Source organism: Pelobates fuscus, chromosome 1, assembly GCF_036172605.1.
Source record: "Pelobates fuscus isolate aPelFus1 chromosome 1, aPelFus1.pri, whole genome shotgun sequence".
Taxonomy (NCBI): Eukaryota; Metazoa; Chordata; class Amphibia; order Anura; family Pelobatidae; genus Pelobates; species Pelobates fuscus.
In genome coordinates this window covers 403,503,445-403,647,623 of record NC_086317.1, presented here as the reverse complement: position 1 = coordinate 403,647,623, position 144,179 = coordinate 403,503,445, and the positions used below count along the sequence as shown (strand labels likewise).

General features: G+C 42.6%; 2 protein-coding genes across 3 annotated transcripts in view; both read left to right on the top strand.

Moving 5' to 3' along the window:
• Positions 1-56,144: 56,144 nt before the first annotated feature.
• On the top strand, positions 56,145-122,311 carry LOC134569102 (polypeptide N-acetylgalactosaminyltransferase 6-like). 2 transcript variants are annotated; one of them, XM_063428012.1, is made up of 11 exons: positions 56,145-56,169; positions 91,330-91,900; positions 103,448-103,620; positions 108,938-109,087; positions 110,762-110,996; positions 113,675-113,792; positions 116,398-116,598; positions 119,308-119,439; positions 119,749-119,850; positions 120,576-120,734; positions 121,025-122,311. In XM_063428012.1, the coding sequence occupies exons 2-11, from the start codon at positions 91,416-91,418 to the stop codon at positions 121,136-121,138; spliced, it is 1,869 nt and encodes a 622-aa protein (XP_063284082.1). In that variant the 5' UTR covers positions 56,145-56,169; positions 91,330-91,415; the 3' UTR covers positions 121,139-122,311. The 2 variants fall into 2 exon arrangements, with proteins under 2 accessions (XP_063284082.1, XP_063284076.1); XM_063428006.1 differs by lacking the exon at positions 56,145-56,169 and adding an exon at positions 56,262-56,491.
• Positions 122,312-139,602: 17,291 nt separating this feature from the next.
• LOC134569156 (chymotrypsin-like elastase family member 1) overlaps positions 139,603-144,179 on the top strand; it is a 14,134-nt gene continuing 9,557 nt past the window's right edge. The window contains exon 1 of the mRNA XM_063428069.1: positions 139,603-139,676. Coding sequence (XP_063284139.1) covers positions 139,637-139,676 — 40 coding nt within the window. The 5' untranslated portion in view covers positions 139,603-139,636. The remainder of the gene's footprint in view (positions 139,677-144,179) is intronic.

The window sequence follows — 144,179 nt, the reverse complement described above, 5'->3', positions numbered from 1 at the left end:
ATCAAAGAGGGCCATTTCGATTGGATCTGTTCGCATCACGCAGCAACCATCAGCTACCACAGTTTTACAGCTGGCTTCCGGACCTGGATTCCACGGCGGTGGATGCCTTCACCCAATACTGGCCCACACAAGGGGCTTATGCCTTTTCCCCCTTTTGCAATGATTGCGAAAGTAGTTCACCACATTCGGAGACAGGAAGTGATGCTAACCCTTCTGACACCGCTATGGCTGAGCCAACCCTGGTTCCCAGACCTCCTCTAAATGTCTTGTGGTACTTCAATTCCTGAGGGGATTTCACCTAACGAGCTTCTGTCCTTACAGGAGTTGACCGCTAAATTCACCTTCTTATTGTGCCTAGTCTCGTTTCGTCAAGTCTTGGACGTACGGGCGTTTGAGTCGGACACCTTTAATATCGTCCCGGAAGGGGTCACATTCCGCATTTCACGATGAACCAAATCCGATTTGTCAGTCTTCTACCCGGGTTTCACCTCAGACCCTCAACTATGTGTAGCTGCGGCTTTGCGAGCATATATGGCGGCAATGGAGATGTTGCAACAGTCAACATCCCGGCAACTACTGATATAATAGGTTAGTCCTCACGGACCGGTTTCAGTCACTCCATTGTCCAGATGGATTAGATGGCTCCTCACCCATCCGGAATAGACCAGTCTTTCGGTGCCCATTCCGTGCGAGGAGCAGCAGCATAGTCTGCTTTTTTGGCAGACGCGTCGCTGTCGGATATCTTACAGGAGGCGGACTTTCTACATCCGCTAGTCTTCTAATGCTGCATTTTCTCTTTTGCCTAAGCGTTAACATTGCTAAATATGAAGCCTCCGGTTATGTTATAAAATTGAAGATTATGCTAGCGCTGTGTACTAATAATTTTAATTTTAATAATGACAAGAGGAGAGTATTCCTCCCCCCCCCTCCCCTTTTTTCCGTCATGATGTGCCCAACCCTGGGCTGAGGTAAGTTATTAGGTCCTAAGAAGTGGAAAAATTATTATTTGGATTATGTCTTTTACTGGTATGAGTATTAATACAGATTGCATTATGTTAAGGCAAATGTGGTATTGACTCTTTAGGATAAGACTGTATGTTTAATTTAATTTCTAATAATGGATTAAAATATTATAAGTCATATGTTCATACGGTCGGTTCCATATCACTGATACTAGTTTCCTTTTCTTTCAGCGTAACAAGTCATCTACATAGACGGATGGATTCTGTTTACATTTATTCAAGTTGGATCTGACAAGGTAATGGTTTAGTTATGGACTTGTGATGTCGCATTCATCAAGAGGAAGTGATATGGATGTACTTCAATTATGTAAAGAACAAACTTTATTTACCAAGGCATGATAACTGACAGGATAAAAATACAATGGGCCTGAGTCCTGTATGAACTAAATTGTCATCATACCCAGTTTTTTGCCCTACCATTTGTTAAGGTTTATATGACTACCTGTGTCCTACATGTGACGATAGTTAATTAAAATATATTGAAGACATCACCATGGTAATGCACACAAACAAGTAATCCCAAAAGGCTGCCACTCACTGGCAGCAGCTAATGTGTACTGTTACATATATTAACTATTATATTTTAAAAGGTGTTTTGGATACAGCACTACCAGCATCTAATTACACAGAATAAATATCTTCTAAAATTATTGAAATGGATATTTGAAAACAAACATTTTTAACAACTCTTATAATATTCATTGTCTTGCATTCTGCCCCATTCACCTTTAATTACCAGGTTTGTTTACAAAAGTGAGAATTCAAAGTGACTTCACCGTGCATTTTAAATTAAAGGCCCGAGTAATTAAACTAAAAGCATAGCTGACTTGGAGAATTTTTCCAGTGTGGCTATTTCGACCTTAGATAAATACCACTGTGTTAGGAATAGAAAACAATATTCCTAGCACTATAGTAACTCTCTGCCCCAATGCCCCTAGCAAATAAAGGGTTACAAACCTTTTTCATTTACCTGCTGCCAGCTCCTTCTCTGCCAACGTCACAGTGATCCAGAAACCTAATGCGCATGTGTGGTAAGCGCCATTTGTGCATTAAGCCTTTCCCATAGAAAAGCATTGAAACAATGCTTTTCTATGGGGATTGTTAAGACACTGGACTTCCTCATGCAAAAAGTGAGGACGTCCAGCGTTGTTTTAGAGAGTTAAACTCTGTGAAAGTGCAGGAAGCTGGGAGACAGCTACTAGAGGTAGCCTTAACCCTGAAATATAAATATTGCAATTTTTCTGTTTCACATTGCAGGGTTAAGGGGACAGGGACATTGCACCTAGACTACTTCAAGGAGATGAAGTGGTCTGGGTGCCTAAAAGCTAACTGAGCATCATGGGAAATGTAGTCCAGAAACAATTTATGGTGTCAAGGTTAGCCATCACTGGCCAGTAGTGTCCCTGTCAATGTGTAATTCACCTTGAATTCTCACGTTTGGGAATAATCCTGTTTATATGTTTAACAAGTTTTAGTTTAACCACTTTTGACAGCATTCTGCTGTTTTGTTTCTGTGCAGTTCAATGTTTGTTATTAGCAATGGTTGAACCAGAACTGAGCTTACACTAATGGGTTTACTTTCACTTTTGCTGTACCCATTTTTTGTATCAGTCTTGGACACCAATGATTTTTTTAAATAATGTAGTGGGTAGCTGATTAACTGTTAAAACAGAATTGCCAACACCTTGTGAAAATAGTGTTACAAAACAAGAAACAGAAAATTGATAAAACGCACCACAATGAAAGTTGTGCAATAACCTACACATACTTTTAAATATATATTTATTTTGTTCTAAAATATTTTACCAGGAAGGATACATTCAGATTTTTCTAATTTTCAAGTATGTCCTGGGTCCACAAAACATTGCATTGTTACAATAGGATACAATATTAAAAAAAAAAAAATACAATATACAAACTATATATATACACATACACACACTCCGCTTTTCAATCCTTTTGTAGCCGCAATCCTGCAGACTTGGCACGAAGCATTACCTCACGACGGACCCCAGCCCATTACTCCGCTGAAGGGCAACCCAGAATTCCCAGAAAGGAGATCAGGGATCACTTAAGTTTGACAAAACACATACCAATACTCTGTATGACAAACATCCTCCGGGCACCGTTTGCCACTCGCCCACTTGCAGAACTCTTCCCAGAACAGCCACACATGTTCCTTCATACGCTAGCGAGAGAACAAAACACACTACACTCTGTCGATCCCGCAAAAACACTACCTCCTCAGAGACCTAACGCAATTTGAGACGCTCTGCACACAGGCCGAAGAACCACCGCAAGCCCTGTCCCTGATATGCATTAACCTGATAACTGGGAGAGATCTCCTAGCACCACCATGGATCAGACAATGTGATGAGAAGTTCGAGGAACCCGTTATGGAGGCAGACTGGGACAAAATCATACAACATATAACACTCCATGCCAGGGACCCAACATTACGCAACGTCTGCCGTCACTGCAGAGAAGCAACTGGCACATTCACCCATGTGTGGTGGGACTGCACCCTCGTCAAACCATTTTGGATCTCGATCAGCAGAGTAATAAAAAGGAGGTGACCGATGAATCGCTACACCAGCATACAAGGGGTCGGTTATCCCTAGGCTCCTTAATGCGGCCAATGTTACTATCCCCCTCTTCTGGAGGCAGTCATGCACGCCTCCCTTTAAACACTGGGTGCAGGAGGTGAAAGACACAAGGAAGTTTGAAGACCTCAAAGTCACAACACCAAAAAACAGGGACAGATATTCACAGATGGTTCCACTGGCTACGACACATTTTCTCGCCGTTCTCGCACAACACATAAATGATGAGAGGGAGACGTGAAACACTCGGACCAGACGGATATGGGGCGGGGGGGGGGGGACTTCTGGGTGGGGCCAGCTGGGGCAGTGACAGAGGACGAAGGGCCACTACTCTTTACTACCCCCCTAATCTCTGCCCCCCTACACTCTCCGACCTGGACCTAACACAGTCAACCTGGAACCGTGAACGCCTACCCATGGGCCGATTTAACATGACCATGAGGAGCCACCTTGATCAGAAGGCCATAATACGGTACCACCACACACCCACACATGAGGGGCAGTAGACTCCGGGCTAACACCATAACAATCACTCAACCAAGCCCCCAAAGACCTAACATATGACACGAAACGTTCCCAAATAACATTAGAAGGGCGGACAATGCAGCACCTCTCACAGCACACTCATACCAACACACAGCTAACGATAACTAGAGTGAACTCAACCAATTACACGGGCAAGTGGCGGGTCTATTCACTGCAGACACACAGAGGAGGGGAACGACGCAACATGAAGCAAGGTTAGCGCCATGGCATCCCAGAAAATATGATCCCCATGCACCGTATTGCTTATGCTCCATCTCTTGCGTGGAGAAACTATTACTCCGCAAATGGTTGCGTACGGCCTCTGCGCAGGTCACGTATTGTGTTCAGCTACAGTTTTGGACTTCACCCAAAAACTACAGCACAATAAAGATGTATTTAATACAAAAAGTTAAAACACAGGGGGCGGGGTCTGACCGCCATGCTGACCGGTCGCATGTCACTAAGACTCCTGCTAAATCTAATCTAAAATAGCAGAAATCATTGACTTACCACTGCTAATCAAACAGAATAGTCCACTAATGTGCACAGGAGACAGTTGGCGCCACTGTAGACTCCGAGATCAGGAGTTTTGGGGCCCTTGCTGTACGGAACTTCAGAGCCTGCGGCCTAATCGGGAGAGAAGCGGGGCAGACAGCCAGGAGCCGGCCCCCGGGAGCAGCGTGACTTCCCCAAAAAGACTCCAGTGGCGTTTACTACTCTGCTTTTCCATTAACCAGTTTGCCACTAAGCCTGTCCTTACACAAAAGCATTGCCCTACTTATGGCTTGCTTTTCTTATATCTAAACTAAATCTCTCGTAACTAGATTGTCAATCAGTAAATCTTTACTATTAATCTTGTCTATCTAAACTTCTACCTTTTGTTTGTTTTTACCATCATCCACATTGCCTGTACCTAAAGAACAAAGACTATGTCTGGCCCTTTAACTGTTTTGTACAAAGGATTGGTACGTTCGATATGGCACTTCAGATACAGCCGAAGTAGTCGAAGTGGCCGCCATTAGACAGTCGAACACGTGGCGGTGGCCATTTTTAATTTTTTTAATTTTTATTTTCTTATTATTTTTTTAATTCTTTATTTTTGACGTGCAGGTGATTACACAGCATAGACAGACGCTACAACAGCGTGCTCTTATATTTAGACATAGGCTAAACAGTGGCATGAAGGGTTTGCACATTTTTGTTTTAAAAGAAACATAGTAAGCTAGGCACGTGTCTAATCAATTCTAAACTATTTACATTAACTGCAATGGGTTATCGACAGTGTAGTAAGCTAGTCAGCTTTGTCTAAACAGTTATGCATTGCCTACATTGGGTTGTCTACATCAACATAGAAAACTGGGCAGTTATGTCTAAACGATTTTATACTATTTGCATAAACTACATTGAGTTATCAATAGGCTGTAAATAGAAAGTCGTTGGTACAGTGAGCGTCACACATTGTGATAAAGCCCCCCAATGGGCCCCCGGGTATGTCATAAATGTACCCTTCAAGGGAGAATATAACCACGGAGAACATCAGAAATATACTCATCAAGTAACGGTAGGGGTAGTGGTATGATGCCAGTCAAGGAAATTTGCAATGCTCTGTCCCATGGTCAGCCAATTCCCCGCTGGGGTGCTTCTGAGTCCAGCTTTGAGAGACTTGTTGTCCGAAGACAGCCAGGCAAGTGGGGTGAGCACTGCTGGTTTGGTGGTTTCTGTGAGGCTATTCCCTGGGACCTCTGAACCCAGAGTGTGTCGGCGTGTCGGCTGGTTGGATGCCTCGATGCTGCTCGTGTTACTGTGCCGGGCGGGAGTGCGCTCCGGGAGAAGCTTGAGATCCTTCCTGCGGGTTCTTTTGCCTGGCGCGCCTCGTGGCACTGTTGCGGTCTGCCCGAACTCTGGGAGGGCCTGCCGTGTTCTGCAGCACGTTTGGGCCTTGCGCTTGTCCGCCCCTCCGGCCGACTCGGGTCAGCCTCGCCCCGCCGGGGCTCCTGCTGCTCCCAGGCTCGAGGCTGTGGAGGTCTGAGGCTCTTTTTGTTAGGCCAGTTCCGGGAGCGTGCTCCAGAGGTGGCCCCTTGTGGGTGCTTGTCTGCCGTGATGGTGTTATTAAGGTGGGTCATGGTGTCCGCCGCTTGTCCCCCCGGGGCAAGCAGTGTGGTAGGTTCGTGGACAAAGTCTCTGGCAGAGAGGGGTTCATGCGGGCCTCTAGTTTCTGCCAGAAGGCTTGGAATATTTTGTTTAGCCGGAGCTCCGTCTCATGCTCTGCCTTGCTTGTGTCATCGGTGGGGCAGCCGGCCATTTTGTGAGCCACATGGAGAGTTTGTTTGGGGTTTTGCTGTGTTGTTGCTTGATCATCGCTATACAGGGAGGACTTATGGGGGTAGACCGGGATATCCCCCACCGATCCAAGGGGGGGGGGGGAACAGAAGCTCTCGTGCTGATTTACGGCGAGTTGCAGCAGTGTGAGGGCGGCCGTCCCTCCTGCGCCTATACTGGTGGTAGGCCTCACCATGGGTCCAGGTGTTTGCTGCATTGGCTGTCGCTTGTGTGGCATCATTCTGTGCCCCTGGATGTCACCTCTCCCTTGGTGGCCTGTTTACGTCGAGTAATTTTAATCCAGTCGAACGCGGTGTGTGCCATCAAATCCCTGGAACGGAAATCGCCCACACATTTGAACGAACACCGCTGACCTGTACCTTCCCCTACCCTTCGACACTGCGGCTGGAGACTAAGTCCAGTTCGAAGATTCGAACTGGACTTTGTCATTCTGGTGTAAAATAGACCTCCATTAGACAATTGAACACTGCTGAAACGCAACACAGGTTTCACTTCAACACAAGTCGAAGTGCGTTCGACGATTCGAACACCGCCTTCGGATGGGACTTTGTTATTTTTCAGAGCAGAAATAGACCGACTGCACAGCCTGAATCTGTGGAACTGTTTTGGGCATGCAAACAGGCGTGCAGTCAGTCCAAAGAGACTTAATATTTCTGGAACCCCTGAACGAATTTGTACGAATTTTGAATATGTTTTTCCCCAAGTTGTGTTGTTCATAAAAATATAAGTTTTATTCCTGTGTGATGAAAAATCAGAAAGTTATAAAAGTGCATAAAAAGTATAAGTTTTAGCTTGGAGATAATTGAGTAGATACAGTAAGAAACTCAATTATCTCCCAAGCAGAGGGAAGGGAATCTGAGGGTTGTAACCATTGTTTGATTGGTTAACGTCTAATTGGTTGTGGGTGTCTCCCTTGCATGGGAGCACCACATAAAAGGAGAGTACCTGTCATTAAACCTCAGTTCTACTTTACCCTTCAAAATGTAGCTTTGTCTCATTATTGAAAGGGAAACTGCTCCGCTAATCACTAGCTCTTTTAAGAGCTCTACCTCTCTCTCTCTACTTGGGATCCAGCTGATAGAAAGAAGGCTACTCCATTACTGCACAGAATCTTGCAGGGAAAAAGGATGTCTCCAACGGCTGATACCCCCTCTCCACTGGGGTAGCCGTTACAAGCATGTTTTAGGACTCACTCTCAGATGCACTATACTATAAGACTGTATGACAACACTCCTAATATGATTTCCCTGATGAGTGCAGATGCATCTAACCAAGTGTCTCAAACAGCTTAAAGGACCATTCTAGGCACCCAGACCACTTCAGCTAAATGAAGTGTTCAGGGTGCCAGGTCCTTCTAGGGTTAACCCATTTTTTCATAAACATAGCAGTTTCAGAGAAACTGCTATGTTTGTGAATGGGTTAAGCCTTCCCCTATTTCCTCTAGTGGCTGTCTCATTGACAGCCGCTAGATGCGCTTGCGTGATTCTCACAGTGAGAGCACGCAAGCGTCCATAGTAAAGCATTATGACCAAAAGTTATACTAAAATATTTACAAAAATGTGAGGTGTGTACTCACTTTTGTGAAATACTGTGTGTGTGTGTGTGTAATATATATATATATATATATATAAAGAATCCAAATAAGATAGCACTCCCAGGACTTGTAAATCAGAAGATAAAACTTAACTTTTAATTCTCTTGAAAAAAAAAATCGACGTTTCAGTCTGCTAACCACAGACTTTCATCAGGACTGTCCTGATGAAAGTCTGTGGTTAGCAGACTGAAACGTCGATTTTTTTTTCAAGAGAATTAAAAGTTAAGTTTTATCTTCTGATTTACAAGTCCTGGGAGTGCTATCTTATTTGGATTCTTTGTATTTTGCTGGACAAGCACCGGGCATTCATACTTTGGGAGTGGAGTGCAAGATTATTTTTATATATATATATATATATATATATATATATATATATATATATATATATATATATATATATATATATATATATGCTGTCCTAGCAACCCGGTCATACAAATACTCGTTAACGGCTTTTTCTTGTTGGAGCAGGCGGTCGAACATTAGGAGTGTTGAATTCCAACGTGTCGGGCAGTCGCAAATCAAGCGCCTCACTGGCATGTTGTTTCGCCGCTGGATATCGGAAAAGTGCGCCATGGCCGTGTAGGAACGCCTGAAAAGGCCACACACCTTCCTGGCCTGCTTAAGGACGTCCTGCAAGCCTGGGTACTTATGCGCAAAGCGTTGTACGGCACATGTGTCAACTTGCCCAAATGCAATGCTTCCAACAAATTTCTTCCGTTGTCACAAACCACTTTGCCGTTCTCCAGTTGGTGCGGAGTCAGCCACTGATCCACCTGTGCATTCTGGGCGGTCAGTAGTGCTGGTCCGGTGTGACTCTCTGCTTTCAAGCAAGTCAAACCCAAGACGGCGTGACACTGCCGTATCCGGGATGTGGAATAGTACCTGGTGAGCTGGGGGGGTGCCGTTGATGTGGAGCAAGACGCATCAGCAGAAGAGGACTCAGCTGAGGAGGTTATGGAAGAGGATGGAGTAGGAGGAGGAGTAGAGGAGGTGGCAGCAGGCCTGCCTGCAAGTCGTGGCGGTGTCACCAACTCCTCTGCAGAGCCACGCATTCCATGCTTGGCAGCAGTCAGCAGGTTTACCCAATGCGCAGTGTAGGTGATATACCTGCCCTGACCATGCATCAGTGGTCAGATGGACCCTTGCCCAAACACTGTGTGCCAGACATGCCATTACTTCCTTTTGCACAATCGAGTACAGGTTCGGGTTTGCCTTTTGTGCAAAGAAATTTCGTCCGGGTACCTTCCACTGCGGTGTCCCAATAGCTACAAATATTTTGAACGCCTCAGACTCCACCAGCTTGTATGGTAAAAGCTGGCGGGCTAAGAGTTCAGTCAAGCCAGCTGTCAGACGCCGGGCAAGGGGGTGACTTTGTGAAATTGGCTTCTTACGCTCAAACATGTCCTAGACAGACACCTGACTGTGGGCAGATGAGCAGGAACTGCTCAAGGCGAGAGACGGAGGGGCAGATGGTTGAGAGGGGGCAAGGAGGACAGCAGTGGTTAACATGGCTGAAGATGCTGGACCAGGAGGAGGATGGCGGCTTTGAGTTTGTGTGCTGCTTGTACTCATGTGTTGATCCCATAGGCATTTGTGATGTGCGATCATGTGCCTTCGCAAAGCAGTTGTACCTAGGTGGGTGTTGGACTTCCCACGACTCCGTTTCTTTTGGCACAGGTTGCAAATGGCATCGCTGTTGTCATCATCACACCGTACGTCCATGTGTGTAATGCTGCCTGACTGAGACATATCCCTGTTATCTACATCCTCTGCCAATAATGGTTGTGCATCACTCATTTCTTCAAACAGATGTGTAAATAACTCCTCTGACAGAAAGTGAAGCGGCTGTGGTGCTAGTGTTGGTGGTGGCGGCAGGCGGGTGAGTGGTATCTTGAGAGGTGCCCGAAGCTAAGCTGGAGGAGGATGGTGCGTCAAGGTTCTGAGCGAAAGCTGTAGAAGATTGGGTGTCCTGTGTTAGCCAGTCAACTATGTCCTCAGAACTTTTCAAGTTCAGGGTACGTGGCCTCTGAACACTGGGCATTATTCTAGGGCCAAAGGGAATCACAGCACCACGACCACGACGGCCCCTGCGGGGTGGCCTGCCTCTGCCGGTCATTTTTTTTTCGATTAGTGGTACTATGCGTGGAAGCTACTGTGACAACAGATATGAGTTGCACTGTGCAGTGGCAGAAGTTGGCAGAGAAGACGCTGTAGGCCTGACACACACTCTTGCAGACAACTAACTGCTATTCAATCTATTACAGTCAAAATTGTATTTCTTTTTTTTTTAAATGTACACTACTGTTACACCAGATATGAGTTGCACTGGTGTGACACTGTGCCCTGGCAGGCCCTTAACCCCTTAAGGACACTTGACGTGTGACATGTCATGATTCCATTTTATTCCAGAAGTTTGGTCCTTAAGGGGTTAAACACACATGCGTGAAGGAAACTGACTGCTATTATATTACAGTCAAAAGAGTTTTTTTTTTTTTTTTTTTTTTTTTTAAATGCAAGCTATTGTGACACCAGATATGAGTGGTGGCACTGGGCAAGTGGGCACAGTATATGCGGTGAGCCTGACACACACGCTGGCAGGCAGGCAACTGCAATTAGATTACACAGAAAAAAAAAAAGCCGACTGATGTTCTAGCCCTAAAAAGGGCTTTTTGGGGTGCTGTCCTTACAGCAGAGATCAGATGAGTCCTTCAGGATTGTTGTGGACACTGAATACACTAGCCTATCTATCAATTTCCCTATCAAATCAGCAGCAGCTACACTGTCCCTCCTCTCACTAAGAATGCAGCTTCACAATGAATGTAAAATGGATGCTGTCCAGGAGGTGGGAGGGAGGGTCTGCTGCTGATTGACTGGAATGTGTCTGATGACTGAGGTACAGGGTCAAAGTTTACTCAATGATGACGAATAGGGGACGGACCGAACAGTGCATATGTTCGCCATCCGTGGCGAACAAGCGATGTTCGCCAGGAACTATTCGCCAGCGAACAGTTCGGGACATCACTACTCATACTTTATGAAGCTTTGGAAAGCTGGATGAATGGTAGAATCTCCGTCTTATGATATACTGCAGTCAGGGACACCAGATGTTTTCCCAAAAACTAGTAATGCAGCAACATATCCAAATACAAACAAAATGGACCAATTGTACACTATATAGTATGGTATAAATGATGTAGAATAAATAACGGTATCCTACTTACAAATCTCAGAGCATGGGCCAGGTGTGTGTGTGTGTGTGTGTGTGCGTGCGTGCGTGCGCGCTTAAAAAAAAAAATTAATAACAGAACATTACCGTAGTATAGAAAAAGGGTACAAAAAACACTTAGTATCTACCCATTTTAACCATCTCAATAATGATCAAAGTGTTTTGGTTGTTGGCGGCTTTTAGTGCAATGAGGGTCTGTGGACAGTCACTCCCACAATTCTCAGCCAGGTAAAGTCTTAAGACCTCATTACCATAATCAAACTAGCACTACATCACAATGTTTTTAATAAAGGAGACTTTTTAATTTTCCATTTTAACATACCTCATAATATAGGGAGGTATGTAAAGAAGATGAGAGGATCTATCCAGGGCCGGTGCAAGAATTTCTGCAGCCCTAGGCAAAGATCCAGTTTGCCGCCCTTCATGTCACACACTCACTGGCAGACATACACAGAAACTCACTGACCGACATTCACTCACTGACAAACACACACACACACACACACCTGTCCCTTTAACCCCTTAAGGACCAAACTTCTGGAATAAAAGGGAATCATGACATGTCACGTGTCCTTAAGTGGTTAAAAACAACAATGAAAAGCTGTTAAAGTGCAAAAGAAGCATATTTGAAAATTGGGGTCTCACTATATAAAACTTATATAAATAACTAATTCAATGGCACTAAATAGACTATTGAGTTAGATAAAAAAATGTATTAAAAAGTAACCAGGTTGATAATCGGACACTATTTAGCAGTACCAGAGTGGCTCCAAGCACTTAAGTATTAATAGGGCTGTGAATGTATTGATGTAATGTATTCTGCTAGCCAACCGGGTAATATTGAGGCGAGGTACAACCGCCACCTAATTCCCTGATTTAGATACCAACTGAACACTTAACTTAATGTACAGGTTGTGACAAGCTCGGATAACAGAGCAGTAATGGCTGCTAAGCCTCATTGGGCAATCACGATGATAACCTGACTCTCATTTAATTATCGAGTTTACACGCAAGTGGCCTTACTTGTATTGGCAACACTAGCTAAACCTATCAATATTAAGCTTGGCCTTACATGGTAAACTGTTATTTGCTCAACGTTCATAGGGACACACTGTGATATTATGTGAGAGCAACCAATTTAGATGTAATATCACTCTATGCAGTGGTATATCCTCTTTCACTTGCAGCTAGCACTGTCAATGCTAACGGCCTTACAATAGTTTATTATCTGCCACTGCTAGTGGGCGCCCAGGCGCCTGGGCGATCCTACTGGTACTGGGAAATCCTTCTTGGTCACCACATACAGCGCACTAGCGCTCCGTTTCACTTGAAAGCTCAATAGGCTACTCTGCCATTAGAGGCAAAATATCGGCGGGGACTCCCACCCCCCACTGCCCAATCCAGAGAGATGATAGTCTCCTACATGTGGCAGATTCTGTTCCTGCGCATTAGGCAGGATGATTTTACCCCCTTCCCCCCAAGTTCAATCCTAATTTTGCAGTTTGCACTGATATGTTTTATATGTTATTTGAAGGTATACACGTCCTCAGCCCGCAATCACATGAGGCTCACTTGTCCCGAGGTTCCCCTGGCCTATTCGGCACTCGAGAGAACTTGAACAGCACCAACTACCGAGACGGCACTATGTGCCAAACCCAGTTAAGTACACACATTCCTAATGCACGACCAGACTACAACACCCCTATCTTGCCATGCATGTCCATAGGATACAAACTACGTGAGCAACAACCCTCACATTTAACAACATGGCGGTAGCCACATTCAAAATCTATTCCCTCAACGTAAAAGGCCTCAACAACCCGCACAAAAGGCGCCTAGTTGTCCAAGCTATGCACAAGTCCAAAGCCGCTATCATTTGTCTCCAGGAGACACACTTATGCAGCCGCAATCCCCCACAAATACGCTCCAATCATTACCCCCAGGTATTCCATGCATACTCACCCCACAATTCTAAGGGGGTAGCCATCCTGTTCCACAAGGGCTGGGTGTTTCAGGAGACAAAGACATACGGACACAACTGGTAGACTGCTAATTCTCACAGGTAACCTTAACGGTATGCTAGTCACAATCGCAGGTACATAGGTCAATTCTAGAGTACGTTCTATGTCTGGTGGACAAGGCCACACTGATGAACATCGAGGAAGTGCACATAGGCCAGAGGACCTGGTCAGATCACGCCCCATTGACAATCACATTCCGCTCCCTACACCAAGCCAGAGGCAGAGGGACGTGGAGACTAAATGAGAGCCTCCTAGACGACCCACAAGTGCTTGATAACGTAACTAAAGAGGCATCCGACTACTACACACATAACGCGACTGACTCCATCCCAATTCAAACAGTATGGGTAGCGCACAAGGCAGTCATGAGAGGCATATTCATTAGGGAAGGCTCAAAACGCAAAAAAAACCACTAATGATACCCATAAAGCCCTACACCAAGAATTGACAAACTTGGAAACACAAAACAAATCCAAGCCTCGCAAATCCTTAGCTGCACGCATCACAGAGGTACAGAGGGAACTACACGCACTCGAACTTCTCACCACCGAAAGGTGGATGAGATCACTCAAACTCAAATACTACACGCAGGGAAACAAAGCGGGTAAATTGCTAGCCAACAAACTAAAAACAAAACAAATACAATCCAAAATTCCCTACATTGTATCTCCCACAAAAGGCAAGATATACAGCCCACTAGACATAGTCAATGAGTTAGCGGAGTACTATGACCGACTATACAATTTACATAACGACCAGCAGACACCGCAACCGACCCCTAAAAATGTAGCTGACTTTTTGGACGATATATCCCTACCACAACTGTCACCTCAAGCCAGTGCATCACTAGACGCCCCATTTACAAATGATGAAATTCGTAGGGCCATCCTTTCCCTGCCCAAACATAAAGCCCCAGGCCCAGACGGACTATCTAATTACTACTACCACAAACTGGAACCGACTCTCACACTACACCTCACCAACCTGTTTAACGCCATTAAAATGTCAGGCACCCTCCCTACGGAAATGCTGGAAGCAAACGTAGTCACCCTTCCGAAACCGGGCAAACCACCCACATACTGCGAAAATTTACGCCCTATATCGTTACTAAATGCAGACATCAAGCTATACGCAAAACTCTGGGCGATGAGACTAAAAACCCATCTCAAAGACTTGGTATTAATAGAACAAGCGGGATTCGTCCCCGGGAGGCAGGCAGGTGACAACACCAGACACTTTATAAACGTAATAAACTGGGCGAAAACAAGCCAACAAGCAGGGATGGTTCTGGCGCTCGATGCCGAGAAGGCTTTTGACCGCCTGAATTGGACATACATGGAGGTTCACTGACCAAAATGGGTCTCTCAACACAAACCCTACGGGGCATTATGGCCTTATACCAGTCCCCATCAGCAAGAATCTTTAACTCCAGTTTCATTTCAAACAAATTCCACATCAGCAATGGCACACGCCAAGGCTGCCCGCTTTCCCCGCTCCTGTTTATACTCTGTCTGGAACCACTTATATTGCACATCAAAAAACATCAGGGCATAGCTGGCTTATCCACTCCTGCAGGCACCCACAAAATAGCTCTGTTCGCGGACGACATCCTTCTCTACCTCACTAAACCTACCTCCTCAATCCCACACCTGATGGCACTTCTCCTACAATACGGGCAAGCATCATACTATAAAAATAATCTAAAAAAAAACTCAAGCACTCCCCATAAATATTACCTCAACAGAGTTACAATCACTCAAGATGCACCACCCCTTTGATTGGAGGAAAACCTCCTTAAAGTACTTGGGAATCAATCTCACCAAATCACACAATCAGTTGCCCCAAGAAAACCATATCCCCTTAACCTACAAACTCCAAGCACAATTAGACGCATGGCAAAACCTTGAAAGATCATGGCTAGGGAGAGTTAACACTGTTAAAATGATGGCACTGCCCCATATCCTTTACTTATTTTGCACCATACCTATACCACTAAGCGACAAGATACTCCAAAGATTCCAGAACATGTTTAACGCATACATTTGGAAAAAGAAACCCCCGAGAATAGCCAGGCGCCTCACGTGGTTATCTCCGAACAAGGGAGTAAATTTGGAGGAAATGGGCTCACACGCTCACAGGTGAGGACAACATTCTGCACTTTGCCCCAATCCACACAATCTCAGAATTGACAGAAGATATCAATGTAGATCCATGGAAGCAAAAGGGAATTGATTCGATATCCCAACTATTTTCGAAAGAAGGTATCAAGCCATTCCCAGTCCTTCAGAGAGAATTTGAACTCCCCCACAGGGACATTTTCACATACCTCAGGACCAAACATCTTCTCCAATCCCTTCACACGCACCACAGCGACGAGTCACAACGGACGACTTTTGGGTTATATTGCATAGGGAAAAAAAACACAACTAAAACCACTATCCCTATGCTACTCAGCATTAAACGATGCAGACCCTTTCCATAAACACAAATACATGGAACAATGGGAATCAGAACTAAATATCATTATACCTACCCCACTATGGTTACAGGCGATTCAAACTACAAGAAAGGTGTCTCATAGTCTGACTCTTTGGGAAGCATACTACAAGATACTGATGAGGTGGTACTTCGTGCCTACCAAGTTAGCAAACATTTACCCTTCTGTACCTGAAGAGTGTTGGAGGTGTCATCTCCATAAGGGAAACATGAGACACATATTCTGGGACTGCCCCTTGTTAAAGGGAATATGGCTAGCGATAGCCCAAGCTGTTGAAATGTTAACATCACGTAAAATACCGTTCACACCAGAATGTTATTTGCTCCACCTTTCACCTGAATTGCTTGTAGACAATAGATAGGTGATTATACACCTACTGACAGCAACTAAGACCAGCATAGCCATTCACTGGAAAAGTACACAGGTTCCTTCCCTCCTAGAAATATGGAACAGAATTGACGCTGTTACTGACTATGAAGGCATGGCATACAGGTTGAAAGGCCAAACAGAGTTACATGCTAAAAGGTGGGCAAACTGGCAGCTGCACCGAACACAAGTGAAAAATCTCAAATACACAACGTCACACTAGAACCGTCCACACGACCATAGGATGACTACGACACACCAGTTTACTAGATGATATATTTACCTCGAGAACCACTCTCGAGCAACACTGCTATTTATGCCGGGATACAACTGAGATATTAGTACTCAGGGACGAAGCCTAAGTATACCTTTCCCCCTCCCTCCCATATTCTTCACTCCCACCCCCTGTGTCACCCCTTTTCCTGTTATCGTGGTACATTTGTTTACCATTTGGAACATAGCAATAAGCGTGAAAAATGACTAGGGAAGACGCCAATACCATAGACAATACCAGCTTCACCACTGTTAGCATTTCAGATGCTCACCCTATCATAGAACACGAATGTTAGATCTGCAAATTGCACTACTTCAGCGTTTAAATTGTTTATTATGATTGTATAAAATCATTGCTCTGATTGAACATGTAATGCTATTACAATGAAATGTACCTTATACCCTCCCCATTTTCCTTTCTGTATCCCATGTTACTAGTTTTTTCGGAAAATACAATAAACACAAACATTGAAAAAAAAAAAGTAACCAGGTAAAACCACATTCTTGTATAGAGCAGGAAGACAGTATTCAGCGCAGGATAAAATACTATAAAAATATTGTGGTTTTATTTGGTAACTTTTTAATACATTTTAGTGCCACTGAATGCGTTATTTATATAAAGGAGGGTGGGTATGCCATTGTCCACCCACCAAAGTTAGAGACAGAAAATCTCCACACTGTCAACCACCTACCCAAGCTCATAGCCATGCCACCAAAAAAACTCCCTATCCAACCCTCACCCCTTAATTGTGAGGGTGGCATTAAATCTTATACATGCAAGATAAAAAAAAAAATACTTGGCTTCAGATGTCTTTCTTCTGAATATTTTTTACTTCAGACACAAATATGCCCCTCCCCCCCCCCCCCCCCCCCCCAAAAAAAAATAAATAAATAAATATCTATTCCCTTAAACTGCATAAAAGCCCAGGTACTGATTGCTTTATGGCTCTACTTTAAAAGGTTTAGCTCCCTACTCCTACCTCGACTAAAAATTAATGGGATCTAAAACATCCCCGAAAATGTTAATGACATATGTATGCCTCATGCCCAAGCTGGTAAGGACCATAAAGATCCTGGAAATTTTCAGTTGGTATAATTATTAAATGTAGACATCAAGCTAATTGCAAAAACACTTGCCAACCGACTGAACTTGGTCAGGATGGAAGGCTTTATCCACAACCAAACAATACTAGATGGTGCATAGAACTCATCTGGTTCGCTCATTATAATTGTTGATTGGATACATTTGTAATCACTTGATGCCAAAAAGTGATTCAATTGTCTCCTATGGCCCTTCCTGTTCACGGTAATAATACACTTTGGCTTCTCTCCCTAGTTTTTTTTTAAATTTTCCCTTCTCTGGTCTTTAACATAGCTAATGGAATTTGCCAATGCTGTCCATTGTGCCCACTCTTATTTACCCTATCTCAGTACCACTACTGCAGGCAATATGGCCCAGGCATCCAACCACTTGCTTCTTTTGTTTGAGTTTAAAATGGCTATCCTTTCATAAATCACATTCAGTGTTACCTTATTACCTCTTCTTTCTTAGGGGCTAGCCTAGATTTCTATCCCCTAGTGATCAGCAAGTTGGCTGCTATCATTACATGGAAAGTCAAAGTGTGGTGTTTCCTGGAGAGAGGTCGGGAACACGAAAAACAAAAAAACTCCACTTTAAGTTGTACTGAGTGACCCACCAGCCCCCTATTATATCTGCTACATCTGTCCAAAGCGGTGTAATCCAGAGCATTCCCACCATATGTGATACATGGTATCCCATTCGGTGCCACATCTCCAACATCTATCCAAAGTTGTGCTGTATATGCGGGCTAGGCGTGTTGGCACCAAGTACCATCTGGAGGCTATTTTTCGGATCAATTCTAGGTGGGATATGCATTGTGTATGTTTTCTATGTCCCCTAAACACTTTCAAACAATGTATCCGATGTATCCAATGTATCCGAGGGATAGTGGTTTCCAAGTCTTTCTCCCAATCCGTAGTGTACTTCGGTAAGGGGTGGTGTGTATCGTATAGGAGGGAGTCATAACACACTGAAATCACTCCATTTCACGTGGGCACACATTTTTTCTACTATGGATAGCCCTGATTTCTGTTGCCCCAGGAGGTTTTGTGTTTGCTGAAGGTTTCAGTAGTAGGGAGGCCATTTGCAGATATGAGAGGTATAAAGATCCTGGTAGTTTAAATTCTTGGGCCAGTTGCGAAAAGGGTGTAACCCCTTTTGAAGAACTGATTTTAAAGCTCTACAATCAGCTATTGGAAAGTACAGTAATGTACATAACCAAGTTCCATGTGGACTGGTTTGCCCAATTTCCTACTGTCACGGTCTTACCTTGCTTGGAGTCCCAAGTGCAGAGATGTATGCTCACCCTTGCAGATAAACACAGCCCACGGTAACCAGGTAAGAAGCTATCTGTGCACGAGGCTTAGGCAGGAACAGTAACCAGGTACGAGGAAACATACAAGGGTAAATCCAGAAGAGTAGTCAGGTATGGTATCAAAAAGGTCAGGGCAGGCGGCAAACAGGCAATAACAGATTCCATAAGCAGGGGTCACAAGCCAAGTCAGTCTTAGGCAACAGGAAACATGAAACAAACTGACACTGCCCTCAGGGCGAGGCAGTGTTATATACCTGGCATTATGATCCATCTGCCACAGGTGGACTTAGATTGACAGGTAGGAGCCACTGGTGAATCGCAGCCCCCTAGTGTGGCAATGCCGGATAAACAAGGCTAGATCAACAAGCACTGAAGGGGCAGGAACGCAGGCTTAGGATACAGAAGGGCCCAGGTTCAAATCCCCTTTGGGGCGGCCACGCCTAGCTGTCTGGATGGCACGGGGAGAACCGTGACACCTACACTACTTTAATGCCGCCCACCTCATCCACATTCAACAATCGCATGTGCCATCAGGTCAAAAATGATGTATGGATTTAGTATATATTATCTTTGGAATAGACCATCTCTCTCTTTACATATGGGTACACAAACCATATTGCCCCATAATACCTCCTACCACCCCAGTGATAACACATTCACTAGACTTATGGAACCTAGTTTAAAATAAATTTGAATTTTTGTCCTTCCTATCCCCTCTCCCAACCATTTTTTGGAACAAACTATTTCCACTTGGTCTGACCCTTAAACACTTTGCAAACTTTGAGAAACTTTGATAGATATATTTAATACAGTTAAAATATATGGATTATTTCAGGCATATTCAACTCTGGAGTTTTATCTAAAACAGCATTTGTTAAACGGAAGCTATAGCCGCCACCCCCCCCCCCCCCCCCTACAGCTTTTGAATGACTGTTGCACTCAACCTAAAAGGTCACATTTATACATTTTCATGGCAGCACACACCACACAGGAAACTTCTGGTCAGAAATATTGAACATCTTGAAATCCCTTGCCATTTGTGTTACTCACAAAGTACAGGCCTACAAGATGTTATTTTACTGGTACATAGCCCCATACAGATTGGCAAATTGAACCTCCTCCCTAGTGACACATGCTGGAAAGGGACGTGGAGAGGTAGGCTCCTTCCTCCACTGCTGGTGAACCTGCCAAAAACGTAAACCTTAGTCACAGACTTGCTGTCTACACGTTATTGAAATCCCTACCAGATAGACCCATGGGCTTTATTTTTATCAAAGTAACTGGAGCCATTTATACAAGCTAAAAACAATCTGGCAGCCAAAAGTAGTATTATTAGCACTAGAAGCAATTGGATAGCTATGGTCCTCCAGAAATGTGTCAACCCTTACCACAGTGAAGCGGAAAACAACTGAAGCATTAAAAATTGACAGGCTAACGTCTCACATCCATGACTCCCAGGATGTTTCACAAAATGTGGTTCCTTTGGCTAAATGAAGACACAACAAAGGATACCTTCCACCAAAAAACATTATATAATAATTTCTATAAACAGGCTCTCGAGACACTCATTATCTTATACTATCCTCACCCTTTTACATCTCTATATTCCTCCTACATTGTTCAATAGTGATGTACCGAACTGTCCGACGGCGAACAGTTCCCGGCGAACTTAGCGTGTTCGCGTTCGCCGCGGCGGGCGGACACATGCGCAGTTCGATCCGCCCCCTATTCGTCATCATTGGGCAAACTTTGACCCTGTGCCTCTCGGTCAGCAGACACATTCCAGCCAATCAGCAGCACTCCCTCCCACCTCCCTCCCAGCATGCATTTTCGATTCATTCTGAAGCTGCATGCTTAGTGAGATGAGGGAAAGTTTAGCTGCTGCTGATTAGATAGGGAAATTGATAGCTAGGCTAGGGTATTCAGTGTCCACTACAATCCTGAAGGACTCATCTGATCTCTGCTGTAAAGACAGCACCCCAAAAAGCCCTTTTTAGGGCTAGAACATCAGGCTGCTTTTTTTTCCCCTGTGTAATGTAATTGCAGGTGCCTGCCTGCCAGCTTCTGTGTGAGGTTCACATTGGATACTGTGCCCACTTGCCCAGTGCCACCACTCATATCTGTTTTTACAATAGCTTAAGCTTTAGATTTAAAATAAATAATTTGTTTTCAATGTAATAGAAGAGCAGTTGCCTGCCTGCCAGCTTCTGTGTGAGGTTCACATTGGATACTGTGCCCACATGCCCAGTGCCACCACTCATATCTGTTTTTACAATAGCTTAAGCTTTAGATTTAAAATAAATATTTTTTTTTCACTGTAATAGAAGAGCAGTTAGTTGTCTGCAAGCGTCTGTGTGTAAGGCCTACTTCAGCGTGTGCTCTGCAGACCTGTGCCAGCGTGCTTTGACAGTTGCCAATCATATCTGGCGTCTCTTTAGCATGCTTTTACAAAGAAAAAAGGTTTCCAGTGTAAGCTAATAGCAGCCAGTCAGTGTCCTTCAAGCGGCTCTGTCAGGCCTTCCTTCAGCGTGTGCCCTGCACAACCCTGCCAGCGTACTTTGACAGTTGCCAATCATATCTGGTGTCTCTATAGCGTGCTTTTAAAACCAAAATTTGTTTTTCACTGTTACAGATTGAATAGCAGTTACTTGTCTTCAAGCGGGTGTGCCAGGCCTACAGTGTGTGCTCTGCAGAACTGTTACAGTTCACATTGCCAATCATATCTGGTCTCACAGTAGCTTGCACGCATAGTACCACTAATCCCCAAAAAAATTACAGGCAGAGGCAGGCCACCCCGAAGGGGCCGTCGTGGTTGTGGTGCTGTGATTCCCTTTTGCCCTAGAATAATGCCCAGTTTTCAGAAGCCACGTACCCTGAACTTGAAAAGTTCTGAGGACATAGTTGACTGGCTAACACAGGACACCCAATCTTGTACAGCCTCCGCTCGGAACCTTGACGCACCATCCTCCTCCAGCTTAGCTTCAGGCACCTCTCAAGATACCACTCCCCCGCCTGCTGCCACCACCAAAACTAGCACCACAGCCGCTTTACTTGGTATGTCAGAGGAGTTATTCACACACCCGTTTGAAGAAATGAGTGATGCGCAACCATTATTGCTAGAGGATGTAGATAACAGGGATATGTCTCAGGCAGGCAGCATTAAACACATGGAGGTACGGTGTGATGATGATGATGTTGTACCCGCTGCCGCTTCCTTTTCTGAGTTGTCAGATACAAGCAAAGCGGTTGATGATGACGATGCGTCCATGGATGTCACGTGGGTGCCCGCTCGGCAAGAAGAAGAACAGGGCGAAAGTTCAGATGGGGAGACAGAGAGGAGGAGGAGGAGACGAGTTGGAAGCAGGGGGGGGTCGTCGCAAGGAGCTAGTGGCACAGTCAGACAGCATGCATCGGCACCCGGGGTCAGCCCGACAGCACGCCAATCAACGCATGCTGTGTCCACCACCAGAATTTTTTTGTGTGTCTGCCTCTGACAACAGCGATGCCATTTGCAACCTGTGCCAAATGAAACTGAGTCGTGGGAGGCAGGGGCGGACTGACAACTCACAGGGCCCTCGGACAATAGGAGATCAAGGGCCCCCCACTTGGTGCAAAGCTTTTTTTGGGGGGCTACTACTCCTTCCCCTTCTTTGTGAGGCCCTCATACATAGATATTATGTGCGTGCTGCCCAGTCATGTGCGTGGGTACAGCGGTTCTACTTAGTACAGTTCAGGGAGAAATGAAGACTGTGATGGGTGCAGGGAGTGCGTCTGTGCAGTATGTAGTGAGGGAGGGGGTCTTCGCAGGGTGCATGGAGGGAGGGGTCTGTCTGTGTAGAGTGCAGGAGTCTGTGCAGAGTGCAGGGATGAAGGGGTTCTGTGCAGGGTGCAGTGGGGGAGAGGGTATGTAAAGGGTGCAGGGAGACTGTGCAGCGTGCAGGAAGGGGTTCTGTAGGGTGCAGGGAGGGAGGGGTCTGTGCAATGTGCAGGAAGGGAGGGTCTGTGCAGAGTGTATGGAGGGAGTGGTCTGTCTGTGTAGAGTGCAGGGATGAAGGGGTTCTGTGCAGGGTGCAGTGGGGGAGAGGGTATGTGAAGGGTGCAGGGAGGGGTTCTGTGCAGAGAGGGTATGTGTGTATATGTGTGTGTATACATACACACACACTACGTGACACAGTGATAAATGTAATTTTTTTGTGTATGATGCCAGTGATTTTGCGTGTGTGGTGACTGGTGTGGGGTCTGTACGTACGTGTAAGTCAGTGATTATGTGTGTGGGTCTGTGATTGTGTGTCTATATCTCTGATGTGCAGGGTATAATAGAGGGAGGGGGGCTGTGCAGGGTATTATGGAGGCAGGGAGTGCTGTGCAGGGTATAATAGAGGGAGGGGGGCTGTGCAGGGTATAATAGAGGGAGGGGGGCTGTGCAGGGTATAATAGAGGGAGGGGGGCTGTGCAGGGTATAATAGAGGGAGGGGGGCTGTGCAGGGTATAATAGAGGGAGGGGGGCTGTGCAGGGTATTATGGAGGCAGGGAGTGCTGTGCAGGGTATAATAGAGGGAGGGGGCTGTGCAGGGTATAATAGAGGGAGAGGGGCTGTGCAGGGTATAATACAGGGAGAGGGGCTGTGCAGGGTATAATACAGGGAGAGGGGCTGTGCAGGGTATAATACAGGGAGAGGGGCTGTGCAGGGTATAATACAGGGAGAGGGGCTGTGCAGGGTATAATACAGGGAGAGGGGCTGTGCAGGGTATAATACAGGGAGAGGGGCTGTGCAGGGTATAATACAGGGAGAGGGGCTGTGCAGGGTATAATACAGGGAGAGGGGCTGTGCAGGGTATAATACAGGGAGAGGGGCTGTGCAGGGTATAATACAGGGAGAGGGGCTGTGCAGGGTATAATGGAGGGAGGGGGGCTGTGCAGGGTATAATGGAGGGAGGGGGGCTGCGCAGGGTATAATGGAGGGAGGGGGGCTGCGCAGGGTATAATGGAGGGAGGGGGGCTGCGCAGGGTATAATGGAGGGAGGGGGCTGCGCAGGGTATAATGGAGAGAGGGGGCTGTGCAGGGTATAATGGAGAGAGGGGGGCTGTGCAGGGTATAATAGAGCGAGAGGGGCTGTGCAGGGTGTAATAGAGCGAGAGGGGCTGTGCAGGGTATAAGAGAGGGAGAGGGGCTGTGCAGGGTATAAGAGAGGGAGAGGGGCTGCGCAGGGTATAATGGAGGGAGGGGGGCTGCGCAGGGTATAATGGAGGGAGGGGGCTGTGCAGGGTATAATGGAGGGAGTGGGGCTGTGCAGGGTATAATGGAGGGAGTGGGGCTGTGAAGGGTATAATGGAGGGAGTGGGGCTGTGCAGGGTATTATGGAGGTAGGTGGGCTGTGCAGGGTATTATGGAGGGGAAGATACAGGGAGGGAGGGGGGCTGTGGAAGATACAGGGAGGGATGCTGTGGAAGATACAGGGAGGGAGGGGGGCTTTGGAAGATACAGGGAGGGAGGGGGGCTTGTGGAAGATACAGGGGGGGGCTGTGGAAGACACAGGGAGGGAGGGGGGCTGTGGAAGACACAGGGAGGGAGGGGGGCTGTGGAAGACACAGGGAGGGAGGGGGGCTGTGGAAGATACAGGGAGGGAGGGGGGCTGTGGAAGATACAGGGAGGGAGGGGGCTGTGAGAGATACAGGGAGGGAGGGGGGCTGTGAGTGATACAAGGAAGGGAGGGGGCTGTGAGAGATACAGGGAGGGAGGGGGCTGTGAGAGATACAGGGAGGGAGGGGGGCTGTGAGTGATACAGGGAGAGAGGGGGGGCTGTGAGAGATACAGGGAGGGGGGGCTGTGAGAGATACAGGGAGGGGGCTGTGAGAGATACAGGGAGGGAGGGGGGGCTGTGAGAGATACAGGGAGAGAGGGGGGCTGTGAGAGATACAGGGAGAGAGGGGGGCTGTGAGAGATACAGGGAGGGGGGGGGGCTGTGAGAGATACAGGGAGGGGGGGGCTGTGAGAGATACAGGGAGGGGGGGGGCTGTGAGAGATACAGGGAGGGGGGGGGGGCTGTGAGAGGTACAGGGAGGGATGGATAAAATATTAACAAAGCACATACCTGGTCTCTGCCCGCTGCTCCTAATCTTCAGCACTCCGCAGGACAGAAGAGCGAGCACAGGAAGTGACATCACTTCCTATCCTCTGGCCCCGCCTCTTCCCTCTTACACAGAGCAAAGCAGAGCAGCATGGGGGGACACTTCAACTGAAATATGGGAGGATGGAATTATTTCCTTCTGGCTGGGAAGATCAAAGATAGATCTCCCCAGCCAGAGCTGTGCTGCCGGGCCCCTGACTGGCTCGGGCCCTCGGTCCACGACCGATCTGCCCGACCTGTCAGTCCGCCCCTGGTGGGAGGTCCAACACCCACCTAGGTACAACTGCTTTGCGTAGGCACATGATTTCACATCACAAACGCCTATGGGATCAACACATGAGTACAAGCAGCACGCCTACTCTAAGCCGCCATCCTCCTCCTGGTCCAGCATCTTCAGCCACGTCAACCACTGCTGTCCTTCTTGCCCCCTCTCAACCATCCGCCACTCCGTCTCCCGCCTTGAGCAGTTCCCGCTCATCTGCCCACAGTCATGTGTCTGTCAAGGACATGTTTGAGCGTAAGAAGCCAATGTCACCAAGTCACCCCCTTGCCCAGCGTCTGACAGCTGGCTTGTCCGAACTATTAGCCCGCCAGCTTTTACCATACAAGCTGGTGGAGTCTGAGGCGTTCAAAAAATTTGTAGCTATTGGGACACCACAGTGGAAGGTACCCGGACGGAATTTCTTTTCACAAAAGGCAATCCCCAACTTGTACTAGATTGTGCAAAAGGAAGTCATGGCATGTCTGGCACACAGTGTTGGGGCAAGGGTCCATCTGACCACTGATACCTGGTCTGCAAAGCATGGTCAGGGCAGGTATATCACCTACACTGCGCATTGGGTAAACCTGCTGACGGCTGACAAGCAAGGAATGCGTGGCATTGCAGAGGAGTTGGTGACACCGCCACGAATTGCAGGCAGTCCTGCTGCCACCTCGTCTACTCCTCCTACTCCATCCTCTTCCATAACCTCCTCGGCTGAGTCCTCTTGTGCTGCTGCGTCTTGCTCCACATCAACGGCACCCCCCCAGCTCCCCAGGTACTATTCCACATCCCGGATACGGCAGTGTCACGCCGTCTTGGGTTTGACTTGCTTGAAAGCAGAGTCACACCGGACAAGCACTCCTGTCCGCCCTGAACGCACAGGTGGAAAAGTGGCTGACTCCGCAGCAACTGGATATCGGCAAAGTGGTGTGTGACAACGGAAAAAATTTGATAGCGGCATTGAAGTTGGGCAAGTTGACACATGTGCCGTGCATGGCACATGTGTGTAATCTGATTGTACAACGCTTTGTGCATAAGTACACAGGCTTACAGGACGTCCTGAAGCAGGCCAGGAAGGTGTGTGGCCATTTCAGGCGTTCCTACATGGCCATGGCTCACTTTGCCGATATCCAGCGGCGAAACAACATGCCAGTGAGGCGCTTGATTTGCGACAGCCCTACACGTTGGAATTCAACACTCCTAATGTTCGACCGCCTGCTCCAACAAGAAAAAGCTGTTGATGAATATTTGTATGACCGGGGTGCTAGGACAGCCTCTGGGGAGCTGGGAATTTTTTTGCCACGTTACTGGACGCTCATGCGCAATGCCTGTAGGCTCATGCGTCCTTTTGAGGAGGTGACAAACCTAGTCAGTCGCAACGAAGGCACCATCAGCGACATCATACCATTTGTTTTCTTCCTGGAGTGTGCCCTGCGAAGAGTGCTGGATCAGGCTGTAGATGAGCGTGAAGAGGAAGAGGAAGAGTTGTGGTCACCATCACCACCAGAAACAGCCTTATCAGCATTGCTTGCTGGACCTGCGGCAACGCTGGAAGAGGATTGTGAGGAAGAGGAGTCAGAGGAGGATTGTAGCTTTGAGGAGGAGGAGGAGGAGCAAGACCAAACACAACAGGCATCCCAGGGTGCTCGTTGTCACCTATCTGGTACCCGTGGTGTTGTACGTGGCTGGGGGGAAGAACATACCTTCAATGACATCAGTGAGGAGGAGGAACGGGAAATGAGTAGCTCGGCATCCAACCTTGTGCAAATGGGGTCTTTCATGCTGTCCTGCCTGTTGAGGGACCCTCGTATAAAAAGCCTGAAGGAGAACGACCTGTACTGGGTGTCCACGCTACTAGACCCCCGGTATAAGCAGAAAGTGGCAGAAATGTTACCGAATTACAACAAGTCGGAAAGGATGCAGCATTTGCAAAATAAATTAAAAAGTATGCTTTACACAGCGTATAAGGGTGATGTCACAGCACAACGGGAATCTAACAGGGGGAGAGGTGGAAGTCATCCTCCTCCTCCTCCCACGACCACGCCGGCAAGGACAGGACGCTTTACAGACGTGTTGTTGATGGAGGACATGCGGACCTTTTTAAGTCCTATGCATCGCCACAGCCCTTCGGGATCCACCCTCAGAGAGCGACTCGACCGACAGGTAGCAGACTACCTCGCCTTAACTGCAGATATCGACACTCTGAGGAGCGATGAACCCCTTGACTACTGGGTGTGCAGGCTTGACCAGTGGCCTGAGCTATCCCAATTTGCGACAGAACTTCTGGCCTGCCCCGCTTCAAGTGTCCTGTCAGAAAGGACCTTCAGTGCAGCAGGAGGTATTGTCACTGAGAAGAGAAGTTGCCTAGGTCAAAAAAGTCTAGATTACCTCACCTTTATTAAGATGAATGAGGGATGGATCCCGAAGGGACTGACACTGGGTGATACATTCGATTAAAAAAGGCCTGATGAGATGAGCTGCCTTGGGCTAAAAATGGTCCACACGATGCTGTATTTTAGCTCTGAATGACGTTTGACTTGCGTGACTTATCCGCCACCAACTAGGGTTCAAGCCGCCATGTTTTAGGGCACTTTCTGCCTGTGCAACAATACCAAATTTTTCAGGCATGTGTACATGCCTAATTTTTAGGCCCACTGGTGCAGCACTGTGGCTTCAAAAACCAAACCAAAAAAAAAAATCCTCCAAGATGGCACCAATATACCAGTGGTCTAAGCATCTTCCCACCTTGGCCTAAAAAGGGGAGGTGATTCAACAATTAAAAATCTCTGCCATTTACACGTCCACTGATAGGAGACGCGGAAGGTATTAAACTGATATGAACAATACTAAACTCACCACTCCTATCTGGTGGCACATTAGCTTGCCCGCGCAGTGCCCCAAATTTCAAGTAAGAGGACCGACCAAGCATCTTCTTCCATCTCCCTGTTACAGAAATCACTGCCATATCCATAGAAGTTGTACATAATATCCAGGATAGTTTTACAGGGCCAAATCATGTCGCCTGTTGAAAGAGGTGACCTTGCTCGGGTCCCAGGTGTGCGGTTCCTAAAATGGCTGCCATATACACGTCCACTGATAGGAGACGCGGAAGGTATTGAACTAATGTGAACAATACTCCACTCCTATCAGTAGGTCCGTCCCATTGTGATTTATGCCCCCCACCCACCGCGCAGGGATGGGGGCCGGGGGAGAGGAAAGTAGGCCCCCCCATTGTGATTTATGGCCCCCACCCACCACGCAGGGGTGGGGGCAGAGGGGGGGGAGGACAGTAGGTCCCCCCATTGTGATTTATGGCCCCCACCCACCGCGCAGGGGTTGGGGAGGACAGTAGCTCCCCCCAGTGTGTATAATGGGCTTTGAGGACAGGTGTCAATCCATACCTGCCAAGTGACCCTATGTAGGGGGAACAGTCTCTATTCTGCTCTGTGTCAGTGTGTATCATGGGCTCTGTGGACGGGGAACAGTCTCTATTCTGCTCTGTGTCAGTGTGTATCATGGACTCTGTGGACAGGGAACAGTCTCTATTCTGCTCTGTGTCAGTGTGTATCAGGGGCTTTGAGGACAGGTGTCAATCCATACCTGCCAAGTGACCCTATGTAGGAGGAACAGTCTCTATTCTGCTCTGTGTCAGTGTGTATCATGGTCTCTGTGGACGGGGAACAGTCTCTATTCTGCTCTGTGTCAGTGTGTATCATGGTCTCTGTGGACAGGGAACAGTCTCTATTCTGCTCTGTGTCAGTGTGTATCAGGGGCTTTGAGGACAGGTGTCAATCCATACCTGCCAAGTGACCCTATGTAGGGGGAACAGTCTCTATTCTGCTCTGTGTCAGTGTGTATCATGGTCTCTGTGGACAGGGAACAGTCTCTATTCTGCTCTGTGTCAGTGTGTATCAGGGGTTTTGAGGACAGGTGTCAATCCATATCTGCCAAGTGACCCTATGTAGGGGGAACAGTCCCTTTTATGCTCTGTGTCAGTGTGGCTTTGAGGACAGGTGTCAATCCATATCTGCCAAGTGACCCTATGTAGGGGGAACAGTCCCTATTCTGCTCTGTGTCAGTGTGTATCATGGGCTCTGTGGACGGGGAACAGTCTCTATTCTGCTCTGTGTCAGTGTGTATCATGGACTCTGTGGACAGGGAACAGTCTCTATTCTGCTCTGTGTCAGTGTGTATCAGGGGCTTTGAGGACAGGTGTCAATCCATACCTGCCAAGTGACCCTATGTAGGGGGAACAGTCTCTATTCTGCTCTGTGTCAGTGTGTATCATGGGCTCTGTGGACGGGGAACAGTCTCTATTCTGCTCTGTGTCAGTGTGTATCATGGACTCTGTGGACAGGGAACAGTCTCTATTCTGCTCTGTGTCAGTGTGTATCAGGGGCTTTGAGGACAGGTGTCAATCCATACCTGCCAAGTGACCCTATGTAGGAGGAACAGTCTCTATTCTGCTCTGTGTCAGTGTGTATCATGGTCTCTGTGGACGGGGAACAGTCTCTATTCTGCTCTGTGTCAGTGTGTATCATGGTCTCTGTGGACAGGGAACAGTCTCTATTCTGCTCTGTGTCAGTGTGTATCAGGGGCTTTGAGGACAGGTGTCAATCCATACCTGCCAAGTGACCCTATGTAGGGGGAACAGTCTCTATTCTGCTCTGTGTCAGTGTGTATCATGGTCTCTGTGGACAGGGAACAGTCTCTATTCTGCTCTGTGTCAGTGTGTATCAGGGGTTTTGAGGACAGGTGTCAATCCATATCTGCCAAGTGACCCTATGTAGGGGGAACAGTCCCTTTTATGCTCTGTGTCAGTGTGGCTTTGAGGACAGGTGTCAATCCATATCTGCCAAGTGACCCTATGTAGGGGGAACAGTCCCTATTCTGCTCTGTGTGAGGAGGAGGAACGGGAAATGAGTAGCTCGGCATCCAACCTTGTGCAAATGGGGTCTATCATGCTGTCGTGCCTGTTGACGGACCCTCGTATAAAAAGGCTGAAGGAGAACAACCTGTGCTGGGTGTCCACGCTACTAGACCCCCGGTCCCTATTCTGCTTTGTGTCAGTGTGTATCAGGGATTTGACTATCTTTATTCAGATTCAAAAATTACAATTCCAGGAAAAATTTAACAAACATTTACAAGAACATGTTATGCACATCATAGAAACAACGTGAACCTCTTTAAAGCCACAAACTTAAGACAAAAAATACGTACACACAATGTGTAAGGGTTTGAAAGAATATTCTGAATCCTTACATGTTTACTTTATCGTTTGTTTGATTTTTGTGAACCATATATAAACTACAAGCAGCGTGAAAACTATAAAAAAATCAAGTGGCCATGCTGATCAGATTAAATAGTATGCTTTACACAGCGTATAAGGGTGATGTCACAGCACAACGGGAATCTAACAGGGGAAGAGGTGAAAGTCATCCTCCCCCTCCCACGACCCCGCCATATCTGCCAAGTGACCCTATGTAGGGGTAACAGTCTCTATTCTGCTCTGTGTCAGTGTGTATCATGGTCTCTGAGGACGGGGACAGTCTCTATTCTGCTCTGTGTCAGTGTGTATCAGGGGCTTTGAGGACAGGTGTCAATGTTAGGTGATTTCTGCCCTTTATGGATTAAAAGCAGACTCTGCATCAACTGTGTAATTTTCCATGGGAGTTTTGCCATGGATCCCCCTCCGGCATGCGACAGTCCAGGTGTTAGTCCCCTTGAAACAACTTTTCCACCACTTTTGTGGCCAGAAAGAGTCCCTGTTGGTTTTAAAATTCGCCTGCCCATTTTAGTCAATGGCGGTTCGCGAACATCTGCGGAAGTTCGTGTTCGCGAACCGAAAATTTCGGGTTCGCGACAACACTATTGTTCAACCGTCCACTTACAGGTTTCCAAATTACTTCTCTTACTACCTCCTTACCTCTTCTTAATGTACATATCTTTTTCAGTTGATTTGTACCCATTATCCCATTTATAATCCCTCACTATTCCAACATATGGATTATATGCATTCGAACAGGGAATCTCCCCTGAACAAAATCACACCCATTCCCCATTTATGACTACATCCTAAAATGTTGACCAGCACTATATGGAATAGCTTCCACCCCCCACCCCTATGTATGTATGTATGTATGTATGTATGTATGTATGTATGTATGTATGTATGTATGTATGTATACATACAATATGTCCTACATTGACCACACAAATTACGATAAAAAAAAGGTTACTTTGTAAGGTAAAAGGTTACTTATTTACATGACAAAACTAGCACAGACATAGTCTGTTACATTATATTGTCACATTAGATACTATTTAATGTTGTCTTGCACTGTCTTTACTTATGTCAATAGACTTGCCTCATCAAACTTTGTTTCTATTAGGCTTGTATGTATATCGGTTATATGCAAACTAAATAAGAAATTCTTAAAAAAAAAAAAAAAAAATCTATAACAGCCATCTATACAATAAAAAACAAACAATCAAAAACTAAAATAAATTTAAAAAATTGCGGCAAATAACCACACCATTATTTTACCCTAGAGATGGGGCCTATCTAGTGACCTGGGCCTTAAAATCTGGGCACTGATTTGAAGCATCTGGGCCTGTATGTCCTCGCCCAGATTACAGTTTTCCAACGGCTTTTGGTATGCTTGAAATCTGGAGCAAATTAAGGCTCATTCAGAGCAAAATCCAGACATTGTTGCATACTATGAATTTTGTAGTCCAAACGGCTTTGTACAGCAGCAAATAATTTTGCCCCAAACGGTATGGTGTTACTTGGACTTTAGTAATTAACACGGTTAATGTTTCAAAATAATGCTTGGTTGAGAGGTGTATACATTGATGGGATTGAAACAAACAGTCTGCTAGATCAGGGCTTCCCAAACTTTTATGGCCCGAGACCCACTTTTCAGAATGGTAATTTTTCGAGACCCACTTGCTTTTTTTAATGCATATTTTAAAAAGTGAACACCATGACAATTCTCAATGCTTTCCTATGGACGCTGGCGTCTTCTCACTGTGAAAATCACAGTAAGAAGCGCTGAAGCGCCTCTAGAAGCTGTCAATGAGTCAGCCACTAGAGGCTGAATTAACCCATTTGTAAACAAAGCAATTTATCTGAAACTGCTATGTTTACAGCCGGCAGGGTTAATCCTAGATGGACCTGGCACCCAGACCACTTCATTAAGCTGAAGTGGTCCTTTAAGTATGTGTGTGCATGTATGGGAGTGTTTGTATGTACTGTTGCCATTGGAATGTAGTGGTGTACTTGTTTGTAATGTTTGCGTCTGAACGCAGGGGTGTTTGAATGTAGTGCTGGACTTTAAATGCAGGTGTGCTTTTTGTGTGTAGTGTCAGTGTTTGAATGAAGGGGTTTTTGTATATCATTTTAGTGTTTTAATACATGGGTGTGTTTGTATGTAATGTTTGCGTTTGATTGCAGTGCGTGTGTAGTGGATGCAGTGTGTGTATATTGTGTATATAAAATATACATATACACAATGTGTGTTTGGATGTAAGCATGTTTTTTGCATGGAGTATGTGTGCAGTGTATACACATACAGAGACACACACATACACATACACATACTGACACAGCGATACACACACAATGACACTTATTTTCCTACACACAGATACACATACACTCATGTAAACAGATACACACTGACACAAAAGGAGACTCAGATACACATACACGCAGAAACAGGTGAGGGTGACCGTGTGGTAAGGAGTGTGTGTGCAGGTAACAGTGTAGGGGGGCAGGGTAAAAAAGGCTTACAGTGGGCGGCGAGCAGGGGGAGAAAGTGTTACAGTGGGTGGGCAGGGGAGAGAAAGGGCTACAGTGTAGGGGGCAGGGGGAGAGAAAGCTACAGTGGGGGGGCAGGAAGAAAATGGGTTACAGTGGGGGAGCAGGGAGAGCAGGCGTTACAGTCTGGGGGGGCAGGGAGAGCAGGGGTTACAGTGGGGAGAGGGGGGCAGGGAGTGAAGGGGTTACAGTGTGGGGAGGGGGGCAGGGAGTGAAGGGGTTACAGTGTGGGGAGGGGGGCAGGGAGTGAAGGGGTTACAGGGTGGGGAGGGGGGCAGGGAGTGAAGGGGTTACAGGGTGGGGAGGGGGGCAGGGAGTGAAGGGGTTACAGGGTGGGGAGGGAGCAGGGAGTGAAGGGGTTACAGGGTGGGGAGGGGGCAGGGAGTGAAGGGGTTACAGGGTGGGGAGGGGGCAGGGAGTGAAGGGGTTACAAGGTGGGGAGGGGGCAGGGAGTGAAGGGGTTGCAGGGTGGGGAGGGGGCAGGGAGTGAAGGGGTTACAGGGTGGGGAGGGGGCAGGGAGTGAAGGGGTTACAGGGTGGGGAGGGGGCAGGGAGTGAAGTGGTTACAGTTTGGGGGTGGGGGTAGGGAGAAAATGATTTACATTAGGTGGCAGGATCTGGGGGCTGTGTCCTACCTTCATTTAATTCCCTGGTGGTCCAGTGTCTCCCTGGTGGTCCGGTGGGCTACCTCTCCGGTCTGAGCTCCGCCGGGTGCAGAGCTGCAGACGGTGTAATAAAAGTCTCGCGAGCTCCCTGAGTGTTGCCATGGTAACGCTCTGGGAGCTCGCGAGACTTCTATCACACGAACTGCAGCTCTGCACCCGGCGGAGCTGCAGACCGGAGCTGCTGGGCAGACTGATTGATTGGAGGGAGCCCGGCGGCATACAGGGCAAACCGCCCGGCTCCCTCCTGGTGTCAGTCTGCCTGACTGCCCGGCGGCCCTGGATGTATGGGTCAGCGCGACCCACTGGGAATCGCCCTGCGACCCACCAGTGGGTCGCAACCCACACTTTGGGAACCGCTGTGCTAGATTGCATGTAGCAATTTGGGAAAATCCAGTCCAATTAGGATGAAGATGGACACAGCGGGTAAGTGGAGTAGCTGCATGGAACAAATGGCATAATTTTTTCAAGTTTATAAAAGCTAACCTAGGAGGTAGAAGTTTAGATGCAGCTGGTTTGATTTTTATATATACACAGGCGTAGGTAGTTACTGGTGCTATACGGTTTATATTTGGAGTCAGAAGAGTGTGGATGAAGGGTGGCCAATTATTATTCTCTTTGTGATTTAGTAGATGTGTTGCATGTAGCTTGCTTTTCCCAGTTTAACGTTTTCCTGTTGGCAGCGGCCTTTATTTTTTTGCAGCTTTTTGGGTTGTTGAATTTGTGTCCTTCAATAAAATTCGGGTCTTTGGTTTTAAGTTTCAATTTTGTTAATTTTTTTCAAAAAACAGATTTTAAAAATGTAAACAGATTTGTTTCCTGGTTTTGGAGGGAAGGTTTAAAAGTGAAACGATGCACATACAGATTCCAAAAACCATAATCACTAAAGTGGCCATGGTGCTTAGAGTAAGGGTAAGGTACTGGCAACAATCAGGGCCGGTGCAAGGATTTTTGCCGCCCTATGCAAAAGAAAAATTTGCTGCCCCCCTCTCCCCCCCCCCCATGTGACATCACAAAGCCCCACCCACATGATCTGCCATATGAACCAACGCCAGTGCTGCACACTGTGTTTACATTAAAAAGCCTGCAGGGACAGGCTATAGACACCGGAACCACTTCATTAAGCTGCAGTGGTTCTGGGGACTATAGTGTCCCTTTAATGTGAGGTTAATTAGAGATTAGTGTCACTAATAACATACTAGATTGCCTACTTACAACCAGATGAAGATGGTGATGGGCACTGGCTGCAGTTTGGCTCCACTGGTCTGGTGTAGAACCGGATCTCTGGAGTCTGTTTGTAACTGCGGTCACAAAATTCAATGTTCTAGGAGAACAGGAAGCAGCTCCATTTTTTGAGGCCCCTTACACAGCTCAAGGTCTGGGCCCCAGGGCCTGACTGTGAATATGCCCATAAGGCCCACCCATAAGTTCACCTATATGTTCCACCCATTAAATTCACTCACAGGGAGTGTAGTGTGTAGGGGATGTGTTATGTGTTATTGTAGAAGATCTAATGGGTGTGCTTATGGAATGTAGTGTATAGGCATACCAGTTTGTGTAGGTGATGCAGTGTGTTTGTGTGTGTGCATTGAGTGTGTGTAAGAAATGCATTGTTTCTGTGTGTATGCAAGAGAAGCAGTGTGTGTGTGTGTTTCTGTGTATGTATAGGGATGCATTGTGTGTGTGCGCGCGTGTAGTGTGAAAGAGCTCTCCTCTCCCCCCACCCTTCCCTCAGGTCTCCTTCCCTCAGGTCTCCTTCCCTCAGGTCTCCTTCCCTCAGGTCTCCTTCCCTCAGGTCTCCTTCCCTCAGGTCTCCTTCCCTCAGGTCTCCTTCCCTCAGGTCTCCTTCCCTCAGGTCTCCTTCCCTCAGGTCTCCTTCCCTCAGGTCTCCTTCCCTCAGGTCTCCTTCCCTCAGGTCTCCTTCCCTCAGGTCTCCTTCCCTCAGGTCTCCTTCCCTCAGGTCTCCTTCCCTCAGGTCTCCTTCCCTCAGGTCTCCTTCCCTCAGGTCTCCTTCCCTCAGGTCTCCTTCCCTCAGGTCTCCTTCCCTCAGGTCTCCTTCCCTCAGGTCTCCTTCCCTCAGGTCTCCTTCCCTCAGGTCTCCTTCCCTCAGGTCTCCTTCCCTCAGGTCTCCTTCCCTCAGGTCTCCTTCCCTCAGGTCTCCTTCCCTCAGGTCTCCTTCCCTCACCTCCCCTGTAGCGTGGCCGAGCTCCTCTCCGGTCCGCGGTACAGGAGTTTGTTTCCTGTACCCAGCTGGACTGATAGGAAGTGCACACTCAGTGTGCACTTCCTGTCAGTCCGGCCAGGACCGCGGACCCGGAGAGGAGCTCGGCCACGCTACAGGGGAGGTGAGGCAGTGCGGCAGCCGCCTGAGCGCTCTCTATAGAGCGCTCAGGCTGCTGCAACATTTAAAGGGTCGGCGATGGGGGCACAGGGCCCCCCCTCCTATATGGTGCCCTAGGCAGCTGCCTAGTTCGCCTTATAGGAAGCGCCGGCCCTGGCAACAATGAAGGGTTTTTCTTTACTGCCACTTTATGGATGACCTCAGCATTTATACTTCTCAAGCAATTGCATATGAAAATACTGTATAAAAACATAGGTGCCTTTCCTGAATATTACATTAAAATACTGAGGTTTACAAGCCAAATGTTAAAATGTAATTAAAAGGTGATTTTGAAGCATTCAACAAAGCTATAGCCACAACTAAATTTTGCCATTTACTAATTTAAATCGACTGCAAAGTAGCGTTTAGTGGATAAAACCAACTGTCTTTTATTACTGTCTAAACTCCTATTAGTTCTACAAAATTAATCATGTTTGACATATTATTCCTGTTAAAATAGACAAGTAAATAGCAAAATTGCATTTTCAGATCAAAGTTAGAGATTATTTCATAGATTTGTAGTTTAATTGAGAATCCCACAACTAATTGTATCCACCTATTGCCAGTGATCCACAGCCTCCATTTCAAGAATAACTGGAGAGCTATAACTTGGCATCTCTAACCTACTGAGGAAGGCAAGTTATAAAACAGCACTTATATATTTAGTTTTGCACTATGTATCCTGTGATGTTCAGCAAGTCAAGTTGTTTTTGGCTCTATTTCCCATGATGCCTAGTTAGATTGAGCACCTCAGGAAATATGAAAACCAGGTTAGTATATGCAATACATCCGGTAAATGTAGCATTGAAATTTATATATATATATATATATATATATATATATATATATATATATATATATATATATATATATATATATATATATATATATATATATATATATATATATATATATATATATATATATATATATATATATATATATATATATATATATATATATATATATATATATATAACACGAACAATTCAAAGATAGCACTCCAGGGACTTAATAAAATGTAACTTTTATTTTTCTCACTAAAACATCAAAGGTGTCAACGTTTCAGCTTGATCCCCTCAAGCTTTCGTCAATGTCCTGACGAAAGCTTGAGGGGATCAAGCTGAAACGTTGACACCTTTGATGTTTTAGTGAGAAAAATAAAAGTTACATTTTATTAAGTCCCTGGAGTGCTATCTTTGAATTGTTCGTTGATTTTTGGCTGACAAGCACCGGGCATTGGACTACGGATCAGGTGGAGTGCAAGATTATTTGGTTTTTTTATATATATATATATATATATATATATATATATATATATATATATATATATATATATATATATATATATATATATATATATATATATATATATATATATATATACACACATATACACATATACAAACACACATACATACATACACACACGAAAATATATATTTTACTTTGTTTAGAAGTGTGACATGTTTTTTTTGTGTAGTATGACACAAAACCACACACACACAGACTGCTGAGTCCATCCACACACACACACAGACAGACTGCTGAGTCCACACACACACACACACACACACACACACACACACACCTCACTAGCAGACACACACACACACACACACACACACACACACACAGACTGCTGAGTCCATACACACACACAGACGGCTGAGTCCACACACACACACACACACACACACACACAGACTGCTGAGTCCACACACACACACACACACAGACTGCTGAGTCCACACACACACACACACACAGACTGCTGAGTCCACACACACACACACACACAGACTGCTGAGTCCACACACACACACACAGACGGCTGAGTCCATACACACACACACAGACGGCTGAGTCCATACACACACACACACAGACGGCTGAGTCCATACACACACACACAGACTGCTGAGTCCATACACACACACACACAGACTGCTGAGTCCATACACACACACACACACACAGACTGCTGAGTCCATACACACACACACACACACAGACTGCTGAGTCCATACACACACACACACACACAGACTGCTGAGTCCATACACACACACACAGACTGCTGAGTCCATACACACACACACACACACACACACACACAGACTGCTGAGTCCATACACACACACACACACACACAGACTGCTGAGTCCATACACACACACACACACACACACAGACTGCTGAGTCCATACACACACACACACACACACAGACTGCTGAGTCCATACACACACACACACACACACACACACAGACTGCTGAGTCCATACACACACACACACACACACAGACTGCTGAGTCCATACACACACACACACACACACACACACACACAGACTGCTGAGTCCATACACACACACACACACACACACACAGACTGCTGAGTCCATACACACACACACACACACACAGACTGCTGAGTCCATACACACACACACACACACAGACTGCTGAGTCCATACACACACACACACACACACACACACAGACTGCTGAGTCCATACACACACACAGACTGCTGAGTCCATACACACACACACACACAGACTGCTGAGTCCATACACACACACACACAGACTGCTGAGTCCATACACACACACACACAGACTGCTGAGTCCATACACACACACACACAGACTGCTGAGTCCATACACACACACACACAGACTGCTGAGTCCATACACACACACACACAGACTGCTGAGTCCATACACACACACAGACTGCTGAGTCCATACACACACACAGACTGCTGAGTCCATACACACACAGACTGCTGAGTCCATACACACACAGACTGCTGAGTCCATACACACACACAGTGTCAGGCTTACCTTGCTGGGAGTCCAATATGCAGAGATATGCTCACCCTTGCAATTAGACACAGGCCTAGGTGGTCAAGGTAGAACTTACCTGGCCTGTGAATCTGTGCACGGGGGCTGTGCAGGTGAATGCTTGAAGTCGCAGTACAGAAAAGGAAATCCAGGAGAATAGTCGTAGGTAAGCCAATGGTCAGAGGATGCCAGAAATCAGGAGATACGAGTAGCGAGCCGAGGTCAAGGTATGCCAGAGGTCAGGGTACAAACGAGCAGCAATCCAAGGTCAGGAGAATACTGGAACGTGGAATAGCAATACTCCAACCAGAGTCATTGAACTGACACTGCCCTTAGGGAGGAGCAGTGTCTTATACCTTGTTAATTGGGTATTAGATACAGCTGGAGAGTTACTGACAGGTCTGAGCCAGGTGAAGTCCAGCCCCCTAGTGCTGCAGGCAATTCAAGTATAGACGGGAGTTATCCAAAGTCCTGAAATGGCTCAGAGGTTAGAGAGCAGGTTCAGAACTGCCAAGTACACAGGTTCAAATCCCTCTTCGGGCAACAAAGGGGCGACCCCGTCTGGCAGTCTGGAGGTCACGGTGTGAATCCTGACACACAGACTGCCGAGTCCATACATACACACACACACACACACACACACACAGCTGAGTCCATACACACACACACAGACTGCTGAGTCCATACACACACACACACAGTCACACAGAGTGCTAATCCATACACACACATACACTGCTGAGTACACACACACAGCTAAGTCCATACACACTTAGAGACTGAGTCCATACACACAGACTGCTGAGTCCATACACACACCAAGCCTACCTGTCACTGGAGGCTGTTGCTGGGCGTCAGGCAGCCATCTTCTGGCCTTTCCTACAGGTCTGCTGCTTAATGGCGGGGGCAGGGCTTATGTGCAGGAGGCTGTCAGTAAATTAAAGGACCACTATAGCTCAGTGAAAACATAGCATACACTCCCTGATAGCCACTAGAGGCGCTTCTGCGATGTACACTGAGTAAATCGTACTTATTCTGTGATTTACACGGAGTGCTTTCCTATGCAGATCTTATTTTACGCTTGACAACCTCACGGAGTCCAGTGTCAAATAAGATCCGCATAGAAAAGCATTCGGCTACACTGTGGCTCTGACGTTGGCGGGGAAGGAGAGGTCACCAGCACCGAGGGAGCCCGTCGCTGGATTAAGGTAAGTGGCTGAAGGGGTTCAGCCCTTCAGCGACGAGGGTGGCACTCCAAGAGCCTATAGTGCCAGGAAAACGGGTTGGTTTTCTTGGCACTATAGGATCCCTTTAAATGTGTGCCCTGACATGCCAATTACCTGTATAAAAGTTGGTGAATCCATTACCAACAAAAACTAAAACGACTTGTTTCATTGTTATATGCATAATAGGTAATCCTGGGTACATACATATGAGTTACTAAAAATGTTAAATTAAAGTTCATGTTACTTACAGTGGTCGCTCACTCCCTCTGCAAACTGCAATCTCAGGTAGGTAAGAAGGTGTAGCCGCACTGTCCACAGTCCACTTCACTCGTTCCCTCTGCAAAATGAAATTTTAGGCAGGTAAGGTGTATGTAGGCAGCACTGTTCGCTCCACTCACTTCCTCTGCAAACTGCACTCTCAGGTAGGTAAGGATTCACACCTTACGTGTGGCTGCACTGTAAAATGTCTACAGTCTCCAGTAAGTAAGGCTCCTCTTTGCCTGCTTGCTCTGCTCCCCTCTACTTGCTCACCCCCCCTTATATGCTCAGCATCAGGACCCCCCCCCCTTCACATGCTCAGGACCCCCCCCCCTTCACATGCTCAGGACCCCCCCCCCCCTTCACATGCTCAGGACCCCCCCCCCTTCACATGCTCAGGACCCCCCCCCCCTTCACATGCTCAGGACCCCCCCCCCTTCACATGCTCAGGACCCCCCCCCCTTCACATGCTCAGGACCCCCCCCCCCCTTCACATGCTCAGGACCCCCCCCCCCCTTCACATGCTCAGGACCCCCCCCCCCTTCACATGCTCAGGACCCCCCCCCCCTTCACATGCTCAGGACCCCCCCCCCTTCACATGCTCAGGACCCCCCCCCCTTCACATGCTCAGGACCCCCCCCCCCTTCACATGCTCAGGACCCCCCCCCCCTTCACATGCTCAGGACCCCCCCCTTCACATGCTCAGGACCCCCCCCCCTTCACATGCTCAGGACCCCCCTCCCCCCCTTCACATGCTCAGGACCCCCCCCCCCTTCACATGCTCAGGACCCCCCCCCCTTCACATGCTCAGGACCCCCCCCCCCTTCACATGCTCAGGACCCCCCCTATTTCCCTTCCTTTTACTTACTTGCTCTGCGGTTTTCTCCTCTTGCTCTTCTTCTCCTCTGTGCTCTCTCTCTCTGCTCACTGCTTCGCTCTTTCAGGGTCTTCCTCTTTCTTTCTTCTTGCTTGCTCCTCTTCTTCTTATGCTCTGCGCGGCTGCCTCTGCCGGTGTCACGTGTGGCCGCGCGTACGCCGCAATGTGCGCTTGCGCTCCGCTCCCTCCCTATGATGGGAGGGTTGAACTTCTCCTGACCCTGAGGTCAGGTCACACTGTGGGTGGCGCCAGACTGACTCCGGCGGACACGAGCCGCCGAAACTACGAAAACATTATCAGGGAAGTTCTGACAGAGAGGTGAGACTCTCCCTTGCGACTGTCAGAACTTCCCTGATAATAAAACAGCTGGAGCCGCGCTGGCTGACTCAGCCAGGCAGACAGCAGCCTGGCAATTATTGTCCACAGTTCCGCTCCAGACACACACACATACGTTTAATTTAAATTGGGGGGGGCACAAAGGGGGGCACAGCCTGACCTAGGGGGGGGGGGCAAGGCCCCCTCTGGCCCCCTCCTAGCGACGCCACTGCTGGGCAATTGCTGCCTCTTGAGTTTAGCTCCACTTAGCTAAACAAACCAGGAAGTAACAGGACTTGCTGTCACAGCCAGGAGTGTGTAGCAAGGTTAAAAGAACACTATAGGGACATTCTAATCACCAGAGAGTGTCCATATGTCGCTGACCTCCCCAACCTACCCCATAGCCATGAAAGGGTTAAATAACCCTTTAAACTGAGTCCAGTTATTATTATTATTATTGCCATTTATATAGCGCCAACAGATTCCGTAGAGCTTTACAATATTATTCTGATGTTCCTCGTCTCTGGATTAGGCCCCTCATCCGACTAGGTCAGCCGATGGGGAGGAACTGAATGTGCATTTGGCTTCCCTATAGAAAAGCATTATTTTAATAATTTCTTATGGGGGTTTAGAGGATGCTGGATGCCTTCATACAATGGGTGAAGATGTCCTACATTATTTCAGAGAGTTAAACTCTGGGAAGCAGCAATAAGTGCCTCTACTGGCTCTCTGGTGGACAGCTACTAGAAGCAGTCTTAACCATCCAATTTATAAGGGGACACTGCACATAAATAGCTTCAATGAAATTAAGTGGTCTGGGTGCCTGTAGTGTCCCTTTAATTTATAATATTGCCCATTTATATTGAAATCTGTCCTTTTTTGTCAAATGAATAAAGAGGACACATTCTTCACACATAAAGCACTTCAGAAAGCGGATATGCTTTAGGGGACTGCAATATCCCTTTAAGCCTTGGCCATATAATACTAAAATAAATATGTAAGATCTACAATCAGGGCCGGCGCGTCCATAAGGCGGCCCAGGCGGCCGCCTTAGGGCGCCCGAGCAGGGAGGGCGCAAAAATCTGAATCCCCAGCCATCGGCTAGGGATTCAGATTTTTATAATACCGCAGCCCTACTTGCCCTGCTGAGGCTGCCTGCTCCCCTTACTTCCGGACCGGAGTTGAAGTTCCTGCCGCGCCGCCCACTCCTGATGATGACAGGAGGAGGGCGCGACTTACACCTCCCCCAGAGTCCCCTGCGGTCCACCATCGGATGCATCAGGGCCGGGCTCCCTCTGCTGGCTCCAATATGGCGGCGCCCATGACAGAGAGAAAACAGGAAGGTAAGGGAAGGGAAGGGGAGGGAAGGGGAGATAGGCAGATAGGCCCAGGCGGACTTTAGTTTAATATGGTGAGCAAGACTGCTCCCCATCGTGTTGGAGTGCCTGCAGTCTCCTCAGATCGCCATCACTTTAGAACTGTCTGCCAGCACTTGAAGGGGGTAAGATTGATTTTTTTTTATATATATATTTTTTTTATATATATTTAATTATTTTTTTTTTTATATTAAATTTTTTTTTTAATTCTTTATTATTATTTTTTTAAATTCTTTATTTTTATTTTGGTTGTGCATAAAATCACATTGGGCTTGCACAGCTCCAACAGCTGTTGCAAGCATTTCTTTGACAGGTATTACAAACATAACATGGTATACAGGGCCGGCGCGTCCATAAGGCGGCCCAGGCGGCCGCATTAGGGCGCACCGGCTCTGGGGGCGCAAAATTCCAGTGACCGGCAGGATGGAAGTGCTCCCTCCTGCCTGGTCACCTCCTGCTTCCCCGGAGCTGCTGGGAGGCGTGCGGCTGAAGTTGATTAGGAGGCGGCGAGGGAGCTCTCTGATCTCTCTGACCGGCTCCCTCGCGCGCCTTTTGCTGATGCCGCGGGAGCCGGAATATGACGTCATATTCCGGCTCCCGCGGCATCAGAAAACAGCCTGCGAGGGAGCCGGTCAGAGAGATCAGAGAGCTCCCTCGCCGCCTCCTAATCAACTTCAGCCGCACGCCTCCCAGCAGCCCCACTGGGCCACCAATGAGAGACCCACGCCAGCACTCCAGGTAGGGAGGCTGGGTGGGACATTTAAATGTAATTTATTATTAATTACTTTATTAATTACTGTGTGTGTGCATGTGAGTGTCTGTCAGTGTGTGTGTAAGTGTGTCTATGAGTTTGTGTGTGAGTGTGTATGTCAGTGTGTATGTGTGTGAGTGTGTGTGTGTCTGTCAGTGTGTCTATGAGTTTGTGTGTGAGTGAGTGTGTGTGTGTGTGTATGTCAGTGTGTGTGAGTGAGTGTGTGTGTCTGTCAGTATGTGTGTAAGTGTGTCTATGAGTTTGTGTGTGAGTGTGTCTGTCGGTGTGTGTGAGTATGTCAGTGTGTGTGAGTATGTCAGTGTGTGTGTGTGCGCATGTGAGTATGTGTGTGTGTGTGTGTGAGTATGTATTTTTCTGTATGCCTGTCTGTATGTATCTGCATGATGGTATGCCTCTGTATGTATGTATGTGTCCGTATGCCTGTATGTCTTGTACGTATGTGTCTGTATGTCTCTGTATGCATGTATGTAACTGGATGTATGTTTGTCTCTGAATGTCTGTATATATGTCTCTGTATGCATGTATGTAACTGTATGCCTTTATGTCTCTGTATGTACGTATGTGTGTGTCTCTGTATGCCTGTATGTCTTTGTATGCATGTTTCTGTATGTATGTGTCTGTATGACGATATGCCTCTGTATGTATGTATGTGTCTGTATGCCTGTCTATATGAATGTGTCTGTATGACGTTATGTCTCTGTATGCATGCATGTATCTGTATGTGTGTATGTCTTTGTATGTATGTTTCTGTATGCCTGTCTGTATGTATGTGTCTGTATGACGGTATGCCTGCATGTCTCTGTATGCATGTATGTCTCTGCTTGTATGTATCTGACTGTATGTGTCTGTATGTCTCTGTATGATTATTGCTGTCTTTGTATGACAGTGTACCTGTATGACTTTGACTGTGTGACTGAAAAATGATGCCTGTGTGCCTGTGGCTTGGGAGGAAAGACACACAGGTGAAGATGCATTTTTTTTTTTTAAATGAGGGTTGGGGGCGCCAAAATGCATCTTCGCCTGTGTAACTAAAAATCCTAGCACCGGCCCTGTCTACAATGACTGCTTAAGCTGCAGCATGCAGACCAAAACCCCAGTGCATTTATTTGCCCCTAAGCCAAGAGCTTGTAACTGTAAAGCATTAAAAATTATATGTCTGTCATTTTGTACTCTCAGACTTGTGACTAACAGGGGTGTGTTTGTAGACAGCACTTTTAGACTTCAAAAAGTGAGGGTGTGGATATTTGTATTTGAGGGAGAGGTAGTCCTAAACTGGCTGCAAGTGACACATACATTCCCACAAGTAGGATCTGAAAGAGGCTATCTGAATACATAATGTACAAATACATAAATTAACTTATTTTATAATAACATAATATAAAGAATAAACAGCTACTTTTACACTCAGCGTGTATCTAGTTAGTCTTTTTAATCCTATAGTGATATATTCTATGTTTTAGGGAGTTGTATCATTTTGCTTAATTTTAAACATCCTTATTTTGCATTTAATTTTTTTTTTGCAACACCATTTTTTCTTTTAGATTATCTTTAAATATGCCCCATCTACGGTTTTTAATATCTCCAGTTTCTCTATTATTAATTATTAAATTTTTTTTTGTTATAAGTAGTATATTTATATATGTCTTTTTACTACATGTATACCATTATTAGTAATTGTATTTAAGAAAAATGTTAAGACTTTATGCTTGGTTGTATATTATGTGACATATACTGCACTTTAATCATTCCTATTTTGGAATATGATATCATGTAAAAATACTAGTTTTGTCACTTATTTGGAATGCTGAAATTTGGAAACAGATAAGGCAGACTCTGACGGTGTACAGCTGAGGCCCATACATTGTACGTGAACTGATCATTTTTAGTTGGATTTTATAACTATTGTACATTCAGGGGCTGGCGTACCCTGGCCCAGTCTGAACAATATTTAGTTGATAATCCCCTACTCCGACATTTCAGGCAATACTTTATTTATAGATCCCTATAGATTCTGTAATTCCCTGTTTTCATTACATAGTTACTTCTGAATACATTAGCAAAGTAAAAATAGGCAAAGCAGGCAGACACACACACACACACACACACACACACACGCTCTCTCTCTCGTTTTTTTTTGTTTTTTTTCCCCCAAGTTTACCTGTCAAGGTTATTCACAAAAGTGCTAATTTCCTGGAATTTATAGTGAATTCAAAGTGAATTTTTAGATTTCGGCCAGAATAGTCAAACTGAAAATCCGGGTGGTTTTGCCTAAAAATTTCAATTATTGTTGAATTTCCGACAATTCACACTTTAGTGAACCGAACACATAACTTGAATTTCAAATTTAAGGTCAAGGTAGCCAAACTGGAAAAACTGTCTAATTCAGCTATAGTTTTCCATTCAGCTACTCTGTCCTTAAATGTAAACTCACTTTCAAATCACTTTGAATTTTCACTTTAGTAAATAATCCAGACCGTTTCAGTTTCTCATATTCTCTCTTAGCTCTCTAGGGTGACAGCAAGTTGGAAAGGGCCGAGCTTAAAAGAATATTAAAATGTGGTCAACATGGAGGCTATTTCTATAATACTATTTAGGTTCTAGAATTTACAGTCACATATTTGACCAATATAGCAGATAAGGAAATGTAAAACAATGTATGTAGGACTTTAAATTTTATAACTTTCTGTTCCCAGTCACTGGAAGTTGGCTTGATTTTAACAGTTACATATCTGCAATGTGACGTTAATGTACTTATCAAGTCTGACAGGTTTATCTTCTGGGCACACCTCAACTCTTTTTCCACAGCTCTATAAAAACATTTGATGAGCACTAATCAACTGACATTGATTTTAAAAGCATTCTTGAGAAACGTATAGCATGTTGTATAAACTCAAGTTAGTTGTAAACTGTGTTGTAAGCAAGTGTAAATCTGTCACTCATGAAGGATTGTATTGAATTTTGTTATTGATTGAGTGATTGCTGATTAATACATTTTCGATAACATTTGGGACTTGGGGAAAAAGATGGAAATGTATGGACAATGGTGGTCTTTGTAGAAGGTAATGCAAGTTGAGGTATATGAGGTCTTGGCACCCCAATCCACTACTGTTGAAATGGAAAAAGGAAATCAAGACTTTCAAAGTTGCACAACCATTCATAGATAATGTTGTAGGTGTGTAAACAGATCTCCTGGACAGGATAAGAGTAAGAGCTGTTTGTCCTCAAACTAGTTCAGAGAATTTGTTGAACAAAGGTGTAAGCCCAAGATTAATCTGATTTATGAAGTTTTTTTCAGGTCATTGATAAGGAAATGTGTCACCTTTCTCAGCTCGATGAAGAAATGGGCTATCCTAGGCAAAATAACGCAGTTGACCAGAAAGGCAACAAGAAAAGGAATGACATGATCATAAAGGAACAGGTTATAGCGGTTTGGATAAACATAACATAACACCATCCAGACACCAGCTCTTGGGCCCACAATCATTGGACACCATTAAACCCTTCCATGACATACCAGGGCTGAGAATGGTGAGACTTAAAGATGACAGTCAAGACTATATCCATCTGTTTGTGTTTATTTTATTAACAATGGACACATACTTTTTTTCTGCCCCACATAGTTGCTGGCGGTGCTGTGCAGGATTACGGGACAGTTAGAACATTAGTTTGTGCAATCTTTTCCTCTATAGCCATGGATAACTCGCACTGTTCCTTCAGGTTTTCAACTCATTTCATAATTAAATACTTCATCACTATTGAGATTCGATCTTATAACGTGGATGATGCTTTAAGAGCATTCGTTAAACTCCATACATGCTACAACTTGCTGTAGTGCTTATGGTGACATGAGTGTTCTAGTACATTCTCTGGGTAATTTGTCAAACTGTTTTTAAACATTTAATAACTTATCTGGGTTTTGCCAGACGCTGGTTGCAGCCTCTTCTGGAGCCAAATATAACTGTGTAGAAATTCCATTAGCTCCACTGAGCTAAGCTCTGTAATGCAGGGACTGGCTTGTAGACTGACAGCCCCAACCGAGCACTCTCAGCCAATAAGATCAGCCCTGTACTTAGGGGCCGAATGGCCCACTGGAGTATTGGGAATTTTCCCGGTGGACTGCACCACATGGGGCCAGGCAGGCATTCCTAATGCATTTTAATTTTGATTTTTCCCCTAGGACTGTGAGGGAGGTACTGTACACTGGTGCGGCCTTAGGGAGGACTGTAAGTCTCCCTTCACGATTCCCAGTCCCAGCAGTTTCTCCGTGCCTCTTCTGCTCCACCTCTAGAATCAAGGAAAATGTAATTAATCTCCCAGTGCTTCCACAGCCTTCACTGCCAGGTAGGCTTAAAATTGTCAGCAGCCCATGACAGAGAGTGAGCTTGCGTGTGTATGTGCTTGATAAGGAATAAGCTTGTTTGTAGCGAACATGTGTGTGTCAGTGAACATGGCATTAATGAGCTTGTGTGTCATTGAGCTTGTCTGTAGTGAGCATGTGTGTGTCAGTGAGATTATCTATAGTGAGCTTGTATGTCTGTGAGACTTTCCATTGTGAGCTTGTGTCAGTGAGCATGTGTGTGTCAGTGAGCTTGTCTGGACCAGCTTACGTGTGTCAGTGAATTTGCTTGTAGAGAGCGTGTGTGTGTGTGTGTGTGTGTCAGTGATCTTGTCTGTGGTGAGCATTTTTCAGGCTCACAAAGCTTTAAAAAGGCACTTGTTTGAGCCAAATGTCCTCTTATTTAGTGCACAGCAGGAAGCAATTTTTGAAGGACCATTCTTTTTTTATTTGGCAGTTATACTCCTACATTGGGGCAAGTCATGGTTTGCTTCTTTGCCAAGGATTTTGAGTACATACCTGCATTTCTGATAGAAAAGTTACTTCCCATCCTCAGCTTATGACAGTGACTCACTGAATGAAACAGCTGTCAATTTGCCCGTTACTGATGCATATGTAGCGGTCGGGTTCAAATTCACATGGTTTGGGAATGAGAGCATCATATGAATACTCTGTAATTAAATGATTACTCTATAATGACAGGGATTGCTTTTGTTTCCCTGCAGGCAACCAAGTATACCATGATCATCTATGTAGCAAAGGAGTCTTCTAGACATTCTTTGTATTAGAAAGACATTTTAACATACCATTTGCACTGTGTACATTTTCACAATATTATAATTTGATTCAAGCAGCCACATGAAAATAATAGGATAGACTGTTCCTTTCAACAGACTGTTGCATTTTCTGTCTTTTGGTTTTAACTTGATAAATTAAAAAGGACATGACACCATAAATGCTTAATCTCATTAATGTTGTTATGGTGCCTGCCTGGAGTTCCCTGGTGCCATCAGACTTTTCAGAGTTAAACCAGTCTGACATAACTAAGTATAAGTGGATATTAAAAATTCACATTATTATTCACCAAATTTAACCTTGTTGGGAATTATAAGGGCAATGAAGCCAAACTATAACTTAATTTGCTTTCTATTTGGCTACTTTGACCTTAAATTTGAAATAAACTTTGCATAACACTGTGGTGTCACTATATTCATAAATGAAAATTATGTTTACAGCTTCATTCATCACATCTTTTTTATATATCACTGCTATGATTAAGCGGATTCAGGAATAACTGCTCAAGATGCTGGAAACGAATACCCATCATCCTCAGCCATTATCACCTACGTACTAACATGCTTGAAGGACAGGTTTCCCTGGTTCACAGTTCGTGCAGTTTTGATTCAAGCCTCTTCCGATAATGACATGTCCGATAAGGAGCTAAGAAAGCATCATTAGTGTGACTCCTTCTCCCAAACTAATATGTAAATATTTCACTATACAGAGAGAGTAGCTGAATTAATGGCGGCGGCTGTAAATCGTATACTTCCTGGATGTGTGGTTACTATTTGCAACTGCCACCAATAATATAAGCATGCATTGGATCAGGATTATAATTCCTAGACTTTGCTATTAACATGACGTAAAGTCATGATTTTATTAAAAGACACGGAGGCCCCTATCATGCATAACTCTCTTTAATTCTCTCGGCAGCAAACATAGAGAGGAATATAAAAATATATCAAATTGAGAAAAAAACAACAAAAAAACAAACAAAAAGCAACCAATCACATAACAGAGGAAGTGGCTATTAAAGACTTGTGTCTCCCAAGATCCCCCTCTTTCTTGCGAAAACCAAAGACCAACAACCACAAACCAAACTCAGCCACCAAAATCAACAGGAAACCAGATCGGAGCGATAACTTCAAGCTAAAGGGAACAGAAAAAAAATATGGTAATTTCCAAACTCGAATACTCAAAACAATTCTGCTACTTATCAGTCCAAGTATTCAAACCTATAAAACAGAATACATAAGTAATCAATAAATCATGAAACCCAATAAATAGCCAAAAACATATACAAGGAAAATCAAATTCCAAACGGAATACTTACCGTAACATCAAAATGTCGTCCCATCAAACACCCCCATAACAGGGAGGGCGAGTGGGAATAATACTCGCATCCGTGTCATTAATAAAATCATGACTTTACGTCATGTTAATCATAAAATCTGGGAATTTTATTAAAGACACGGAGGCTCCAAGTATGCAAGTTTAAAGCTGAGCCACCACCTGAATTGCAATGTGATTAATCGGTCTGCAGTACAAATCACGGAACGTCGATTCCCGCGACTAATCAGAAGCCCGCAGAATATCCTCAAGACGACAACCAACCGCCGAAGCCTTTGATGCCATGGCTCCACGCACCAGATGAGGCGTAAAAGACGATGTGTCAATGCCTGCCAAGCCAACAAATGCAACGCACCAGCATAGGAGTCGACACCGAAAGAGGAGGGGTCCGGAAGGAAACAAAGGGTGTAAATCCAGTACACTAAGATTGCGTAGAATCCAGATATACATTGAGACACTCCACCGGGCAGAGCACTGGAACTCCCTGGAATCTAGGATAAACAAAGGATTTAGAGATCGACTTCGTCCTCCTGGAGATATTAAATGATATACCCCTGGGATGAAAGTAACGACATCCCAATCAAGTGCCCCAACATTTGACATCCGTTTGCAAGAAATCAGGCAGAACAACATTACCATCTTAGCGGACAGTTGCTTAAGCCTCAGCTCCTGATGGGTACCAAGGCGTCAAGAACTGTAACACCACATTGACGCCCCAAAAAGGCGTAGAATCGAGCAAGGTAAAACCCTTTGAAGAGACAACACACAAAAGGATGTCTCCCGACCGGTGATCCATCTATGAGTCGATGTCCTGCCGAACGGAACAAATTGATGGTGCCTTATGCTTTCCGACTCAAACATGCCAGTGAGGAACTCCAATGGCATATGTAAAAGGGTCAGATATGGGATCCATTGCTTGTCCCACACACACACCAACCAGACCACAGTCGCCACAAAGATCAATAGGCAGATTGAGTTCCAGGTGCCCATGCGTTGCGGAGGAGGTGGATAGTTGCCTGCGGAACGCCTGCAAGATTGCCATTTCCGGTAAACGAGGGAACCACGGTTGTGACCTCCAGAGGAGTGACCAACACCATTGTACAGTCTTGTCGGACCAATTTCAAGAGTGTACGAGTAATCAAGTTGAACGGAGGGAAGACTGCGAATAGTGAAGGCACCTGCTAAGAGTTCAAAACAGTTGATATGAAGCAACGTCACAATCTCTGACCACCTGCCTCCGGTGGACATGCTGCCACAGCGTGAACCCCATCCGTGCTAACTGGCGTTGGATTCGATCACTACATCTGGAATGGACCCAAAGATGGCTGCGCAAGCCAGATCCACTCATCTCTGGAGTCTGTGTCCAACTTCAGTCTCGTCTCATAAGAGAGTGTCCTGATCTGAGGTAGGAGCCTTTTAGGCGTTGAAGGGCATGATAGTGTAGTGGCCCTGGAAAGACAGCCTGGATGGAAGCCGCGAGTAGGCCAATGAGCCTTATCAATTGTCTGATCGACAGATCCGATGCTTGAAGGGCTCGTCTGAGTTCCTTCTTTATGGCTTTTTTTTGGGGTTCTGGGAGATACAGGAACTGCTGGATAGAGTCTAAATCGGAAACCCAAGAATTCCACGGACTGCGCAGGGACCAGCATCGACTTTTCCCAATTGATCAGGAAACCCAAGTTCTAAAGCAAATTGGTCGTCCATGACACTACTGGCTTCATAACCTTAGTGAAGCACCAAGGAGTGGAGGCCAGACTGAAAGGTAGACATATAAACTTGCAGCGCTTTCCTTGCCAGGTAAAATGGAGACTGTGTTCCATGCCAATCGTGACCGTGAAATACACATCCCGTAAGTCCAGTATGGCCAACCAGTTCGATGGCTGGAGGAGATTTCGGAGGCAATGGATGCCCTCCATTTTTAAGTGCTGGCACTGAGACATTGAGAGGATGGAGGTGTATCACAGAGCGAACCCCGCCGCCCTTCTTCGATACTAGGAAAAGGTTGGGAGGAATACAGTAGTTCTTGGATTGCCCCTTTTGCGAGCAACTCTTGAATCTCTGAGCGGAGCAACAACTCCTGTTCATTCAACAGGTTGAGTTCCCTGGGGATATAACATTGAACGGTGCACAGACAGTAAATAGAGATGATAACCCCGTACAGTTTGAAGAACCCAAGCATCCAATGTCGATGTGCTTTCCTGTGGCAAAACTGGGCCAACCTGCCCCCCACCCGCATGTGAGAAGGAGGGGAAAATGGGTACTCAAAATGTCGGCCCAACGTGGCACCCTGAGGGTATCAAGAGTTCCAAGTCCTCATTCTGGACGGGAAGAAGGTCGGAGTTTTGGCATCATGGAATACATGCACAGGGAAGAAAGAGCCTCGATTGGCTTGGAATGAGCCAGGCGGCGGCTCCTGCTACATCCCGCCCCTCCAAAATCCTTTGGAGAAAATACCTTTTTCATATTCGCGTGGGCTTTATCAATTGCCATGAAAGTCTTCTCGTAGGACCCCAGGTCCTTAACGAAATTTTTCCCAAACAGCATGCCCGTAGCCACGGGACCAGGTTCCGACATGGCCATATTCGCCAGTTTAGGGTCGATTTTTAAAGACCAACTCTGACTTACCCGCCTTAGCGGAGTCTAGCAGCTCACAGACCTTGGATAACGTATCCATAATCTTATCCTAATGGCTCTTGAACGAGAAGTCAAGACCTTTCTTGGGCTTACAGCCTGACTTAAGGAATTGGGCAATTTGGGGGTCCACCTCAGAGGTTTTACAGGTTGAACTGGGAGCCTGGGTCTAGGGCATTCTGGGCACAGTTTACTGCAACCTTATTTAGAGAGGGGAGTGTGCATATGAAGCGCTATATATTGAGCAATATGCCCAAGGGGCTCCCACTCAACTGACCAGGGGTGAGGCAGATCATCTGGATCAAATAGGGGTGTACCCTGAGGGTCCAGAATCGCTGTGCCCTTACCCGATGACTGAGCGAAACTACCCTGGGTGGGTGCGGTAGCCCCAGTAGGGGCCGCGGTGCCAGAGGGAATGTCCTCCTCAGTATCAGCCTCATCATAAGAGGCATACTCCATAGCCTCAGAGTCACCCTCCCCACTCCGGTCGGTATCCGACCTCTGCTCACGGGACCTGGCCCGTTTCCACAATCTGGCCATTTTTGCCCGGCCCGGGGCTCTTTTGCATGTTGGGGGTGTGCCATCTTTGACCGCCTCAAGCGTGTCCATCATGGCAGGCAGTACCTGCATCGAGGAGTGGGAGGTTAGGTGTTTCACCATAACTTTAGGTGTGGCAGGGGCAGAAGGAGACCTAGTACCCAGGAGGGCAGGGGCAGCTGCCGAGGACAGCAAAAGGGCCTGCACCAACATCTGGGATAGCGATGAAGACACCGCTCCCATGGCAGAGGTAAAGGCTCTCTGAATAGATGAGGCCATAGTGGAGTCCAGCAGGGCCTGAAACTTCTCAGAGGTCATATTATCCTCAGCCTGCACTTGTTGGAACTCATTGAGCTGGCCTTCAGGCCCATCGCCCTTAACCTGCATGATGCAAGGTAAGTATGAAAATGGGTGACAGAGTGCAAACCAAATTCCCAAGAATTAAACTAAGGGTTAAATAACCCACAGAGAAAAAAAACAGATAAATAAAACAAGAACCTGACTGGTGTTGTGCTCAGGGGTCCCAGTAACCGAGAGGACCGCACAGCAGTCGTACCGGGTGTTAGCAGGAAAAACGTGAGTAAGCTCTGTCCTCAAAATGGTCCCTGCATGAGGAAAACCAGCCGCGGCCTGTTCACAGCAGGGGGAGGGAGCCGCGTGCAACAATACACATGCGGTCTGCCCGGACGGCAAACAAGAGCCGTAGCCTACAGGAACGAGGGCCAGCTGCTGCCCACGGGGATGGAGACGTCGGGCAGCCCACCCAGAGGTCACCACGCTATCGCAGGGGTGGGGAGGAGAGGGAAGGGGTCCGGCAGGGGACACAGCCTGTCCGCGAGAGACCCAAAAGAAAGGCACACCACACATCTGTACAACAAGCAAGATGCAAGTAAAAAAAAAAAAAAAAAAAGGAATTACAAATACAAATATCAATAAACAGTACAGAAGATGAAGCAATAATCATAGGAAATTAATGAGAATACTTAGCTGGTCTGAGGGAGCAGCAAAGAAAGAGAGGGATCTTGGGAGACACAAGCCTTTTATAGTCACTTCCTCTGTTATGTGATTGGTCTCTTATGTTACTATACAGTTTTTTCTCAATGTGATATATTTATATTCCTCTATCTTTGCTTCTGAGGGAATTAAAGAAAGTTTTGCATAGTAGAAGCCTCCGTGTCTTTAATAAAATCATACTACACTAGATCATTCTCAGATCTGCATAATACCCAAGTATATATATATATATATATATATATATATATATATATATATATATATATATAAAATTTTCGTGTAGGGGGCACTTATTAATACCCTGCAACAATAGGGACAAAAAGAGCCCTCTAGTGGTCAGTTAAATGCCTTGTCCCCCATGATAAATGACAAGAAAAATAAAGCCAAGAGTAGTCTATATTGGACCATCAACTAAACAGTGCTCTGGACTTAAAAAAAAAAAAAAAAAAAAAAGTGTAATCACTGTATTGGTATAATCCTGGGTTAGGTAGCCTGTAGGGCTAAGCCGCTGCTTAAGAAGCATAGCATTGTCCAAAATGTCTTGGTATGCTGAAGCATTCAGATTTGCCTCCACTGGAAGCCCCTGGAACACATTATCATTTTACCTCCTCCACCAAACTTTACAGTGGGCACAATGCAGTCAGGTACTACTGGCATCTGCCAAACAAAGAAAATTATTTGTCACCCCACAGAACACGTTTCCACTGCTTTAGAGTCCAGTGGAGGCGTACTTTACACCACTTGTTCCAACGCTTGCCACTGTACATGGTGATGTGAGGCTTGCATGCAGCTGCTCGGCCGTGTAAAACCATTCCATGAAGCTCCCGTCACACAGCTTTTGTGTGGATATTAATGCCAGTGAAAATTTGGAACTCTTCAGCTATGGAATCAGCAGAGTGTTGGTGACTTTAACACACCCGCTCTTTGACTCTACATGGTCTTACGCTTTGTGACTGATCTGCGGCTGTTCCTAAACACTTCCGTTTTCCAATAATATCACTTACAGTTTGCTGTGGAATATCTAGCAGGGATGAAATTTCGCAGACTGACTTATTACAAAGGTGGCATCCTATCACCAATGCATTGACCTTCTCAGAACAACGCATTCTTTTCACAAATGTTTGTAATTGTAGAACTCGTGGCTAGATGTCTGATTTTATACACCTGTGACAATGAGACTGATTGAAATACCTGAATTCGATAATTAAGAGGTGTGTCCCGATACTTTTGTCCATATAGTGTATGTTGGCTGGTACTTTGAGAGAACCCTAATCCTAAACTAAAAATATACAACCAAACAATGTTTCTTTTCTTTTAATCCAATGTATAGAGAGCTGCTGTTCTATACCAAATATCTATTTGGCAGTTTTGTTTTTCTTTTTATTATTTTATTCACATGCAATTTGTGTAAAGTTAGTGACTACTACTGATGATTTTCTACATTCAATGTGGTAAATAATCTTGCATTTATTGCCATGGGGAAAGATGATCAAGTCTCACATTCCCAGCTAACCTTCTCTATGAATTCAGACTGCTTCCCTGTAAAATGTTACTTTAATAAGATCCTTTAATTAAAGGGGCAGTAAAATGATCATCCTGCACTAGCCATTCCATGCAGCAAACTCTCCAGCTTTAGGACCCAGGCGAGCCCCGTCCTGCCTCCCACTAGGATACACCTGTTTGGATGCTCGATGAATGTCCCATGAGTCCGCCTTCTCCAAGCAGGTAACGCTTTGTCTTTTCTTGTTCTCCTATTATATATATTTTTTTGCTCCTCCTGTGAGCTGAAAACGCCACCTCCTTCATGCACTAACACTAGATCATTTCCTGAATGACTTAAGTGTGGTTAAGATCAGCAGCAGTCTGAGAGGTAACTGACAGCCCAGACACTTGTTACTCTGCAAGTTCCTCTGTCATTTCCTTGTGTCCTCTAGCTATATCGCCCAGATCCATCCATTTCACCCTGTCCCATCATCTGGGCTGTCTGCATACCTGCCTCACTCCCACTGCCCCCCCCCCCCAAGTGCCTCTAAGTTGAAGACAAAAGGTAAGATGACCCTCACCTATTACCTCATTGCTTCTTTGTTCTAACAGTGGCTTTAGCTCGAACACATGCAAATTTAACCTCTTTACTTCCTGAGAAGATTGCAACATTTTTTCAGAGTTCTGTTCTTCCTCTTCTGGTAGCCTTGAAGCTGATAGTTACAGATACAAATTAAGCACATGCCAATCTGTCACTGGGGAAAAATAAATTAAGAAATCGCACTGTAAAATTAATAAAAGCTGGATTTGTGTTAATGTTTGACTTGTTGCCCTGCTCTGTGTAGGTGTTTGTATGTCGGTGTGATTTATGGAGTGTGTTCTTTTGATTTAGTGAAAAGTTACCTTGTGTCATTTATTAAGCGAGCTCTCATCAATTTAAAGTGAGATACTAAACGACCTGTTTGGGAGGATACTGACAGACTGTGATACACAGTATCTGCTTTGGAAGTTCAGTTGGTGGAGACAGTTATTAAGCATAGCGTTTTTATATTTTGTTGTAGTGTGTAATAATTATAGTAGGTATGTGGGGGTGGGGTCAGGTGTGCTTTAATTCTCTGCTGTTATTTGGGAATTGTGTAGTGTACCAGCATGAATTTATACACGACACGAACTATGTACAGGTGGGGAGTACCTCAGGTACATGTGAGTTTCTATAATACTGTAACATTACTTGCATGGCTTATGTAGTGCAGTTTCCTAACATACTGATTGAGAGCCCTGGGTTATTCAATACCTTTTTTGTAGAACTGGTTACAGTTGTGTATGTATATTAACCACTTATTTATTGTTTTTAGTAATTATATATATATATTATAGTACGGTCTGCATAGAAAATAATGGGGGGATGTGCAGTTGTACTGTATGGCACCCCTGCTGGATGTACACCCCTCTTCTCTTTTATCTGTGACATGACCATTGTGTAAAGCTATGCAAGTTTTCTTTACAGACAGGCAATCTCTTTAAATGTGACTGATAGCCAGGTGCAGTGCTGGCTAACCTTTGCCATTGCAGCTGTTCTGGACCACTTGACTCCATGATATTCAGCATCCTGGAAAATGCAATCTAGTATTACCTGAAACAACTTTCTGATATTAAGTATAGGATGCATCCCTGGTGCCTAGAAGTGGTTATGATGGACCCTCTGCTTCTTCAGCAAAGGTTCAGTGTTTGCAGGAATTTACAATAACAAAGGAGGACAATAAATTCAATTATATTCATACATTTGCAAATAAATATATGTTCTTCACTGAGGTTTTAAAAAAAAAAAATTGTAATTGAAATATAAAAAGCATACAGTGTGATTACACTGTTGGACGTTTTGTGTTTAAAGTAAATAATAAAATAAGGGATATGCAAACCTATACTTACAATGATTTTACTACATAAAGAAACCTGGGGATATTGGCTGTAGGGTAGTCCCTTCTCGGTTTGTTGCAGCTATGGCAACCAGCGTATTCTGCTTTGCAAATTTGCTGAGATCTCCTTGATGTTCACGGTGGTTAGATTCCAACTGACTTCAATAGGGAGTCGAGCTTGCAGTCTATCCTGTCTTCAGCTACTTGCCATGGGCTTTCTATGGGCTTGCTGTTAAACTTGGCAAGATTCCATCAGGCTGAGAGACTGTGCCAAGTCAGAATGAGCAGGGCCTGTGCATCTCCAGTGGGAATACCTGAGAATTAATCCATGAACGCGCTTTGTATATCTGGTCATTTACGGATACGTGTCCATAGAGCTGTCCAGCAAATTACATTGTTTATAAAGCTACTTTCGTGTGGGTATTATTAAAACATTATAAATCATATTAATATTATAGCGTCAGCAAATGCTGCAGCGCTGTACAATGGGTGGACTAACAGATACATAATTGTAACGGACAAGTTGGACACACAGGAACAGAAGGGTTGAGGGCCCTGCTCAATGCGCTTACATGCTAAAGGGAGTGGGGCACAAAGGGTAAAGGTATATAGCTTGACCCATTCATTTATTATCATTTCATATAGCGCCAAGATATTCTCAGCGCTTTACAATTATAAAATGGGGAGAGTTTACAACAAATAAGTTTACATACGGAATATGATAAGAAGGCCCTGCTAAAACGAGCTTACAAGTCATTCACATGGAATTATGTGCATCTTATATCATAAAGCACATAGTGTGTTGGTCATTAAGGGGTTACATTCTAACTTGGCAGTTGTGGTTGTGTGCATGTGTGGCTTTTTTTTTTTTTCTTTCAATATAATTTATTTCAATCCATTCAATCCTATATGTCTTATGTTTGTAGAATAAATATGGTGAAACACAGTGTAGTCTCTGTCCTCCTCACACTTTTTTTATATAATGCAGTGCCTTAGTCTGTATCTCCTTGCTCAGGGGAAACACAGAAGTATAACATAAAATGCTTTTCTGATCCCAGGTAAGAAAGGGGCGAGGGATAAGAGAAAACATCAATTTTTTATTATTGTACACAAGTTTCTAAGTTTGAATACTGTGATAGACAACTAATGCCTGAATGAAAACTGCCATGACAGATCGCATGCCGTCTTTCCTGTGGTTTCAGATTTGGTGGGAAAAGGGTCTACATGATAGATAGATAGATAGATATAGATAGAGATATATATATATATATATATATATCTCTATCTTGGTCTCTCCGCTCTGCCCATGACTTCTCCTGTTCACTGCTTGTACCCGTATGGGCAACTCACGCTTGCAGGACTTCTCTTGGGTGGCTCCCTTCTTATGGATTAGCCTGCCTACCGCCATCAGACTCTCCCCTAGTCTTCAATCGTTTAAAAGTGCCTTTAAACCCATCTCTTTAGGAAAGTTTATGGTCTCCTGGAGTAGCCTCTACCTCACATACCTGTCTCTTGCTCTCTCCTAAAGGGCAGCACTCTACTCGCTCTGCTTCACTCCCACCTTATTTGATTGCTACTTCCTGTCCTAATGTGTCTTATACCCCACCTCCTATAGACTGTACGCTCGTTTGAGCAGGGTCCCCTTCTACCTATCGTTCCTGTACGTTTTCTTGTAATTGTCCCATTTATAGTTAAATCCCCTAGTTTAATCCTCTTATAATATTGTAAAGCGCTACGGAATCTGTTGGCGCTATATAAATGGCAATAATAATATCGGTGATGCCACTTGAACTCACATCAGGCTTACTTAGAGCTGCCAAAGACCTAGTGAAATAGCGATGCACATACTACACTACACATAGATCTATAAATACAAACACAAACCTAACTGCTTGGAGCTTCTAAATGCCACACAATACAGGGAGCCCAACAACACTGAAAATATTTTTTCTCCATAATGTGAAGTGTTTATATAACTATATCACAGAGTTCCACAGCTATAAAACTCAGTGACGTACTATGTAAGTTAATGTATCACAGGCCTGTAGCTCACCCTAAACCGCAATAAAACTAACATGTCTATTCTATCATACTCTATATCCATTTAGGAACTTCCCTAAATGACTGACCACCACGTTTAGTTTAGTGGGCCTGCCTGTATGTGGATTACTATTTCCACTGTGACTGTGTGTGTGTGTGTTTGTTCAGGTTCAGCCTAACCACACAATTTTTTTTTTTTATTTTTTATTTTTTTATTTGGCTGAAATCATTCACTGAGAGCTGGGACTGCAAGAAAGCGTTTTAAAGTGATTTGCACCCATCAAAGATTCAGACTGCACTCCATCACTACCACCCTCTATCAGCATTAACATGATTTAATTTTTATTTAATATATTGCTGAGCAGGTAATATTGAATGAAAATTACACTGCAGTTTTTCAAGGAGGGACACATAAGGGAGCAATGAGCAGAGAGGCTACCAGGCCCACTGTAGCAACAACGAGAAATAGACGGGAATCTTAATCACGACAGAAACCGGACTCCAGAATTATGCCGATAATTATAGGACTGGCATCCTGAATCTAATTTGAATTTAACCTAAAGCTATCGCACATGTTTATTCAAGCTAAATGCACGTTGACCTCCTTTAGAGCAGGGGCTTTGACCAGTCTCTCCCCTGCTTTTAAAGTGTCAATGGTCATTTTTGGTTCGGGTTTAGTTGTGATAAGCAGTCATGACCTGGGAGCCAAAAATTAGGCAACTGTGAGATGGTGGCACAGTACGTAATGTCAGTATAGCTGTGTACATCAATCTGCATTGATTTTATTAATCCTGGACTCACAAACAAATCATGATGTGTAGACTCAGACAGTGATAGAAAATCTTTTAAACTATTTAGAACCTGCCACAACTCGCATTCCAGTGAATTACTCATTTGTATCACTTTGTAGTGGGTGTAAAAAATATATATATATATATTTTACCTTCCCATTATAAAAGCGTAAGTTTCACATTTACTTTATCTCTGTTTTGGCCTCCTCTTCTGATGTATGTAAAGTGGATATTCCCATTCTGCATTCGATATATATCAGTCCTGTCCCTATTTGGGAAAATTGGCAGAGGGTGCCAGATGATCTCAGGCCATGAATATTGTACAAAGATGACATCACTAATATGAAAATGGAAAATGTAGCATTTGCTATTTTGGAAATGGAGGCCGGACCAGAGAGGTCTTGGGCACCCAGAGCTGTTTCACATCCTTTGAAAACAGTTTGACTACTTACCATGGGACAATGCCAAGGCAATCCAGTTACAATAAATACGTTGGTGTATTTTAGGGGTTATGGAGCCTAGACGTTATATTATTTATTACATTTTTAATACATCTCTAATTCAGACATGCTTCCAGGTCTGCTACTTTCACATTGAAATTTAGAAATTCACCTTGAATTCTCACTTTAGTGTATAACACTGTATATATCATTTAAAACCCTATAATACAAACACGAATATGAACAGAATGAAATCACAACAGCAAAAACGTATGGATCAACAGCAAAAACATGTGAGGAAGGCTGAACTTGATGGACGCACGTCTCTTTTCAGCTATGTAACTATGTATGTAACAATAATGAGAAGATAAACATACTAGCATTTTGTTTTTTTCCATTGTCAATGACATGACACCACCATACAAGCACACTGACACACCATTATCAAGAACATTTCTGCAGGTATGTGTAAAAGGAATGTCACTTTGCAATAATTTGTATCATATGGCTTTCACCATGTCACAGATTGGTTAATTGACCACCTCTGTGGTCATTCCAACTCAGGGAAGACCACACAGGAAGAACTGCTAAAGCACTCTCTGGGGCCTGGTTTCCCAACCTGTGATACACGTTCCCCAGTGGGTACAGACAAGAAGAGCTAAAGGTAACCCAAGAGTTAGCAGACTGTTTGCCTTAGGCCCCCCCAGGAGGCTGCCAGCCTAAAGCAGGGTAGCACCTGGAAGGCTGTAGCCGGGCGGCGATGGAGCTGTAATCTCTATGCTCTTCCAGCAGACTTAAATATCAGTGTCTACACTCTTCATTTGGAATTTAAATCAATAGAAATTACTTTCTCAAGGCAGGGGTACTCAGGAACTTTTTGTTAGACCTGCAGGAGTTCTTTTCCGTTAAGGTTTGGGGAACACTATTTGGCACAGCACTAGTTTTTCCTAATACACTCTGCTCTTGCGAAAGATCTGGTGTCCCAAAATGCAGGAAACCATCCCAGTGAGGCAGGAGGCCATATTTGGGAGGATCCTGTCCTGGGACTGATGGCAGATATTACTTTCTTGTAAACTTGGAGAGTGACACCATGTTTGGATTCTGTGCCTGTCTGGGACCGCAGCTGCAAGGACAGAAATAGGCAACCTTCGGCACTCCAGATGTTGTGGACTACATCCCACATAATGCTCTTACACCCATAATGCTGGCAAAGCATCATGGGAGGTGTAGTCCAAAACATCTGGAGTGCCGAAGGTTGACTGCCTGTACTAGGGCATTAAGCTGATACCCTGCATCTAGGGCTTTGAACATTTTGTAGAAAACTGGACCTTTTTTTTATTATTATTATTATTATTTTTATTATTATTATTATTCTTATTAAGTACACCTTCTCCTTACATTATGTAAGTACCTTTGCTCAGAGACCTCTTTGAGTTTTGACCAGGGCAACATCCTAAAAGGGGCAACCCCCTGCCGCACATGTTGATTCCTTCTCGAACTACAGAGAGTGGGTGCTATCACGAACGCACCCGACTTCAAGAGTGCGCGTGATGTAGGTGTGGTGGTGAAAGGGTTAAAGTTAACTATTTGTCTGCATAAGACCGGAAATAATGACCACATCCCCCTTAACATCAAACACACTTAAACATAATAATATAACTATTACTATTTTAACGCTGCCACCACCAAGACTTATTTATAAATGGGGTGCTTTAGTCACCCAGGTAAATCAATAAGAAAAACTCACTGAATACAACTTAGCACAATATTTAGGGAATTGCAAATATACTAATTGGTCTCTTCATGTAATGTGATTCTTAACAGGACAAAGGCAGAATTTAATAAAGGAATATTTATTATGAGCAAAAAATAGTCACTGTGCATACAAAAATCTAGATGACAATCAAAATTATTTACATTACCCCTTCTGTCATCTGACCTTTCATACAATTAAATTAACCCCTTTAGAACTTGACAATATTCCATCTCTACCAGGCAGGCACTATCCAGATTACATTAAAGGATAATATTCCATAGTGCAATAACAAAAGATGCACCCTGGGTGTGACAGGTGCCACCATTAAAGATTATATTTCTGTAACCGCTGTCTTTTCCTGTGAAGTCTCTTTCTTTCTAAACAAGGCTGGGCTCACTATCCACTGCTGGGTGGAGGGGGCTAATAAGAGCCGAGATGGGCAGGTGGCCTCAGAGATGCAAGGGATGAAAATAATAACATTTACTAGTGCTTTATGCCCAGCAAATATGCATGTGATGTAAGAAAATTAATGCAAATCCAATGACATTTATATGCTTTTTTTTTTTTTTTAAGCCTGGAAAAATACATAAACTGTTATCACATTAACGTTGATCCCATGGGTTTCAGGCCCAGTTGGTTGCTTGTGTTTATTTTTAAACTATATTTATGGTCTGATCCACCATGCTTTTTGGGCTTGTATTACATCACCATGCTGTATAGTGGTATATGAAAGGTGATGCCATGCAGTAAATAAAATTATTGCATTTTAAGAAGTCACTCCTAGAATAATAGAAATTCTGCTACATCCCCCATAATGCACTTCTCATAAACTGCCTTGTAGCCTGTAGAAGCAATATATGTCCATGGATAAAAAAATGGTGGATCTGGCAACATTAGCAATACCTCTCTCTCTCTCTCTGTAGTTGGGATAGCCTAAATTATAAATACATCACTGCTCAAAGTGATTCTATTGTGTTAGGAATGCAAAGTAGTGCCCTCCACCCCTCCAGCATTTAAAGGGTAAAAAAAAAAACACAGAAAAAAAACAAATTTAAAAAAAAAAATATATATATATATATATATATATATATATTTTCTCTCCCGATTCCAGCACCAATGTCCTATGGTGTTCGGTTGACCCTTCGCTTCCTCCGACGTCATCAACATTCCATGGGACTGTCATATAATGGACAATCCTTTAAAATTAAATAATTTAATGTTAGGAATATGTGAAATGATCCTAAACATCAAATTGTGTAACATTCGTAGAATAATAATTTTTTTTGTCCTCTATTGTATTTTAAAAAGCTTTGCTGACTATATTATAATCTCCCAGTATATTTCTTATGAAATCACCTTTGGCTAAATTGATGTTTTATTTTCTACTGACATTTTGAATATTTGCTTCTTGGTTTCTCTTTGATACATATTTAAGATGTGATACAGTTGTTCTTTAAATACAATTTGCCTTGATCATTATTCCAAGATGGATCATTTGCAACTGTTTCATACTTGTTTGTCTGTGACAGTTGCTGCAGGCAGTTTTTAGGTGTCTTAAAATGTTTTTTTTTTTTTGGATAGCTATTAAAGTGTTGACCTAATCTTTACGTGTAATTACAAGAGTACTGATATCTAAATTGTTTCAGAATGCCACGTCATATATTAGAAATGTTATAATTGACATTGATGCTGCTCAGAATAACCTTCATAGTTGACATCAGCACTTTTTTCATTTTATTAATCCTGATGTTTAAGTGAAAATAAATAAAGGGAAAAAAAATATTTTAATGCTTCTGTCAATAGTTTAATCTGACAATGGTTTCATTTTTACACTACAGTGTATTTACATTAGAAGGGCTTATCTCTTGGTCTGTTAATTGCAATTTAATAATATAGGAGGCTGCTCTTGGCAGGCTATCAACAGAGCAAGAGGCAAAGACCATAAAATAAAGGAAGCTAAACAATTTCTGTTCATTTTCAGGAAGTGTGTTAGAAGGCTGTGTGAGTCTCTATAAGGGTGTGCATGTGGTTAGGGCTGCATAAACAGCCTTTAGTAAGTAACCCTGAGAGTGAGGTGTTTTTTTTGTAATTTTTTAATTTTTTTTGTGTGCCAAAATAAATAAATTATATATTGTCATATTTTTCCAATTAAAATATCAGCATACAGGAAGTTGACTGAATAGTACAAATCGATAAATAAATGTCACTGACTAATAATTGTCCACCTTTTGTAGAAAACTCTTATATTGTGGTGGCTGGTAAGACCTTATTTGAATATGTGTGGGAGCCTGAATAAGGAGTTATGTGGAAATAAGATCAGTGTCATTATGCGCACTTTGTGATGTGATAAAAATGCACAAGCACTAATGCCCATGGAAATAGTTTTGTGTTTGTGAAAATGTTTTATCTGGTTCCTGTGTGGAAAAGGTACTGGGTGTGTTTTATTTATTTATATATATCACAATCATAGACTTTAAAATACAAAGCCGAAATAAATAAATACACTTTTATATATAATTTGTTTTTTAATAAATATATATATATATATATATATATATATATATATATATATATATATATATATATATATATATATATATATATATATATATATATGTGTGTGTGTGTGTATTTATTTATTTCGGCTTTGTATTTTAAAGTCTATGATTGTTTGGTTTTCTGTAAAAAAAACATGTCTGCAATTACACTAATTTCTGGGTGTGTTTCCTGAGGCTCCTAAGGAAGATTATTACTTACCTAGTCCACAAGCCATTATTTTTGCTAGCACAGATATTCTTGATAACTTATACCATAATTCTAGGCTTAAAGGCGTGTCTGTGCTATATAGATAAACAAGGACTTCTGTTGCTTATTTAAAGTGACATTGTTACTTGTGGGCATTTTTAGCATAGACTCAAGGTGATGTGGAGGTGGGTGGGGATTGAGCAGATATGCATATATACCATTTTATAGGGACACTCCACTGGCCAAATACAACATAATTAAAAACGACTGTTTAGTGGATATATCCCAAGTACAAACATGCAGTGTGGCGAAACCGACCTCGCCACGTGTCCTTGGAGGGAGCTGATTGCCCGCCTCTTGCCTTTGGACTATGGACCAGACTTTATGGGAATGTGATACCCCAGATAGCCATACCATGGAGCCTATTCATATAATGAAAGACTATGGGAAAGACTTTAGCTCCATGGCAATTGTACTGTGTGAGTAGGATCTGCGCGCTATTCGGTAGTTTTGTGCGTGCAGATCCCAGCTATCTGGGGATAGGTGAAATGTCTGTGTGTTATGTGTAAATGTGACTTTATGTATTTTAAAGTGTTTTATGTTGTTTTGCAACCATGTGGTTAATGGAGTCTGCCTTTAGTCCTGGGTAATTGGATTACTTCTCCAATTAACTCCAGGGCAGAAGGGAGGAAACCAGGGTGCATTGTGGGGATGTTTTTCTGCCAGCCAGAAAGGAACAAAAGATACTTTTAGTAACTTTTTAACCCCTGGTCGGATTCATGCCATTTTTTAATATGTTGTTCCCCTGAATGGATTGATTGTGGATATGTATTTTTATGTGAATGTGATGTATGGTTTTAAAGTTATGAAAGTTGTGTAAAAGTATATGTTACACTGTATGCATAATGGGATTATGTGTCACACTAAGGGGAGGGGATGTGTGGGAGGTAACATCTATGTCATTGGTTCTTTTATGCCTCCCCCTGGGTGTGGCCTGTATGTGTGAGTTGGAAATAAAAGCCAGGCTGGATGAGCCAGTCCAGAGTTCCTGTTTTACCCTCAAAGTGATGTGTCGTCTCATTATTGGGGGAGGATTTATTGTATGCTGTTCCAGTTGACTGCTAGGAGTACAAGCCTATTCGTATGGTTCCTATTCAACTGTCTACAGCATTCAGAGGCTTGAGAAGATTCATATGCTGAATCGGTTCGGTGATTGTGGTGTCGGCTAGAGTGCTTGGAGTCCTCAGGAAGCACTAGGAGCATCCTTTAACGGAGGTACTCAGTCGGGGTGCCAGGTGATCCGTTACATTGGTGGCAAGCGGTGGGATGGCGTCCTAGTTTGAGGAGAAGCAGCTCAGAGACACTGGTAACGTTTGGAATTACAAATTGAGGGCAACGCTAGTATCCGTACAGCGCCCCTGGCTACAGCAGGATGGAATCAGCTAGTTTTTGGACAGCGTTCCATGATGAGGAGGAGGAGGCGGCCGCGGACTACAGGGATGCAGACAGAAAGGAAGTCTGGTATGATGCCCTGGAAGACGCCCAGTGGCGGCGAGGTGAGAGTCTCCCCAGTGATGAGCAGCGGCTACAGAAGCGTGTGGCGATGCGCATGTATCTATTGGGAGAGCAGCCCCTGGATGAGTGGGTGACAAGACTAGAGACCCTGGTATGGCGAGAGATCTGGCTAGACAACGCATACCAGGCCCTCTGGTGGCATACCATTCGACTTACCCCCTGGACGGCCGAGCACGACTTACCGGAGGGGGATGATTATGATGGCCCGGGTTTATTATGGGATGCCTTGGAGGACGACATTGATCTTGGCAGCACGGAGGGGTCTAGGTTTTGGGACATCTACGACTACCGGATGGGCATGTATGTCTGGGCTGACGAATGCGAGGTGAGCAAAGACATGACCCACCTGGTAACAAGGGAGTGGGAGCTGGAGCAGGACTACCAACACCTGCTCAGCTTCGTGCAGCTCCAACCTACCCGACAAGCAGAACCAGACCTCATAGACTGGTCCTGGAGAGACCCACAGATGGCAGGTGGAGATGGGATCGAGGTCTCTCTACTGGCCCTACAGGGATGCTGGGCAGTCGGCCCAGATCCCCAGCGGCAGGTTACAGTTCAGAGAGAGGAGCTTGTTACACCCTCTCTCCAGCGGCAGCCTAACCCACCAAGGGGAGACCGTAAGCCCCACACCAGCGCAGATGGGACCGTGGTCTCTGCGCCCAAGTTACAGGGAGCTGAAGGAGCCGTCCTCCCTCCCCAGCGGCAGTGTGATTTGTTGGGAATTGGGAGCCCGGTCTCCATTCCCCAGCGGCAGAGTATCCAGCAGGGAATAGAGAGCCCATCCCCCTTTCCCCCACAGCAGGACTCTGTGCTGGGAGGAGAGACAGTCGGTCTCCCTCCGCAGAGAAGGGAAGTATGCATGGGAGAGGAGATTGTTACCACCTCTCCCCAGCGGCGGATCATTAATGTACAGGGAATAGAGAGCCCAGTCTCCATTCCCCAGCGGCAGAGTGTTCTAATGGGAGAGGAGCTGGTTACCACCTCTCCCCAGCGGCAGCTTAATGTACCAGGGGGAGACTGTAAGCCCCACACCTGTGCAGATGGGACCGTGGTCTCTGCACTTCCAGCACAGGGGGTAGGGACGGTCGGTCCTGCCCCCCCACAACAGGGCTGTTTAGCCAAAGGGGAGACAGTCTGTCTCCAGCAGCAGAGCTGTGTAACTAAAGGGGAGACAGTTGGTCTCCAGCAGCAGAGTTGTGTAACTCAAGGGGAGACAGTCGGTCTCCAGCAGCAGAGTTGTGTAACTCAAGGGGAGACAGTCGGTCTCCAGCAGCAGAGCGGTGTATTTAAAGGGGAGACAGTCTGTCTCCAGCAGCAGAGCTGTGTAACTAAAGGGGAGACAGTCGGTCTCCAGCAGCAGAGCTGTGTAACTCAAGGGGAGACAGTCGGTCTCCAGCAGCAGAGCGGTGTAACTCAAGGGGAGACAGTCGGTCTCCAGCAGCAAAGCGGTGTAACTCAAGGGGAGACAGTCGGTCTCCAGCAGCAGAGCGGTGTATTTAAAGGGGAGACAGTCGGTCTCCAGCAACCAGGCTCCAACCAGACTACTCCCGTGGTAGTGCTGGCAACAGGACAGAGTACCGCTGGTCTCTGCCCCCTCAGCAACCTACCAAGGCAGCCTACCAGTCCCCCACACAGCCGTGGTGAGGCACCTGAACCTGGACAAGATTCTCCCTCACCCAGGTGTAGTAACTGTTTATTGTGGGTGGGCTGCTCTGCTGTTTCTGTCTTGTGGGTGGGCTTCTGGACTAACAAGGGCACTGACCGGCAGGAGGTCAAGTACCCTGTTAGTCTGGGGGGTAAAGGGGAGAAGTGTGGCGAAACCGACCTCGCCACGTGTCCTTGGAGGGAGCTGATTGCCCGCCTCTTGCCTTTGGACTATGGACCAGACTTTATGGGAATGTGATACCCCAGATAGCCATACCATGGAGCCTATTCATATAATGAAAGACTATGGGAAAGACTTTAGCTCCATGGCAATTGTACTGTGTGAGTAGGATCTGCGCGCTATTCGGTAGTTTTGTGCGTGCAGATCCCAGCTATCTGGGGATAGGTGAAATGTCTGTGTGTTATGTGTAAATGTGACTTTATGTATTTTAAAGTGTTTTATGTTGTTTTGCAACCATGTGGTTAATGGAGTCTGCCTTTAGTCCTGGGTAATTGGATTACTTCTCCAATTAACTCCAGGGCAGAAGGGAGGAAACCAGGGTGCATTGTGGGGATGTTTTTCTGCCAGCCAGAAAGGAACAAAATATACTTTTAGTAACTTTTTAACCCCTGGTCGGATTCATGCCATTTTTTAATATGTTGTTCCCCTGAATGGATTGATTGTGGATATGTATTTTTATGTGAATGTGATGTATGGTTTTAAAGTTATGAAAGTTGTGTAAAAGTATATGTTACACTGTATGCATAATGGGATTATGTGTCACACTAAGGGGAGGGGATGTGTGGGAGGTAACATCTATGTCATTGGTTCTTTTATGCCTCCCCCTGGGTGTGGCCTGTATGTGTGAGTTGGAAATAAAAGCCAGGCTGGATGAGCCAGTCCAGAGTTCCTGTTTTACCCTCAAAGTGATGTGTCGTCTCATTATTGGGGGGAAGGATTTATTGCATGCTGTTCCAGTTGACTGCTAGGAGTACAAGCCTATTCGTATGGTTCCTATTCAATGGTCTACAGCATTCAAATGCTTGGGAGAATTTAAAAGGTTTCTCGGATTCGGTGATTGTGGTGTCTGCCAGAGTGCTTGGAGTCCTCAGGAAGCACTAGGAGCATCCATTAACGGAGGTACCAAGTCGGGGTGCCAGGCGATCCGTTACATGCAGCTCAACCATAAGTCTGCCTCTTTAGTTTAACTTCACGGAGTTAAATAACCAGATATTAACTGGGGGTTGGGGGAGGACACATTCTTCACACTAAAAGCACTTCAGTAAGCTAAAGTGACTATAGGTGTTTGGAGTGTTTCTTTAAGCTGTCCTTTAGCACCACCATCTTGTTCTCTCCTTGCTTCGTCCTTGGCATCTTCATTTATTAATGTGGAACAGTCATCGACTGGCGACTTTGTATTATCTGCAAACACCCACGATACTGACATTGCCGTTGATGGGGCAGGCACAAGTGAGTTTTTTTTTTTTTTTTTACTTAACTGAGTCTGAACCTGTCCCTCATGGACCCACCATTGCCTTCTGGCTGGTCTTCATCTGCTTCTGGCACTTCAGCTGCCAGAGACTGACGGCACTGTGACACTTGTCAGGTGTACAAAACATTGTCCCTCTAGATCCTCCATAGATAGAGCCACTTCCTGGCTGGAGGATTGAGACTTCTTGATGGCGGTAGCTCTGCCCAGTGTCAAGTGAAGGAAAATTACTTGAAATAGTCACTTTCGCCTGCCCCACCAGACAACCAACGACGATGTCACCGTCTGGGGTGTTTGTAAATTATACAAAGTCGATTGGGACAGTTCCACTTTAATAAATGTGGTCAAAAAGGTTTTCGCAAAAAAAAACCTTGTATCTGTGATGAAACTAGCAGGAACTGGATTTTAACTTTATGAAATACTATTTTGCAAGGTGGTGATATTGGGGGCAGTGCTACTTTAAAGGAACACTCCAAACTCCTTAAGCAGTTGTTTTTGCTTTTATTTCAAAAGGTTCAAGGATGCAGGATATGTCACCAATTGAGTGTGTAAAATAACAAGTTACTTTATTAAGGACAAAACCGTATAATATTTATAATCACAAGTTATTAAGGATATTATAGGTAATCTTTCTAATTACTATAATTTTACAAGAATAAATTAATGCATCACAGATTTAATCTATTGTAGAACTACATCTAGCCAAACCCAATCACAGCCGGGAAGCCCGTTTTTTTTTTCAGCCTTGGTCTAGAGTCCCAGATTAATTGGGAAAGTCACTGCGCGATGCGTCCACCCACAGTAGAAGCTTCTGACAAAGCTTTAAAAAAACTAACTAGTTTATGCAAGTGGCAAGTGCATTTCATACATTCAAGAGTGCAGCTACTCAAAAATACAAGACATCACCACCCCGGAGAAAGTGATTAGACACCTGCACTTTGTTTGGAAGATCATGGAACTCTGGCAGTGTGCCCAGGAAAATTCAAAATCATAGGTGTGGCAGCAGCAGCCACTGTTAAAACTGTTTTTTCCTTTAACATGTATGTACCGCTTTAAGAACCAAGAGTACGCAGGTGTAATGTATTGCAGGTTAATAGCGTTCGTATGCTGGCGGCATAAAAACCCGTCGGCATTCAGGTAATCGTTCCACGAACAGTGATTTCCATCTCTGTTCGTGAAACGAACAAACTGCCAAATGGAGACCACCCTCAGGAGGTCGTGTGGCTCTCGTTAAAGATTGCAACATTGTTGCAAACGGTAAATTAAGAGGATTCAGGGTGGCCGTCGTTCGGTTACCGACCACGCGGCGGTCGGCCATCTTGGATCCTTTGTTAGCCCAGCGGTATTTGGTCGTCGAGCGCCTGGAACTAAAATCGTCTGCTCGGCGGCACGAATACCGCTGGACTTCCAAGCCGTTCGGGAGCCCCGGTCTTTCGGTATTAGGTTTCTATGGAATCCTTCGGTAGATTGAGGGGAACTTAGAAAATAAATGTATTTCATGCGCCGTTCGGCTATTTAAGCTGGGATCGGAGCGGTACTTTCAGGGAATGTGCCCTCCGACCCCAGCTATCTACCGAACACCCGTTCATCTAAATCTGACAAACAATATTCCTCCTATGTATTTTAATGTAAAATATGGTTTCTGCTGCACGAGGGGATAATCCACTTAACGGTATATGTTGGTGGGAGTGTCCCTCTCGTGCAGCAGTGTATTATGGGAGAAATGTCCCTCTTGTGCAATTTCCCACGTAGTCCCCTATTTCCTCACCCCTGAATTGTCTGTAGGGAAACCCCTTGCATGGGAAATCCCATAAATACTGTGAGTGTGTGAATAAAACCTCAGTTGACCTCCAAGCTATGTGTCGTCTAGTTCTTGGAAGGGATTGTAACTACGCTACCTGGCTTGTACCTGTCTTGGATTACCTTTCCTATCTACCAGCGGAGATACCTTGGATAATACCTCTACTCCGCTACAATAGGATACTAAATATCGTTAGAAAGCTCTAGCTACCATATTTTTCTGTGTATAAGACTTTTTTTTTTTTTTAAAGCCTAAAATTGGAGGTCGTCTTATACACGGATGTAACTGCAGGGGTTAAAACACAAAATGAACAATTTGTATGCAGGGGCCTGACAGCCAACCAAGCTAGTCACAAGTGGCTGGAGCTCCTTCAAAAATCTAATTATTAAGCCAAATACTTATGGTACTTGCTCAACACAATGCTGCAGGGTGAGGCCTTGCCCAAACATCCCCTGTAGGGTACCGCAAGCTTTGGGCATTGTTGACGCCAACAGCAGGACAGCGGTCCAGGGAACCAGTGTCTGGGTGTGTTGCCTTATCGGGGATCGGCCTATCAGAGTGTGAGAGACCTGGGACCGGTGAGGGATCCTGATCAGCCAAACTTTACTTCAGTGCTATAGATGTTTAAAATATTTATTTCTTTATTTTGGGCTTTAAAAAAAAAAAAAATGGGGCTCATCTGATACATGGGGAACAATACAGTATATCCATTCAGTTAGCAATACAGCACTTCAGCTTGGTAAAGTCGTTTAGGGACTAGCAGAGTGTCCCCTCTTTTATAACTGTAGTTAACGGTAACTGTCTAACTGTAGGTGGCAAACCCCAGATGTTTTGGACAGGATGCACATTTACTCCTTGTGACTGTCACACATTCTAAATGGTAGCGTAGATTTATGTGACAGAGGTCAGATAAAAAATAAACTGAAACCACTGTGTGGGGAATTTATTTTCCATCAAATTGAATAGAATAAATTGCCTGCTTATGTTGAACATCAGTTTCTATAATACTCGGTGAGATTCCCAGAATTGGCTACATGAACAAAACAAAATCACCCTAAACCTTTTACTGGAGAAGTCCAAAAAAATTTATTTGTATATAATTCACAGTAACTGTAATAGTTACCTTACGAGGAATATCTAAACAAATGTGTTTAAATCTTTGAGTATTCAATGAAAATGTATCCCTTTAAGTTTAAGTGCACTTGAGAAAATTTGAAGACACAGTAAAAAAAAAAAAACACAACCTATAGAAAAAGAATCCGATGGAAAAAGCATACACCTCTAGAGAGACAAGTGATTCTGTCTGAGGCTGGTGTGAGTTAAAATATACCTATCATGCTATGGGATAAAGAGGCAACCACTTTCTTTTTTTGTAATAATTTATTTATTATTGTTTTTTATATTATATAATACATACAGAATAAATAAAAAAAAAAGAGAAAAACACATATAATTTCCACATTAGATCACAATGAAGTATATAAATTAAATTTCATATCGTATGTATCAGCAGCAATATTAAACAGCACTACGACTCTCCAAAATTATACTTCATTTCTACCATCATCTTTATGGGTGGAAGTGTCGAGAGTCAAAAGTCTCCCACTTCCATCAGAGCATAAATGAACAAATACATATAAACTAATAAACATATAACAAAGTTGACCAGCCTATCATTATCATTCATATTTTGCCACTCAATTCACATTAGGTTAGATGAGATTCCTGATTGATATCACAATATACTTTCCAATATTGGATCCTCAAGGACCTTTATCCAGTTATCCCAGATCTCATATTGGCAGATATTAATACTTAAATTGGAGGCTATTCCCCTTTCCATTTTACATTGAGTAATAATAGTTGCCTTAATTTGCAGCCATGGGTCAATTGTTGTCTTCTTCCAATTTTTTGCAATAGACATCTTAAAGGCCATCAAAGCCTGAATCAATAGGCCTTTCTTGTCTTTAGTTAATTGCGGAAAATTTAAGTGTAGAAGCAAATTGTCTGGGGTCCAGATATGCATGGTATCCAACAATCTATTTATGTGCCCCAAAAATTGAGCCCAAGCTTCCTTAATTGGTGCACAATCCCACCATATGTGTAGTTCATTTGCCCCCTCATTTCCACATCTCCAACATCTAGATGTCTCTGCCTCTTGTTAGGAGTCATATACCATCTATTAAGTATTTTAAAGTGAGCTTCCCTAATATTTAAACAGTGTATCGTGGAATAGACTGATTAAAGAGCCCTATACCATTCCTTTATATCAAATTTTATTAATAAATCTCTTTTCCATTTACTTTTAGCTATAGGATGAACAGGTCCTTTTATAATTTTCATAATCTCAACACATCTAGTTAATATTTTAGTATTTTTCTCTGAGTCTATCAAATCATTTAATTTAGATATTGATAATGACCTCGTAGTACTACCGAGGGAACTTTGCAAAAAACTTTTAATCCTAATAAAATTAAACGCTTGTGAGTATGAAATACCATATACTCTTTGTATCTCAGCGAAGGGGATTATCTTCCTATCTACTAGTATGTCTGCTATTTTTTTAATTCCATGTCCAGTCCATTCGGACATATCCATATTTTCCATCCATATCTCCAGGTTTTTAAAAGTCAGAGCAGGTAGAATTTTATTTTTCAAATCTAATTGTTTTTTGAAGTAAGACCAAAACTTTAGGAGGGGTCTAGTTATCAAGTTATCAGTCAGGTATCTTATATTTTTGATTCTACTATTGTTTCTTGTAGGCCACATTAATCTAACGTTATTATATGGGTCTGTAATATCTTCCCCTTCTATTTGAAACCAATTTTGTGAGGAACAATCCTGCTTAATTAAAGGAAGAGGCAACCACTTTCTAAATGGATTATGTGGAATAAAATTCTCAGTCGATCTCATGAACCTAAAGCCTTTTAGTCCAAAATAAGTTTACACACAAGTCACAACAACAAAAAGTGCAATTTGTACTAATTAATAAAACCACACATATTTAAGATGTTTTGGAATGTAAATGTATTTTCAAAATTTCTCAATGCATCTGACTGGACAATGTCTCCAACTAATATAGAAGTGGGTAATGGCCAAAAAACATAGGTGCCAAGAGTCCCAAATTTGCCAGGACAGCCCTGCATTTTGGGTACCGACCCAGCAAATATAGGTCACTATAACCATACATGGAGTGCAGCTTTATAATATATAGGAGAAATTTGTGCAAGGTTTAGTAGTATGGGTTAAAATATGTATTTTTTGGGCATAGTTTCCCTTTAAACCATTTTTTTACTCTATTTCCCACATTGAATGATTTAGGCAGTGATGCGCTTTTTTTTTTTTTTTTGTATTTAGCATTTTTATGTCTCTTATATATGTGAGAACAAAAGTGCAAACTAACTTAATGTGTAATTATTTGCTGAGTGATTGGCACCCTGACGTTTCTGTTGACCGATATTAACCTACACCAAAAATACACATGATGGAAGCTGCTAGGTCGAAATATAATGCCCCAATTTACTATTATAATCTCTAAAAAAGCAGATTGAATCCTGAGTACACAATAAGCAACAGTATGTGTAATCATGTGTTGGCTCATGCTCCCTGACATTTTGTTGTCGTCACTGTTGAAACTGGTTACTGCCTACTCCTTTGTAGCATCTGTGATCTGTTAATGCTCATAATGCAATAGGGAGTAAGCAGGACCGGTGCACGGATTTGTAGCTACACAGGCAAAGATGCATTTTGCGGCCCCTCTCACCCCCACAAAAAAAGTGCATCTTCACCTGTGTGTCTTGTAACACCCCCCTCCCCCTACCTGGTTTGAATTTCTTACCCACTTTAGTGTTTCATATCCCCTCTTTTGAATGCCTTACACCTTTTTGTGCTTTAGTGTATTTTATTACCCCTTTTTTGTGTCTTACAACCCCCTTTGCATGTATCTTACCCACCCCAGACCCATTGTGTGTATCTTACCCACCCTAGACCCTTTGTGTGCCTCTAACCCACCCCAGCCCCCTTGTGTGCCTCTTTCTCCCTTTTAGTTTGTTTTGTGTGTCTTTCCTCCCAAGCCATGTAGACATGGATATGAAGGCAAAAATACATACTTGCACAACCATAAAAGCACACAGGCATTGTTTTTCAGACACACAATAAAACAAACTCATATGGGTACACTGTGATACAAACACAGATGTAATTATACAGACACATACATACAGAGACATATGTGTACAGAGATATGCGTGCAGGCACACAGTCACAATTACATACTTGCATCTGTACAATCTGGTACCTGGGGTACATGCTGTCTGGCTCTGTGGAGTCCTGTCCTGCAGCTCAGCCCCATCACTGGGTGCCAGCCACGCTGTGTGGTACACATGAAGCAGGGATATGATGTAATTCATATCCCTACCCTCTCCACACAGCCTGCGTCACACACCAAGGTTGGAGACTAAGGCGATGGCGGTAGGAGGCTGGGCTCTGCAGTTGGTAGGAGGCTGGGCTGGCGGTAAGAGGCTGTGCTCCGCTGGGCTGTGATGAGGGTGGGAAATGCTTGCGCTCGGCCACGCTTCAAGAAGTAACCGACTGGAGTTGAGCGCAGTGCGCTTCCCTCCTGCCAGTCTGCCTAACATTGCGCCCTCAGGACCAGTGCGCCTTAAGGCGGCCGCCTGAGTCGCCTTATGGTAGCACCAGCCCTGGGAGTAATGAAGAAAAGACAATAATGGTTTCTTGCACCTTTTTATACTAGACTACTAGGGGGTAATTTACTTGCCATATACCCCAGGGCAAGGGTAGGCAACCTTTTAGTAGTACTGTACCAAAACGCAAGGTATTGAAGCCTCTTGGCATGCCGGTGCTAATTTTTTTTAAATTGAGGTGTGTATGTTGCCATATTGTACTTGTGTTTTTTAGTTACAGTTGCTTTGTAATGTTGTATTTTTGTGTATGTGGACTGTTTTACTGTTTATGCTCATGAGTAGTTTGTAGTATTGTGTATGATATAAATGGTGGCTGATTGTGGCATTGTGTGTCTGAATGATATTTCATATTGTGTATGTGTGGGGCTGGTTTTGGTATTGCATGTGAGAGGCTGATTGTGGGGCATTGTGCATATACATGAATTGTCTGTGGTGTTGTGGACTTTGTGTGGGCTGTTTGTATTATTTGTATGAGGGCGAGGCTACTTCTGTAGACATTGCCTACCTAGATTTCAGTAAGGCTTTTGACACTGTTCCACATAGAAGGCTCATCAATAAATTGCAATCTTTAAGTTTGGATTCCAATATTGTTGAATGGGTAAGGCAGTGGCTGAGTGACAGGCAACAGAGGGTTGTTGTCAACGGAGTACATTCGAAGCAAGGTCTAGTTACCAATGGGGTACCTCAGGGATCTGTACTTGGACCCATTCTCTTTAATATTTATTAGTGATATATTGCAAAAGGTCTTGATGGTAAGGTATGTCTTTTTACTGATGATACTAAGATATTTAGCAGGGTTGATGTTCCAGGAGGGTTAAGCCAAACGGCAAATGATTTAGGTAAACTAGAAAAATGGTCAGAGCTGTGGCAACTGACATTTAATGTGGATAAGTGCAAGATAATGCATCTTGGACGTAAAAACCCAAGGGCAGAGTACAGAATATTTGATAGAGTCCTAACCTCAACATCTGAGGAAAGGGATTTAGGGGTGATTATTTCGAAGGACTTAAAGGTAGGCAGACAATGTAATAGAGCAGCAAGAAATGCTAGCAGAATGCTTGGTTGTATAAGCAGTAGAAAGAGCGAAGTGCTCATGCCATTGTACAGAACACTGGTGAGACCTCACTTGGAGAATTGTACGCAGTACTGGAGACCGTATCTCCAGAAAGATATTGATACCTAGAGAGAGAGTTCAGAGAAGGGCTACTAAACTGGTTCATGGATTGCAGGATACAACTTACCAGGAAAGGTTAATGGATCTTAACATATATAGCTTAGAGGAAAGACGAGACAGGGGGATATGATATAAACATTTAAATACATAAAGGGAATCAATACAGTAAAGGAGGAGACTATATTTAAAAGAAGAAAAACTACCACAATAAGAGGACATAGTCTTAAATTAGAGGGACAAAGGTTTAAAAATAATATCAGGAAGTATTACTTTACTGAGAGGGTAGTGGATGCATGGAATAGCCTTCCAGCTGAAGTGGTAGAGGTTAACACAGTAAAGGAGTTTAAGCATGCGTGGGATAGGCACAAGGCTATCCTAGACTTAAGATAAGGCCAGGGACTAATTAAAAGTATTTCAAAATATTGGGCAGACTAGTGCTGCAATGTTGAAATTGAAGATTGTCTGTCACCACCTGCAATCATTGCTCAGGTTGCACTAGCAGATATCTGAAGTCTTACTGGGACTCCTGATAGGACAGTCTGTTTGGCTCTGGCAGCCGTGAGAGCCGTACTAATGCTTACATAGGTTGCTCACCCGTGCCCTAGGGAACACTAGTCACTGCTACACCCACTGCGATTTCCATCCAAATAAATAAAATTATAATGAAACCTTTGTCTCAAATATAAATAGCACTGCTGCCACCTTGATATAAACAAATTAAATGTGTATATTAAAAAAAACTACTACCATAGGGGCACAAATGATGCATAGTACATAGCACTAAACTATGAAGATATAAACCATAGTTTCTTTACAGTTTTACTATTGAAGAGCAGGGCCGGTGCAAGGATTCTTGCCGCCCTAGGCAGCAATCCATTTTGCCGCCCCCTCATTAAGGCAGCTACATTCTCTCACAGGTTTATTCACTAAATTCGGAATTGCAATGAACACACTGTGTAGAAATACTCATCCAGTATAAGCATCCAATAATATTCTTGTGTTTGAGACATGTATGTGTTTTAATAAGGATGTTCAGATTCCTACTTGTGGAATGTGTCCTTTTTTTATTAAGCATCAGAATTCCTTATTACCTATAATAACTAGCCTTTGGACCTATCTTGATCTGTTTACAGAGTAGGTGCGGTGGAAATTTACAACTTTTTCTATTTTTATGATATAGAACTTTGAACAGTGAGCTAAACACTCTGTGTATAGAACTTTTTTTTTTTTTTCCCCCTCCATAGAGCATGTCTCGGGATGAGTGAGAGAATGGCTACAGCCGTTATTGTGGGAACTGACAAAATGTGAATGCTGAAGTGCTGCATTTTGTCAATTTGAGCCTTTATTATAAGACAAAGTAGTCCAACTCTGACGCAGTCATTCTAAGCATTCCATAAAGCTGCTGTTTTCATGACATGCTTATAAATAACTTTTTAATGAAACAGCCATGTTATAAGGATCAGTCTATGTACCATTATAACCACAGACCACACTAAACTAATCCTCGGCTCTTCAAACTGCAGCAATTTGTAAAGATTGGAAAATACTCAAAAAGTTTGGAAAGGACCAGACTTACAGAGTATAGGCTGGAATATAATATGAATGATAATACGTAATGAAATCAGTTAGGTAACTAATGTTAAAGCATTAGTATAGAGTAGAATTGTATATAAGGTGTAATCAAGCCTAAATGGCTCACCTCTTAAATACCCTAGTCAAGGAATGCTAACTGCTAAAAAATCATGAAGAGCGACCGACTAAAGACTTTAATAATCAGTATAAATGGTCAAGTCTGGTGGCTCGAAAGATAATAGGATAGGTATATGGCATTCACAAAAACGGGTAGCTAGGAAAATGGTCACTGGACCGAACCCGTATGGTTGTGGTAGTAATGTGTGGCTAAATTCTTCTTTCACCAGGGCTTTCTATCAGTATGTGCAGGCAACCAGCATTCTAAGTATGGTTTTGCACATACATTCACTCTAATTTCCTACCTTATTTTTCACCTCTTATTTGGTCACTATATGCTCTTTGCAGGTTCTATTCTGACACTGCTCAGATTGGGATGTATTAGCCCTGCTACCTATATCATCACTCTGTTTTAGTGGTGCACCTAACGGCACTAGAATTGAAGGGGACAGTATCAATCCCTATCAAGTGCTTTTACTGTTCACTATTTAGGCAGCAGCAGCCACACATTCTTTATTCTATCTGCGAGGCTACCTCCATTGGTTGAGTGATGTGTCCTAAGGCTATTTAGATTTAGTAAAAGCTACATTTAGCCACACATTACTACCACAACCATACGGGTTCGGTCCAGTGACCATTTTCCTAGCTACCCGTTTTTGTGAATGCCATATACCTATCCTATTATCTTTCGAGCCACCAGACTTGACCATTTATACTGATTATTAAAGTCTTTAGTCGGTCGCTCTTCATGATTTTTTTTTAGCAGTTAGCATTCCTTGACTAGGGCATTTAAGAGGTGAGCCATTTAGGCTTGATTACACCTTATATACAATTCTACTCTATACTAGTGCTTTAACATTATTTACCTAACTGATTTCATTACGTATTATCATTCATATCATATTCCAGCCTATACTCTGTAAGTCTGGTCCTTTCCAAACATTTGGAGTATTTTCCTTTCTTCTATTGTGATTAGGGGTTATGCCCCAGGACACTGCTGGAGTGTCCAGATAGGTGTTCCTCCACCAGTGAGACGGATCCTAAGTTCTGGACCCTTCTACACAGGTGGACTTTTCTTCATTAATTTGTAAATATTGCTGTGCCTGATATTAATTTTGGGCTACTTATGTTGAGATCTTTCTACGAAAAAAATCTTGATTTACGTTCTTCACATACAGTCGTATTTTTTTTTTTTTTTTTTATCCATCCATCCATCCGTTTCTACAGAAACATTTTTTTCCCACTTGCATTTGTCCCTCTCTTACTTGAAGGAACACTCCAGGCATCATAACAATTTAATCTAAATTAAGTTGTTATGGTGCCAGTAGACCCCGTATGCACGGTTAAACCATTCTCGAATGGTTTCACTCCAAAGTTGCCTCCAACATCGATCTCAACTCCCCCAGGATGCATCTGCTTTGGAAATGCCAGTTTCAGGGAGCGCAAAGTGCTTTTTTCAATCCATTTTTTTTTTTTTTTTTTTTTTTAATTCTTTATTTTTGTTGTGCAGGTGATTACAAAGCATAAACATACGCCACAACAGCGTGAATGGTTAAACACAGGATTAGCAGTGGCATGAGTGGTTTGCACATTTTTGTTTTTGTTTTAAAAGGAAAATAACAAGCTGTTTAACAATATTAGGTAAGGTTACAATCGTTAGGCTAGACAAGCTTGTGTGTGGTTTAGTCACGTTTAAGATCGTGTGAAATGTTACGTCCTAACTATGGTATTGCATGTCCGAGTAGGCCGGATGTTGGCGCTTATACCAAATTGACGACTGTTTATAAAAAATGAAAGTATCTAACTATTAAACCTCGTTTTCACGTTAAGACAGGTTAAACTAGGCATGCATAGAACAATGTTAGTTGCGCTTAAGGTATGGAGCTGGCTGGTCGTTTAAGTGTATGTCTTAACTGCTTGGGCATTGCTCATGTGCTTGACAACCTGCTAAAGAAGGATACATGCTAAATAAGGTGCCATGCTAAATAAGGCACGATTGCGTTTGCTTTATACTAAACATACTTGCGTTGGACTTAATACCTCCTAGTTTCTTTGGTGTTCACACAATGTATTCTTATTACAGTAAATCGTGCTAGGCTAAGTGTGCACCCACCTCTACTGGTCGTACGTATGATTATAGGTGCATTGCACCTTTTTATAGTGCAGCACAATTCTGTAGGGTAGTATAAGGCTTATGTGTGCGCATGGAACAGTTAGTAAATCGATTGCAAGTTAGAACATAATATAAGATAGTGGGTTATCTGCTTTGCACTGGAATATAATACATATAAAATGTAAATGAGAGTCACGTTGGCAATAAACTGTTGAAGTAAAAAGTTACTGGTAACGTTCTGTCACAACGACATCAACTGAATAAAAGATTTGTGGTCACTGGATGCGATGAGTCCGCATAGTGATGGCAGAAAGCGTGCCCTCTAGATGCAGGAGTAATATGTCCACTTGAGGGGCGCTGTGATACGCCCTTTAGCCAATGCCCAGTGCCTGGACATGTTTCTTGCCGTCGGTGCTTGGCTCTTTGAAAGTACCCCTGGGCTGGGGTCCTGTTCCAGCTGTATTCCGTGGAGTGGTGCGCCGTGCGTCTCCCCGGTTTACGGTTGTGCCCTGGAGAGACAGGGTCAAGCTCCACTGAGCTCCGGTTCTCGGGTCAGGTGAGTAGCTGGTGTGGATGGCTGGTTTAGTGGCTTTTCCCTCCTTGATGTGGTAGCAAGCGCGGTCGGCCATGTAACATGGTGTGGTTTCCCACCCGTGAGAGCGGCGGTGCTTGTGTCGCCCGGTAGCCTTCCCGGATACATGTGGTGGGTGCCTGTAAAGGCGCCGGCGGGTCACTGGACGTATCCATGTGGCCAGTAGCTTTGCTGCCTGGCGGCAAGACATTCCGCGTTCACACAGCATGTGCCAGAGGCTTCTGCATAGCCGGTCAAATTCTCCCAGGGGGTGCGTGGATGGTTCTTGCTGGGCGGCCATCTTAGCTAGGTCCCAGTGGCTTGATGGTTGCCGGGGTCGTTCCGGCCTTGTGGGACAATTCCCGCTGTGGTGCTGCCGCTTTGTGTCAGGCTTAAAATACCGGGATATCCCTCACCGGTGGGGGGGGGGGAGGAAATGTACCTGGGGGACCTCCGAGCGAGTAGCTGCAGGCGGCGTGGATGTCAGGCGCCTCCCTCGCTGTGCCTGAGTAGGCCTCGGGTCTATCCCCGGTTATATGCCATCGATTCCGGTCGGGATTTTTGATGCTTGACTCCTTCGTTTGAGTGCCTATTGCCCTAGGTCGTGTTGTCGTCGATTTGGTGGGTTTTTGCCTAGTTTTGGGCCGATTAAGCGTGTTTTAGCACGGAGCTCGTCTCGTGTGCGACCTCTCTGCATGGCAGCTTGGCTCCGCCCCCCTTCAATCCATTTTTGTGAATGAGGAGTCACTGATCGTCTGAGAGCGTCAGCCGACCGTTTTTATCCATTCAACATTCACCTTTCCACTACTCAGTTTATTGCACTTATACATGATACGTAAGAGAACTGTCACCTCAAAACTATTTTTAAACTCATAATAAATTTGTAATCAAAGATATATATTTTTGAAAGGTAATAGATTCTGTTTTTTATGAAGTATTGGTAGAGAAAAAAAGAAAAAAAGAAACCGCTACCTACCTTTCAGTATGACAGAATCCTTTGGTCAACTTCACACATTTTGGGTCAGACATTGTTTAAAGACATTGTCTGACCCAATGTGCGTGTATATATGTTTATTTCCACCAAAATTAGGAATTTTTTTTTTTTATATGTATCTGACATACTTCATTTTAAAAAAAAAATGTATGTATCTTTCCTTTCAATACTTGATGAAAAGATTATTATATTAAATCGTTTTGAGGTAGTAGTTCTTTAAGTTTCAGCATAAATTCTCAAAAATGGTTAACACTTTCTGAGGTTGTTTAACATAAAATATATTTTATTCTTTACTGAGGTTGTTTAAAATAAAATATATTTTATTCTTTACTTTGTACTTGTTAGCAGTAAAACCAGTGGTCTGAACCCGTTGAGAGAACCTCTTTATTTCATGTTTGGTTTGTTTTATAGTCTTAGTCCATCTCACAGTGGTCATGCAAGTAGGTAGTCTGCCAACCAGAAGCGGGAGATGTGAATCACTATTTATCTGTCACAATCTTTCCCAGAACACACGGTATGAGATGCTTGTTTCTTGATAATGTCATTAATTACACATAAAAGAAAAATAAAATCTCACATTGGGAAGCAGAAACGGGCAGCGTGCATGCTTCATATTGCAGCATTCTGACTGCCTAGAAGCCGTTGGTCATTTTCTTTGCCTGGACTCACTTTATGTTACTTCAAAGGATTCTTTCCCATCCCTATTACCAGTAACTAAGAAACTACACAGACCTTATCTTGGATTAATACAAACGGTGGTGCAAGCAATGCTATTGGTATGGTACACTCTCTCAATAACTATATATTTCAAATAAAATGAAGTCTCTCTCTAACTTTAGAATTCTTTTTGTATGCTGCCTTTCTTCATTTTCTTCTTTCCATTGAGAAATTTTAAAAATGTAAAAATGATGAAGGCGTTTCTGTATTGTACTAGAAACAGGATGCACAAATATTAGTTCCTGAAGCCACGTTGTCAAAGTCCAGTGACATGGAAAACAAACTTGCTTTGGTAAATACTGTGCCTTTTGTTGAATGACTGAGTGTCACTTTTGGTGGTTTCTCTAATCATCTGTCCTGCTGTTGCCAACTTGGCCATCTCCAATAATTGGGTGGATTTTTTTGTTTTCTTTTCAAACACTGTTCATATAACCAGAATAAAATGGTTTTTTTTAATAATTCTATTTAAAGTTAATATCCAGTTGTGTGTGTTTTTTTTTTTTTTGTGTGTGTTTTTTTGTGTGTGGGTCCCCCTTCCTTTTATATAATGTACCCCATTCTTCCCTGTCACAAGGGATGGACTGAGAGCCTTTGGGGCCCTTGGACAAAAGTAGATCAGAGGCAGTATGAAGGCCAAATATTATGTGCATATATTAAATGACTCTCACGTAAAACTGTACTCTTTGGATGTATACAGTATGAAGACCTGTGTATACATGCATGTTTGTAGAATCTGTACAAATGCACTTGTGCATTCTCTGAAAGGATGCATGTGCTTTTTTGCATGTAATGTCACTATTAATATTTATGTATTGATCATCAGTGTGTGACTACATGTATGCATTTGAGTGTAGTGAACATGTGTAAATGGAGAAATGTGGTTTTTTTTTGTCTGCTGCAAATATATTAAAGTAATTATGTATTTGTATGTGACTTCATATTACATACTATGTGTCAAAGAAGGGATATGTATGTGTGTGTGTAATGATGTGCATCAATCTTAAAGTATAATATGTGTAGTGACACATGTTTAGTTGCATGTAGTGCAAGAGTGTGAATACATTGTTATATGAGTAACATAGCGTGCGTGTGTGTGTGTGAAAGCAGGGGCATCCGTATGAATTGTAGGGTGACGTGAATGTAAGGGTGTTTTTATGCTGGGGTGTAATTTTGTTGAGGGTCTATGTGTGTAAATAAAGGTTTGTGAATCAATGCAAAAGTGTGGAGAGACTGTGTATGTTGTATGTGTTTGTGTGTTTTTTTTTTTTACAGGGTGTGTGCATGTTGTGTTGGTGTTTGCTGAGATGTATGTACACAGATAAACATACATATTTACATACCCTGACATGTGCACACAATAATACATACACATATACATGTCAGAATTTCTAGCCACCGTCCTGTTAAGATACCATTTATGTGCTGAATGGTAGCTTGCCTGGGGTACTGCTGCTGGCTCAGTCTAATGGGAGGCTCTCCCCCTTCCTTTGTGCTGTCTCCTCTTCCTCACACGTGGTTGTTCCTGGAGCTGGGAGGAAGTGATCTGAACTCCCTTCCTCCCAGCATCACCAATGTGAAAAAAGCCCGTTTTTTGTTTGTGTTTTTTCTCATTTCTTTTCATTTTAACAATACCCATACATGTGATCTATACTGAACCAGTCAATAGGGGAGTCTGAACATGATCAGAAACAAGCATATTTGAGGAGAATAGATCTAACTTTCTTGAATTTGCTTCTTTCTTATGAAATTTCGGCAATTCATGTCAAAAGATAAAACCTAAGGAAAAAAATTGGAAAATGTCATTGGCAATTCCCAGAAAACAAGTGATCAAACTACTAAATGGCATACAATTGAGCAGTAATCTAAATGCCAAAACCACATCTTTACACTAAAGTTGTTTTGGTGCTTAGTGTCCCCTGAAACTGAACTGAAACAGTGGACATTTTTTTTTCTCCAATACACATGACCAAGAACAAAAAACATGTTGAAGGGACACTCTATACTCCTAAAGTGCTGTGTGTGTGTGTGTGTGTGTGTATATCGATCTATCATAAATTAGTCTGGTTACACCCCCTTGGCTTTCAAGCAAACCAGTAATATTACTTCCTTGTTTGTTTAGCTCAGTGAAGTAGCAATAGCCCAGAGCACCTGTTCTGCAAAGACTTCTCATTGAGCTGCATTGGGAAGTCTGTGACTGAACAGCCATAGGAAGTTTGGGTGGAGTTAGAATGGGAGGGTTTGCAAGGGCATCAGACAAGAGATCAACAGCTTTTGCAAGCTAAGATATGCCCCCAATGAAAATGCATAGTTAAATCAATACATGTTTTCATTTGTGGTAGATCTACTAAGCAGCATTTTTTAAAATGTATTTTGTCTTTGGGCAATGGAGTGTCCCTTTAATACTCCAGCCTTGTTACAATAAAAAATGTTCTCTGTCGAACTGGACACAATGGCCATCTTACAGAGTTAGTTGAAAATTTAGAGACACTATAGCATCAACACAACTTTAGCTTAATGAAGCTGTTTTTGTGTATAGATCATGCCTCTGAAGTTTCACTGCGCAACTCACTGCCATTTAGGAGTGAATTCACTTTTATTTCTGTTTTTGCAGCTCTTGCCACATCTCCCCTGGCTGTGACTGGCACAGCCCTCATAAACAAAATGGATATATTATCAATGAGATGATAACTTGTTCTAGAAGTTTTTATCTCCTGCTCTGTAAACTGAATTTTAATCACACACAGGAGACTCCTCCAGGGTCTAGAAGGCTATTAACAGAGCAGGAGATAAGGAATTTAAATAAAATGGAATTTGCAATAAAGGAAGTGTAAAAATTAGATGCCTTTACAGGAAGTGTTTAGGTAGGCTGTGCATGTCACATGCATGGAGGTGTGACTAGAGCTGCATAAACAGTAATTTAACTCCTAAATGGTAAAAAAATTCACAGGGAGACTGCAGTGGCATGATCTATGCACAAATACTGATTAATTAAGATAACATTGTTTTGGTGACTATAGTGTCCCTTTTAATGCTTGCTTTTAAAGTTGCTTGCAGCAATGTGAAGTGTGGACAAACTGCCGAAAGCTGAGAATAAGATCCAGAACACATTGAGAAATGATCTAAATAGCTTGGTAAAGTTGTTCCATTCTGTGGTGGGAAATGTGTATATATTCGGCTGGGAGAGATATAGAACGTTCTTTTGAGGACTGATACTTCCTCTCGTCCTATAATATTATCTGCTGGAGCAGATTACTCGTATTGTAACTAGTGCATAATCGCACAAGCCAGGAATAAGATTAGAAATTGATATAAAACTTTTGGCTTGTCTTTGGCTTTCACCTTTGTGTTGCTCGCTTTAGAAAATAGTACCGGGCTTTCACGAAGTGGAATCAGACACCTTTTAATTCTAGTATTCCTGGCACCATCTGAAAGCAAGAGAAACACTTGGCCCTATCTGCAGGAGCTAGAGAAGCTAGTCTTTGTCTCTTAAAAACCTTAAGGTCACTCCTTTTTAGAAGGACAAGATGCACTACTGCATGGGGATCAGCCCAACAAACCCCTTGCTGTAGGCAGGTTAACCTTTTTATCTTTAAAGGTTTGAGATAACATTGTCTTGGGACTAGTTACTTACATTTAATAGTGCTGAAAGAACACATGGGTGAATATCAATGACTCCAAACAGGCATGTCACTTGACAGGTTACCCTGCCCTTAAGAGAGGTACTTAATGATTTTGTGATGACTATAGGAATACTAGTATCCAAAGCATGATGCATTTATATTCATTTTAGATGTATTTACCATGTGTATCGGTTTTTGTGTGTGCATGTGTTTTACATGGATTCAAATAAAGTTCTTAAAACCTTTAATTTTGTCTTTTTTTTTTTTTTTAAAAGGTTCATTGGATGAATTTCACATCATAGCATTTGAAAACCCCAAATTTTTAGAACAACATTTAGTTATAGTAACAGCGTTACTATTTCAGACTAAGTATTACAATTCTGATTCTAACTCCCTTCATTTTGCTGTTTAGTAACCCCCCCCCCCCCCCCCCGCGTTTTATGCCGTTGGTGGATATGATGATGAGTTGTCTCATAACGCATTGACTGGACCCTTTGGGTAGTTATAGCCTAGATACCCAACAATGCTTAGATATGATGTATTCTAACATTCAGATGATGCTCTGTTGGTATGGTGTGATTGGGGGAGGGGGGGTTAATGTTGTTTATGCCACATTTTGACTTTACGGCAATATAAATTATGAGCTATCTTACTAGTTAAAGTACCCCCCTTTCCCCCCCCCCCCCCCCCCCCTTATCCGTTATCCAGTCACATTGCCTCCTCTTGCGGCCTCAGTTCTTTTTTTAAAAAAAGAAAAGAAAAATAATAATCATTTTTTGGTAATATTCTTATTTTTTTTTTTTACATGGCAGTCATAGCTTAGTCTTTAAGCTATTAAAATTAAAATGTGTTCTTATATGCAGTGAATCCTAGCTTGATCCATTTCATAGGCCAACATTATCTAGCATCATCTTTTCACATTTCAGCTTAATACATTTCTAATACTATGAGTGTGGGGTGTGTAATGTAAGAACCTATGTTGCTTTTCCAGTTTTACATGATCTTAATCTCCAGGTGTCTGTGATAGAAATCCATTTGGATAATTACTTTTGATAAGGGTGTAGTAGTGTGAGCTCTCCAAACGTTGCCAGCAAGGTTCCACGGGAGAACCTTCACAATATTTTGACAATATAATTTGCTAGATAGGAGATTGGATTTCTTGTTATCCTTCTTGGGATCAAAATCCCTGCTATCTTTTAAAAGGATGCTCAAAGCACGATTATAAATGTTCATTGTCCTTGTGAGAGCTATGGTGTACGGAGTCTAATTTCATTCTGTTAGTGATTTCTGCAAATCACTGCAGTCATGACAGTCATTGAAAACACCTGTCTTCTATTGTATTTTATTACAGGGAGAAGCAGAGCTGCACATGCCGTACAAGTTCTAAATAGCATGGGCTCTCTTGTAAATGTAAATATTTTTTATTGGGTAGTTTGACGGCAATATAAATTATATTGAAACACAGTGAAATCACGTTGAGCTGGACAGTGAATGGTAGTGATACAGTCATATTAAGTCATGTTGTTCATATTTTTACAAGGGAAAGCAGCAAATGTGTAGGAAATGTATAAACAAGAAGAGTAGTCATTGTAGTATTAAAGAGGAAGTCTGCCCCCAGAGCATTGTCATGGTTACTGGCACCCAGAAATTCATATTGAAAGCCAACAAATTAATTTGTACATTGCTGACTTTTGACTCTCTCATAGATTTCTGTAAGAGAGCCTGCTCTGCAGATATTTGCTTGCCAAGTCGTTAATTGTCTTTTACGTGATTGAATCTAAACAACGTGTCCCACAAATTCCTGCAGGTGACTTTTTTTTTTTTTTTTTTTTTTTTTAATAAAGGCTAAATAAGAAGACCTGTTTGTTGAAGGTATTTTACATGTTAATGCAATCACATGTTAAATATGGATAGTAAACCTGTAAAACAATTAATTACCTGAATGCGTATTATACATGGATACAGAAAAACTATGGGTAAATGAATAAAAAGGTGAATTTGCTGCCCATTTACAAACTATTATAAACTCTCTTAATACAATAATGTCAATTATGAAACCAGAGCTTTCAGCGAATACTGTGAAAATGCCACAACTGTACCATCAGGGCCGGATTAACAGCCCATTGGGACAGGTGCTAACCGTTATGATGGGCCTAATTACAGAATCTTATCAACAGAAAACACTAAAATAGTTACAAATGTCATGTAACTGGTGGTGCTGGAGGGAAACTCACAGGATATAGCTATCAGAAAACACATACCCTATACTAATCTCTCGCTTTCATCTTTCAAGTCCATTCCCCCTAACAGCAGTGCCCGCTAAAGCAGGATGTCGGTGGGCGGGGTAAAAGGGTGGGCTACTGATGTGAATCACGTAACCAGAACTGCCCAAAGGAACATACTGTCAGCCAGTGCACTCCAGTGTTGTCCCCTTACAACCCTCTAAGTTTCCATACTTAAGCAAGAGCAGATTTTTTTTTTTTTTTTTTTTTAAATCAGTGGGCCTATTCTTTAAGCATGGGCCTGGAGCTGCAGCTTCATCAGCCCCTATGGTAAATTGGAAAAAATTAAGTGTCAAAACTAAACCATTAATGCATATACTATATCTGTTCTATACCAAATGAAAAATTTAATTTAAAGTGACATTACTATTTGAAACCTCCTCTAATTTTATACTTGGGGACAGTGAGGCACTGCTAAAGTGATCTGCACTCAGTACTGGTGAACACCAACACTCCCTTGAACAGGTGATGGCTGATCATTGAGATTGTTTTGATCTCTCTCTGCTAGCTAAAGCAGTTCCATCTTTTTAGTTGTTTTTTTTTTTTCGTTTGTTTTACCCAAATAACTTAAAACATGGACCCCAGGGTGTTATGGCATCATTTAATTTCCCATTCACTTTGCCTGTTATGAAAATGGCAAAATCAAATTATTTGGTAGTATAGCAAGTGACTGCGTTGCATACCTAAATGAATAATTTTAAAGTAGACAAGAAAAAGTTCTTGCTGTATGTGAACGTTTCTTTATTTTAATGTGTGTTCTGTACTTCACTCCCACCTCTTCCTTCCTGGTTTCCAGTTATTTTACATGTTGTGTTCATGCACCAGTTGTACCAGGGCTTGGTGCTACTTTACTGGTCCTCTAATATCAGCTATGGCCAAAAAGTAACTAAACCATTGCAGAACTACCAATACTAATGGAGGAGCCCAGTACACTAATTAATCTAGCTGTGTAAGTAATTGCACTCCTGGTATGGCTGTTATCCTTTTAAAGAGCAGGTTCAATCATCCTTTAAGGCTGGAAAAGCATTCTCGTAATTGTATTCGACTACAGTTGATATCTACCTTGTGAAAGTTTTAATCCCAAAACTCCTTATACGAATCTACTGGAAGAAAAGCCTATTTTGCTTTTTTTTTTTTTTTAAATAACCAAATGGTCATGGTAATACGATGCTTTGCCCAATGTTCATTGTTTCTTTAAGCTGTGAATAATGACACACCTAGTTCACAAGGAACTCGTTGCTTTTCAGTTGCAAATGTTGGTGTCAACCTGTTTGATCAGTTGTGTTTGTGTATATATGTGATGTACACTGCAGTCACATTGCTCTGCCTTCCTTTTCCTCAGGTGCCTGTCTGAATATTGTATTTAATGGACTAGCTACAGATCTCGACCACACTTAGTGCAGCTGTAAGGACTTCAAATATCTCACAATGCGTTTATTAAGAAGGAACTATGGGCCGCTAAAGCTTGCTGTGGTGGGCATATTTTTTGTGATTTTTGTATTCATTATGCAGAAGGATGTTGGAAGCGGCACCAAAGATGATCCATGGCTAAAGAATATAGTTGAAAGAAAAGATCAAGTTCTTGACATAATGATGGGAGCTGTAAATAATTTAAGGGATTCTATGCCAAAACTCCAGATTAACGCCCCCGTGCAACAAGAGGAACAAGTTGATAACAGCAAGTCGTGCCTTCCTGGCTATTACACCCCAGCAGAACTCAAGCCATTTATGGAGAGACCACCACAAGATCCCAATAGCCCTGGTGCTGATGGAAAAGCATTTAAGAAGGATCAGTGGACCCAAGAAGAGACAAAGCAGAAAGACAAGGGCTTTGAAAAGCATTGTTTTAATGCTTTTGCAAGTGAAAAAGTATCTCTTCACAGAGCCTTGGGACCTGACACAAGACCACCAGAGTAAGCATTTTCTATCCATTTATTTCCTGATACGTGATAAAGAAATATAAAAACAAAAAATTCTTTAAAAAAAAAAAATGTTCTAAATTCTGGCTACAAAAACACTTATGAATACATGCACAAACTGCTGGGGCAAACTACTAAATAAGAGGCAATCACCATGGAAACCAATGGCATGTCCGAAGTTAGTACTTTTCTCCAGAATAGCAATTTGTCATGTCTTTTCTTTGTGTTTTTTTTCTTTTTTTAAAACCTTTCAAAAACATAGTCAAGAATAGATTGTCTCTCTCTCTCTCTCTCTCTCTCTCTCTCTCTCTCTCTCTCTCTCTCTCTCTCTCTCTCTCTCTCTCTCTCAAAAATATATACATACTATTTATATTATTAACCAACGTAATGCCATTTTGTGAAACATTAGCTTGTTTGAATAATTTTTCCAATATTTTGTATGGACAATATTTAGATGAGCCGAACCAAATTTTTCTCCAAAGCACCAATCTAGTAATTAATAATACATTTGTAGTTCGATACAAAGACTGGCTACAAAAAAACAAAAAAAACCTCTCCTGCTCAAAGTGATGATGGGGTTTTATAACTGGCAATTTACAAAGGGATAATAAAAAGCATGTGTTATTGAAAGGATCTAGTAGAAGGTGTAGAATATTCCTGGTTTAGTTCACATGGCAAGTTTAGGTGAACCTTGACATGACATGTGACCGTGTTCTACCTATGACTTCACTTGCAAATGTGAACAAGCTGAAAAATGTAGATCATATGAACTCTGCGTACAGCGGCACACACAGACTGAACGATCTGGTACTATAGCACGTCATTAAAAAATGGGCCTTTCTATGTCATGAATGCTTTACCCACTGGAAAAAAGGCAGGGTTTGCTTTAGACAAATCGCACCAATCTAATTTGAATGGTTTCTTCCTTTTGATTACGTTAATGTATATTCATAGAGATGTGGATGTAGTCTATCTATTTCCACAATATGGAATTGGACATATAGGTTGCAGAATAGGTTAAAGACTGATAATTGAGTGCTCTGCTAAGCTCTTAAAGTAAAGATGAATGGAATTATTGGGCAGCTTGAAAATCTAGAAAATGTGAGCAGGCCAACAATTGAGCACACAGTTTGTGTACACTTATCCAAAATATAGATAAAAAAAAGATATCTGTAAATGCTAGAATTGTGCATGTGCTGCATATTGAGAAAGACTGCTTGAGATATGCATTGCTTGAAGCAGCAGACATAGAAGTGAAATAAGGTATTTTATAGTATATTTAACTAAAAGGGAAGTATGAGTAACATCAGAGCATCGTTTTAGCCTAAAAGAGTTGAAGATGCACTAAATTGTCTTCCTCCACTGTCTGCAGAAACGCAAACAGTGGAACAAACAGTGGAACAATTCAATGAAACCTGGGATAGACAAAATAATAAAATCTTTGGTTTCGATGTTAAAAAAATGTATTTCTGCTTGTTGAAAAAGTTGTATGTTAATATTGTCCATGTTTGTTTCCTTTTTGTAAAAAACTATGGTTACATTGTATACTAGGCATTTAACAACCCACTGACCGTTTACAAGTGAGTCATTGACACTCCCAGAAAATTCTCTACTTCCTATTATAGATTAAGTTGAAAATCCAGTTTCATTGAGCTGTAGCCACGTCATCTGAAATGATTCTGAAAATGTTTTACTACGTGGTAACCTTTAACAGTTTAGTATGTTCTGTCGGATTGACACATTTAAAATATTTTTCAAACCTTTCTTCAGAAATCGGTAAAACACATACTAACTATATTTCTATCTAGAAATTGTCTTGTAATTTTGCTGGCCCAATCGTCTATATTGAACAATTGTATAAAATACATGAAGAGAGAGCATTATCCACACAATTATGGATGATATTAGGATAATAAGAAAACTAAATACAAATCTTCAAAACAAACAGCAAGTCTAGACCCCTAAATCACTTCTGCACAACGTGTTTTAGGTGTTAATACAAATTCATAAAAGTGTACTATTGGGCAATTGCCTCATATAATTGGTGCATTAGCAGAAATTGGAGTAGTGAGTTTCGAGAAAGGACTGCTGCTGGAGAAAAGGTGCGTATGGACGAAATAATGCAAAATGTATTTATTTTTGGTATTCTTTTACGCTGGAGTGATTTTTTATTTTTTTGTATATATTTTTTTTTATAAGAACGCTATGCTTGGAGAGTAGGACTGTGTGGTTGGAGATCTTTTCTACTCTCCCTGTCACTCAATTAATTGGCATAGAGTCAATGTCAAAAAATTGATTGACCGGCTCAAGACTTCTTTTTAAATAGGTCCCCACCTCCAATCTATAAATTTGCAAGCAAATCTGCTAATGCAGGGCTTTATAAATTAGCTTGGAATCTAGGAGCCAGCTAAAAAAGTAAAAAAAAACACTTTTTTTTTTTTTTTTTTTTTAAACTAACCGTTTCATTTTCAGTGATAAAAATGTAATTAAACAGCTTAATTGAATAGTTCTGGTGTCTATATCCTGTCCCTGTCGGCTTTTCAATGTAAACACTGCCTTTTTAGAGAAAAGGAAGTGTGTACATTGCTGCTTTCTAGCACTTCTAGTGACTCAGATGGTCACTAGAGGTGGTTCCTAATCTAGTACAGCACAGTGTATGACTGCATGACGTACAAAAAAAGGAGAGTAAAAACACTTTTCCCATGCAATCAGAGGGTTAACCTAAACACACACACTCACTGGCGCAATTTTTTTTCTAACACTCACAATTTTTTTTACATTTTTTTTTTATCATTTATGTCCATCCACCCTCCTTACCTATGGGAGACCTCGAGTGGATCCTTTCTCTGTGGCTCTGTGGGGCTCCTGTAGTATTTAAGATCTTCTTGCTCTTCTCTTTTGCATGTTTAGTGATGTCGGGGCTGGAGTGACATCATTTTCTGGTAACACAGCAGAGCAAGAATTACAGGAAGGGTTTTTTTTTTTTTTTGCTCCTTGCTGCCAGCATCCACGCTCCGTTGAACTGACAAACACCCAGACATCAGGACAAAGTTCCTAGACACCATGGCAAGATGGTGCCTTGGATTTCTTGAGCCCTGTGCTAGCACAATGAATTGACTGAAATTTATGCTCTCAAACAAAACAAAAAAAAAACACAGTAACTGATGAAAGTATTTATTGGTATCCTTTACATTTCTTTTAAAATAGCCATACGTTTTTCTCGTCTGGCTCCCAGTATCAGAAAAAAGTAAATCTTTTATATAAAAATGTCCTGGAGCAAAGCCTTCAACATAGTGGTGAGATTAAATTCACCAGACCAGCCCTATGTTCAGCAAAGGGAAAATGACCATCCACAGTCACTCCTTTACCTACCGTAAGATTTCACGCTCTCTGAATTAGTCAATTTTAGGGATTCGCAGCATCCATTGAAAGTAGCAATACTGTTAGAACCAGTTCTTTCCATAGAGAATAATGATACATGTTGGCTATAGACTCTCTTTAATAGTGTCCGCCGGTAACTCCATGTGAAATTGGCAGCCCCTGATAAGCTAATCAACAATTAGTGAAACACGTGTTGGTTTGACAGAGAGCAAAATGTGAATAAAGTGATGTTAAGAACAAGGAAATATTTTTAGTCAATAGGTGATTTGTTCTATGAAGATTACTCATGATTACTTGCCTGTTTCACGAGCAGTTACTGATCTGCTGTGTTCCCTTCTTCCTGCTTTTTAAATACTATTTTTCCTCTAGGAATTCTTTTATTTTTTTCACCAACTGGTCTATAAAAACATATTGTTAATAAGATGACTTGGAGTGCAATTGAAATACATGCATAAGATCTATAGATAGGCAATTTTATACTGAAGAGGGGTGAGTAGATTGCAAATAACACTAATTTCGAGTGTACATTAAATGTGGAACTTAATAAATCTAATATAATTTAGAACATAAATAAGAAAATAATAGTTATTTACATTCTTTTTGAAATGTATAGATTCATCCCTCAGTGTATTTTCTGTCAGAGAAGGGATTAATAATTCAAAACTGCTATTAATTCAATCCAGTATAGGGAGACGATTGAACCAAAGATTATATACTAAACATTTTATCATGATTTAAAATCCAATGACCAAGATTGTGCCAGACATATCGATATATATACTGGAATAGACCTACTTCTGATTGGGAAGGGGCATGATGTCACTCAATATTTTGTACGTACAGGTCTGCTTGATACATGTAACTAAGCATGCTTGTGTCTTAGATGTCATCTGTGCGTCGTAATAAAGCCTAGGTGAAGGTAGCATGGACTGTAGAGTAAGTACAGGGCCTAGTTGGAAAGTAATGCAGGATATTGTAGATGGGACTGTTGCCTCAGCACTTCTATTAAAACATGAGAAATGTGTGAGGAATGGATATGTGTTTGGAGAGCTGAAATTCAAAGCCAGGACAAATCTCCAATTCTTATTATACCTTATTATAAGTATAAGAGCCTTAAGGCAATTGCCTACTTTGTATGTATGTTATATATTATATATATTTTTTTATTATTTTCACGCTAGCACCTGGCATCAACAGTGGGATATGCATACATGAGGACTGTTCTATTTTTCCCAGTCAGGGCCGGATTTAGATGAAGAGGCCCTAGGCTATTCCACTTATGAGGCCCTTTCACCTCCCATTTTTAAGTTTGTAAATTACATGAGAGACAATAAAATACATCATTACTGTGATATATATCAATATGTTAAATGAAACATGTTGTGATTGGTACTAACCTTTATAAAAAATGTGGCACGGATAATAAATTAAAAAAAAAAAAGTTGAGATGAGGAGAGGGGGGGTCAGGGGTGATTGTGAGAGGGAGGGGGTGATGAGGAGAGGGGGTGACTAAAAAAAATTACCTTAAATCCCTGGTGGTCCAGTGGGGGCTGCCTGGTGGTCCGGTGGCCCTCATTTCCGGACTGCAGCTCCGCAGAGCTGCAGACCATGGATCTCGTGAGACCCAATCAGAGCGTTGCTGTGGTAACCCACGGCAATGCTCTGATTGGGCAGTGCACGCGAGATCCATGGTCTGCCACTGGTCATATCATATGCGTAGAGTTTCTCCTTATTTTCGGTTCATTGTTTTTAGAATAGTGTAACTTTAATTTTGCTAACAATTTGAATGAAGCAATTGGAAGAAACACAAAATAACTGTCAGTTTTCCTCAGTCTGGTGCTTCGTGTAAGATCTCACCTCGTGGAGTTTCAATGATCATGAGAACGGTGAGGAATCGGCCCAGAACTACATGGAACGATCTTGTTATTGATCTAAAGGCAGCTGGGACCATAGTCACCAAGAAAACAATTGGTAACACACTATGCCGTGAAGGACTGAAATCCTGCAGTGCCCGCTAGGTCCTCCTGCTCAAGAAAGCACATGTACAGGCCCATCTGAAGTTTGCCAATGAACTGGCTGAAAGTGTTGTAGTCAGATGAGACCAAAATTGAGCTCTTTGGCATCAACTCAACTGGTTGTGTTTGGAGGAGGAGGAATGCTGCCTATGACCCAAAGAACACCATCACCACCATCAAACATGGAGGTGAAAACATTATGCTTTGAGGGTGTTTTTCTGCTAAGGGGACAGGACAACTGCACCGCATCAAAGGAACGATGGACGGGGCCATGTACCGTCAAAACTTGGGTCAGAACTTCAGGACAGTAGTGATCTTTTAATCACATCACATAGTAACCGCAGATGGTTGGTAAGACCCTGTATAGACACTGTAGCAAAATCCTCAGTGGCCATTAAACAGTCACCCTACACCTTAGATATCTGGGTATCTTGTGCAAGAGTATGAAGGTTCAGGAAGGCAATGATACCCTGGGCGAGTTGCGGAGCATCCCACCTGCCCCAGGTCGGGTTGCAGGCCTGCATCCTTGCGCCACAGACTTGAAATCCCTCAGTCGTTCCCCCTTGGGGAGAAATGGAGGACCATACGAACACGGCGCAGCTGATAGCAATTTATCCTCTGTCTCTGTGTGTGATGCTTTGGGGTCGTTCCTCTCTTGGCCTTCAACCCGTGCGGGCTAGTAGATGTGTGCCAAAAGAGCAATCGCCCTTGTGATCCGACCAAATGTTGCTCTCCTGAGGTTTCCTTTGTAGCGGAGGGCTATGGCTGCCTGCCGTGCCTCCAGGGCATCCCAGAAACGGGTGAAGAGTTTCTCCAGCCACTCAATTAAGTTTTCTGTAAGGTTTAGATGGACCATCCCACACTGTGTGTGTTGGGCATCTCTCAGAAAGAGGACAGCCACCATCTTGTTAAGGTGCACTGCTGCTTGCGGTCAGGAGGCACAGCAGTGGAAGTCAGCTTGATACGTCTGCAGGCCTGTGGGTACCGGTCCAACTTTCACCGGTCCAAAGGGGGGGGGGGGAGGAGAACCGATTTGCACAATCAAGTCAGGTCATCCAGCTAGTGTGCCAGGAGAGCGTCCGTCTCTCCCATACCAGGTCCACCTGTAGGCTGCAAAGTTAAGATTTCAGGTGATCTGGTAAATAGCGTCATGATTTTAATATCTGCAGGTTCCTCCGAGTGCCCCCTTTTCATGCAAGTGTTGTTGTGTGGTCAGATCTGCAAACCGGCAGTCGTTTAGTGCTTTAAAACATCCGCTTGGATGTTAGGCCTCGCCACCTTTAGCAAAGTTTTAATGGCCAAAAACATCTCCGCTTAAAATGATTGAATTTTGAGAGAGGATAAATACTCAACACAAATAAAAATGGAATATCTTAAAGTTGTTATCCATAGCGATATAATTTTTAACAGCAGTGTGTTTGTGTCTGTGTGTATAATGGAATATGCTACAGAAATTTTATGATGGTTCTCTTTTAAAGGTAACCTTCATGCCATAATCATTGGGAGATAGGAGGGGAGGGGGCTTTTGATGGCCTTTAAGAGCCTGATTGGGCCACTGCAGTATCGGTGATGCTGGAAGGAATCCAGATAGGTCTCATCAGGTTCCTGGAAGGGTGCTGCAACCCTCTGGCAGAGTGACCGGGCCCCTTTAAAGTTTGCCGAGAATGCTAAGAGGAAGTAACTATCTGTTACTTACTCCCAGTTTACAGACCGCAAAAGCTGCAGTAACTGAGAAGGCACTGTGAAGGGAGAAGGGCGCACTGCAGGCAGTTGTCTTCAGACTCCCATAATCAACCAGCTCCAAGAAGTCACCTTCCAGCAACCAAAAGGTATGGAAGCAGGGGGGTGGTTAACATTATGTACATTGCAATTTTTGTGTGTGCCAGTGTCTGTATGTATGTATCTGTGAGTGTCACTTTGTATCTGTGTGTCTATATCTTTGAGTGTCAGTGTGTATGTGTGCGTGTGTAGGTATAGGTTTGTATCTCTGTGTGTGTGTCTGTGAAGGTATGTTTGTAGCTCTGTGTGTCAGTGTGTTTCTGTGTCACTGTGTGTTGCCACATATGTGTGTGCATACATCCCAGCATTCAAAAAAGCAAAACTACATACAAACACAATCCTACTATCAAATACCAACACTACATTCAAATACACTCCAGTATTAAAACACCAGCATTCTATACACACACGAAAATGACACAAATACTCCCCTTCATTCAAACTCCAACACTAAATACAAACACACCCATTCGTTCCAATGCACCACACACATATTGCATACAAAACTGCATTCAAATGGCAACACTATACACAAAAAGACACTTGCATTTATCTCACACACTCCGTAAATAAACATGCTTACATCTCTGTGGAATATGTTGGCGCCTTATAAATGGCCGTAATAAATGGTAATACATTCAAACTCACAAAAACTGCTATGGAGTAAAACCTGCAAATGGTAGTTCCCCAGCTGGAAATGCATCATGGGATATAAACAACAGATGGGAAACTATATTTTGGCTGCATTTGTGCTAGGAGGGGCCCCAAATAATTCCTTGCACTGGTGCCCCCTCTGCGTTCGTTCCATCACTGAGAGGAGAGATAGGCCATGACATAGCCCAAACTGTGGTAGTGTAAGCTTAAAGGATCACCATAGTGTCAGGAAAACAAAGCGTTTTTCCTGACGCTATAGTGCCCTGAGGGTGCCCCCACCCTCAGGGTCCCCTTCCCGTGGCGCTGAAGGGGTTAAAATCCCTTCAGCCATTTACCTTTATCCAGCGCTGAGCTATTTTTTTAAAAAAAAATTTTTAAATACTATCCTTCAGAACTTACCTTATCACCTAAATATGACACTCATTCACTGCTATCAAAATTGTAGCACTTTACCAGTTCTGATAGTAGAACATATTGCTTATATACCCTACATTTGTTCAGTTATTCTACAGCTTTCTGTTGATATCTAGCCACACCTGACCATAAAAATCCAAGTTCTTAAAATGAGAGCATTTTTTTTTTCCTTTTCGTTTGAAGAGAGTAAGTCTGGAGATGGTTACTCCAACCACCATGACCGCATTTCTTTTTGAAGTGGTCATGGTGGTATGAGTCTGGGTGTGCAGTATTTTCTGCTTGAAACACTGCCCATCCAGAGTTATTTATTTAATTGTGTGCTGGGGGCTAGTTGTTACGGGCTGCCTTAATGTCAGTTCTGTGAATATTTTCTGTATGTCATCTCCACACTGTAGACCACTGCAATCTGAAAACTGAACAAGAATTAGAGCAGCGCTAAACAAACTTTAGAGCATGTCATCATCAACGTTTCAGCCATCTCACGTGGCTTTCATCAGGATCAGTATAGCACTGATCCTGATGAAAGCCATGTGAGATGGCTGAAACGTTGATGATGACTAGAATTATGTTTTAAGAATATTGGAATAAAGAACTATTTTATCAAGATACAGACCGTGAGTGCAAGCCTTTTTTTCAGTATATTATTTATATATATATATATAATTTTTTTTTTTTTTTTTTTAATCGACAGAGGTAATCAATATATGAAGGTGATCATGTTGTACATTTCCGTATTACTTCCAGATCTATTGTATTTTATAAAACCTTTTGCAATCTCTGTTCATTTATGTGCTACTATAATTTTCTTCGTTCACACGTTCCATCATGGAGTCCATTTCCAAGCACCTATACTGTAACCAGTCCTGTACTAGAACTCTGAACAAACTGTTGCTTTGTCTTGTGCCCTTATCTTACTTGGCACTCACTAGGTTAATTGACCTCATTTCAAAACCTGCGCCTTGGATCTCATAACTTCACTGTTACATGCAACACTGGGTCATCAGACAGAGGTTGACAATTGATGCATGTGTGGGAGCTTTTTTCTGTGAAGCTGAAAGATTTGGGAAAGCTCATATTCCACAGCGGGTGTCTGTCCCTGCCTTGGCAGGTGTGTCCATAACAATAGGGGTAAAAAAATTAAATAAATACATTCCCCGGGAGTACAAGAATGCTTTTCATTAAAGCAAATGAGGGGAAAAAGGGTTCTGAACCAATTTAATTTGAAGCATGGTAGCCACCCTCTTTAGCAACTTCCTTCTTTTTTTTTTTTCTTTTTTTTTTTTATAATGATAAAAAAAAATTAAAAATCCCAAAACTGTAACAGCTGTCTCCATGGCCGGTCAATAGAGAAAATGAAAGAAGAATCATTGTTTCATTTGAAGGCAGCGGGAAAACCTGAGCTCTCATGTGGAACATTTTCCCTGTTTGATGTAGGATTGAGGTATGCGGCCTGTAAAAGAACTATTCACACTGGTGTTGAAAAGCTGTGAACAAGATTTGTATAGTGTGTCTGCCTCCCAAAAAAATGTCCATCTACTTTATTTTCTTTCTTATTTTTTTTTTTTTTTTCCCTGTAGCTATTCTTGAAATCAAATGAATGTGTGCATATGCATACATACCCATAACGTGTGCAAATATTTTGTGCAAACAATATAATCAAACAGATCATAATATACAACAGAAACAGATCATTCTTAGTGACAGTTCAGCTTCTGTGCTGGGTAATTGGACATGCTTCTCAAGTGTCCTGGATCCAGCGAGAGCAGTGTCCTGCTTTAGTTTCTATGGGAACCCAAAGAAAGTCAGAGATATTGCCATAAGTACATACATTTACAAACTGCAAGTGGATCATGCATGTAGATTGTTAACCTGCCTCAGCTCCGTGTTGGGATGTTGCATTAAATCCAGGTAAGCTGCAGTAACTTCATGTGACGGTCACCCAAAGAGTCGAGGGGTATATGCCGCCAGAGATGTCCTTTTCCATTAGTTGGAGCAGTGCTGCAGTTTGCACCAGTTGATATCTCAGCCGACCAAGAATCCAATATAGCTGTGGAGCTCTTACAAGAGCAAGTGGTATAGCTGTTCCCTACAATCACGAGACAAGGCTTCATTTTGAGGGTTAAGCAGGAATTAATTTTAATAATGCCACACTGGCCTTTTATGACAATCCCCATGCAAGGGGTACGCCCACATAAACCTTGTTGGGGACTCCAACACAAAGACACAGACCAATAAGAACAGTGATTAAATGCACGACACTCCCATGACAAACATACAATGCCTCCTCTCTGCCTGGGTGATAATTTAGTCAGATACTGTATCAATTCAATTCAGGCAGAAAAAACACATATTTTACAAAACCCCAAAAGTATCTCAAATACACATGATATTCCCACAATAGCCCTGATCTAGGTGACCAACATATCCAAAAATTACCCAGATCAGTTCAGGGGTTCAATAATTCTATGTAAGTCATTATTTTGAACGATCACACGCATGGTCCCATGCCCAAAACCGTTCCAGAGAATCAGGCTGTGCGAAATCCTGACTGTAGCCATTTGTGGATAAAATAATTATATGTCTCTTGTTCGTGAGTTTCTTTTTACCGAAGGCCGTTCGACTCCCGTTCGAATAGCTGAATATCCATGAAAGGTAAAGTTTTAGTGGTGTTCGCACCATCAAGTGTCCGATTTGAGTTCCATGAACTCGACGACCAAACACCGCTCATTGTACTCACTTCAAATGGCTTCGAGAGTTCGGGAGTTCGAAGTGCCACTTCAAAAGTTTGAATGGTTCCTGTTACCAGTCCCAACAGGCGAAATTAATACAAATAATGTCCAGAAATGAAATGAGGGGGGAGGGGGAGAATGATGGCATTGATGTGGCACTGGAAGCAGATACAGATCTCTAGAACTCTGAGATGGCATTATTTCCCATGATGCTGACTTCACTCTGGTATATATTTTCTATCAGCCGAATTTAGGGTTTGAGTAGGGACAGTGTGTTGGGGTTCTGTATGGGTTAAGGGTTAGGATTAGTATTAGTATATTAGGACAATGGGGGGTAGGGTAAGCATAGTGTAGTGGTTAAAAAAAACGGTTTAGTAGTGTCCCAAAATGCCTGTAAAGAAAAAAAAAACTAAATAAGAGTGTTGAATTATGATGATAACCTATTTAATTGTTTAACATCCTTTTATTTTTTTATAAGGAATGCTCACATATTTGTATTTATTCTTATAGATACATTGACAAATTTAAAAAAGTGTGTTTTTAATAGTGTTTTTTTTTATTATTTATAGGTGCATTGAGCAAAAATTCAAGCGCTGCCCACAACTTCAATCCACTAGTGTAATCATTGTGTTTCATAACGAGGCCTGGTCAACCCTGCTCCGGACAGTGTATAGCGTTCTACATACATCGCCCGCAATATTGCTAAAAGAAATCATTCTTGTGGATGATGCTAGTGTGGATGGTAAGTACATACTTTCCAAGTGTCCCACTTTAGGCGCCAGTCACTATTTTGGGCCTATATCTCTCTGTACCTCTTTTTTGGTGTGCCTGCATGTATACCTGCATTCCAAACCACAATAATACTCGCAGTAACGTGTCTTTAAACAGTAATGTGTTCGAAATCAATTTCTTTAAATTGTTCTTGTTCTTAATTAAGTTTTAGTTGCATGAATTGTTTGTAAGCCACCTCAAACTTCTTAGATTAGTCCACCCCTGGTCACACTCACACTACTTAAAGTTATTTGTCCATTGTAAGTAAAATGAATGAATTAATCTCTTAAATTACTTTTCGCAAATCAATAAGGATAAGATGGAGTATAAATAATGCAAAGTAACGTAACATGGCAGGTACAAATACCTATGCAGAGCCTCTGTTTGTGTGGATTCCCCTTATTGCCTTATTGGGGAAGGGGCCAGAGGCCAGAGTGTTGGGCTCTATAGCTCTGCATCTTTTTTTTGCCCTCTCTGCAGCGCTTGGGGCGCTACCTTGAAATGCATCAGTAAGCCATGCAGAGGCGTGCCTTTATAGGCTAGTGGGTAGATTGCCCAGATTATAGATGGACACCAGAGAACTGCTTTGTGACTTCTCTGAGCTGCGGGTAGTTCGCTATTTTAACCTGCCGCAACACAGATGTTCTGAAATTAAAAGTCCAAAGCTTGTGACAGCCACTGCAGGAAGTCTTCTGCTCCTCGCAGAGGGAGAGACGGGAGGCTTAATACACAATGACCACCAGGGTGTGTTGTAATGCCCCCCCTCCCTGCTTAAAGGTAATCGGAATGAGGGTTATTGATTATACACACAGACACTCCCTCTCTTCTTCCCCACTCTTTTCTTCCCCTCCCCGCTCTCTATCACTCGCGCTCTCTCTCTCGCCTTTTAATTAAAAGGTCTATAATAAATAAATTAAAGGGACACTATAGTCATCTGAACAACTTTAGCTTAATGAAGCAGTTTTGGTGTATAGAACATGCCCCTGCAGCCTCACTGCTCAATCCTCTGCAATTTAGGAGTTAAATCCCTTTGTTTATGAACCCTAGTCACACCTCCCTGCATGTGACTTGCACAGCCTTCCATAAACACTTCCTGTAAAGAGAGCCCTATTTAGGCTTTCTTTATTGCAAGTTCTGTTTAATTAAGAATTTCTTATCCCCTGCTATGTTAATAGCTTGCTAGACCCTGCAAGAGCCTCCTGTATGTGATTAAAGTTCAATTTAGAGATTGAGATACAATTATTTAAGGTAAATTACATCTGTTTGAAAGTGAAACCAGTTTTTTATTTCATGCAGGCTCTGTCAGTCATAGCCAGGGGAGGTGTGGCTAGGGCTGCATAAACAGAAACAAAGTGATTGAACTCCTAAATGACAGTGAATTGAGCAGGGGAATGATCTATACACTAAAACTGCTTTATTTAGCTAAAGTAATTTAGGTGACTATAGTGTTCCTTTAAAGCAATATCTCACCCCCATCCACATACTACATCCCCTCCACACACGCTCACTCTGCTTAACCAACAAAAACGCACTACATCCCATACACTGAAACAATCACACTGTGTCCACAATACACATACACTGCATTCCCTACACAAACACACTACATCCAACATGTGAATTGCTTGTGTTTGCCTGTGTGCTTATTGGTGTTTGTGTGTCTCTATGCTTGTGTGTAGCTGTCCGTGTATGCCTGTCTCTTTATGTGTACGAGTGTGCCAAGAGATGTGTTAATCAGTAAAATTAAAGTAGGGTAGGGTGAGCTCTGGGGAGGAGCCAGAGATGGAGCTTTATTAAATAACAAAATATTAAACAACTTTGAAAAAGCTTATCCGCAAATATTACATTAAGGTCTATATTGGTTTCCATGGTGACTACTCCTGATCACTTTATCAAAGAATACTCTTTTTCCCTTGATAAATGTCCCCCTTTTTTTTTTTTTCAATTTATATTTTTATTGAAGTTATGTATATTTAAACATCGTAATCTTTCTTTTGTGTTACAAGGTTTCATATGGGACAAGTAATAGAAAAAAGAAAAAACATAAATTATGCGTATAGTTAGTATGTATGCTTAACATAGTAACATAGATCTCTTAGTGTACATATACATATTGTATAGGTATTTTAGGTAGGGGGTTGATCTCTCGTTATGCAGCATCAGTCCTGGGTGACAGACCTATTCCCGGTACTGTTTGTGAGTCACTTAGCAAATCTGCGATCTGGTTCTCTCATGCCTGCAGGTGTCAGCCTCTTTATTGCCACGGTGCTCGGTGCTCGGTGTTGCTCGCGCTCATGGTGGAGGTGTTGTTCCTGCTTTGCTGCTGTGGCTTCTGTCAGGGGGGTCTCTTGCCGTTGCCTTGGGGTCAGTCCTGTGTGTTTGAGGAAGCTGTCTATGTCATCTGCTGAGGTGAGTGTATGGCTGTCACCTGCGATGTCGGTGATGAGGGAGCCATCCATGCCCCAGCGGTACCTCAGGTTAGCGTCTCTCAGTTTTTTAGCCACAGGTGCCAGTTTCCTCTTTTCCGTGAGCGCTGAAAACGGCGTATCAGGGTATACTGTTACTTTATGGCCTTCGTGGGTCACTGTGCCTAGTTCCCTTGATCGGGTCATGATTGCGGCCCGTATGGAGATGTCCCTTGTGACCATGATGATGTCTCTGGGCGCTTCTGCGGGAGCTGCTGCGGATTTCCGCACTCTGAAAGCTGAGGTGATTTGTGTCTTATCCGTGGGGACTTTAATGTTCATGGCTATCATGATGTCATGTATATAGGGCAGGAGCTGAGCGTCTTCTATGCGCTCTGGGACTCCTCTAAGGCGCAGGTTTTTCCGTCTGTGCCTTGCCTCCATAGTTGTCATTGAGCGTCTCAGGTCTCGTACCTGTAGGTTGAGCTCCTGTAGGTTGTGCTCGGTGGCAGAGATTTTGTTGTCTCTGGTTACCTCCCTTGTCTCCAGGTCTTGGACCTTGCGGCTGACGTCCTCTACTTCCGTCTGGACCTTCTGGAGGTCTTTTTTCCAGATCTGCCTTAGGTCGAGCAGGAGCCTTTTGATATCCCCTTTTGTGGCAGGGGATTCGTCTGCCTCATGCTCCGGCGAGCTGTCTCTGGTCTCTGAGCGGGACGAGGGCAGGGAGTCTATTTCTTCTGCCGAGGCTTCCGGTGAGTAACATGCCTCAGGCGCCATCTTGGGCCTCCGTGGAGGGTCAAAGGAGAGTCTGATGTCGGGCTGCCGGACCGATGCCGAGCTCAGATTCTTCCGGTTTTTCTTCCCCATAGTCTCTGCTTGGGGGTTTTATTTGTCTCGGGTGGATTTTCTAATTTTTCCCGATGTTTATGGCTTAGTGTCTCTTGTGGTGAGCGGAGCTCCGTGGAGAGGCGTCCGCTCAGTTCAGCCGCTGGCCACGCCCCCAAATGTCCCCCTTTTAATGTAATAGGGAGTGGAGCGCCACAGTTAGCTTTTTTTTCCCCCTTACATTATTTATAATCATTTTGTTCCTTTTTGCAACTCTGATTAGCTCGTTTGAGCAGGGCTCTTATCTACCTATTGTTCCTATTGTTCCTGTGCCATTGTGTGATTGTCTTTTATTGTAAAATTCCCCCCTTTGATAATATTGTAAAGCGCTGCGGAATATGTTGGCGCTATATAAATGCCAATAATAATAATAATAAAAACCCTATACCAAAACATCTGTTAAGTTCTCCTGGATCCTTAGACTGCCTAAAACAGGGGTCCTCAAACTCCGGCCCCCCAGATGTTGCTGAACTACAACTCCCATGATTCTCTGGCTATCTATGTAATTCAAAGAATCATGGGAGTTGTAGTTGAGCAACATCTGGGGGGGGGAGGGGGGAGGCGGAGTTTGAGGACCCATGCTCTAAGATATCAGTTGTTACTGAAAACTGCAACATTTTAAATGCTTCTTTCCTGTAGCAAAGAGTACTACATGCCACCAAGAAGATTACATACTTTGTTGTTTTACAGTAATACATTACCCATATTCACAATTTGCTATTGATGTGCAAAGATTCTGTGCGATAGAAGAAGTAGATAAAAATGCAGTTTACATGTAGCTATTGAGCGTTTAATAAAAACAAAACAAAAAAAGAATTTGGGCATCTGCCTCTAAAAATCTCAGCTCCAGCTTGGAGTGTCCCTTTAAGTTTATTGCAGATAAGGACTGTAATGGTTATTCTATGCAGCACCTTCAATCAGTAGGTTGCAGAACAGTCTGTCAGACAGAAGCAAATGTGATACATTTATTTTACATTGTTAATGAAATGAAGGACTCCACTAGGTCTGTCAGGGCCTCTTTGACAAGACTTGTTTATTAAGCATCCAATGTATCTGAGATGATTAAAAGGATTCGGTTACTAGAATGAAACTGCTACAAAGGAGTTCATTTTCTAGATTTGAACAGGACAGGGTTTGTGCATTTTAAAAAGACACTTGAAGTTTCTAGCAAAAAAATACATAAAACATTTGTTTCTTCCAGATTTCTCTAACAGAAAATTAAATAAAAACACAAAACTACAAATACATATCTACTCTAAAGCGTCTAAGCAAAAAAAATAATAATAATAATAATTGCATGCTCAGAAACACTTAAAAAAAAAAAAAATCATTTTTTTTTTTTTTTATAAAGAATAACAGTGAAATGTGTATTATCAGGAAAATAATGGCATTGAGGGGGTTTGGAGATGTCAAAATAAATAAGACCAAAGCTCACAGATCACGAGAACAAAAAATTGTGTGTATGTATGTGTGTTTAAATAAAGTGCAATTGTACTCTCAAAACAATTACATTTTAAAGCTTACCTGCAATGCAAGTAACATTTACTCACATTACCTTTTCATAGAGTGCAGTAAGTCTATGAGCAGTTATTCTTAATATACTATTGGGGTAATAATTTATAGGTATTAACATGTATAAATGATGGGCAAAGGGATTGAACAATCCAAATCTGCCTTAATTGCACCAACTAGAAAAAGGAACCCTCCCTCTTCCTGCCCCCGCCAAAGATGGTTGTGTAGGCAAGTGCTTTGCATTTTTCATTATAAGGTCATTTGGGCAATGCCCTCCTAAAGTACTTTTTTTTGTATGTCAGACATGTTTGGTTAGAACTGTTTCTTGTTTTGTACAGTACTGTGGAATATGTTGGAAATCAATCAATTGCATGTCGTTTTTATCCTGTAATTCAAACATTACCATAAGGTATCTTGGATCTACTTTCCTAAATCTACCTGCTGTATTTTGTAATACAAATGCTCGTATTTTGTTCCCCTGCACAGATTACTTGAAGGAGCCCTTGGACAATTATGTGAAGTCTCTACAGATTGTGAAAGTTGTGCGACAGGTAGAACGAAAGGGCTTAATCACTGCACGGTTGCTGGGTGCAAGTGTTGCCACGGGAGAGGTTCTGACCTTCCTGGATGCCCATTGTGAGTATTTACAAGCTGTTTGACCTAATTTATAAATGTTTTGAACATAGAAAGGAAAGCTATTGTGTTTCCTGTAAACCTGTCTGAAATCAAATTGTGTCTATATTAATTTAGCTGTTTTAAAAAAATATATAATCCTTATTTCTCTCTGTGAATGTAAAATAAGAAGGAAAAAAAAACAGCCTCACTTGATATATAGCCACAAAAAAAGTCTTTCATGATCTACATTTTTAGCAATCACTTTTTTTTTTTTTTTTAATGCAAGTCAGGTCCCTCACAATTAAGACAATCAACTCCTGTTTGTTCATTTTTTTTTTGTAGAGGTTGATAAAATTATCCAACCTGAGTTGGCCACATGTTTTGCTATGTGTTATCCTATGTACATCTAAAATGGTATTGCATATCATGTTGGTTATCCATTCTTTGTAAGTATGTATGGTTTGTTACAATATATGCATTTTTATTTTTTTCAATAAAAAAACCCCCAAAAAAACAAAAAAAACAGGCATTGTATCTTTCTTGCCTTTAGCCTGGGAGGGGGGACCATGCTGCCAACCCTGGTGGTGCTAGTGGTGAGTGAACTCTAGCCTGTAGAGTGTTGCCATGTCTTCCTCCCCAGCCGGCAGCCACATCACACTGCATGTGGGCCGGTGAGGGAGATCTTTGATCTCCCCACCAGCTCGTCCTGGAACACAGTGGGGCCGGCGCTCGGATAGCGCGGGCCCTACATGGACCGCCGGGGAGATCCTGTGACCTCCCCTGCCGGCCTCAACTCGATGTCCGGGCCTGGTTGTAGTCTATACATAACATAAAAAGACAAAAAAGTTTAAAAACTCCCATAGTGTAATATATCAATTCAACCATAGTGGGTGTAATAAAATAACAATGAGTTATATTTTTTACTCACATTTAATGGAGCTATAGACAGCTTCAGTTTGTAGAGCGTACAGTGGTATAATCCCCACTTACAGGATACGATTTAGGAGTCCTCAATAGCAAAGGTGCCAGAAACCCAGAAAAAATAGAAACACAACAAATAGCACTCTGTATGGTAAAATATGGTTAAAACTATAGGAATTCTAAAACCTACGTACCCTTGTAGGCAAGAACTTTTCACTTATTTTAGCCCTTTTCTGTTTGACTCAGAATTCCACCTGCACGTACTACTACTTAAGAGTATTTTGGGACATTTTATTGTTCTTATATCTATTTGTAGACTTTTTTTTATTCCTGGTAATAGATGTTTATATTTGTGTAATTTTAGGCGCAGCCCCTTTTCTTGTGTTTTTTGCTCTTTTCGATCTACTAAAGGGTTTGAGAGGGATCCCCTTATTTTGGTTGCTGTCCCTTCATTCTCTGTTAATTAGCGCTGATTTTTCTGCTTTTAGTGCAAAACAATGTCTTTTGAGTCCTAATTGGACGGCTTGCTTTTGGCAATGCACATGTGTACCAAAATACGAAAGGAATGTTTCCAGACCATTTTTGGATGTATACTTTGAAATTCTTATCTTTAATGCAAAAGGGGGCCCTATTTTATGATAACATGTCCATTAATTGTATGCACATATATAATCTAAGAAGTCTTGGACTAAACATAAAAATCTTATTTTAAAAAAAATGTATTTTGTATACATAACTCTTTAATTTTCATGCCTTGTTTTTACGGTTAAACAGGTGAATGTTTTCATGGCTGGTTGGAGCCTCTCTTGTCCAGAATTGCTGAAGATCATACTGCTGTTGTAAGTCCAGATATCACAACTATTGACTTAAACAGCTTTGAATTTTCCAAACCAGTCCAATATGGCAAGCAGCACAGCCGGGGGAACTTTGATTGGAGCCTTACATTTGGCTGGGAACCTATACCTGCACACGAAAAAGCAAGAAGGAAAGATGAAACATACCCTATTAAGTAAGTTCATAATGGTTTATTTACTTGATTGGCAGTTGGATTATTATTGAATATGCCTAGGTTTCTAGTGCACACTCGAGAGAATGCCTATTGTATGTTCAGCATATATTTTTTTGGTTTCAATTTGGGTTTATCCTCTACACATTCCTAAATAAGTATAGGTTTTAGGATTACATTGTCCAGGTGGCAAAAATCACTCAACCAAATAGTTTAGCATCCTTACAAAATTGTGGCTACTCTAGCATCTAGTTTGTGTGCTTGTAAGGCAGGTTTCACAAACCAAATGTAACCCAAGACATTCTTCTCAATCAATGAGACTTTGTCTTATGTTTCTGACATATTTATTGCATTCTAATTCTTAAACTAAAAGGGGTGGTATGCAGTAGAATTTCAATTTTAGGCATGTATGTTACTCTTTAATGAAACAAAGAAAGAAAAAAAAAAAAACCTTTCTTAAAAAATACTTATATTTAGATGTGTGAGCATATCTCTATGTATATTACTTGTAGACCCCAAGACTGCAGAAAAATTGTAATTTTCATGGTTAAATACTGTAATGCCATTGAAATTATTTTGCGTGTACATAATGTTAATACACAGGCATTCAAATTCTCACCCACTCACTGCACACAGTCCATAACCACTCTGCAGAGTCCAGCATGCAACTACCACCTCCTTCTCAAACCATTACTAGTGGAAAATATACTTGACATGACTATGGATCCTTGACAAACAGCAGACTATTGGAAATTGACAATTCCAAGATCCCGTCTCCTGTGAAGGACCTCTTACTTAAATAAAACTCAAAAATTGCACCTAGATCACAAGATGAAACCTCTGTACCTGAAATCCTATATGTCCCACAGGAGTCTTGGAGTCTTTAGCCACTGAAATAGAGTACATGAGTTTGGAAACTCTAAAGAAAATGTTTTTCACAATAGATTAAAAAATGGGATTTATTGACTTTAAGAGGTATAATTACAAGATCCCCTGATGCAATTTTTAAATGTAACCTATATCTGCTATGGATAATTAAGAAAGACATCACCGCTTGGAACAAGCTTTTTTTTTTTCATGCCAAAAATGCTGTATATGTTGCTTACATATGTATGCCTTTTTATTTTTTTATTATTTTTGTTATTTTATTTATAAAGGCCATAGTGTCTCTGTAGCATAATCTATTGTATCCCACATGCACGAGATTCTTAGCAAAGATGCTTTTTTTGTTGTTGTTGTTGTTGTTGTTGTTGTTGTTGTTTTCTTCTTATTTTACCTGTGCTTTTCACGTTTCATGTTTCCTTTTGTGGTATTGGCTCCACATCCCATTTTGAGGTTTTTATTTATTTATTATTTATGTTTTATATTGTTATTAATTATTTTTTTACATCTACATCTTATTTAACCCTTGCTCCCTCTTCCCGATTCTCCACCCGCACACATCTATCTTTCCCCAGAGGGTGTTACTCGTTTTTATGCTTCCTGACACTTCTTGCCATTACCCTCCAAAAACAGGTTCTTGGGAATGGAAAACCCTCTATTTACATTTTGACCCTTGTCAAGATATGCTTCATTTTCAGTTGCCCCTATAGTATGAAACACATCTGCTTATGGTGCATTCCCTACTGCTTGTAATAGGTGTGCTATTTTGAAATCTGTTATTACCTTGGGTTAAAACTGATCATAGGATGGTACTAGATGCAATAACAATAGAATGACTGTGGATTATGTTGGTGTCATTTCTTGAAAATCCAGTTAGTGGAATGCAACACTAACTGTAACTCCCAGATTCCATTTTACAAACCACAATTACAGGAAGCTCTTAGTACCTAGATTAAAATAGATTGTAACCTTGTTTTGTTTGAGAAGGTCATTTAAAGCCAAGTTAGCAACCTTGTATAAAGCTGTTTTTAATTAGTGTTTGATAGTCCATGTTTTTGAAATCACATCTGATGTTACTAAATGATATCTTTGCTGCTGAAAACAAGCTGTCTCACTGTTTATGAAACCTGTAGAATATTATTTAAAGAGCATGCTGTTTACATAAATTATGCGTTTACTTACAAAGTTATTTACTAAACATGCAATTAATGGGGTTTTGTCAAAGAAATGCAAATTGTAGGACCAAATAGGGCTGGAAGATTTTCCCATTTTCCAACGTGTCTATTCTGGTCTTAAAATTTTAAATCTAAATTCTCTCATTAGTTCCTCACAGTTAGTGGCAAAGGCTGTGTATTAAATGATGTGTTATCAATATCTGTAGGCTGTTTTAGCAGCAGCAGCAGCAAAAAAAAAAAGAGAAATCTAAAATTGTATGCATAGGAGAGACAATTGAGGATGTCATAGTAAAACATTCAAATATATAACCATAACCGTGACAACTAAAACAATTGCAACTTCTCAATAAAATGTCATCTGATCTGTATTGAGCACTCAACTACTACTAGGTGTAGTTTCCATAAGACTCCTGTTATTCAAATTGACCATTAGTTGTGCTTTCCATCTCTCTAATAATGTTTTTCCCTTTTTTATAACCATGGCTGCAAAAGCACAATTTGCACTTTTCTAAGCCTATAGGCTGTATTATGGCGTGAGCACAGTTTCAGTGAGCAGGTAGAACCTGCTTTTCTGTTAATTGCATTATAATTGTTCCTCATGAGGTTTTCTCAAATCTATTCTAGGTCTCCTACTTTTGCTGGAGGTCTTTTTGCAATCTCCAAGGCTTATTTTGAGCACATCGGATCTTATGACGACCAAATGGAAATCTGGGGAGGAGAAAACGTAGAAATGTCTTTCAGGGTAAGGACTGGTAATATGATTTAGTTTGTGATATGAAGACCATTCTCTCCATTAATTTAAAACGGGCATAGGCAACCTTCGGCACTCCAGATGTTTTGGACAACACCTCCCATGGTGCCAGCATTATGGGGGGTGTAGTCCACAACATCTGGCGTGCCGAAGGTTGCCTACCCCTGATCTAAATAATCGTGCCCCGCTCTCCATTTAACTTTGTTGCACTGTTAATTTCTGTAACCATATAAATCTCCTCTTACCTCTGATTATGTTCCGCTTAGATTGTAAGCTCCTTGTGGCCCATTGTTCCCGTATGTCATATGCGTTTTGTTAGAATAAATGTGTGTTGTTTACCTATTGTACAGTACTGCAAAATATTTTGGCACTATATAAATAATTGTAACTGTTAAATATTGTCACTGCTCCTTCTGAGGTCGCAGTTTTAGCGGTAGGTCGTCTGACCAGGATCAATAGTGCAAAATAAGTCAATGTTTATTACCAGAAACATTTTATTCTGTAAGGTAATTTATTATAAGTGGTAAAGTCTATTGATTTGCAAAAAACTGATCCATATGATTTCCATTAAACAAACTCAGTCACTCTTAATGTGGTGGTTGCTTGATCACACCCAGAGAAGCGTGGTTCTGTTGGAACTGACCCTGCAACAGAATATATCTTGGGAAAACATTGACTGTTTAACACTTTTTATGTGAGCAGTATTTTAACATGCTTTTGCTGGATAATGGATCTACACTGTCAATCTAGAGTTCACCTAGATCTAATTCTCCCATATACTGCATTACACTCCTCTTACTCGTCACCTATATATATTGATAATGTATGCCCACAACACTATGTCCCTGAATACTTTAATAGGATACTATAGGCACCAAAACAACTTTAGCTTATTGAAGTGGATTTAATGTATAGACCATATTTGAAAAAAAAAATTTTTGTATCAAAATTAAACAAGCAAAAGTGGTTACATGTACTGTAGTACATTCGTACACTGTAGTGTCTTTTTTTTTTTCACATCTTTGATTAATCCTATTTTATCTGGGACGGGTACCGTGCCAAATAAAATTCTTCTCTTCTGAATCAACCCTTTGTCCTCTTGGCATCTTTAAAAGGAAGCAAGGACATAAAATAGAAGGGTTTCTTTTCTTTAAAATAATGACTCTGCAGTTGTATTGTTTTTAACTGTGTATTCATGGGTTTCTGATCCCTCGCAGTAGGAAGAATGCTTGCAGCAATAGACATCAACTGGTCTGATAGAACTGCAACTTGAAACCTCTAAAATAATTATTTGTATTAGTTAATAATGAGATGTGTTTTCTTAAAATAGCTGACAATTCATGCATGCCCAGATAGCTACAAATACATACAAACCTAGCATCGTTGTGTTTGTATCTGTTGTTTTATTGTTACCCCAGATAAAATCCAGCAGGCCTATGTAGTCTAGTTGGTGAAAACATGATACTTTGGTGTTTTGATGCCAATCCCCTAAAACAAAAAGTGCAAGTAGTGTGGTGCTTAAGTGTATTCGAATATAGTAAACAGGGACTCACCCCTCAATTCAAAGGGTGAAGATAGAAATCCCATTTAACAGAAAAAATAAAGATACATATAGTGAACAATTGTAATACAACTGTGGAAATCTGTATGAAGGCGAGTGAAAATAAACTCATGTTGTAGAGCCTTTTAAAATATAGGCTCTAAGCTTTGTAGCTTGTGTGGCATACACACCCTCTTTTTCTGGATCTTCAGATCAGTTGTTCCACATATACTATACAGAAAAGGGAGAAAACTTGAGAAATATCTCCTAAGTGCAGTATGTTGGTTAAGGGTAGTGAATAAAGCACACTTTTGTGAGAATGCTCACCTGGATAGGAGCCTTTAAACACTGGCTTCAAGTTACAATACATTAGTGTCTATTTAGGGTGACACTCCCCCTGATGGAACCCGGTAGAGGAGTCAGGATCAAGATGTTAAAGTGCACTCAGCGTATATTAAAATATATGATAAAAATAAAATAAAAATAAAGACTTAAGATAAATAAAACATAGTATTACTACAATATTGAGTCCATGGATCCTATGTAGTCTAGTTAATTCTATTCCAATCACAGGTTCTGGTTTAAGCAAACCCACACACTCCAGTTACTGTTTACTAAACTCATTAAATCTGCATGGATCACTAGGAGTTCTAAAGTACACAGGACACTTGTACAATAGTGGAATGTTTAATTTCTAACCTGTGATTGGATATCTGACATATGGGATTGCCCACCACGGGTACAGTAAAACTCCTGACTTAATCAGTGGATCAGTAATTTAGATTGTCCTATATATGCTTAATACTTGTTGGTAGTCTGGGTTGATAGAATTCCAGAACAGGAATAACTAGTGTTTTTTTGTTTTTGTTTGTTTTGTTTTTTGAATTTCCAATGCACCCATTTACTTGGAATTACTAGTTTTACGGTTTGATATAATGGAAGTTATCATGGATAGTAGAAAAAAAATATTCAAAAATAAATGTTCCCTTAGACAATGTGATTTGATATTTGTAGGGATGTTCTACATTAAATGGATCTTTTTTTCTTTCTTTAAAGGTCTGGCAATGTGGTGGACAGTTGGAAATTATACCTTGCTCTGTCGTGGGACATGTTTTCCGTACAAAAAGCCCTCATTCATTCCCCAAAGGTACTCAGGTAATCTCTAGAAACCAGGTCCGGCTTGCTGAGGTCTGGATGGATCGATATAAGGAGATATTTTACCGGAGAAACCAACAGGCAGCAAAAATGGTGCGAGAGGTATGTAAAAACAAAATCCGTTTGGAGCGCAGATACAAAGATGGCTATCCAGAAACCATAGGGATCCAAATTAAAACGGGTGGTTTCCTGGGTAAAATAATTGGTTCCCAAATGAAGTCAAAGAATCAAACACAACTTCCATCATAGCTTTGTTTTGTTTTACTTTTACAGTTTCTTTCTATCGACTTCAAAAACAATGACAAACTAAAAGACCTTCAAGGATTATTCTACAGATGTAATAACTACTTATTCAATTTTTAGGCAATTGTAGGGTAGTGGACACTGATTTGTAAGGGTTTGTTTGTTGGATCTTGAAATTTGATATTGGCACATTCACCCTCTCCATTATTACCTCTTCTTTTTTTTATTTGGCAAGATTTGTACCCAACTCCCTGTGTTCCTTGTGCATAACCCCTGAGACTATATTTACCTAGTACACAATATCATAAATATTATCTGAAGGAAAAATTATACTTTAGTAAATAATAAAAAAAAAAATAAAAAAAAAAAAAAATATATATATATATATATATATATATATATATATATATATATATATAGATATAGATATAGATATAGATAGATAGAGAGAGAGAGAAAGATATATCTATCTATCTATCTATCTATCTCTAGCTATCGTGTTAGCTTACTGTTTCTGGGAAATTAACCCCTTAAGGACCAAACTTCTGGAATAAAAGGGAATCATGACATGTCACACATGTCATGTGTCCTTAAGGGGTTAAGGTAGTGTGCAGATCAGGATACTTAAGCCAACTATAATCTTTAGCAATAAGGAGTACATAGACTGCCCTCTAATAGCAGAGAGGTTGAAGGGAACTCAAAAACATGCAGCAAATTGTCATCTTGATTCCCGCTCTATATTGTCAACACACCAAGCCCTTTGATCTCTTAATATTTAACCCCTTAAGTCCGGCGGACGTATATTTACGTCCTTTTAAAAGCGGCTCTAAACGCCGCAGGACGTAAATATACGCCCGCCGTTTTTTTTTTTAACTTACCCGGTCGCCGGTGGTCCCACGCCGGCGATCGCGGTTGGGGGGACTCCCAGGGAGCCCCCCCGCGGCAGATCTGCCTCCTCCGGTCCCTCCCGGTCATGTGAGAGTGAGGTCCTTGCGAGGACCTCACAATCACATGGCCGGTATAGCTGGCTTCTGTATTGCCAGCAGGGGGACCAACTGTAATGACAGTTGGTCCCCCTGCTGGCTGAAAATAAAATAAAATAAAGTTAAAAGTGTAAAAAAAAAAAATATATATATATATATACTTAGATCATATATATATATATTATATATATATGATCTAAGTGTGTATATATATACACATATATACACATACACCGTCTAGGTGTATTTTAATATTAATATATATATATATATAATTATATATATATATATATATTAATATAAAATTACACGTAGACTGATACTGATTAAATATATATATAATTATTGTTATATATATATATTTATAAATAATATAAAAAAAATAAATATGTAAATACGTAAAAAAATTAAATAAAATAATTAAAAATAAAATATTAAAAAATATATAGATGTTTTTATTTCGTTCTAACTGTATTGTGATATTAATATATATATATTTATATCAAAATACACGTAGAACGAAATAATATATATATCTATATACATAAATTAAATTACTTACACGGACGATATTACTGCTGCAATACTTTTTACTGTTTTGAAACACAAATATTTGTGTTCAGCGAAGTCTCCCGAGTACAACAGTACCCCTCATGTACAGGTTTTATGGTGTTTTCAAAAATTACAGCGTCAAATATAAGGCTTGTGTTTCATTTTTTTCACATTAAAATTCGCCAGATTGCTTACGTTGCCTTTATGACCCTATGGTAGCCCAAGAATGAAGATTACCCCTATGATGACATACTATTTGCAATAGTAGACAACCCAAGGTATTGCAAATGGGGTATGTCCAGTCTTTTTTAGTAGCCACTTAGTCACAAACACTGGCCAAAATTGGCGTTTTTTGCATTTTTCACACACAAACAAATACTAACGCTAACTTTGGCCAGTGTTTGTGACCAAATGGCTACTAAAAAAGACTGGACATACCCCATTTGCAATACCTTGGGTCGTCTACTATTGCAAATGGTATGCCATTATGGGTGTAAATTTATTTCCTGGGCTACTATACAGTCTCAAAGGCAACGTAACCAATCTGACAAATTTCAATTTCAAATGTAACACGCTATATTTGACCCTGTAACTTCCCAAAACACCATTAAACATGTACATAGGGGGTACTGTTTTACACGTGAGACTTTGCTGAATACAAATATGTGTATTTTATTGCAGTTAAAGCAAACAGTATTATGACATTGACAGTTAAAATGTCATGTAGAACTAAAAAAATAAAAAAAAATCTTATTTTCTCCCATGTTTTTCATATTAAATTATGTTTCATAGCTAAATATTTGATATTAAATGAAAGCCCTGTTTCCCCTGAATAAAATGATATATAATAAGGGGGGGTGCATTTAATATGAAAGAGGTGAATTACGGTTTGACAGACATATAGCGCAAATGCCAGGTTTTGTTTACATTTTGTTTCGTTCACAACTTGTACATTTGGCTGCGGTGTTAAGGGGTTAACTTCAGTAAGTAATGTTTGTTTTTTCTTTATTTATACTTTTTTTTTTTTTTCCAGAAAACCTATGGGGATCTTTCTGATCGATTGAAACTAAAAGAAGATTTAAGGTGTAAGAACTTTTCATGGTACCTGGAGACTGTTTATCCTGAGATTTTCATACCTGATCTGTCACCCACATACTACGGAGCAGTGAGTGCATTTTATTTTCAAATTATTTTATTAAGTTTTTACGTGGTTTTTATTTTGTTTGTTTATTTTTTTTTGTATAATGAAAGTTTATAACATACCATGGCAATGCATTTCCCAAGATATAAAAGTAAAATTAACAAAAGGGAAAGAAAGGCTATTAAAATATTGTAACATTTTCACATTTTGATCAATATTTTGATCAAATCAGTACAAATATTTTCCATGAGTTACATTGACCTAATGTATTTTTTTTTTCCAAAGTCTTATTGACTTTGCAGGTGCTGACTTAATAATTTGTTCTTCTTCCAGATAAAAAATGAAGGAACACAAAATTGTCTCGATGTTGGTGAAAATAACCATGGAGGCAAACCACTCATAATGTACCCATGCCATGGAATGGGTGGGAACCAGGTACAAAAGTATTTTTGTAACTAAAACTGCAACAGTTATGCAACCGTTTAAACATTTGTAACAATAAGGGACGGTGCATGTAGGAAAATTAACACACATTTTAATTTATTCCTTATCCTAAAGTCATCCTTTATGCAGAACATTAAAGTCCTTCAAATATATATATATATTGTGATAGCCGACTGTGGTGCATGTTTTTTGATGAATTTGACATCTATTTTACTATTTTCCTCTTAAATCTCTGTGTGACTAGTTTGCAATTGGGTTTCTTTTGAAGCCTGCAAATTCAATGATCTGTACATTGATGGCTTAGTCAACTCGGACATTCACCAGGAACAAGCAGGTTTTATGATAAGTTGAGCTGCTCTCTATTTACTGAAATAAATTGTGACTTGAACTTGCAAAACACACAAACACTAAAGATTCCTTGGTAACTTGTGGATTAGTCAAACACTTTTTCTCCCATGTGCAGTACATTTTCCCCATCACGAGTTCTATTGAAATCAAACTAAATACTGAATGAATAATCCTCTGCATTTCTGCCCACCTAATCCCTTATTTATTGCAGCATTTAGCAGCTTATAAAGAAAACATTTCATACTGGTTGGTGGTGAAGGTTTAAATTACTTTTGCCAATTTTACTTGCAGTGTTCTCAACATGTAAACTGAGATATATTCCATATTTCTTTTGTCTTCTACCGAGTGTTTCTTTTATTTTGTTCTAGTACTTTGAATACACCACTCAGCGTGAACTGCGGCACAATATCGGCAAGCAGCTATGTTTGCGTTCCAAATATGGCCCTGGTCAGGTGGAGCTCGGTGAATGTCAGTACAAAGGAAGAGGGACAACAGTGCCTGGAAATGAAGAATGGGAACTGACAAAGGTATGAACCACCACAAATCCAAGAGATTTTTATTTATAGACTCGGAATTGTGTATATTCAGTTTGGCAAAGCAGATAGCTTTAACCCCTTAAGGACACATGACATGTGTGACATGTCATGATTCCCTTTTATTCCAGAAGTTTGGTCCTTGAGTGGTTAAAGAAGTAATTTATCCCTAGTAGAACATTTATAACCTGATATTATGTTCATACTTTCATTGCCTCATGTTCTAACGAAATGCTATGCATAGGTTATGACATTTTGTTCTAATTAAAAACCTTTCTCCTTAGGATCGTCTACTTAGAAACGTGGGCTCAAATATGTGCCTAACATCTCGAGGGGAGCATCCATCGACTGCACCATGCAATTCAGTAGACCTTCACCAGAGATGGGGCTTCAGCTAAACCATTTGAATAAAGACAGCTGCCAGAGAGTGAATTACATTTCATGCAGTGACTTTTTTTTTATTCCACTGGACCTTAGACAAGAACATTTTCTAAAGACCAAAGTAACCAATTCCCTTTATTGTTTACCAGGGGACATTGTGTGTGTTCTGCCACTGTTTTGTTTACTACTAGAATTGTGCCTTGACAGTTGAGTGGATTGTAGAAAATTTACTTACTGTACCTTCTTTAATTATTTTTTTTTCCTAAAACCTGCCTAAAGTAGGACTTGGAACTCTAAAGTCTTTGGTTGTTGGATTGTTTTTTGTTTTTTTCAAATTGATGATTTTAGGGGTTTTAAACCAGCACATTATTACTTATATAGAGTACATTTTTTTTTACTTTACACTACACATTTGCTCGGTTACTTGATTTATTCTTGATCTTGTAAAATCATAGAAACTGTCTCGAGATGAAGACAACTTGACAGGCACTCATGTTCTATGTAGCGGTACTCAAGGTTATCTATAGTTAACCTGCTGAATTAGACTCCGACTTGGGGATGTAAGATTACCCTATGAATGAAGGAACAGCTGCATCATGGATTTTAGGGAATTTCCACTTTGGCTGTCTTATTAGTTTTGAACAAGAAAAACCTTATCAATATGTAATCCTTGCTGTGGGGGAGAGCGCTAAACCAGAGCACAAGAACCATCGACAAAAATCCACCTTCAGTAGTGGATTGAGAACTTTTCAAAAGAGCAAACCTCTTCAAACAATGTGCCAACTACTGAAAGGCATGCTACTCTGTGTACCCAAGTCAGCATTTGCACATCATGTCACAATGAAAATCTGCTCCATTAGCCACTGCTTGGGTAACAAACACAGATTGGTTTTAGCAAACAATTGTTTTTAATGTTGTTTTAAAGACTGTTAACATGTTCTCAAAAACAAAGTGTGTGTATTTTTGTTAACATTGAGAAAAAGTAACGGAACACATGACTGAATCACTGTGACTCAAAAAAATCAATCAATTTGGCCTTAAGGACTGTGCCTAAATTAGGCATTCTCTGATGCATAATTCATGTTTTGTATTTATATTCTGTCAATCAATGTATACTAAATGTTAAAAGTATTGTGGCAACTAGTTACAACACTGGACTATTGGCGAAAATAAAAATTCATTCATCCCCATATTTGTTCCCTTAGATTAAAAATAAATAGATTTTTCAGGTTTTTTTTTGTATTAGGTTTACATTTTCTCATGTGTAGATTCCCTCAATTTCTATTGGTGCCCTCAAACTGGTGGAGTTCATTAAAGAGTGTGTCAATGCTTCTACAAGTAACAATGGTTTCTCTAGTCGAGATTGAGTATAGGAAGTAAAACAAAATACTTTGGCATACCAGTTTTGCAACTGCAGAAACGTTTGTTCAGCAGAAGAGACACATATATTTTTATCCCACAATGGCTTGCTTAGGTGAAATGCATTATTATTTCAAGTTGTGAAACTGGCCCTTATTGTTATTATTACTGGTGTTTCTAAAGTCCCAATATATTCCACAGCACTGTACAATAAAGGGGGGGAGATACAGTATAGACAAACCAATAAAAAAAGGAATAGAGGACCTTGCCCATAAGCTGAGATCTAAGATTTACAGCCCTTTTATACAGGGTGGGCCAAAATTCAGAGTAGGGTTTGAGGAGTCAATTACTTTTAATGTATTTATTTTTTATTAAAGGACCACTATAGTGCCAGGAAAACAAACTTGTTTTCCTGGCACTATAGTGCCTTGAGGGTGGTCCCACTCCCGCCAGGAGGAGGGGGGGGGTTAAACACTCACCTTTCTCCAGCGCCGGGCTCCCTCAGCACTGGGGACTCTCCTCCTCCTTCTTCGGACGTCATCGGCTGAATGCGCATGCGTGGCAAGAGCCGCACGCGCATTCAGCCAGTCCATACGAAAGCATGAAAATCACAGTGAGAAGTGCCTCTAGCAGCTGTCAATGAGACAGCCACTAGAGGCTGGATTAACCCTAAAGTAAACAAAGCAGTTTCTCTGAAACTGCTATGTTTACAGCAGGCAGGGTTAATCCTAAATGGACCTGGCACCCAGACCACTTAATTGAAATGAAGTGGTCTGGGTGCCTATAGTGGTCCTTTAATGAACCAATTTCAATGATATTACATACATTGAATGCTTAATCTAAGGAGATTTCTTTGACTAGGTACGGAATATCTTTTAAATGAGCTCCCTTTGCCGCCTCACCACATCGGGGCTCTTTCGATTGCATTGTTTGAGGTGCTAGTGCTTGAATTTCTGCATGGGTATTTTTATTGAGCTGCTCCAGTGTACATGGTTTGTTTACGTACACCACTCCTTCAGATATCTCCACATAAAGTAATCGGGAGCTGAAAGTTCGGGTGAATGTGTTGGACAATTATTCTGGGAATTTCTTGAACTTATCTGCTCACTGAACAGTTGTCGCAGGAGGTCTATTGTGGCCATGGCTGTATGGGCAGTAGCCCCATTATGTTGAAACCACATTTCTGGATGATTTTCCACCAAAGGACATAAAATATCTTCAATCCTAAACCTGCTATCTTGAAAATAAAATTCTACTCTTTTTTTACTTGTTCCTTCATGAAATTTCCTGTGATGAATCTCCCAAGACTCCGTTCTAAATGGGCCTGCAACAAAGAAATGTAGCTACTAAAAACAAAGTTATTTAATTCTAAGCTAGAAGGCCCAGAAGCTTACAATCTAAAGTTTATGATGTGCACTTGTCTGTAACAAGAGGGAGCCGGGGGACATTTAAAGGTAATGGACAAAGGAGCCTTGGAGCATTTGTACAGTTTCCTAACATGTGATGTAATAGGACGATGTCAAACACCAGGAAAAGCATGGTGTAAAGGAAGTATAAAGCAGAAACCAGGGTGGATAGGTTGCTTGAAGGTGCTCAGTAATAATGGAGGTAGTGCTTGCAGTGAATGGTGAGGCCTCTAGATCGCATAGAAGAAGGTGATAACATTTAAAGGGACTCTCCAGGCAGAGGATTTTACTCGCCTGGTTCCAGCGCCGGGAGCCTCATGAAGCCGCACCCCCTATTTCGTCAAAATGACGAAATAGGCAGGTGCGAGCAGGGAGCAATCAGATGCTTCCATTCATTCCGCCCTCTGAAGTCCTGAGCGCACTACCGCGCATGCACATGGTGTGCGCGGCCGCGAGCTGAGCTGACTGATAGCTCAGCTCGTGGTCTTTGTCCGCCCCCTCTCCTCTGCTGACAGGCTGGAGAGAGAAGGCGCGCACACAGTGTCTTCTCTCTCCTGCACACGTCAGACGTATTTTAATGTCTGACGTGTACAAGGCCTTTTTAGGGCCCTGCATGATAGGAAGTCCCTCTGGTGGCCGTCTGAGTGACGGCCACTGGAGGTATTCCTATCAACCAAAGGTTTGCCTCTTATCAAGATCCCACTGATTGCTGAGCCTCTAATGTCGGACATCTGGCTTCAGAAGACCGGCAGAGCCAAATGCAGGTCCTGCCAGTCATGCATTGACTGAGGACATCAGCTGAGCGCTTTCAGCCATGAATGAGTGTCTGGGCAAGTAATATGCATAGCATTGACAATAGCCAACTAATAACTCTCATTCCAGCGTGGCTAATGGCCTTGTCAGAGTTGGAGTTGGACCTCCTGCAGCAATGATGTGCAGTGCTTCATATTGAAACATTGCACATACATGCAATGGTGTATGCTAGTTTTGTTCTGCCCTGGGAATGACAAAACCCTGGCTCCCTCCCCCCCTTAACATTTATCTTCTTGCTTAAAACGAACACACTTTTTGCCTGAAAGAAACACACCCTCACTGATTCATACACTGACATACACTCACGGATACGCAGCCATTGTCACCTACACTGTTTAACACACGTTCACTAAAACATTCACATTTACAGTCATACACCCAAACTCATTCATAGTTACATTCACTGAGACACACACACTCACATTCACTGACAGATACAAATACACTCACTGACCAGACACACACACACTAACAGAAATGCATACACATTAACTGACAGACGTACACTCACTCAGTGTCAGACACACACTCACTCTCTCTCTCTCTCTCGGGAGTGTAAATGTATTCCAACACATATCTGTTTTTTTTGTTGTTGTTTTTTTTTATAGGGTCACATGTATGTCTAAACTTCTGGGTACTAGCAGATTTAATGGTCATTATGTATGTTGATGCATGCTGTCTTCTGCCCATAGCCAGTTTACAGATTAATGTCAATGTGACTACACACGTGGTATGTAAATTTGGACCACACATTTTGAAAATATTTTATCGATGCATTAGGGTGCATTATCCTGCTGAAAGAGGCAACTGCCATCAGGGAATAAAAGTGCCATGAAGGGGTGTACATGATCTGCAACAGTAGGTAGGTGGTACATGTCAAAGTAACATCCACATAAATGAGAGGACCCAAAGTTTCCCAGGAGAACATTGCTCAGAGCATAACACTGCCTGCACGGGCCTGCCTTTTTCCCATAATGCATTAATGCATCCTGCTACCATCTCTTCCTGAGGTAAATGACACACATGCACCTGGCAATCTACCTGATCTAAAAGAAAATGTGATTCATCAGACTAGGCAACCTTCTTCCAATGCTCCATGGACCAGTTCTGCTGCTTATGTCCCTATTGAATGCACTTTTGGTGCTGGACATGATTTATCATAGGCACTCTGACAAGTCTATGTCAACACAATCCCATACTCAGCAAACTGTAAAACATAGAATGTGACAGCCGATACGAGCCATTCGGCCAATCTAGTCTGCCCAATTTCTGAAATACTTAAGATAAGGCCAGGGACTAATTAAAGTCAAGGTTAGCTTTATGCCTATCCCATGCATGCTTAAACTCCCTCACTGTGTTAACCTCTACCACTTCACCTGGAAGGCTATTCCATGTGTCCATTACCCTCTAGGTAAAGTAATACTTCCTGAAATTATTTTTAAACTTTTGCTCCTCTAATTTAAGAAAATAAATTTTAATGAAAAATATGTATAGTATGTATAGCTCTATGTGTTCTGACATTTCCATCATGTTCAGCATTTTGAGCTATAGTAGCTCTTCAGTTTGATCAGAGCAAGCTGGCTAGCCTTCGCTCCCCACAAGCATCAATGAGCCTTATGCCGGTTCACTAAATGTCCTTCTTTTGGTAGATAATAACCACTGCATACTGGAAACACTCCACAAGACTTGTCATATTGAAAATATTATGACCCAGTCTTAAAACCATCCCTATGACCTTGCCAAAGTCACTCAGATATTTTAGCGTGCCCATTTTCCCTGCTTCTTACATATGAAATTCAAGAACTGACTGTTCACTTGCTGCCTAATATAGCCCACCCCTTGACATGTGCCCTGCTGGGGTAGATCAAGGTACTAGGCCAGAGTGCCTTTAGCCAGGAATTACCTAGACAGCTCACACAGAGTAGACAAATGGCAGGAAGTGGAAGTGCATTCTGGGGCCCATAAGCAGATCCCACTCAGTAATTACAGTATGTCACTTAAAACATGTCAGGATCATCATTGTGTTTTACACAATATTGTGTATTTGGGTCTGGCTGGGATTGAACCTTAGTTTCCTGCATCCCAGTCAGGATCCTTACATTGGGCTCCACGCATCTTTGACTGTTTCTAGATGTTCTTGGTATCCTGTAGCCTGAGCCTGTTTGCCTGGGATTTGCACACCTGTTCCTGGTTCCATGATCATTGCTTGAGACTCCCTATTTAAACCTCGCAAGTCTGGTCCTCGTTGTCAGATCGTGTTTCCTGTTCCGTTTGGTTTCACTGCTGTTTATCTGACTCCTGGTTTTGATCTCCTGCTCGTCTACTGTTTTCGCCTGATTGCCGCCAGCCCTGACTTCTGATTCTGTTACCGACTACTCTTCTGGATTTCCCTTGTCTGTACTGTGTTCCAGGAAGCACTGGTTATTTCAGCCCCAGTGCACTGTGTCACACCCTTGGGGATTTCTGTCCTGAGTCCTCTCGGTCTGTGCCGAATTGCAAAGGGTGCCTTAACTCTGCCTGCCGGACTCCCACTCCAGGTAAGATCCCTGACAGTACGATCTGACCAAATGGAGTCTGCAGAGTTGAGGATTACCATTGCAGTCTTGACCCAGCAAGTTTCCCAGCTCACCCAGGCTTTGCAGGGCTTACAGCAGGAGCTGGCTTCCCTTAAGGGGAGAGTAACCAATGACTCTGGACTATCTGAACCGCTGGTTGCTCTACCTGAGAAATTTTCTGGGATCCGGTCTAAGTTTGACACCTTCAAGGTTGACTGCGAGGTCCTGTTCTCCTTGAGACCACTTACCTATGCCACAGATGCCATTAAAGTGAGGACAGCAATTACCTTATTGTCGGGGCACCTTAAGATTTGGGCCCACCAATTGTTACTCACCAAAAGCCCAGTCCTGGATTCCTGGGAGTCCTTTATTCGGTCCTTGGGGCTACAATGCAACAAGACACAAAAGTCCTATGTACAGAGAACACCTACTGTTGCTTCCCATATATTGCAACCCGGACTGGAAATGGTTAACACTACTCCTTTCACTCGGACTGATGTTACTACTAACCCTACCACTCCCAAGTCTCCTGAAATGCCTGAAACATCCTATACATCTGGCAGCGAGGCGGAAGAACCCATGGAGATTGGACTGGTTAGGTGTCGTCAGTCATCTCAAGAAAGGGCAAGAAGGGTGGCGCATGGACTGTGTTTTTACTGTGGGGAGAGAGTGCATTTAATCTCCTTTTGTCCCATTCGTCCTTCTAGGCCTCGGGTTCTCCGTCTGGGTACTACTCCGGCATATCCTATGAGACCTGTCTGCCAACATGCTGCCTGTCCTTGCTTGACCACTTTGAACAATCCTCCGTCTTCTACAGTTGTTGCTCCTGAGGATGTGCTGGAATCAGTTACGAAAGAACCTGAGATCGCTATTTCCACTAAAGAGTCTGCTTCTAGGAAGGCAAGCACCACAACCACTACAAGTCCTATCAAGGAAGTCCCTCCTGCTGGTTGTACCTATGCCTCTAATGGGACTCTAGTCCGGAAGGAGCACTTGGAAGTTTTTGAAAAGGCCCTAAGAGCTATGACCTCCACTCCTACAGGTACTACTAAAACCAAGAAAACTAAAAAGTAACCTCCTGGGTCGTACTTGCCTTCCTCTTCTCGCCTACGGCGTCTTTGAAGGGGGGGTAATGTCAGGATCATCATTGTGTTTTACACAATATTGTGTATTTGGGTCTGGCTGGGATCGAACCTTAGTTTCCTGCATCCCAGTCAGGATCCTTACATTGGGCTCCACGCATCTTTGACTGTTTCTAGATGTTCTTGGTAGCCTGAGCCTGTTTGCCTGGGATTTGCACACCTGTTCCTGGTTCCATGATCATTGCTTGAGACTCCCTATTTAAACCTCGCAAGTATGGTCCTCGTTGTCAGATCGTGTTTCCTGTTCCGTTTGGTTTCACTGCTGTTTATCTGACTCCTGGTTTTGATCTCCTGCTCGTCTACTGTTTTCGCCTGATTGCCGCCAGCCCTGACTTCTGATTCTGTTACCGACTACTCTTCTGGATTTCCCTTGTCTGTACTGTGTTCCAGGAAGCACTGGTTATTTCAGCCCCAGTACACTGTGTCACACCCTTGGGGATTTCTGTCCTGAGTCCTCTCGGTCTGTGCCGAATTGCAAAGGGTGCCTTAACTCTGCCTGCCGGACTCCCACTCCAGGTAAGATCCCTGACAAAACACCTATCGTGTACTTTAGTAAATGACTATCTTGTTAGTAACAGCCATCCAAGTATATGTATTTCAATAACCATTACTGATGCTCCTGGAATGTTCGTAAATCTGACTAAAAACGTATTGCATTGGGGAGAAGATCTGATTTGTTGAGATTATGGAAGGGAGCTCTGTATACTTCACAACAAGGGGACTTGCGTCAAGATGCATCTTAGAAGTCGATAGCTTGCCAAGTTGATAGCTCCAGGAGATAATTCAGTAGGAAATGGTCAGCAAGCTAAAGAGTACGTAACACAAGATAATTTTTTCTGGAAAGGAAACATTAATATAACCTAGTATAGACGTCCCCTAAGAGGACCCTACGGAGAACTTGACATCCGAATCCTGGATTTCATATACAGAAAAAAATACACTAATACAAATAGAGTAGAGACTCTATAATATTAATTGGTCAACTGCAATTTCCATCCTCCTCAACTAGTAAGTGGGTAAGATAGTTAAAATAAAGTTTGTGTTTATCATTATCACAGACCCCTGTATTGCTTTCTCGGTGCATTACAGATTTACTTAAGTTACCTGAAGCAACTGTTTAGAATTTTCTTACCATCATTGAGTCCTCATATCTGTTTACAACACTTGATGACTGATGACCCCCCAGAGCTATTGTCCTCCTTTCTGAATTTGTATTTTTTAATATGCCGTAACAGTGAGAGAATTAAGATTTAGCACAAATATACCTGATTGAATCACAATATCCATCCAAGGTGATTGTGCAGAATTATTAGCCCTTCTCAAATCAACAATGATCCATGCCCCCTGGAAGCTATTTTCCTTTGTTCTGTATTTGTAATTTTAACATAGCATAACAAGAACTCATTGATTTCATGATGACAACATACCGTCCTGTGTGGTTTTATTTTCTGGTTTTCTAATCAATGACATCATAATGATAGGTTATAAGATATTGTTCTGATGTCCAAAATTTGTCATGCAATAAGTATCACAATAGGTAGTTTGAAAGTTTGTTACAGTAATTAAAAGGGTTCAGTGTATTGTTAGCAACCCTTTAACTACCAAGTTCAGTTATGCATAAATATCATTTTTGCTTGAATACATTTAATGCACATTCTACTATTTAAAAGAAAAAAGTTAATTTTAATATGTTATGGAGAATATTTTTGTATGAAACCATAGATCACTCTTAATGGACAGCTTAATTGCCGACCACCATTCAGCAGGGATAGCCAGCTAGAAGTTCTCCACTTGTTGCCAAGCTACACCATCCATGGCAGCATAATTAGAAGTTAACGTTCAGTTCACCAACAGCTGTTGATCTGCTGATATTACTAATGACACTTGTTAATGTAGGAAGTGTATATAAATGAAAAACCTAATGTGACTGAACGATTCGGTATCATTTTCATTGACAGCTTTTATGAGATTCTCCCGTAATTTCAAAATAGTCTACCTTGAGTCAGGTGTGGATGGGAGTATATAATATAAAAACCATAGACTACATCCTATAAATGTGCAAGCAACGTCAGCACTGTATATGCTGATAAATATAAGTCAATAAATTTTCCTTTCTTACCAATGTCATCCATAGCATTGAATTTGACCGGAAGCAGCCAGGAGTGGGTAGACACATTTCTTGTTTGGGAAATAGTGCCTTAGAGAACTTCCTAATATTTTTTACACCTCCTGGTTCTAACTAGCATCAATTCTTTCCTCTATCCTTTAGCCATAATTTTAGATAGGATTTCACAACCTTTTGTGAGAAAAGAGTAGATCTTTCATTTTGGATAGTTCTGATGTTTCGAGATGTTTACAGGGTTTGATGCTTGTTGCTGATTGATGAAGTCCCTGTTTTTCTTTTTACTTGGCACGTAGCAAGTCTTTACACCCCTATTCCTAATGAGCAGAGGCTGTTATATAAATAAAATGCAATAAGTCTGGCACTCTACCTGAAATACGAACTATAGACTTAAACCAAGGTGCTGCACTGCGCGTGATGAGTATATGCAAAAAAATATAAAGATGAGCGCACTCAATGGATTTCCAATGTCATTAGTGTATTCAAAAGTTGCCAATAAGGATCAATGTTTTGACCTTGCGGTCTTTATCAGGATGGCAATACCAGGGGCGGACTGACCGGTCGGGCACTTCGGACATGGTCCGAGGGCCCGGCCGGGAGGGGGGCCCGCCATCAGGGGGCCCGCCCGCCCCTTTAAATGCTGCAGCACCTGAGCGCTCTCTTAAGAGCCTCAGGCGGCTGCAGCTTCTCACCTCCCCTCCCCTGTAGCTGTGCGGTCCGCGGTGCCCGGCCGGAGTGAAAGGAAGGTGCACAGTGGGAAGGTGCACACACTGTGCACCTTCCTGTCAGTCCGACCGGGTACAGGAAACAGAAACTCCTGTTCCACGCGGAACAGGAGTTTCTGTTTCCTGTACCCGGCCGGACTAACAGGAAGGTGCACACTTCCTATCACTCCGGCCGGGCGCTGCGGACCGGAGAGCAGCTCGGCCACGCTACAGGGGAGGGGGTAAAAAGAGAGTGGGAGGGGGGGGGGGGTTGTTAAAAAGAGAGTGGGGGTTGTTAAAAAGAGAGTGGGGGGGTTAAAAAGAGAGTGGGGGGGGTTAAAAAGAGAGTGGGAGGGGGGATTAAAAAGAGAGTGGGAGGGGGGTTAAAAAGAGAGTGGGGGCGGGGGTAAAAAGAGTGGGGGGTAAAAAGAGAGTGGGAGGGGGGATTAAAAAGAGAGTGGGAGGGGGGATTAAAAAGAGAGTGGGGGCGGGGGTAAAAAGAGAGTGGGGGGGGTTAAAAGAGAGTGGGAGGGGGGGTTAAAAAGAGAGTGGGGGGGGGGATTAAAAAGAGAGTGGGAGGGGGTTAAAAAGAGAGTGGGGGCGGGGGTAAAAAGAGAGTGGGGGGGGGTAAAAAGAGAGTGGGAGGGGGGGTTAAAAAGAGAGTGGGAAGGGGGGGTTAAAAAGAGAGTGGGAGGGGGGATTAAAAAGAGAGTGGGAGGGGGGTTAAAAAGAGAGTGGGGGCGGGGGTAAAAAGAGTGGGGGGTAAAAAGAGAGTGGGAGGGGGGATTAAAAAGAGAGTGGGAGGGGGGATTAAAAAGAGAGTGGGGGCGGGGGTAAAAAGAGAGTGGGGGGGGTTAAAAGAGAGTGGGAGGGGGGGTTAAAAAGAGAGTGGGGGGGTTAAAAAGATAGTGGGAGGGGGGTTAAAAAGAGAGTGGGAGGGGGGATTAAAAAGAGAGTGGGAGGGGGGTTAAAAAGAGAGTGGGGGCGGGGGTAAAAAGAGAGTGGGGGGGGTAAAAAGAGAGTGGGAGGGGGGGTTAAAAAGAGAGTGGGAAGGGGGGGTTAAAAAGAGAGTGGGAGGGGGGATTAAAAAGAGAGTGGGAGGGGGGTTAAAAAGAGAGTGGGGGCGGGGGTAAAAAGAGTGGGGGGGTTAAAAGAGAGTGGGAGGGGGGTTAAAAAGAGAGTGGGGGGGGTAAAAAGATAGTGGGAGGGGGGTTAAAAAGAGAGTGGGAGGGGGGATTAAAAAGAGAGTGGGAGGGGGGTTAAAAAGAGAGTGGGGGCGGGGGTAAAAAGAGAGTGGGGTGGGTAAAAAGAGAGTGGGAGGGGGGGTTAAAAAGAGAGTGGGAAGGGGGGTTAAAAAGAGAGTGGGAGGGGGGATTAAAAAGAGAGTGGGAGGGGGGTTAAAAAGAGAGTGGGGGCGGGGGTAAAAAGAGTGGGGGGGTAAAAAGAGAGTGGGAGGGGGGATTAAAAAGAGAGTGGGAGGGGGGTTAAAAAGAGAGTGGGGGCGGGGGTAAAAAGAGAGTGGGGGGGGTTAAAAGAGAGTGGGAGGGGGGGTTAAAAAGAGAGTGGGGGGGGTAAAAAGATAGTGGGAGGGGGTTAAAAAGAGAGTGGGAGGGGGGTTAAAAAGAGAGTGGGGGGGGTAAAAAGATAGTGGGAGGGGGTTAAAAAGAGAGTGGGAGGGGGGATTAAAAAGAGAGTGGGAGGGGGGTTAAAAAGAGTGGGGGCGGGGGTAAAAAGAGAGTGGGGGGGTAAAAAGAGAGTGGGAGGGGGGGTTAAAAAGAGAGTGGGAAGGGGGGGTTAAAAAGAGAGTGGGAGGGGGGTTAAAAAAGAGAGTGGGGGGTTAAAATAAGAGGGGGGGCTAAAAAGAGAGTGGGGGGGGGGTTTAAAAAGAGAGTGGGAGGGGGGGTTAAAAAGAGAGTGGGAGGGGGGGTTAAAAAGAGAGTGGGGGTGGGTAAAAAGAGAGTGGGAGGGGGGGTTAAAAAGAGAGTGGGAAGGGGGGGTTAAAAAGAGAGTGGGAGGGGGGTTAAAAAGAGAGGGGGGGTTAAAAAGAGAGGGGGGGCTAAAAAGAGAGTGGGAGGGGGGGTTAAAAAGAGAGTGGGGGAGTAAGAAGGGGGTAAGAAGAGGGGGAGGGGGGAGTAAGAAGAGGGGGAGGGGGGGTTAAAAAGAGAGGGGGGGTTAAAAAGAGAGTGGGAGGGGGGTTAAAAAGAGAGTGGGGGTGGGTAAAAAGAGAGTGGGAGGGGGGGTGGTGTTAAAAAAGAGAGTGGGTGTGGGGGGGTTGTTAAAAAGAGAGTGGGAGGGGGGTTAAAAAGAGAGTGGGAGGGGGGTTAAAAAGAGAGTGGGGGCGGGGGTAAAAAGAGAGTGGGAGGGGGGGTTAAAAAGAGAGTGGGAGGGGGGGTTAAAAAGAGAGTGGGAAGGGGGGGTTGTTAAAAAGAGAGTGGGAAGGGGGTTAAAAAAGAGAGTGGGGGGGTTAAAAGAGAGTGGGGGGGTTAAAAAGAGAGGGGGGGCTAAAAAGAGAGTGGGAGGGGGTTTAAAAGAGAGTGGGAGGGGGGGTTAAAAAGAGAGTGGGGGAGTAAGAAGGGGGTAAGAAGAGGAGGAGGGGGAGTAAGAAGAGGTGGGGGGGTTAAAAAGAGAGTGGGAGGGGGGTTAAAAAGAGAGTGGGGGTGGGTAAAAAGAGAGTGGGAGGGGGGTTAAAAAGAGAGTGGGGGGTTAAAAAGAGAGTGGGAAGGGGGGTTAAAAAGAGAGTGGGGGTGGGTAAAAAGAGAGTGGGAGGGGGGTTAAAAAGAGAGTGGGAGGGGGGGTTAAAAAGAGAGTGGGAGGGGGGGTTAAAAAGAGAGTGGGAGGGGGGGTTAAAAAGAGAGTGGGAAGGGGGGGTTAAAAAGAGAGTGGGAAGGGGGGGTTAAAAAGAGAGAGGGGGGGCTAAAAAGAGAGAGGGGGGGCTAAAAAGAGAGTAGGAGGGGGGTTTAAAAAGAGAGTGGGGGGGTTAAAAGAGAGTGGGGGAGTAAGAAGGGGGTAAGAAGAGGAGGAGGGGGGAGTAAGAAGAGGGGGAGGGGTGAGTAAAAAGAGGAAGGGGGGAGTCAGAAGAGTGGGGAGCGGGGTAAGAAGAGGGGGGTAAGAAGAGGGGGAGGGGGAGTAAGTAGAGGGGGGGAGGTAAGAAGAGGGGGGAGGGGGTAAGAAGAGGGAGGAGTTAGAAGAGTTGGGAGTAAGAAGAGGGGGAGGGGGGAGTAAGAAGGGGGTAAGAAGAGGGGAGGGGGCAGTAAGAGGAGGGCAATTGCCCCCTCCCCTGTCCACAGGGGAGGGAGGAAGAGAGGACCCGGGAGCTCAGCCTGCAGCTCCTCTGGGTCCTTCTTGCGCGAGCACAGATCGTTGCCGCGGTTACCACGGCAACGTTACGGCTCTTGCGAGAGTAAACTCTAGCCCTGGAGCTACGGGCTAGAGTTCACTCTCAACACTGTGACAACCAGGGATTCCTGGTGGTCGCAGTGGTGAGAGTGAACTCTAGCCCGATACACATTCACACACTGTCCCCCATACACACACACACCGCCCCCACACACACACCATACACATTTACACACATTGCCTCACACACACATACACTGCCCACCCATACACACACAGCCCCCTCATACACACATTGCCCCACACACCCTACACATTCACACACTACACCCACTCACACACACTGAACCTTTCACACACACTGCACCCCTTACACATTGCACCACTGCTCCTATACCCTACTACAGCCTCATATCCCAGCAGACCCCAGGTAAGTTGTCAAACTGTTCTTAAACGGTTTGACTACTTACTCTGGGAGGGGGGCCCGGCCCTCCTGGCACCATAACGACTACACAGAGCAGTAGTGGTTATTGTGCATGGATTATTTCTTTAAATAATCTACAAGTGCCCCAGTAGCCAGCCAGCCAGCCAGCCCACAGGCCGGCCAGCCAGCCAGCCAGCCCACAGGCTGGCCAGCCAGCCAGCCAGCCAGCCCACAGGCTGGCCAGCCAGCCAGCCAGCCCACAGGCTGGCCAGTAGCCAGCCAGCCAGCCCACAGGTCACCAGTTAGGCTTACAGCCAGCAAGCCCACAGCCTGCCAACCGCAGCCAGCAAGCCCACAGCCTGCCAACCGCAGCCAGCAAGCCCACAGCCTGCCAGCCGCAGCCAGCAAGCCCACAGCCTGCCAGCCGCAGCCAGCAAGCCCACAGCCTGCCAGCCGCAGCCAGCAAGCCCACAGCCTGCCGGCAGTAGCCAGCAAGCCCACAGCCTGCCGGCAGTAGCCAGCAAGCCCACAGCCTGCCGGCAGTAGCCAGCAAGCCCACAGCCTGCCGGCAGTAGCCAGCAAGCCCACAGCCTGCCAGCCGCAGCCAGTAAGCCCACAGCCTTCCAGCAAGCCCACAGACTGCCAGCAACAGTAATTAAGGTAAGAGGAGCCAACTTGGCCTAGGTATCAGCGAGCTATGTTGTGTTGCTATATTGTGAATAGGAACCAGAGTGTTGGAGACCCCCCTCCAGGCCCCATTAGACTCCATTGTAGTCTCTAATAGGGCCTGGAGGGGATTCTTTCTAACACACTCTCTAAAGGACACTGAGATAGCCTCTGCTAGAAAGACCCCCCTCCATGGCCCATTAGCCCTCAATTGTAGTCTCTACTGGGGCCTTGAAGGGATTATTGCACTTTTGTTCCTTGTGTCTAAAGATTGTGTAAGGTGTGGCTGGAGGCGGGACATGGGTGGCGCTTGCTGCGGAGTATGGGTGGGGCCTGTAAGGGGGCCCTTGATTTATTTTGCCCGGGGGCCCTGAGGGTTCTCAGTCCGCCCCTGGGCAATACAATGCATACAATGTGTTTAAATAACATCTGTAAATTAAGAGTAAGTGACTTACCTACTGCAGGTGAACCGAGTGAATGATTGGTGTGTCGTGAAACCCGGAAGTGTTGCGTGCATGATGACGTGATGACGTGTGGAGACAGAAGAAACAATGTTGCGTCCCGTAGTCATGACAACGCCAAGCGTTAAACAGTGACTTATGTAGTGCACGTAGGGGAACTAAGTGTGTGATCAACTGATATGAGAAAAGTGAAATATTAAAGAATAAAACAATAAAATATAACATGGAGGAAAATTAGTAGTATAAATGGAACTGTGATTTACAGCTAAACAGAAAATTGGATCTTAGTGTATTTCAGTGACTTCTTATTAATGTGTTTTTCCTCCCCCCCCCCCCCCAGTATTAAGTTTTCTCAAACAGAGTAACATAGCTCTTTCTTCTCAGCTTTTCATACAATCTGCTCTATTACATAGAGAATTGGCATATTATGTCAAATCCTAGTGCCCACTGTGACGAGACCAATCTCACCACTGTGCATTGGAGGAGCCTGGTTGCCTGCCTGCTGCCTTTTGATTATGGACCGGCATTTAAATACTTTATTTTCCTATGCAGAAAGGTCTATTCATGTATTTCTGCTCTGGCGTTCGGTAGATTCTCGGATTTACTGAATGAACTAATTTAACCCAGATAGCTATGCCATGGAGCCAATTCGTGTAATAATAGACTTTGGCTCCATGGCAATTGAACTGTATGTGTGTGGTCTGAGCGCCATTCAGTAATAAGGTGCGCTCAGACCTAAGCTATCTGGGGATATGTTGCATGTCTGTATTTTATGTAATAAATGTAACCTTGTGTATTTTATTGTATTTTACTGTCTTTTTACTGCCATGTGCTTAATGGAGTTTTGCCTCTGTCCTTGGACATAATTGGATTACTTCTCAATTATCTCCAGGGTAGAAGACTCTGTGGAACTGGTTTTGGGCAGAAAAGCCATGCTTCCGTTGGTCACAAAGGACTTCGATCTATCTTTTGAACCAATGGACCAATGTGGATGATTTTTACATATGTTCGTATTGGAGTATGCTGACTCTGAAAATGTAAGTTTTATGTGAATGTGATGCATACTTTTAAAGTTATGAATAATGTGGAAAAACTGTATTTCTCTGCCTGTGATAATTACATTACCCATTGTGTAAGGTAATTGTATCACAGGCAGAGGGAAGGATTTTGTGTGGGAGTGTCTGAGTGTATTGTACGTGTTTATTGGTTGTTTTCCAAAACCCTGTGGGTGGTACTAATGTGTATATAAGAACAATAAACCCACAGCTCTGTCTGTTCCTGCTTGACCCTCAAAACTGAGCCTTGTCTCGTTCTTGGGGGGATTTATTGTATGCTGTTCCAGTTTGACTGCTAGGAGTGTAAACCTATTCGTATGGTTTTTCCTATTCGGCTATTTACAGCATTCGTATGTTTGAGATCATTTATATGCTTCTCCGGTTCGATGTATTGGTGTCTACAGTAGCTGTGCCTGTGTCTCTGGAAGGGAAGATCTACTAAACGGCTTTTAGCCCCTTTTTATGCCTGGGGGTGCTGTTACACCCACTGTCTGTGATACAGAGGTAGAAGGTGGAATGGATTATATGTCCCAATGTGAATCACAACTTTCTTGCTTGGTCACTCTAGATCGAGCATGTCAAACTCAAAGGCTAACATGGGCTAAATAAATAAGGTTTGAGTTTATGTGGGTGCAAAAAAAAAGAGTTTGACCTAGACCAACACAAACTAAACTTACTTGTATCATTCTCAACCAGACAATATGTAATCCTGGGTACATACATATAATATATTCAAAAGCTTTACCTCAAGTTACTTACTATCTTAGTAGTAATGCCACTGTCTGGAGTGTCCCATCCGCTCGCTCGCCAATCCCTCTTCAATCTCCTGGCAGAGTAAGGTGTAGTTGCACACTCCACTCCGCTCGCTTCTACCCCCTTTCCATTCATGTCTCTTCTTCCCCCTCCATCCATGTCTCGCCCCTCCCTTCTATCCATGTCTGTTTCCCTCCATGTCTCCCCTCCATGTCTCTGTCCTACCTTCCATCCATGTCTCTCCCCATGTCTCTCTCCCCCATCAATCCATGTTCCCCTTCCTTCCGTGTATCTAACCCATCCATGTCTCTCTTTCACATCCATAACTCTCTCCCCTCCTATCAATATTTCCCTCCCCCTTCCCTCCATGTCTCTCCCCCTTTCATCCATGTCTCTGTTCCCCTCCCTTCCATGTCTCCCTCCCCTTTAATTTCACTCTCCCCATTCCATCCATATCTCCCTCTCCCTTCAATGCATGTCTCTGTTCTCCTTCCATCCTTATTTCTCTACCCATCCATCAATTTCTCCCTACCTCTTTCATCCATGTCTCTCCCCTACATCTCTCCCCCACATCTCCATCAGTTCCATATATCTCCCCCCACATTTCCCTCCCCCTTCCATCCATGTCTCCCTGGAAAAGTTGTTTTTTTTTGCACCCCCCTCGACAGGCGCCCCAGATTGGTTGGGCTGTGGGTTTCCCACGAGTGCTCTAGATCATTAAAGAAACATTCCAAGTACCATTAACACTACAGCCATCCCAGGGTAAGTAGTCAAACCAATTGCTTCCATTAGCTCTTCAGCAGCTCGGCTCACTGGCTGAGAGCTTAAGCTGTATGATTTCAGTATGTTTTTCAACTAATGAGCAAAGCCAGGAGTAGGTAGATCCCCAGATATTGAAGAAATACAATGTGCATGATGCATTCTAAAGACTGGCAAAGCATCATGGCAGTTGCAACATCTGGGGATAAAAAATTTGACCAGTGCTATGCTAAGTCCTGTACCACTGAGCTTAACTCAGAGTTCCTAGATCTTCCAGGGGCAAACCGTTTGACTACTTGCCATAAGAGGCCACCAAGACAGTCCTGACACTATAACCACTACAGAAGGCTGTAGTTATTATTAGGCTTGGATTATTCCTTTAACCCCTTAAGGACACATGACATGTCTGACACGTCATGATTCCCTTTTATTCCAGAAGTTTGGTCCTTAAGGGGTTAAGGAAAAAAGGCTTCCATGTGCCTTTCATGGGGGGAATTGTTATACTATAATGAACATTTTTATAGCGTTCATAAAACAATGAACACTATCAACAATATTTGTTAAGTGAAAAATACTCTAAAATGTGTCAGTCCATCAAAAAACATAATCAGTATCAGGCATTAGAGGTTGGTAAATAGGAAAAACATTATTGATATATTTTATCTGTATCAAGAAAATAAAAAAAAAAATAAAAAAAAATTCTCCTAGATGTCACTAACAGCGATGACAAAAATAGTTGGAAAATGTCATCAGAAGTCAATATTGATTGAACTAAAATGTGTACGATAAAGTCCATTTGACCTTGTTTTGCGTGTAAGAATAGTTTTGCCTAAATAAGGAAAGCTGACAAACAGTTTAGTAACACCTGTAATACCTTTGTGTATTCCCATTGCTCTGTACGATATAAAAAGGGCATTTATCCTTACATTTTTACTGACTTGTAACATCACACGGGTAAGAATGTTGAGACTTCTTATACTAGCGGCACTCGTCCTCTGCGGTAAGTTTCATTTTGTAACCTACAATGGTGTCATTATAGAAATGTGAGATTTTGGGTATACATATCACATAGTCATGAGGGTAGGTATCCTGAAGACGACTTGTATGAAAAAGTAGCAACATTCAATAACTTCTATCAATTCAATATTTAGATAATATAGTGAACAAAGGTTTCAGGTAATTAACTCCTTCATAGTTGGTCCATTAAAACAAATTCTGTGCATTATGTGATTGTACCACATCATCAAACATATATATATATATATATATGTATATACATACATACATACATATATTTATTTTTATTTTTGCCATACTAAAAATTTTACTTTTAAAACATTATGTGTTCATAGCACAATATGACATATGAACAAGAGATTAATAAAATAGAACACATTAAAAAAATGTTTGTGTTGTTTATATTAATTTGTATATAGCTAGTACCCCTAAAACAAATAAAAAAAAAATAGATTAACTTTATATTTCTGATTGGTAAAATGGTGCATGTGTCCAAGATTTTACTTTTATTTTGATGCTACAAGACAAATATTGCAAGAAGTAAATTACAGTTTTAAAGCTAAATATTTGCAAAATGTGGCCTACCCAGAATATAATTTGAATAACAGACATGTTTTCCAAAATCACACAAATGTATATATTTATAGAAATTAGACACCTAATGTATTTAACTAAAATCATTTTAAAACTTTTCATTTCATCAATGTATCACCACCAGCTTCTGCCAAATATGATGGGTGCATTTAATTTTTAATTTTTTTATTTTTTTATTCTTTATTTTTGGTGTGCACAAAAAGAACAGTAAGCCCCGGTGCGCCACAACAGCGACATCAGAGTATAATTTTTAAACATTCGCTTTACAGGTCGTGGTTATCAATGGTCAGGCACATTTTTGGTTAAAAAGAAAAACATAAGAAGATTGCAACAGTGTAATATTTCGATTAGCTTAAACATTGAGTTATGGAGCACTAAGTTATAATATAAGCACGCGTAGCGCAGTGATGTAGCGTCAGATGTATCGTGATAAAATATAGATGTTTGGAGCATGGCTTGTCTGGTTGATGCTGTATTGCAAACTGGCTTAATATAGGCTGTGTGTTCTGGGAGTTATGCTGCGCCCGTTGTGGGTGAGATATGACAGACATAAGCATTGGCCAATAGTTATAGCTTTAACTTGCTTGCATACATGTTTAAGTTTAATTACCATCAGCATTGGTACTATATAATCTATAAGTAAGTAAGGTCCCCTCTGTGATCGCCTGTGTGAGTCAACGTGAGAACATAACTGAAAGAAAGGATATTAAGAGTCAACAGACAATGTAGTATAGGAGGTTAAACAGGAGTAAGTCGTTAGCAGTCATATCATTGCTATGAGCTTTGAATACTGGTCAGCGTGGTGAGTAGCATATCAGTGTAGGGATTTTAGAGGTCAGAGACCATTGGGTCATCTTATGAAATAGTCACGCTCAATTAGTGAAGCTTAGGCTGTCCCCCATGGCAGGAAGACTTTCGTTTGCAATTTAGGTGAATTCGAAAGCACATAATAAAGTATATAACAGTAGTTCATGCGTTACAGGGGAGTGAGCTGTGTTAGAGAGTAGCACATGCTCTGAACCTGTGGAGCCGGTCTGTGATGGAAGACGGGTCTCGTTCTCAGAATTATCATATAAAACAGGCTGCTCACGTTAACATGGGTCACATGCATTAAGTACCACATAAGTATGCACTGTGGCTATCTATGGGCACATTAACATCTGTCTTGTGATAAATAGTTGGCATTGATTGACCTGGTTACGCTAACTGACGGTATTGTCAGTATGAGGCAGCGGTTTACATTGAACGAAGTATGGGAAAAAACAGTAGATTAACATAAACAACATAACTGATAACTATACTTGGGACTCATGTGATATTCCTATTATGTCCAGCTGCTTGTTGTCATTCCAGGTTATGTGAGGCTCGGTTAAGGCCCTGCATAACACGGTAAATTCAATGCATACGTTTTGTATAGCTCTAGTAAAAAAAAATACAAATATATAGGATGTATCATGCTGGGTAGCTTGTAACCTTTCAAAGTAGAATATGGTAAGCTAGTCAATTTGCACATGTTAAAGTAACATACAACCCACCATTTGTTGAGCAAGACATGCCACGGTCCGGTTTTCTAGGTGTTATTTTTATGTAGTGAGTTCAGCCGGGTTCAGGCCGTGATAGTCCCAGTATCTCTATGTCGTGATCGCTGCATATGTCTCCGGTGTGGAGCTCTGGGGAATGAACGGGACGTAATGTCTGTGTTTTTAACATACATCTTTCATTTTTATGGGAAATGGCACAGACCATGTGTAATCCACTACTGTAAAGACGCTAGATCTGTATTCTGCTACTGATTCTGAGTACAACAAGACTTCCATACAGACTTCTGTCAGATCTTGGATATTACAAAGGAAAATTATAGACAATCCAATCATAAATAATTGCCAACTGCATACCAAATACTTATATATTAATATTAATCATCACATTAAAAAGTCAATTAATATACACACACACATCTAAATGAAAGTGTAAATAACAATATATGTTGAATATTTAAAGGAACACTATAGGGTCAGGAACACAAACATGTAAACCAACATCTAGCCCCCTCTGACCTCCCTAAATACAGTAAAATCATACTTGTATTCAATTCTGCTGCTGGCTCTGCCTCTGACCTGTCTGCATGCCTGACAATCACAGAAGTGATTCTGTGAGTCAATCATAATGCTTTCACATTGGAGTGGCTGAGCTTGTCAAGGAGGCAGATCATGGCCAGAGCCAGCACAAGCCAAACACAGCCCTGGCCAATCCTCATAGCGATCCATCTGTATGAGGAATGTTCAGTGTCTTCATGCAGAGGGTGGAGACACTGAATGGTAGTACTGCACAGTGTGCAGCACTGCCCTAGGAAGCACCTTTAGTAGCTGTAACGGACTGTTTCGCTCATCAGAGGATAAAAACCGTTTAGACGATATTCCCCTTCCAGCTCGACAAGCAGCTATTGCAAGCACCAACCTCCCGAACTGCAAACTACACGGATCTTCCAACTCCCGAACTGCACACACTTGAATTCCCCAATCTCCCGAACTGGAAACACACGAACACTGGAATAGCTGAACAGGAAAAGCATACAATCCGCTTACACTCCTGGCAATTCCCCCAAGAATGAGACGACACTTCAGCTCGAGGGTTAAAACAGGAACAACACTGATTTATTCACACAGCTGTCTTATAAAGGATTCTCCCATGCAAGGGAGGGATTTACAACAATTACATAATACACCAATCACACAGGAGTTGCCTCCCAATCCCTCCCCTCTGGCCTGGAGATAATTGGGGAAGAAATCCAATTATCTCCTAGGACAGAGGCAAACTCCATTACACACATGGCAGACAAAAGACAGTAAAAGACATAAAATTACCTACTGATACATTTAGGACATAACACATATACATTCTACATATCCCCAGATAGCTTAGATCTGAGCGCACATTACTACCGAATGGCGCTCAGATCACATACATACAGTTTAAATGCCATGGAGCCAAAGTCTTTCACATAGTCTTTCATTACACGAATGGGCTCCATGGCTTAGCTATCTGGGTTAACACCATCACATATCCCAAAGTACCGACTGAACCGGTGTTTGACACCAAGGGCACGAATAGGAACCAGGGGGCGGACGGCTCAGCTGTGTTTGCGCAAGTAAGTGTCCGTTTTCAGTTCCACAGTGTTAGTGCTGAACACCGCTGGCCTTTTGGGACTTAAAATGGCCGCTGCCACGTGTTTGGCAAACGAACAAAGGCCACCCAGCGTTCATCAATTAAGCTGCGGTTAACCGCAGCTTCTGGTCGGTCAATTGGCGGCACACTCCAGCTCCCCGGTGGTCCCCCGTTCGGTAGTTGGAATCTACCGAACACCCCGGCAGAAAGGCACGAATAAGCCTTTCTTCAGGGAAAATACATGATTTAACCTGCAGGGCCATAGTCCAAACGGAGCAGGCGAGGTTGGTTTCGCCACAGTAGCCATTTGAGGAATAGCCAATGGAGTTATACCCACACTGTAATGTAAACAGTGCATTTTCTACAATAAGCTGTAGTTTGTCTGGTGACTATAGTATCCCTGTAAAACAGTACACAAGCCAAAAAATACAAAATGTGCAAAAAGAGTAAATGCAAGAAAAATACACATGACCAAATAGTATAAATGTCCTTTGCCAAACAAAAAAGGCATACAGTGTTCTACCTCTCCTGGTAGTGAGGACTCAGGGCATGGCACAACTAACACTCAGCATTTCAGCCTTTTGGCCTTTCTCAAGGGCAATGAGTATTCCTGCTGAGGGCATTTATACAGTATAATTTACAATATAAACACCCTCAGCAGGAATTTACTCTTTACTCATTTACTCTTTTTTGTATGATCTTGTTGCACATTTTGTATTTTTTGGCT

What these genes read in the sequence shown, in the direction of transcription:
- LOC134569102 (XM_063428012.1), top strand. Translation starts at nt 91,416, where the DNA reads ATGCGTTTATTAAGAAGGAACTATGGGCCGCTAAAGCTTGCTGTGGTG. An exon ending in CACCCACATACTACGGAGCA is followed by an intron (nt 119,440 to 119,748) that starts GTGAGTGCATTT and finishes TTCTTCTTCCAG; the next exon opens with ATAAAAAATGAAGGAACACA. An exon ending in AAGAATGGGAACTGACAAAG is followed by an intron (nt 120,735 to 121,024) that starts GTATGAACCACC and finishes CTTTCTCCTTAG; the next exon opens with GATCGTCTACTTAGAAACGT.